Source organism: Cynocephalus volans, chromosome 9 (genome assembly GCF_027409185.1).
Source record: "Cynocephalus volans isolate mCynVol1 chromosome 9, mCynVol1.pri, whole genome shotgun sequence".
Taxonomy (NCBI): domain Eukaryota; kingdom Metazoa; phylum Chordata; class Mammalia; order Dermoptera; family Cynocephalidae; genus Cynocephalus; species Cynocephalus volans.
This window is the reverse complement of record NC_084468.1, coordinates 151,719,591-151,863,769: the sequence shown is the minus strand read 5'-3', so window position 1 is coordinate 151,863,769 and position 144,179 is coordinate 151,719,591. Positions and strand designations below refer to the sequence as shown.

Below are 144,179 nucleotides of genomic sequence, written 5' to 3'. Positions count from 1 at the left end.
CTGCACCGCTGCCCTCCTCCACATTAAACAGCAGCTACTAACCAACAGCCCAGCTCTGCAGGGACAACAAAGCAGAGCAGGCAGCACCTGCTTCTCAATGGCATCACTGAGTGGCTGGAACACCTCGGGCCCAGCTATCTCTGGACCTCACAAGTTATCTAGAGATTTCCTTGTGCTTTGAACCAGATTTTTCTATTACTTACAGCCAAAACTCATTTAATGTACGTATGGGCTTAAAAACCAAATGGGGAAAACTATTGTGTTGAAGAGAAAAGTCACAAGAAGTCATGGCAATTATGATTACAGAAATATGTCACAGAACGTTGGTTACATCAGAGACTGGACAACCAGCTCTGCTCCAAGGAACTAGGTGGAGCTTTCCACAGGAGGGCCGAGAAGAAGCCATGCCAGGTACTGAGGGTGAGGCATGTGTTCGGGACATCCTGGCAGGCCTGTTCAGGAAGTGCTGAGAAGCCTGGGTGGCAGGTTGGAAAGCTGGAGGGTGGGATAAGGCCAGGTGGTGATGGGCTTTGCATGAAATGCTAAGGAGCTATGGTTTTATTCTCTAGAAGCAGAGATATGTGTGTGTGTGTGTGTGCAAGAACAGTCATGCTCATAGTACCATAGTCCTCCCATGCAGTAAAGAAACTCACTAGCCTTTGTTCCCAGTTCCTGAGAGGGAGCTTCTAAATCCTGAGAATTTCCTGAGCGATAGGAGTGTCTGCTATTTGTGGTAGACACTCATAGTTTAGGCACCAAGGCTGTTCATGGTTTTGGCCCTAGATGGCTTCAGGATGGGAGCTGGCCATGCTGAAAAGACCAACAATGTCATTAGAGGGTCAGGGCTTTGATTCTGACCTCTGGGAGAGAGGGGGGCTGGAGACTATGTGGCTGAGTCTTTCAATCAATCACAGCTATGTAATGAAACCCCAATGAAAGCTCTGGACACTATGCTCCTTGGAGCTCCCTGGTTGGCAACTGCATCACTGTAGTGGGAGGGTGGTGTGTCTCGAGCATGCAGAAGCTTTGCCTCCGGAGCCCTCCCAGCCCATGCCCTAGTGTCCCTTCACTTGGCAGTCTTGAGGTGTATCTTGTGTAATAAAACTGTTGTCATATTTGTAGCACTTTCCTGAGTTCTGTGAGTCATTCTGGCAAATTATTAGACCTGAAGTGGTCCTGGTAACCCTCCAAATTTCTAGCCAGTTGGTTAGAAGTAGAGATGGCCTGGGGATCCCTGAACTTGTGGCTGGCATCAGAAGTGGGGACTGTCTCATGAGCGCAATGCCCTTCACCTGTGGAGCCTGGCCCCAACTCGGGTGGCAGTGTCAGACATCACCAAACCACCCATTGCATGGAAGGTGCAGTGGCCCGTGCTTAGGTCCGGGCCCAGGCCCAAGGTCTCCAGTCCTAGGGAATGGGCAGGGCTTTTCTTCAGCCAAGTCCGCTGATTGACTACTCTTTCAGGAAAATGATTACCTTTGGTCACAAAGGAACTGGGGGTAGGGAGTGAAGAGATCTGAGAAAAATGGAGAAAACCAAAATCCCCCAGGTGTGGTCCCTGAGGTCAGCTCACTGTGATCATCACAGGGTGCAGCATCACAGCCACTGTGCAAGCATTCGTTTTCTGGCCTAAATCCATTTTTAGAGTGAATAATAACACAGGCAAATATAATAATAACTACCATCTATTGAACAATAATGGGAAAGATGCCAAGTACTTTTTAAAAAATCTGATCCTCATAATGATGCTGCTGGGAAATAACACTCCATTTTACACGGATGCAGCGGGCAGAGCGAGCCCTGCACCAAAGCATGCCTCCTTGAAGTGAAAGAGCTTCGCCAGCAGGTGTCCGGGGCTTTGCAAGGTGAGTCACAGGTGACCTAGTGTGCCACCTCCCTGCCTCCACACCCACCTCTCGTCCTTCCTGAGTCTCTTCCCTGCAGGAGTCTATGTTGGGGAAGGGCTGGTGGTTGGTGTGAGGGCCAGGGGGCTGCAGGCTCAGAGGAGCCTGGGAAGGTGGGTGAGCAGGGGGTGGTCGCTCCCTCCTGAGCGGATGCTGTTCCTCCACAGAGGAGGTGGGAGCCAGCCCTAGTGGTGATGGGTAGATGGCAGATGTTTGAGGTGAAGATGCAAAGCTGAGATGGGGGTTGGACATTTGCAGAGAGTGGAAGCCCGCGAGAGTGAGAAGCCAAAGGCCCTATGAGCAGAGGTGCCTGTGATAAGTCTCCTGGGTCTGAGGTGTGCCCTGCCACCTCTGGCACCTATCTTCACATGGCTTAGTTAGTAAAACCTACCTTATAGAGTCAGTGTGGGAACTGGCAAGAAGCTAGGTGAAGAGCCTTGCACAATGCCTGGCACAAAACAGGCACTCTCACAGTCATGCTTATTTTTATATTTAACACTGCCCAGTGCAGAGTTGGGAAAAATGTGTGCAAGGAGTCCTTGGGGACCGGCCCATGTGCCACAGGACCCAGTCCTTGGGATGTCCCGAAGCGTCTCCAGTTGGAGGCTTCAGAACAGTGTGTGTCCTCATCCAGGCCTGCGGCTGTGCTTGAGGACACCCTATCATCCAGTCCCTGCCATGGGCACCCCTGGACAACCCTGAAAATTTCCAGCTGGTGGCCAGTACTTCTGAGAGACAGAGATCAGTACCTGGGTAGTTTCCACATTATATTCCCCAGAGAACAAACCCCTTTTCTCTCCCTGAGACAACCTCATAGCAGGAGGGCAGCAGGGCACAGCTTCCACTGAGCAGAGGCCATTCTGCCACCTCCTGGGGGCATGAGGCAGGTGGTGGCCCCCTGGCCTTGACAGTGAGGGCTAAATCAGGCTAGTGATATGAGTCACCCTTCTCTCCCTGTGCCTGTTTTTTCAAAAGGCCCTGTAAAGATGTTCGGATGCACGACAAAGACGAAGTGTATGATTGATTTCTGGAAATAGGTCTGTTTGCACTGCTGTTCCTCAGTAGAGCCAACAGTTTTAGAGAAGTCCTAATCACAGATGCTAGAGCCGTGGCCGCTCAGGCTTTGCCCAGTCAGCCCTCCTGAACCACTGCAGATATTTCTGTCCCCGGGGCAGAGCAGTCATCGACCCAAAGGCTGGTCTGTTACAGGTGCTCTCCCCACTGGGCTCTGCCCAGCCTTCCCTCACCAGCACGGTGGGGATACACCTCGCTCCACCCCACTGTGCTTGCCATGTTGACACATGCTCCTACTTCAGCCACTTTCTGACACTGTGGGTAAAGTGTCAGGCAGGTCCTTTGTCAACTGTTTTTACATAGGCGTGGGGTAGATTTTCTAACCCAATCTTACATATGAAAAAACCCAGGCACAAAGGTTAAGCAACTTTGCTGAGGTCACTCCGATACTTCCAGAGCAGGATGTGATCTTTGTTTGGACAGGCAGGCAGTGTCCCCAGCCCCATCCACATGGCATCACTCCCACTTCCCAAGCGCCTGCACCTGCCGCGCATCCTGAGGGCACCCGGCAGGCACCGCCCGCCTTGCTCTACTGAAGAGAGAGCTGCAGCCCCAGCTCGCGCTACCTACCCTCTCCACCTCGCCTTCCTCACCCGAAAATGGAATGATAATCTCATCTACCTCACATGGTTGATGGGAAGATTTAAAGAGCTTGTTATCCGCAGTTTCCAATTTGGGGAGTGACACGCAGTCAGCTCCTATCCCGGGTGATCGACTGGCTGGTTATAAACAGAGGAAAGCACCCGGCATTCCTGAAGAGTGTAGCGTTCGAAGCCCGACTCCCGGCAACGCCCCCGACCCACTTCGCGTCCAGACTCTGCATCACGAGAGCTTTACAGACCCTCTAGAGTCTTGACTACGGTGAAGCCACCATTCTCTTACATTGGAGGTGGAAGCACAGAGGAGATGAAGTGTTTAACAGAAGGTGGGCACCTGAACCAGGAACCTGGCTCCTAGGCTCTTTCTCCAGGGGCAGAAGGAACACCCGCAGGAATTGGTGAGGATGCTTATCTCAACAAATAACGCACAGCTAAGCCTCAGACAGGCTTAAAAAACAAGGCAACGTATTTCACCTACCACAAGAAGCCCTGAGTCAGGCAAGCTCTGGATACTGCACTCCAGGTAGTGGTCCCGCAACAGACTCTGGAGGCTCTCGAGTCTTCTAGGTAGCAGTTCTGCCAGGTGTCACATTCTCCTTAGGAAACCCTTTTCCAGCAGCTTCCGAAGACCTCTCCTCATGTCTCAATGGCTAGCATAAGGTCATGTGCAAGTTCCGAAACCAGTCACTGACAAGAGAGTTGGGGCAGCCGTGACTTGTTTAGCTCAGTGGTTCTTAACTGTGGCTGTACATTAGAATCACACATGGAGCTTGTAAAGAAGACAGAAGCCTGGGCGCTACTCCTGAGAGATTCACACTCACTTGGTCTGCAGTAGAACCTGAGCATCAGAACTTTATAAATCCCCACATGAGCATTCAATGGCCAGCAAGACACTTGGGAGGGTTGGGGGTTGGTGAGGACTGCTGTGACAGACCCAATGCTGAAGGGAAAACAGCTCATGTCCTTGTCAAACCAGGTGCTTGACCAGATTATTGTGCAAGGACAAAAACACTGCCAATGCTTCCACCGGCCACCTGCATTGTGCACCTCCCTCCCCTTCCGAGAATGAACCTTTTCAGGCAATTCCAAGAATGAGGTGTGCACACCACTAGGCCAACCAAAGAAAGGCTCCACTTTGGGTGACCTTGCCGTCTGGTTCGCAGGTTAGCTGGGGGTGTGGGTGGGATGGGGGCGTGTCAGGGTCTGATTGATGGGACCCCGGAAGGAGCAGTCCCTCAGATTTAGCCCTGAAAGTTATCTTCTGTTCTTTGATATATGTAAGGAGATAAAAGACAGCTTGTGCTTCTCAGAAAATGTGCTCATTTTTTAACTGATTCAGGAAATTTTGAAAGGGGTAGGAGGGGCTTTAAAGTGGTTGAGAGCTTTTCTTTACACTTAGTGATTCCCCACCTCACATGCCTAAATATTCCAAGAAATATCCTGGGTAGCAGTGGTGGCGAGTTGTCATAATTATCCTCAAAACTGGGGTCACATGGAATATGTGCACACTACATTTAGGTGGCCACACTGGGTACAGAGGAAGCTGTGGTCCTTCCCGGGAGACTTAAGCGTTGGTTGTGGAGATAGGACATAGTGACAAAGAATGTAGGATAATGAGAAAATAAAGGAAAACTAAAAGCTTTTCCTTGTGTCCTATCTCCTGAAGTGTACGAATTATAAATTTTTGTCTAGATTTCTAAAACACTGTCATTTTTTTAAAGCACTCACACAACTTATTAACGATCAGCTGATCATCTCCTTAGAAACACAGGCTCAGCAGCTGCCCATAGTAACCACGCTGACCTACACTAGACCTGCATCCCCAGATCTGAGGCCACTGGTTGTCTTGGACGTAAGTGCTCAGAGCTGTAGGAAACACTTTTTAATTTCTATCCTTTGATGTATCTTTAATACCAGAGTATGTTTCTAGTCTCTCCCCCTTTCTCTGGACTGGGGGAAAGGAAGCGGGTAAGTCCAAGCTAAACCAAGGGTCTCTGTGAACTCAGATACACAGATGACTGTGTAGGGCCATCTGCCAGATCCAGTGTCTGCTGCCTCCATGGCTGTGTGGTTATAAAGAGCTGGCAGAGCCAGGAGACTTCTCCAGAAAAGACTCACTTAGAATCCAAGCATGACACCATACAGGCTGAATCTAATGCTTGCAGGGGACAGGGCACATGCAAAGGCATAAGGCTTTGGGGAGAACTCTGAAGCCCACAGAAGCCACCCATGGATCAAAATCAAGTGCCTGCAGGTGCTCAGGGCCTCAGGTAGATCTAGTCAGAGCTGATCTGAGTAGAAGTCTCCCTTTTGAGCATGACTTGCTAGCATAAGGGTATGACACTTCCCTATGTGTGTCTGGAATTCACTGTCCTCTGAGCTTATTGGCTAATATGACCCAGTCGTGGGATTTAAAATAAATCAACCGCACTCCTATAATTATATTATGTTTAAAAAAATAGATTTAAGCCTTTCTGCATTCTGTTCTCTGAGAGTCAAGCAATTGTGTGCACTCACTTTCCAGCCAGGGTGAACACCACGTGTGTGCACAGTCCTGCAGGGCTAGGTCACTGCACACCAGCCACAAACTCAAGTCCTGTGTCATTCCATAAAAACGTGCAGCAAGGTTCGTTCTATGTTAGATGGGGAAATTGTGGTGATAAAGAATGAATGTCAGCTATGCACTTCTAGAATTCAGTAAATGATAAAGATAAACAGTCATGTTGCCCACTAATGATGAAAGCCACCTTGACCGATACAACAGCAACAAAACCAGAATCAGTATTTCCTCCTTTTCACATTGCATTTTTATAGCTGATCCTTTAAACCTGAAATGCAAACCCCAGCTTCAAGATAAAATTTCATTTCATTTCAGACTGACTCCCACGTCAAGCTGTGGCCTGGAGGCCCTGTCAGAGGAAGGCTTGTTCCCTAGCAAACTGGAGGCAGTAGACTTGGGGGTGGCCCTTCCCGACATTTATCCGAGTGGCCTTAAAACTGAAGCTCATCATCAAGAGGAAACCATGTGCTTTTGATCTTAGCAGAGACGGGATACAAAACACGAGCTCTAAGGCTCGGCCTGACCTTGCCCTGTCCACCGACCTGGCCTCTCTCCCCACTCCTGCTCAGCACCCCTCAGTGCCCAGCCACACGGGGCCTCCTACAATTCTGCAACCACCCTCGCTGTCCCTGCTCAGGGCCGCCTTGGCACCTTCTCAGGACACTGCTGTGTGTGGAAGCCCCTCTTCCCTCTCTCCATTCTCACGGCCTTGGCTCTGCTTGGCTGACACCCTCAGGGTCTCAGAGTACTTGTCGCTCTCTCCAAGAATACTAGCATGACCCCCAGATTTCTCCTTGTGACACTTAAACAATGACTCGGTGTCCGATATCCCTGCTAGAACATGAGCTCCATGAGGACATAGACAGACTTTGTCTTATCCCTGCCATGTCCCCCATGGCCAGCACAGAGGACAGGATGAGTGTTTGGGGAATGACTTGTGACACAGGCCGTACCTTGTTCTCTGCACCACCACTGCCCCGCACTGTCCATGCAAGCAGGCGTTTGCTGAGTGAGTGAGTGAATGAATGAATGAGTGAATGAGTTGTTGAAAAACTATCCACATAAACACAATTTAGCATTAAAATACTGAAAGTAAACCTTAAAGTCTTTTTATTACTTAAGTTACATTCAGAGTGTATTTCCCCCACACCGTTTCTTAGAAATTCTGTTGTGAAAAGCAATTCCATAGTAACTGAGAATTCCCCAGCCTGCAAAAAACTAACTGGGAATCTTTTAGAGGGTAGGCGTCGCTTCTCCAGGACTGGACTGCTTTCGCTGAGTGACCCATAGTTTCCATGATCTTCTTATGTGGCCCTGTCTTTTGGCCCATTTCTGAACATCTGGGTTGATTTTTCTTTTTTTCTTTTATTTTCTTATATCTGTTTGGCCCACAGCTTAAGAGAAACACGAGGTTTCACATCGTATGCTGAAGCTGTGCTGTCCTGGATCACAATTCAAAAGATTCAGTGATGGGGCTTCTTCTGAGAAAACCCCCTTTCTCTTTCCTGCCCTATAGCCCTGGGACCTGTAAGCAAAACCTCCAGTGTCAAAGTCTAGGTTTAAGGAGAGGGACATGACACACACACTATCCTGTGCACACTCAACATGCACCAGCACTCAGAAAGAACCCCCCACACCCAACATACATTCACACCCAGTTCTCACAAACCCTACAGATGCTTCACGTGTGCAACACACGGACACCCACAAGCCACCCCCCGCAAGCTTAGCCACACCCAACAGACACACATACTCAACACCCACAAGCAACCCCACCACGCCCAGTGCATACACAACCCACACCAGCCAGATGGGGCATCACCTTCCTCCACCCTGAGGTGAGGGTCTCTCTTCAGGCCTGGCTCCTGCCTTCTTTCCCTGCCTCCATTCTGTCATCTAATTTAGCCCCTCTTTGAGGCTATCTGCCCTTATGCTAAAAGTCATTTTAGTTTTGATTAGTGAAGACTCCAAAGTAATGCCAGTTCTTAGAAAAAAAATCAGATGAAAGCACATTTGGGGTTTGACCCCTGGGGTGGTTTTATGCCACTTTGTCCCCTGTCTTGGGACTGTAGTTGGATCCACAGCAGACAGGCTGTGGGCTAGTTAGCAGTTCTCAAATAACTGCCTTTGTTCTAAGTTTATCTCCTTTCCTCATTTTTGTCTCACCAAATGGTAGAATTGCCCTTCTCACCTTCTACCTGTTAAGTCCTCCTATTAGGGAAGAAAACCAATGTATTAAATCACTGACAGATCAGTGCTATTTGACAACGCCTCCTCAGAGTGCTGCCTTCTAACAGAGACGTGGCACTCTTAGGAGAAGGCTGGACTGCATCACAGGAAGGGCCGGCTCAGCAGTGTGGCGTCCGAGAGGGGCAATGCACAGCCTGGCCATCACTGGCCATTCCTCCTCACAGCCCTGCCATAGGGGTGTGAGATGATGAGGATGTGAATCAGAGACATGCCCCGTGCCCCCAGCTGCCAAGGACACACTGGCGTGTGGCCCAGCCTGCCTGCTGGTGTCTCCAGGCTGGATATGCAGGGGGGGGAGGCAGCCACGTGGACCCTGCAGCTCCCTGTGGACTCTGCTCCCTGGACTCTCCTAGCCACAGCGTGGCTCTGTGTTTAAGGACAGAGCTCCTGAGGCCAGCCCAGGCAGAATGAACTCATGGCTGGTGCGTTAGGCATCCTGCACTGGAGGGGTCTCAGGATTGCTCTTGAGGTAGAAAGGTTACAGTGGCACCTCTGAGTTCACAGCTGCAAGCCATCTGCACGCTTCTCGTGGAAGCATCTTGGGAGCTTCCCCAGATGCAAAACGGGGTGAAAACACTGGGAAGCCTCATTACCACAGCACTTTTCACAATCTCCATGGGACAGCCATTCCAAGGTCGGCTGTATAGGTCCAAAGGCCAGCAGCCCTCATACTAAAGTCTCTCAATAAATCTTCTGTTCCATTGACCAGTTTTCTAGAAACTGGTGCACAGGTCGCCGTGAGCGGACATGAGAGCAAGAGCTAAGGTGGGCCTGTGAACGCCCAGCCCTCAGGTGCTCTACAAACGCCGCCTCTGACCCGCTTGTCTGGGGCTGTGCTACAGGACCTGCAGGGCCCGGGTGAGGAGCGAAGCCCGGTCGCACCGTCCGTCCCTGCCCAGGGCGCCTGCAGGGCCACCAATGCAGCAAGCCCAGGGAAGGAACTCTCCTCGATTATTTTCCCACTTTCGAACGTCCACTTCTCGTAGCTTACTCCCCTCCATCGCCGTGGCAGCGTCTTTGGCGGAGCGCCCTCGGGTGCCGGCCTCCGCTGACACCTCCCAGGCCTGGCTTCTGTGACCCCGGCTCCCCTCGGCCTCCTCGCCCCTCGCCCCACGCTCCGGTTCCCCGCCCGCGGCCACACCGGCCTCCTATACAAGTAGCCTCCTGTACAAGTAGCCTGTCTCGCAGGGTCCCCGCGGCCAGCGGTCCCCGCACCCTGCTCACTTGCATCCCTGCCCGCCCTGCTCCAGACGCCGGGCCCTGCTCAGACGTCCGTGCCTCGCCCACGGTGGCCGCGCCCACAGAGACCACGCCTCCGCCGAGGCCGCGCCCACAGAGACCACGCCCCCGCCGAGGCCACGCCCACAGAGGCCACGCCTCTGCCGAGGCCACGCCCACGGGGCACTCTCCCCGCAGGAGGCCGCCACCCTCCGGGGCCTCCCGCACGCTGCGCTCGTGCGTGGTGGCTGCAAGGCCCGCTGCGCTGGCTGCTGGTGGCGGCTGCTCCCAGTGCTCCGCGAGCACGGTCATCTCAGAGTTGGAACGACGTGGGCATGGTCGCAGGGGTGCTGGGTGGCCCTGGGCATCACTGCCACGAGGCCTCCGCCGGGGCATCGGCAGAAGGAGGCGAGAATGAGGGGGGTGGCTGGTCCCTGTGGCGTGGACGGCACACCAAACCCGCTCCTCCTCCGCGTTCCCTCGTATTCATAAGCGCGTCTGTTGTGCACAGTCGTGTCTCACTCGCCGAGCAGAGCCGCGCGTGCTTCTCGTGCCATCGCCACCGCACGCCTGCGAGGGAGGCAGATGGAATTCTTTTCAAGCGAGGGGAAGTTGGGTGATGGTTATGGCCCCGAAGCTTCTGCTGAGCCAGGATCCCAAGAGAACCGAAAGCCGATCCCTGTTTTCCAAACCCACCACCCTCCTGCCTTCCACCCTGGGCGCAGGAGAGCCCGGCCTGCCTGCGGGCATTCAGCGGCTGGGCCTGTATCTGAGAAGATGTGGGGTCCACCCTGCCTTCTGCTGAAACACAGGTCAGCTCCCACAAAAGCAGAGAGAACTGGAGGAGAGAGCAAGGGGAGGCAGGGAGGAGCGATGGAGGGAAGGAAGAAGCAGACCTGTGAACAAACCCAGCGTGGTCCAGGGCTCATCCCATCTCCCCCACACACGTGAACCCTCACTGGGCCCCACTTGAGCTCTGAGGTCCTGGGGCTGAGCCCCTCCCTGGCTGTCCACAGCTCGGTGCCTGGACGAGCCCCTTCAGCCCCTAGTGTTCCTTGTGTGGCAGTTCTGAGAATGTCAGGGAGAAAATGCGTGCTCTGGGTCACAACAACCCTAGTTCCAGCCCCGTACGGCCCGGGAGGCTGCTCTAGGAAACTCAGTGTCCTCTTTCACGGTGGCTTTCAACCAAGGGTGGTCGTGCTCCCCAGGGGACACTGGGTAATATCTGGTTGTCACAGTGGGGGTGCTGTGAGCAGCCGATGGGGGGAGGCCTGGGACGCTGCCGAACATGCTACGCTGCGCAGACAGGCCCCTAGGACACAGAGAGACCTGCCCCCATCCCATGGATAGCCTTGAGGGAGGGAGACCCTGCTCTCTACACCATGATAATTTCTCCCTTGCGGGATTGCTGGAAGGATTAACTGAGATCACACCGCCCCAGGCAGGCACAGGAGCACGTCAGCCTCCTTCCTTTTCGGTAAAACCAGGGAGGTGAGGTCCTCACGTTAGCTCCAGAGGAGATGCGCACAGTGGCCAGGGCAGGCCTGGACTCACCTGTGGCCATTGTGGGCCCTGGCCCTGCACCAGCGGACTGAGTGAGCTCGGCTCTGCTGTGTTCCTCTCTGCCTCGGTTTCCTCATCAGCAAAATCAATGGATGGACTCTGAAGATCTCTTACTGTCTCCGCTCAAGACCCTAAGTCTGATCTCATTCCTCTGCTGCAAAGCCCTGTCTGGGACTGCAGGCACAGCGCTGCCCTCTCCCTCCAGACCCCCCTGTTGTGACTGAGTAGTTGGAAGCATTCATTGTAAACATGACCCATTAGCAGAACGACTTATCCTGGGATCTTTGGAGGGGAGGCAGAGTTAGGATTACTTTTTTAAACAAACAGAAAAAAGCACTCATGGAATAAGGGCTTTGCATGAGCTCATGAAACACCCCTTACTAGTAGTCGTCAGCCTGACCCTGCTGGCCTGAGGGACGCAGGCCTGGCAGCTCTGACAGGCTCAGGGAGACTCGGAGCCCTGTGTCCCCAGGGGATGCTGCGGCCAGACTGTGGTCTGCTTTAGTGTCTGCAGTTCCCTTAGATCCATGTCTATCAGTACAAAGTGCGATGAGCTTTTTGCCCTTAAAAGAGATGACACCATGATGATCAACAGAGTAAGCCCAGGTCTTGAGAAATTCCCAAATATCACTATCTAAATACAGCCATAAATCTGCTTAAAGGAATTCTGAAAATACTGCAGGCTGCTAGGTTATGGCCTGGCCTGTATCTGATAAGAACCTTCATGAGACGTGCATTTGGGGGAAGCGACTTGCTGAGAAGTAAAGCAGAACGAGGATCCAGAGGCCGGTTCAGCACGTGGATGTTGTGGAACTTGGCAGTTTACTGAATGTAGTTTCCACGTTCTATTTCCTACCAAAAAGAGCTCTAGTAAGACAATATTGAGAGGGTTTTTATATTTTATATAAGGCCTGTGGTTCAGAAAAACTTTCATATTTGATCGTCACACCACCATGAGCTGTGTGTTATATTTACTCGATAGTGAGGGGATGAGCCTCAGAAAGACTGAGGGGCCCCTCTGCCATCAGCACCCAAGCTCAATTCTGGCCTCAGGGACTTTGCACACAGCCATCCTGCTAGCTTAAATCACTTCCTCAGAGGCGCTTTCTCCAAGTATTGAGTCTAGGTTGGTATGATGGTTAATTTTATGTGTCAATTTGGGTGTGCCACAGTACCCAGTTTTTGGTCCACACCAGTCTAGATGTTGCTGTGAAGGCATTTATTTGATGTACTTACATTTAAATTGGTAGACTGAATAAAGCGGATTACCCTCCGTAAAGGTAAGTAGGCCTCATTCAGTAAGTTGAAGGCCTTAAGAGAAAAGACTGAGGTTCCCTGAGGAGGAAGGAATGCTGCCTCCAGATGGCCTTTGGACTTGAGCTGCAACATCAGTCCTTCCAGGTCTCCAACCCCACCTGCAGACATGCCAAGTCCCACAATAGCCTGAGCCAATTTCTCCTGGGATCAGCTCTCCAGGGTTGCAGGTCAATCTCTTTTCCTGGAGAAACTTTTAAGAGGAAGGTTAGTGAAACAGTGCAGATTCCTCTCACCCTCTGCTAGTCTAGGCAATCTACCTGGCGGACGGCCCAGACCTTCATAACTGGAAATCCTGAGTACGTGTCACCACGACTTTTTCAAGCAATGGCTGAGGCTGCACCTGACTTTTCAGCATCAAAACTGAACAGGAGAGTACCAGGAAATGCCTCAGAGGACCCCTTGTGTGCCAAATGTTTTTCCTCACATGCTGCATGGCAGCAGCCCTGCCCCTCTTCTTCATGAAGGTGGACTGTCCCTGCCAGGATGTAACTCCTCCCTTGCCTAGTAGTCTCTTGGTACCAGGAGCCAAAGTGGCCAGGGGACAATGGTAGCTTAGAGGTTAGGGGCATGATTACTGTGCTCCCTGGCGCAAGCTCTCCTCCTCTGGAACCCAGACCTCTGGACCCACAGAGCCTAAGTTGGGGGCAGGAGGCATGGGCACACAGGTGGCTGCTGGAGGGATGGTAGGGAGGGTGACTCCTATTTTCACTCCTTACCTCAGACCTATCTATTCCACCTTCGAGGGACACAGGACCATATGATGGTCATTAATTAGGGTGATTACCCCATCCTGGAGGATAAGGTTTAGCCCTTGTAGGGTATCATCTCCAAACTGGTCCCTCAGCAGTGCCTTCAAAAGGCTCTTCCATTACTCTATTAGGTTGGGAGCTTCTGGGTGGTCAGCAGGTGAGAGGATCCCTGGATCCCATCGTGACGTACCCACAGCCATGCATTGTTTGCTGTAAACTGTGTCCTTTGGTTTGAGGCCCTCATAGGGCCATCCACATGCCTCTTTCTAAGACTTCCTTGCTCCCAATCTTCCAATCCTTCTCCCTCCAGGCCCCTGACTCACCAGCTAGAATATTCACTGTCCGTGGGTCTGTGGATACTCTTACCCCAGGGCCACTTCTACACAAAGTGGATCACTGCAAATGCCACTGGAATCTGGCCCACGGGGAGGCCTTCCTCTCTCTGCTGTCTTCCAGGGCCACTCCCAAGAGGGGCTGTTTTGCATCAGGAGTTCGTTTTTGGCTTGCACCCCTAGACAGAGCCAAACTACCATGAGTCAAGGCCATCCATATTCTCCTCCCCCAGTTGCTTGTTAAACTTCCCATGCAGACAAAGGTTTGAACTGAGAAACAGGTGCTCACACAACAGGGGTCATGACATGTGGTGGGTCACTTGGTCACGTAGCTTATTTGTGCCATCTGGTCTTTCTTGTGCCTGACTCTGATGGATAGCTGCTGGGCCTGCTCCACCTTGTCGTGTGTTGGTCCTAGCTAATGGTGGGGAGTCTTGGCCACATAATCACTTGACATCCCACGGTCAGAGACTCAGGTTTTACCAGCACCCTCTGGCATTCCAGGAGCTCCTTCTGAAATAATGTAGAGTTCTCCACTGCAGATGGCATTGTCCTGCTCTAGAACCTCAGGGGTCCATGTTCTTTGTCTAAGCTCCCATTAGCCATTGGAGTAGCCTGTGGACACTTTCTCCCAGAGTCCATGGCAAGGTCATACCATTCCTTCCCTTTAGAGTCTCCTTTCTCCCTTAGCAGGCTAGAACTCCCCTAGCTGGGTTATGTTCTAACCTGACCCTAATTACTGGTCTAGTCACCAGGAAGGAAGGTGGAGATAGCTCCTGAGGGGGACATATATCATCTTGCAAGGCACAGGCCTCTGTATTGTCTTCAAGCAAATGAGAGAGGGCTAGCCTGTAACCAGGAAGAATCAGTCACTTCTGAAGACCTAGAGAGTGAAGGAGAATCTGGGATTTCACGATTCTTGTGTGCATTGGCCCACATGTGTCCATTCTAATTCAGAGACTTGCTTTTTTCCTGCATATGAGTCACAACTTATGTTTCTTTTCATGTCTTATAATTTTTTGGTGAATGTTGGTCATTTCACATGCCATATTATGGAAATTCTGGATTATGATTTTACCCTGAGGGAATTGTTGTTGGTATTGTCATCTGTTTTTTTGTTCAGTAACTTGTTGGGACTCATCTGTGAAGTCTCTTTTTGTAGCCACTGATGTCTCTGCTGAATTTTTCTTTTGATTTTGATTTTTCTTAAAGCCTGGCTTCCCAGGAGTTGCCTGTGTGTCAGCAGAGCTTAGCAATCAGAAGAACATTGATTAGAGTTTGTGATGATTCACCACAAGCCAATACAGCTCCATTCTCGGCTGATGGTCAGTGTTTTGGATGAGGAGCACTTTCCAAGTCCAGGTCACTGTCAAGTCAGCTCCAGGGTTTTCTTTCTGCAGAGTCCTCTTGTTTCCTTAGGTGTGTGCACCCAGCCTCCATCAGTCAGGGATGTGTGGGTGGTTTGAGGATACTGTGTCTCTCCTGCACACAGGCACAGCCTCTGGTCAACCCAGGACATGGGGAGAGCTTAAAGCCCATGATTGCTGTTTTACCTCTTAGATTCCATGTTAGATACCCAGTTAGTCCACCAACCTGCTTGCTGTGGTTTGGAGGTTATTGTCCCTCCAAAGCTCATGTTGAAATCTGATCCCCAATGTGGCAGTGTTGGGAGGTATTTGGGTCATGGGGTCAGATCCTTGCTGAATAGATTGATGCCTTTGCTGCAGGGTGGGGTGAGTGAGTTCTTGCTCTGTTAGGTCCCTCAAGAGCTGATTGTTCCTCTGTTTCTCTCTCATGTTTGCTCTCTTGCCAAGTGATCTTTTTACAACACACCAGCTCCCCTTCCACTTTCCATTATGAGTTGAAATATCCTGAGGCCCTGGCCAGATACAGCTGCTCAGTTGTGGACTTCCCTGCCTCCAGAATCATGAGCCAAAAAAACCTTCTTTCTTCATAAATGACCCAACTCAGGTGTTCTGTTTCAGCAACATGAAATGGACTGGCACCGCTGCTTGCCCAAATGTGACCGCAACCTGGGCTGGTGGAGCAGCAACTTCCCTTCTGCCTTGCACCACAGTCACTGACCACATCAGCCCACCCAGTGAGCAACCTCCTTGGCAGAACTGGGAGGGGGACTATGCCATTTTCCAGAGTGCCACAACGATTACTTTGACAGTTTTGTTCAGCATAATGGTTGCTTGTGGAGAAGAGGATTTGTTGACCTCCTCATTCTGTCATGCTGAAAGTGAGTCTTCCCAAGTATCACCCTCTCAGACATAGTAAAGTGCACTCTGGGGTAGAAAGGTCAAGCAGAGATGAATTCTGGATTACTATGGATGGTTTAAAGACCGTGGGATTGAGCTCTCCCTGGCCCACAAGCAGGTTTGACAGAGGAAGAAAAGGTCTGTGTAATCTGGATGTTATGAAGGACATTGGATCCTGCAGCTCCATGTTCCCACCTCTGGCATGGCACATGCTGCCCCAGGATGGATGCGGCTGGCAGTGGTGCCCAGGAATGGCTCTTAGCTCAGCTGTGAATTGCCCATCCTTCTGTCCTGAGACCAGGTATCAGACCTCAATCTAGGAGAATGAACAGGACGTCCACTTCAGCAGCACCTTGACACTACCTTTATTCCCATTCCCCACTTTCAAGCATTAGTAGTTGCCCACGACCTTGGGACCCTGCATCAGAAGTGAGGGCTGTTCTTGTAAAGGGCCCTTGTTTTCAGCTAAGACCCATCAGAAGAGTGGAGTCTTATCACTAGAGACCACATCTGACCACAAGCAGAAATCACAGTCAAAACATCGTACCGGCCATGCAAAATCATCACTGATGTCCATTATTTACTATGATAGAGTCAGTATCTCCCCTGAGCACAGCGTGAGATAGCTTCCAGTTTTTCTAAGGGGAAAAATGGTAATAGTAATCTGCACAAAAATTTCAAAGACAGTCTGGGATCCCAGCTTCCAAGGTGAGCTAATCATAAACAGAAGCTTTTAAACTTCTGTAGAATACAGAGAATGTATTGATAATTTTCAGTGTAATTCAATTAATTAAAGTCTTTCTGACTTTTTAACTTAAAATTGTTATTTAATTTAAAATATTACTTATTTTGCTTTGAATATTTTTAAAAACACTCAAGAGTTTTACACTTTTCTCTAGCACAACTCTGCAACTTATAATTATTTGCCAATTCTTTTTTGCTCAAGCCATTAACAGACATCATGAAGGATCATAAAACAAAGTTTGTTCTAAAAATTTATTTTAAATACCCTTCATTTATAAACAATGTCTGTGAAGTTCTTAATTAATACAAACAAGAATCTATCTGATAATGGATAAAACCTTTCACTACGTCTTTAGATGATCTTTTTATTGCATCAAAATAGCATTTTACAATTTATTTGGAAAATTAAGAAACTTTGCTTTTGATGTTGGTTGCCACTTCCAAGAATTATAACTTGTTAACATAATTCATTTAAAATTGCTCTCATGCAGGTAAGTCAATGATCTCTTAAAATGCTGCATTGTTAAGTGAATATCAAGTTTCTCCACAGCTGTGCAGAAGGGTGTATGTTCTTTGATACTGACAAATGGATGGATGGATACGTAATACCTGCCTCCTACATGCCATCATTCAAAGAGCTGTTTCCTCTAGAGTTTTCACCAAGCTAAGAAAAAAAGAAAAAGACATTGTCCATTAAGGTAAAGTTCAGTTGCATCAGAACTGTGCAGTAGCAGAATGCTTGGACAGTCCCAACAAGGACCGTGTAAAATATACTGATGGTCCTGTGGGGTGGCTGAGGAAAGCGAGGGGTGGCAGCAGTGACAGACACCAGAGAAGCAGGCTAGGGTTGGAGCAGAGCCAGGGTTTGGAGCGGGGGGGGGGGGAGGGTCTCTCCTTGCAGTGCTCAGCTCCCTCCCCTGCTGAGGCTCAGTAACAGTGAAGTCAACACCCAGTTTCACACACAGTGAAGAAATTCCTTAAACTCAGGATTATTGTGTCAAATCAAGATGACTGTGCCTCTTGTTGTTTAAAAACATGCTAATGGATGGAACTTAACAGCTCTTGCTATGAACAGTGCTGGCCAGCTAACCTGCAGCTTCTCAGATGTGCCACTACTCGCTGCTGGGAGCATTTGTCAAATAGTTTACTTAGGCTTTAGTGTATGGTGAAAGGTATGGGTCTAGTTTCATTCTCCTGCATATTGATATCCAGTTCTCCCAGCACCATTTGCTAAAGAGGCAGTCTCATCCCCAGTGTATAGGTTTGGTGCCTTTGTCAAAGATCAGATGGCTGTAGGTGTGTGGGTTGATTTCTGGATTCTCTATTCTATTCATTGATCAGTGTGTCTGTTTTTATGCCAGTACCATACTGTTTTGGTTATTATAGCTTTGTAGTATAGTTTAAAGTCAGGTAGTGTTATGCCTCCAGCTTTATTTTTTTTTTTGCTCAGTGTTGCTTTGGCTATGCGTGGTCTTTTGTTATTTCATATAATATCTGGATAGTTCTTTCCATTTCTGAGAAAAATGTCATTGGAATTTTGATGGGGATTGCATTGAATTTGTATATCACTTTGGGTAGTATGGGCATTTTCACAACGTTGATTCTTCCAATCCAAGAGCATGGGATATCTTTCCATCTTCTTGTATCCTCTCTAATCCCTTTCAGCAGTGGTTTGTAGTTCTCATTATAGAGATTTTTCACATCTTTGGTTAACTCAATTCCTAAGTATTTTATTTTTTTGGTGGCTATTGTAAATGGGCAGGCTTTCTTGATTTCTCTTTCTGCATGTTCACTATTGGAGAATAGAAATGCTACTGATTTTTGTGTGTTGATTTTGTATTCTGCTACTGTGCTGAAATCATTTATCACCTCCAAGAGTTTTTTTGTAGAGGCTTTAGGCTGTTCGATATATAGGATCACATCATCTACAAACAGGGACAGTTTGACTTCATCTTTTCCAATCTGGATGCCCTTTATTTCCTTCTCTTCTCTGATTGCTCTGGCTAGTACTTCCAACACTATGTTGAATAGGAGTGGTGAGAGTGGGCATCCTTGTCTAGTTCCTGTTCTTAAAGGAAAAGCTTTCAGCTTTTCCCCATTCAGGATGATATTGGCAGTGGGTTTATCATATATGGCTTTGATTATGTTGAGATACTTTCCATCTATACCTAACTTATAGAGGGTCTTTGTCATGAATGAGTGTTGAATTTTATCAAATGCTTTTTCAGCATCTATAGAGATGACCATAGGTCATTGTGTTTGATTTTATTAATATAGTGTATCACATTGATTGATTTGCGTATGTTGAACCAACCTTGCATCCCTGGGATGAATCCCACTTGATCGTCCTGAATAACTTTACATATGTGTTGCTGTATTCTGTTTGCTAGTATTTTAGTGAGGATTTTTGCATCTATATTCATCAAAAATATTGGCCTGTAGTTTTCTTTTTTGGTTATATCTTTACCTGGTTTTGGTATCAGGATGATGTTTGCTCTATAGAGTGAGTTTGGGAGATTTGCGTCTGATTCAATCTTTTGTATAGTTTGAAAAGAATTGGTGTCAATTCCTCTTTGAATGTTTGGTAAAATTCTGCTGTAAATCCATCTGGTCCTGGGCTTTTCTTTGTTGGGAGCCTTCTGATAAGAGCTTCAATCTTCTTTATTGTTATTGGTGTGTTCAGATTTTCTACCTCTTCTTGGCTCAGTTTTGGGTGCTTGTGTGTGTCGAGAAATGTATCCATTTCCTCCAGATTTTCAAATTTGTTGGCGTACAGTTGTTTATCGTAGTCTCAAATGATTCCTTGTATTTCAGATGAATCAGTTGTAATATCATCTTTTTTGTTTCTAATTTTTGTTATTTGAATCTTCTCTCTTCTTTCTTTTGTTAGCCATGCTAATGGTGTGTCAACTTTATTTATCTTTTCAAACAAACAATGAATCAAATGTTGGTTGTTTGAAAAGATAAATAAAGTTGACACACCATTAGCATGGCTAACAAAAGAAAGAAGAGAGAAGATTCAAATAACAAAAATTAGAAACGAAAAAGATGATATTACAACTGATTCATCTGAAATACAAGGAATCATTTGAGACTACTATAAACAACTGTACGCCAACAAATTTGAATTTGATTCATTGATCTTTTGTATTGTTTTTTGGGTTTCAATTTCATTAAGTTCAGCACTGATCTTAATGATTTCTTTCCGTCTGCTAACTTTAGGTTTGTACCATACACTAAAGTCAACTCAAAATGGATTAAAGAATTAAATATACACCCTGAAACAGTAAAACTTCTCAAAGAAAACATAGGAGAGATACTTCAGGAAATAGGACTGGACATAGACTTCATGAATACAACCCCAAAAGCATGGGCAACCAAAGGAAAAATAAACAAATGGGATTATATTAAACTAAAGAGCTTCTGCACAGCAAAAGAAACAATTAACAGAGTTAAAAGACAACCAACAGAGTGGGAGAAAATATTTGCAAAATATTCATCTGACAAAGGATTAATATCCAGAATATACAACTAACTCAAACAACTTTACAAGAAAAAAACAAGCAACCCAATTAAAAAATGGGCAAAAGATCTAAGTAGGCATTTCTCTAAGGAAGATATACAAATGGCCAACAGACATATGAAAAAATGCTCAACATCACTCAGCATCCGGGAAATGCAAATCAAAACCACACTGAGATACCATCTCACCCCAGTTAGGATGGCTAAAATCCAAAAGACTCTGAACGATAAATGCTGGAGAGGTTGCGGAGAAAAAGGAACTCTCATACATTGTTGGTGGGACTGCAAAATGGTGCAGCCTCTATGAAAAATGGTATGGAGGTTCCTCAAACAATTGCAGATAGATTTACCATATGACCCAGCTATCCCACTGCTGGGAATATACCCAGAGGAATGGAATCATCAAGTCGAAGGTATACCTGTTCCCCAATGTTCATTGCAGCACTCTTCACAATAGCCAAGAGTTGTAACCAGCCCAAATGTCCATCATTGGATGAGTGGATACAGAAAAAGTGGTATATCTACACAATGGAATACTACTCAGCTATGAAAAGAGAATGAAATACTGCCCTTTGTAACAACATGGATGGGCCTTAAGAGAATTGCATTAAGTGAAACAAGTCAGGCACAGAAAGAGAAATATCACATGTTCTCACTTATGGGTGGGAGCTAAAAATAAATAAATAAATTCACACACACACACACACACAAAACAAAAAACAAAAAAGAAAAACGGGGGGAGAAGAAGACATAACAATTACAATTCCTTGAATTTGACACGACAAGCAAACAGAAAGGACATTGTTGGGTGGGAGGAGGGAGGGAGGTTTCGGTAATGGGCCACAATAATCAACCACATTGTATAATCGACAAAATAAAATTTTTTTTAAAAAGTTTACTCAGAGAGCTTTGAGCCTTTCAGAGACTGGGAGCTCCCCCACTTAAAGAGCAACCATGGAGATCACACAGTAGAAGGCATTTCAAACAAACAAACAAACAAATCCTCTGGCTCACTCCACATTGCCCACCTTTCATTTTCCTCCTCTGTCTCTCCTGCTCTCTCTGTGATGCCCTAGAGGCCTCAGTGCTGACACAGCTCAGGCGACACTCTTAGAGGCAGCCATGCTGTTGTTTTGGGAAATGATTTAGTGATTGAATATGCTTAGCCATCCTACAAGTCAAAACTGCTTTGATCCTGGCCTTCCCATGGAGAAGGGTCTCCTATGTGGGTCTGGCCGTCCCTTCGAGCTCTGTCCTGGGTGCACACGACTCGGGACATGCTCTGGAAGTCCAGCCTGCAGCCCAGGCCTCACTCTCCAGTAAGCAGAGAGCAAGGAAAACACCAGAGAATACTTCTGTTTCCACTTGTACTTCTCCATGGGTGGCCAGGGTTGAAAAGAACATTCCAGCAGAGGAAATGGAAAATTCTAAAATAAAAATGAGGTGGAATAAGAATGAGGGGCTTGTGGAGAGCACGCCACTCTCCTGAACAGAGCAGAAGCAGGCTCACAGGGTAGTATCTTCCAGTCTCCCTCTTCCAGAGCTGGTTTTCAAGAGGGAAGGGAAGTTCAGCTTTTGGATATTCTTCTTGCAGGAATCCAAGTCCCCTCATGTTGTGGGTCACGTGGTGACTGCCATAAAGATGGCACTTCTGCACAGAGTTTCCCTAAAGTCTGACAGTTCTCTACTTCTGTGAGTCCCTCTGTTCCTCCACATCCCAAAAACTCGTACACACTGTGATGGAGCCAGGAGCCATTAAGTATCTTTGAAGAGAGAGGAAGAGGACCAGTGGGGCCACCAGATCTTCCTTCCATGTCTTCATCCTGGCAATCTAGGACATCCACCCTGCTGCTATCTCTAGACTCCAAAGCACTGAAACATGAGCACCGTGTCCCAGGCTGAAATAGCAAACGCCCATCTAAGTTTTAAGTTTCCAACAATTTCCACAAAATATGGGATTTTTATAAAATTTTATTTTATAGGACATCGTGGAATGCCTTTTTGAAAACTCTGGGGGCTGGGGAAAGGAAATATCACCCTGGGGGGAGCAGAATTCAGTTCACTCTCTCACCACTCTCTCTTCTCTCCTTCCTTGAACCCCATTGAGAAATCTACAAACCTGAAACCTGACGATCTATCATTGACCCCATAAATCTGTCTTCTAAGATAGTAAGATGACACGTTCTTTGCCAGATCAGATGCTATAGGCATAAAAACTGCTGAGGCAGCAACCAGGTGCTGTGAATAAGGATGTAACCAAAGGTCATGTTCTTTCCCAAGCTGTGGCAATAACACCCACTTTTCATGGATTGTTATTGAGAGCAGGCTCATAAATGCCTCTTAGAATCACTGCATCGATCCTCACAACACTCTAGGGGAGCACAGCTTTAGTCCCACCTACTGATGAGGAAGCCAAAGCACAGACAGCCGTGTGGTCTCCCCAGGCAACACGTGTGGAGAGGACTGAAACCCACACCTGTCTGACCCCACGCGTTAAGCTTTGAACCAGAGGCTCTGCTGCTTCTGCTTTATGCACGGACGCTAGCTGAAACCTGCACCATACCAGGCATGCAAGGAGGTGCAACAAGTCCACTTTGGTTGACTACAAGAAGTAAACAGGATTAACTAGGGTGCTACTAATGAGAAGTTCAACAAAGGTCCGGCCATCAAGGAGAGTTTTGTGGACGAGGTGGAACTCAGAGTTCCATGAAGAATTGCATGGAATTGGCAAAACTGTGGAAGTGACAATGAGCAGGGAACACAGGTCTAATAGTGACAGGACACACACAGATGATCAGCAGAGATGTCATCAGATGGACTATAGGGCCCTGGAAAACAGGAAAGAGTCTCGGTTGACAGCAGTAACAATGGCAGCCACTTTCATTCCATTCATTCATTCATTCAAAAAGTGTTTACTGAGGCCATCCTACGTGCCACCGCAGTTGTGGATGGTGGGCACCTAGCAGAGAGCAAGCCAGGCTGAGTTCCGTTCCTCGCAGACATCACGTTCACGTAAGGGAACATCAAATAAGTTTAATAAATCAAGCAGAGTTCACCTTTCATTGATATTCTATTTCCAGAGATGTCTGTCTTCCCCTCTACTAGATCTCCAAATGGCAATGGCCCCTGGAAGTCAGTTTCAAATGCTTATTTCAACTCTGCCCTCAGCACATCAAATCCTGCTTCTCTCTTGCAAGCTAAGGAATCATAATACTGCTGTTCCTCGATATCTGCCAAGGATATCAAAATCTGCAGATGCTCAAGTCCCTGATATTAACTGGTGTAGTATCTGCATATAAATTATGCACATTCTTCTGTATACTTTAAATCATCCCTAGATTACTCATAATACTTAATACAATGTAAAGGCTATGTAAACAGCTGTTATATTGTATTGTTTTCTATTTGCATTAGTTTGTACTATTGTGTTATGTTTTTCCTGAATATTTTCTATGCACAGTTGGTTGAGTCTGCATGTGCGAAACCCGTGGACAGAGAGGCTGTCTGTATGCTCGTGCCGGAGGTCACCTTGGACGTCTCACTCAGCACTCTTTGCAGGTGAAGGAAAGGAAGGCCCACAGAGGCGACCACGATGGCCTAATGCTACACAGAGAATGGGTGGCAGCATTGGACTCACTTCCAGGCCTCACACTGTCTAGCCCTGTGCCTTCCTCCCATGCCCTTTGCGATCTCTGTCCCCCACCTTTCTCTTCTGGAAAGTGTGTGGTGTGAAGGCTGACTTCCATGAAACTCTATTCCCAGCTCCCTGGGACCCAGCAGAGTCCCTGTCTTCCAGCCAGGAGATGGAGAAAAACAGTTACCATAAAAGAAGAATTTTGCAGCCTTCCTGAGGCCCTGGAAACCAGAAAATGGCCCGAGACAATCACGACAGTTGTTCGGCAGAGCCAGAAAAAAATAGAGACAGGAGTTTCTATTTAGATACATCAAGAAGTCTTTCCTATGAGGGTGGGGGAGTCGTCTAGTGATTGTCACCTCTCCCTTTATCTGTTTGACGAACAGGGATTTTTACAGAGAAGTTCACACAGAGAAGCCACAAACAACCAGTGTTGAGAAGGCCCCACACAACCCCTGTGTACATGCTCTGGAAATGCACCCAGAAGTCGGGAGAAGGTCCGAGCAAGCGGGGTGGCAGGAGGAGGTGAGTCCTGGTCTCAGAGCTTCAGCAGAATCACCAGACACCACGTAAAGCCAAGGAGGCCTCTGGACTTCACGTTCCCAGTGCAGAGGAAGTGCACGGTCTCCAGCGGGTAGTTGAAAGGGGGTTCTGGACCCAGGACCACATGAAGACCCACCAGAAACAGGTAGCCCACGGAGGAGACTGTGTAACCCACGTTCACCAGTGGACAGGGACAGGGCCTGGTGACGGCCACGGGGGATCGTACCGACCCCGACTGCTCGGAGGCTGCAGTGTAGACATCGGCTCCCAGGAGGTGTCGTCCAGAGCACCACATTGGTCCCTGAGGCGTTCACCTGTGGTGACAACAGCTGCCCTAACCGGGACAGTGCGCGTGCGCAGACGCCACCGCGCACAGAGGACACGCGGCCCGCGCCGGGCTGTCAGCCGCGTCCCCGCAGCCGCCGGTGCGCGGCGCTCAGAGCCGCCGACGGGAAGCCGCGGTCGCGGGGTGCGCTCTCCGTGGCGCCTCCCGGTGGCCCTGCCTGCAGCTGCCGCTCCCAGGCCGCCCTCCCGGGGACAGGAGCGCACGACCGGCCGCTCTCCACTCCCTGCTCCCGCCCCTCTGCGGCCGATGACAGCGGGTTCCAGCGACACGACGGATTCCCACGGGCGCTCCAGGTCGGTGCAAGGGGTCCGCGCTGACGAGGCGCGAGCACAGCCGTGGGGGCTTCCGTGTTTAAACTGGTGGAATCGACAGGCAGGAGGAGAAAGAAATCACACCAAACACATCGTCACTAAACTTCTGAAAACTAGTGAAACAAACAAACACCAGGAATGCCAGAGAAAAATAGTACCTGACCAGTGCAGAAGAACCAGTTCAAGTGACAGCAGATTCTTTTCATCAGACACCATGGAGGCCAGAAGGGGTACAATAGTTTACAAGTGTTGAAAGAGAAAAACTGTCATTCAAAGTCCTACATCTAGTGAAAATCTCCTTTAGGAATATAAGGGAAACTAAAACAGTCTCACGTGACGAGAAAGTAAGAGAATTTTGCACTAGCAGAACTTCCCTAAGGAACATCTAAAGGAATTTATCTGAACAGAAAGAAAGTGATAAGAAAAAGGCACTTTGGAACATCAGGAAAGAAAGAACACGACAAGCAAAGTTATATGTAAACGCAGTAGGCCTCCTTCTCTTGTGTTTTCTAAATTACGTGTGACAGTTTAAGCAAAAGCTGTCGAATGTTTCTAAATGCATGTATAGAAATATTTAAGACAACTTATATTTAAAGCTGGAGAGAATAAAGAAACGTAAAAGGAGGAAAGGTTTCTATATTTAGCTGGTAAAATAACAATACTAGTAGATTGTGATGTTACGTATGCATAATTTAATACTTAAAGCAACTCTACAAAGAGATACACACAAACACACCATGTAAACAAAAATGAAATCTTAAAAAATGTTCAAGTAGCTCACAAGAAGGTAAAATTGACAACAAAAGCATGATCCATGAAAAGAAAATTGATAAACTGGATGTCAGCAAAATTAAAAACTTTAGCTCTGCAAAAGACCCTGTGTTAAGAGGATTAAAAAGACATGCTACAGACTAGGCAAAAAATATTTGCAAACCCATGTATCTAACAAAGGACTAGTATCTAAAATATGTAACCTTCAAAATGCAATGGTAAAAAAGGAAACAATATTAATTTGAATATGGATAAAAGATATGAAAAGACAGTTCACCAATTAAGACATACGGATGGAAAATTGACACATGGAAAGATGTTCATAATCGTGAGCTATTAATGTAAATTAAAACTACAATGATCCTGGAGGCAGGGGAAACACACACTCACAATGAGATATTACTACACACTTAAGTTGATAGAAGAAAAACAATCACCTATATAAAAATATCTTTTGTTATAGACCCGAAGTAAGTTAGTGAAGGGGTAGACTGGAATGTTAGACACAATTGGGTTCATTTCCTAGACAATTTCCTCCTGTGTAGTGCGTGGCAGTTCCAGTACCCAAGTGTCAGATATCTTATTTTGCCTCATCAAAAGTCACTCTCCTGATGGCCTAAGGTATCTGACATCTGCCAACCTAATTCACATCTATGGATACAACATTAATGTGTCTTTTCAAAACACCCAGTAATCTATTGAGAAAAATGCTTTCGTTTTCTAGGTAAGAGATGACAAGATTATAATCAACAGGCTGGATGTAAGACTACCTTTGTTAGATTAGCCAAGTGAATTTTTTTTTTTGATGCCCTGAAAGCGATGGAAAAATAATGGGAAATGTCATTTTCCTGCCCTTACATTATCTTGTCTTCCACAGCTTGGAAGCAGAATAATTTAAAGAAGTTTGGCAATCTCTCTATAATCTCTTTAGATCTAAACTTAAGATACGTTTGCTTTATACACATATATCTTGTCTTATATATCTATAATTTTTAACCTTGTCTTAATATAATTACTGGTATGAAAATCTTTTTTTACCTTTTGTTACCAAAATGAACAAAACTTGTATTAGAATTGCTAGAATCATTTGAAGAAGTCCAAGTAAACAGTTTTTTCCCTTTTCCCCATTTAAGAGAGAATTTGAAAAACGACTCCTTTATTCACCTCTGCTAAGGGCTTTATATTCAAGACTTTATATCCTTTTAAGTTATAATATTTTGAGAAAAATCTTTATTTGCTTTGCACAACATTAAAAATTATACATGACATATTATCATATCACATATGAAATGATATATAAAATGTTGTTTGCCAAAAATAATTTTACCACCATTAGAAAAACAAACAACAAAACACCCTAAAGACGTTTTTTAAGCTGTACATTTTCTCCTGAAGAAGAAATTGCTTGTTTTACTCAGAAAAAAAAACCATTTAAGTATATTTGGAAGAGTTCTCTGAGGGAGAAGAAATCCGGGATTCTCATGATCTGTTTTACTTTCTTTTTTTTTTTTTTTTTTTCTCTTCTTCTTTTCCAACATTTCTACCATTTTCCTTTCCTGGTTGTCACCAAGTTATTACCTTCTGCGGGCTTGTTCCTGCCACCGGTTGAACCGCATTTCTTTGTGTTGGGCTTTGACTGTATTTCTTCTTCCTGCACTGTGTCACCAGATTCCTTGTTGATGATTTTGGACTGTTCCTCTTTACTTACTAAAAAACAAAAGACTGTGCATTTAAAGACTGTTTTTCCCCTTTAAACGAAATAAACACAGTCTGCAAATGAAGTGAAGTGATCTCGATCTCCTCCACTTCAGCGATTCACAAGGTCGGGGCTCACGCGCCACCTGCTGCAAGCGGCCTGCCTGGATCACGGCCTCTCGGCAGCAAGGTACGGAAAGCAGGACACGGAAAGGAGGGACGATCAGTGGCCTCATGACAAATCTGGACGTTAGTTCTCACGCCTCAGCACATCTGGGTTTTTCTTGGTCTCAGAGTTGTCTTCTTCCTTCATTCTTACTAATTCTTACTAATGTGTAGTTGCCGAGTTTACATTCCACAGGAGTGTTTTTGCTGTAAGATGACCTAATTCTACATGCCAGGGAGCATTTAACATTTACTTTAAGAAAACAGCTAGAATCATTGTTTAGCACATTACAAGTGACACCGTCGGTTGAAGTAAATGAAAACATGGAAACGTAACCTGAAGATAGTTTCTTTGCCACTTCAGACTTTCCTATAATCGTGCTATATTCAGTTTAGCCTTAGACTTTTGGGGAAACAAAGAAATAGAAAAATAAATCTATACTTGTTTTGACTTCCAGTTTTTGCTCTGTCACGTAAAAAGCTTGTATCTCTTGTATTTTTTGCTTTATATGGGAGTTAGAAAGAAAATCTAAAATATTCTATTTTCTTTTCCCATATTTCTGAAGTTTGAGTATCCCAAACCTTTTGTAAAAGGAAGTTGGTCCATTTCCCTGCGTTGAATAACTGTAGTAACTTATAGATAGACCTTTCTTAATGATGTTTTACAGGAAAATCTTATATTCAGTATACTTTTCTTTGACTTCTGATGGCTGATGTTTTCTTAAAGCCTTCACTACATCTATATTTAAAGAGGTGAAAAGGAGGATTGCTCTCATTGTGAACTGGAAACTGGAGGCCCAAAGGTACCCAGATTTTCTTAGCATCATCAAGAACTATCTTGCCTTCTGCCACTTGAGAAGAGGTGATAAAATAAATCATTCTAGAATTGTTATCTGTAGGTCTAGAATTGTTGTTTGCTAACTAGGGAAAGAAGAAAATTGATATTTGAATACTCTGCATTGTAATCAGAGAGGGAGAAATTAAAATTTCATTATTCTTTAATATGCACTTCCTTATCTTTCAAGTACACTCCAGCTATGCTTACATGGCAGACTTCAAATTCAACACTGTAAACCACACCATGCTATCTTTGGAGATTCTTTAATTTTGCAGATGCTATTGAATTCAAAGTTGCTAGTGAAAACTGCAGATCAAGAAGCTTTTTTTGACTGATAAAATTTTTTCTGGAAATCCAAGTCTGGTAGTGTATTCTGATCTTTGCATGGTCTTGTTTTCTTCAAATTGGGATCACTTTTACCCTGATTTGAGCATTGTATTTTGCACACAGGTACTGATATTCAACTCTGTACCCCACAGCTATGTACAATCAACTATGTTTCAATAAAAAGAGAGAGAGAGAGAAAGGAAAAAAAACAAGAAAAACTAAATGAGGATCCCTTTTGAAGGTGATCTATGTAAATGATCCCATGGAGAGTTGCTGAGGCTTTCACTCAAACATATCCTAATAGGGGCTGTCCAGTTAACTCAGTTGGCTAGAGTGTGGTATTATAACACCAAGGTCAAGGGTTCAGAGATCCCTGTACTAGCCAGCCAACAGAAAAATTAAAAGAGCCTGGACTATATCTTATTAGTCAATGGTGAATATTCCCTGAATTACTTAAAAGCTTGCCACTAACATGTGCTAAAAATACCTGGACCTCAGGATAATGATTCTGTCAAGTTTTAACAAACCTGCCAAAACTCTGAGCATAAGCCCGAACTACGACTCTGGGTTGTGTGGTAATATTCTCAAAGATCTCTCTTGCTCCTTCATAACTCCCATCTCTTTACTGGTTCCGCAACTCAGAAATTCAAGGCTGTGGTTTATTTTTCAGAGTTGGGAAAACTGTCATTGTTGAAGGTCTTTGGGGCTTCTCTCTGTGCTTGAAAATTGGTTATTAGTAACACTAAGTTCTTTAAAATCAATTAATATTTACAAGGTTTAAGTATTAAGCTTTGTAGAAATATGTATGTTGTCTCTTTTCTAATGGTTTATATTTCTTATTTTTCTTTGTAAAAAATATACAAAAAAAGTTATCATGGATCACATGTTTTTGTTTCCTGCATGACTCGTAACTTACTGTGGAATACTGAACATTTTAGATGATATATTGTAGGAACTATAGTTTCTGACTTTCCCCCTCTATTGGTGGTATCAATTGATTGTTGTTGTTTGTTTTGTAACTTGCCTGTGCTAAACCGTTGATGTCTGTATCCCCCACAAAGTGCAGCTGGGACACCTCTGCTTGCTATTTTTCCCTTGTTTTTGTAAGTTTGTCTTCCTAGTGGTTGCCCCTGTGTCTGCATAGCTTAGAGATCAGCCAAGGATTAGTCTGAAGCTATGCTGAAACACCTTAAGCCAGTGAGGCTTCCAGTCTCTCCTGATGGATCTGTGTGTGAACTGGGGGACATATTCACCTTCAGGCTGCCCTGGCTTTTTCTTCCTATTGGGACCTCTCATTTCTCACTTGCATATGCTCGCAGGCTCCATTAGTCAGGGATATATGGTTCCTCTCTGGTCTCTGCAGCAGTGCACACAATCCCTAGTCAACTCAAAATATGTGGGATTAAGCCACCTCTGCTGCTGGAACTCCCTGATAAATTCCTGGCTAGTCTGTTCATCTGCTGCTCGCCCCAATCAGGTTTGCTTATTCAGGCTTAACTTGAGCCCCTCTGGCAGAGGTGACAAAGCTGCTAGTCTTCACAGCCTCCCCTGCCCTGATGGAATTACTGGGCTGAAGAAGCTCGGGGATGGAGTTGGGAGCAGCCATGGCAAGGACGGCGTAGACTCCTCTGTTCCCACCTGAAGCTCAGTAGTTCTGATGAAGTGTGGGCCTTTGGTTAAATGGCAGACTGCTAAAATGATTGCTGCTGATGGTTTTGTCCAGCTTTATAGTTGTTGTTGGAGGGAGGATTTGTCAACCTTCTTCTCATTCCACCATGCTGAGAGTTGGAGGTCTCTGTATATTTTAAAGCACTAGAAATTTGGGTGTGTTACATGTGTGATCCTGTATTTTATTTGGGTATTTTTATAATTGGGGCCTTGATTGGTTACTCTCTTTTTAGGGGGGGTGGTTAATTTCCATTGTGTAGAAACACAGATGATTTGTCACCCAAGTAAAATAATACTTTAGTGAAAAGATATTTGTAGGGACAAGTAGAAAATGTCATCTCTAAACTTTGCCTTGAAACACAAATTGAAAAATGAAAAGGGTCAGAGAGCATCAGAACTCTTTTCCTCTGTAGCTGTGGCAGCATGTTGCCTGTAATAACTAAAGAATCCATTGTCGAATTAATCATGTACCTTAAATGCAGGGTGCTCATTTTTTAAAAATAAATTTAGAAATTTATTGGCATATACAAGGCTACCTCAGAAAGTTCTTGGAAAAATAAAGAATTGAAAGATAATATGAATCTTTCCGTAAATTTTTTGAAGACTCTTTATATATGGTATTTACCTTTGCTATTTAGAATTACTCAAGGAATATTAAAGGAATCTGAATTTATTAGTAATGTGTTTAATATTGCTTGTCAAATTGATACGTTTACCTTTTTAAAATGAGAACATTCTTTAAAATGTGAGGCACCATTTTCTTAAAGTTCTAATTTTTTTTGCAATGAACATTTTTCAAATAGAATTTCAGTATTTATCATGTATCATGAATATTGTAATATATGTAAATTATTGCATTAAATGCAAAATAGTTTGGAATTGCAGTTTTTTCCAACTAAAAATAAGTTGTCTTCTATATAAATCAGAATTCTCTGTATCTCTAACATTTTAAATTAAATTTTCATGTACCATAAATTGCCATTCCAATTAGACTTTGTTAAAGAAAATACTGCCCAGTATGTAAATTAGGATTTAGCAAATTAAGTCCAAATTTCTAATGTTGCAGATACCACTATACACAGAGTCAAAACAAAATAGTATGAATAGAACTTTTCAGCCTGTGGGCATCCCTTTGTAAAAACACAGACCTCTCTCTTCTTCCACAATGTTGAAGAAACAAAAGTTTGTTGAGTATGAGAAATTGAGAGGACCTGGTAACTTTTGAAGTGAAGCAACTTTTTCATAATTTCAAAATGAGCAACTCCTCTTGGTAATTATGATTTTCAGGTTCATCAATTGTCCAGTCCATTTTTTGTTTGCTTTTAATGCAGAGCCTGTAGGTTCCTAGAAGCGGAGAAGGCACTAATGGCAGGCCTAGAAGCGGAGAAGGCACTAATGGCAGGCCTAGAAGCGGAGAAGGCACTAATGGCAGGCCTGTCTCATGGACTATGCCTCTGTGGGCCTAATTCTTTTTAAGTTCGATCCTGAGCCAACTCACGTTTGGCCAATGATTCTCAAACACTCCTTTCCATCTTTCTCTCTTAGTGTCTTCTTCCAGAGTACTTACATATGCCCTATGCCCCACATGATTAATGAGGTGCTGCCATTACCAAGCAGTTGTTCAGAGTTTCATACTTCAGCAGGTGGGATAGGTAGAGAAGAGAGAATCCAGAGGAAGGTGCATGAGACAGAGGAAGTCAGTTCTTTCCCTTTGTATATTATGTAGATGTAATGTTTGCTTGCCACCTCAATTATTTGGTCTTTGAACTAACGTTTTAACAGTCTCCAGTACAATAAGCCTTCATTATTCTTAAGAATATTGGAAAGTATTAAATTTGAGAATGGTTTTATAACAATTTTTTTGCCCTCAAAATTCATATACAGAGAACAAAACAAAACCTGATTGTTTTAATGTTCCTAGGCCATTGGATAGCTTGATCCTGCACAGCAGCCTGGAATTGTACTTGATTAAATTTGTGCTTTAGCAAAAGGGCAAGTTATATTTCAAGACAGTAGGAAAGGAAGTACTAGGATTTCTTGGAGGGGAGGGGGAGATTTTCTAATCTGAGAAACCTTAATATAATGAAAGATACCTGTCTCTCATTAGGAACATGGATCTAGAACTCTTCATATTTCTTTGGACTCTTTTGCAGTTAGTGGCAGAAAACGATAAAGTCAAAACCAAAGCCACATCTTGATACTGAACATGTGATTTTATTCCTTTACTCAAGTATCCTATTGCTCAGTGCCTTAGATCTGAAGCTATCTTTAAAAGAATACTAAAGCTCCCGATTTGTTTTGCCTCTAGGTGATATTTAGGATGTATCATTATCTTGAAAATCAACATAAAGTATAGTCGTCTGCCTTATCCCGTGATTTTCAACTTATCCAGTGACTTTCAACCAGGGGCGATTTTGCCCTCCTCAGGACAGTTGACAGTGTCTGTGGAGACATTTTTGGTTGTTACAACTGGGGGGTGCCACTGGTATCTACTGGGTAGAGGTTAGGGGTGCTACCAAACGTCCTGCAGTGCACAGCCCCTCGCAACAGAGATCCAGCTTAAAATGCTGTCAGTGCCAAGGTCGAGAAACCCTGGCCTTATCAAATTATTTCCACTTAAAATATCACCATGTTTTTAAGAATCATGATTCTATCTTTGGCTTTCTCATCAATCTCTCAAATTTTTTTGCCATTTCATATCTCCAGTGGCTTTTACTAGATACTTGTGGATACAGATCACGCTGTATCATCTTTATTCTCCACAGAGTGTGGCACAAAAAGCATAATCACTTAATACTCTGTAATAAGTGGAAATAATATCACCAGCAGAACATTATATAAGCGAATAAACCATAACTTTTTAAAACAGTCTGCAAGTAAATGTAACAATCTGAAATAATATCAGATCAACCTACACCCATTGAATTCTCACAACATCCTTAGAAGATCGGTATCATTATACTGATTTTATGGTATAACAGTATTTTGAACAATTTATGTGGTCAAAATATTGCTATGTTTACCTTAGCCAAATTACTTAGCCTCACTGTACCTTATTTTCTTGTTCTATAAAAAAGTATGTTGCACTAGATTATCCCCTCTAACATTCTAAATATTTTTAGTCAAATGTGAAGTTTCCTCAAATAGTTTGAACGTTAATTTTTTAATCATTAATTATAAATGAGAGAGTAAAAAATTACCAGTGGATAACCATTGCTCCTCATGTTTTTTCAAAATAAGTAATATAAAAAGTGGTAAGATGCACGAATTTAGGGCAAGAGGTTGGTGTATGTGATTCCCTCCCCTCCTTTTTAAAAGATGGATGCATGTTTGTATCATTATTTAAGTTTGAATAAAAATTTAGTTCTTTGTAAAACTTGTTTGGTTTTGTCAGGTCAAGATAAAAGGCCATTCACCATTTTTTTCCATTCAAATCAAGTTTATTATGAAGGTCTTTGTTTTAGGAGTAGGAAATATTGTATGTGGATTTCAGTGTCCTCCTGTGATCGGGACCATAGAAAAATACTTTTGTATTAAATTAGAATCTGGAAAGCTAAGCATTGCTTTCACATGCTAATAAATGGAATTTGAATTTGTATTTATTTTTAATCAGTTGCCTAGTACTAAAATAAATTTGGATACCAGCAGCTCATAATAGTTAATAGCCTGTATAAATGGGTCCCAAGACACCTGTTCCTTTATTGTTAATGAAGCCTTATTCTGTGTGCACGAAGAGTAGGGCTCCTGTTGATTCTCTGTCCCAGGACATCTCCATGTCTCCTGTGTGCATATTTAAATAACATTAAGAAATGTTGTTTCCTCTTGTTTTCTGTCACCTCTAGAATTCTGCCAGACTCATTTATTCTCTTTAATAGGTTATTTGTTCCAAAACAGATTAGGGTGATATTTTTTTCCTGTTTTGTGTGTTTTGAATTTTTTTTTTTTTTTTTAGGATTAAACCTCAATCATGTCATGTTATCAGAATTTGATGTAAAATTATGAGTTAATAGCACCAGACACACAAATGTCCAACTAAAGTTTCTCAAGGAAAGAAGAAATGACTTGTGGAAATTTTAGTAGCCTGTGGCAGTATAAGAAAACAAACATTAGAGCACAGTGTTGATAACACCAAGATCAAGGGTTTAGATCCCCTTACCAACCAGTCACCAGAAAATGAAAAAGAAAAAGAAAACAGACAAAATGTAGAAACCGATTTTAAGACTCTAGTATTGTCATGGTTTGTCCTCTGTGACTACTTACTTGTACCCTTTTCACATTTTCCATCACTGACAATTTGGAGAGTTTGTAATTATTTCTGTTTATTATTTCATATCAAGCAAGTAAGTCATTGGTCTTGTAAATAATTTGAATCCCTTATTTATTTGTTCACAATGAATTTTGATTTTAAATAAATTTATCAGTTTTGTTGTTCAAATCTTTTGACAAAATATTATAGTAATGATGTTAATGATATAGTATCAGTAAACGTATTGACTTAATTTACTTTGCTATATTTTTTTATTGTTTTTAAAAGGGATTTACAGACTTTTTAAAAATTTAATGAACATTTATAATGGAGTTATACCTGGTACTGATCTAAACATTTTAAAAATTGGCAATTTAATCCTCATAAAAACCTAAGAAAAAGAAACTTCTATAAGAGAAAAATAAAATATGCCTCCCTAGAACCACAATGATTTTTAAACTTTTATCACATGCTATCATTCATATGTAGAATCTTTTAAAAAAAAATTGGTTCTCATAGAAGTACAGAGTAGAATAATGGTTACCAGAGGTGTGGGGTAGGGGGGACTACTGTGTACAAAACTATGCTACCTACCCTCAATGAATCATTGTTATTGTGCAGTATGTGCATGTACTGAATCAACATACTGTACCCCACAAATATGTACAAATAAATGTTGATTTAAAAAAAACCAAATGATTTATTCTACAGTTAAGACTATAAATGTCCAAGATTAACAAGATTAAAAGCTAGGATTAAATTTACAGTGATTTTAGGCCTCTGATAAAAACCCTTAATTGCTTGCCCATATTAGATTGTGACAGGTTACAACTGCATTACTCTTTTGAGAGTAATTTACAGAAAAACCACTTCCAAACTAAATCATGTTTATTCCTTGTTACCTTTCATACTTCTTTAATGAAAACAGAGTATTAGAGATGGCCCCAAGTTATTTGATACTCCTCCCAATAAGACGTATGTTCTATGTCCTCTTTCCTTGACTGTGGGTGGGCCTGTGAGTGCTTCAATTGATAGAATGCAGCAGAAGTGATGCTATGTGACTTCTGAAGTGAGGTCATCAAATGCCACGCCACTTCTCCTTGGTCACCTGGAAAACCTGCTCTTTGAATGCTCCCCTTCCAAACACAGTTGTCATGCTGGGAGAAGTCCAAGCCACATGGAGAGACCACGTGTAGGATCTCTAGTCAACTGGCCAGGTGGACACAGCCTTCAAGTCCCCACAGCCCAGAAACTAGGCATGTGAGTGAAGGAGCCTCCAGATGATTCCAGGCCCCAGACCTCTACCCCCAGCCTTCGGAATCTTCCCGACTCATGCCCTAGACACTGTGGAGCAGAGACAAGCCATCAGCATTAACAACCTGCCAGAATTCTGCCAACATGTTTAGTGAGCTTAATGAAATGGTTGTTGTGTCAAGCCATTAGATTTGGGATAGTTTGTTATGCAGCAACAGATAAATGGAAGCTAAATTAGCTAGTTACCTAAGTCTATTTTCATAATAGTAACAGTATAGTATTTTAATGACCTCTTGCTCCAGATATTCTAATACTTCACATTTATGATTTCATTTAACTCTCCCACAAAACCTATATAAAAGGAATTACAAATATTCCTATTTTATAGATGAGGAAACTAAGTCTTTGAGAGTTTAAATGATCTGCCCAAAGGCATAGAAGTAACAAATAAGAGAACTGGTATTTAGCTGACTTTATTTGGGGGATCTTAGTTATTAGTATTACACTGCTCATTTGAAAGAAAAAAATATATATATATGCAAAAATGTATATATATATATACATATATATATATGTATGTATATATATATATATATATATATGCAGGTTATTTCATAAAAATTCCTACCAAAATTGTAGGAGTAAAGCTCAGGAGTCCCACAGCTGCCTGTGGTGGAATGTGCAGGGAATATTCCAAGCCAGGTGGAAGCTGTGTGGCCTTCCCCAGCCTTGGAATCCAGGCAGTGCCCCTCCCCAATATTCCACTGGCTATAGGGGAATCAAGATGGCCAGCCCAGACTCAGGGGGAGGAGATCAGGCCCCACCTACTGATGCGGAAGTGGCAAAATCATATCTCAGAAAAGCTTGTGGGCTGAAAGACACTGTGTGGCTGTCTTTAAAGACTTACTGCCCCATGCCCATATTTTGGATGAGAAACCTGCTCATAGTTCTGTGGCTAGTAAATGGGGGGCGCTTCACCTGGTGCCGCCCTACCCTGGCCTCAGCCTCCAGGCTGCTGTTGTGATAAACAGGAGACATTGGGGACCATGAGCAGAGACACTGGGATGTTTAGTCAACTGGCTTTATCTGTGAGAAAGGGAACAACTGACACATTGGTAAGGACTTTGCAGGATGAGGAGAGCCCTGGGACCCAGGAGAATTCGGATGCACAGACCAGGTTCTGATGCTCAAGGTGAGAGCAAAATGCATCTCCCTCAATCCCCACCAGCTCTTGCCATGGCCTTGTGAGTCAGCTCCTACCAGACAACAATGTACTTGCCATCGTTATACTTGCCAAGCCTGATACACCCCAGAATTAGAAAGAAGGAGACCACAGGGCTGCTGGTCATTTGTAGGAATTAGACTCTAGTGCTCTGATGCAAGACTGAGCTAGCAAACAGTTCCCCTCCCTTCAGTCTCCCAGGTGTGTGCCCCTGTGCAGCTACCACCCAACACAGCCTAGCAGCACTGAGAGGAGGGATTCTCTTCTCGGCTCCTTCTCCCCACAGCTGGTGATCATGAAACCAGAGCCAGCTGGTAGTCACTTCTGTCTTCCCCGGGAGCCCCATGCCTCTACAGGCTGCGTGGAGTTGCTGTGATCCAAAATGTCACAGGGGGAGACCCAGCCCAGCCAGACCAGCTCAGGTCTAACATGGGAGCCAAGGGGAAACTAAATGATAAACTCTCCTATGCCTGGAATTCTCTTTTCTTTGATTTTTAGTCTCGTTGGTTAAAATATTAAGAAGGAATCAGATCTGGGTTCAATTCAGAATTCGGTTTCAATTAACAAGTTATTAATCAAAATGGAAAAAAAAGTTTTAAATAAAATAAAAGTTTGATTAAAAAATGTAAGAGTGTATCACTAAACTTTTTCACTCTCAGGAGTAGTTCAAATCTGAATAATCTGCAATTATTAGAATTTAAGAGAGAGACAAAGAGGTCAGGCAGCAAAAGTCAAGGGTGTAAATTTTAGGAGCTCCTTCAGCACCACCAGATCAGTCCCTCACTGTGAGTCTACATATAAAAGTTACCAAACACCACAAAAACCTATGTGTGGCTTAAAGGATCCGAAGAGAATGAGATTCCTACAATCATATTATTTAAGAAGTAAGAAGGACCTCAGAGATCAGCCAAGTCACCTCCTCCATTAACAGGGACACTGCCCAGTGACTTGCCTGAGGCTGCCCTTCTTTTCTGACTCCCATTTAGTGCTCTTCCCTAAAGAGCTGCTCTTTAGACAGGCTGATGGTTTCAGTGAAATCTGTAGTCCCCAAAATTCCAGAATAGATTAATTACCCTCTATGGCTAATCCTTTTCCACTTCAAGGAGTGACTAATCCCCTGTTTTCGGTTATATATAGGGCATAATGTTAGAAGGGCTGTGTAAGGCTTATAGAAGAAACATGCAAGTAGATACCAATTGTAGAACAAAGCACACACTGGTTCCTAAAGTGAAATAATTCACAAGTTACTGTGGATCATCAGAAGAGTCCACAAAGCCTCGAGGCTTCCTGCTGCCCTAATGGTATAGTAATAATAAGGGAAATGAGAATTAGAAAAGCAACCATGTTAATGTTTACTATGTCCCAAGCCTGAATATCATCCATACAGCATGCCCCTTAATCCTCATAAAAGCATCATGAGGAAGATGCACTTCTGCCCATTTTAAACATGTGAAAAATGAAAACCAGAGAAGTAATCATCATGTCCATGAACAATGACCATGACTGCTAATTGAACATAATATCCACCCTCCCCTTTTTAAACTTAACATTAAAAGACTACACTTCCCAATCTCCTTTTCAGCTAGGTGTGACCATGCTATTAAAGTTCAAGCTAATGACACATAATGCTATGTGGAATTTCCCGGAAAACTGCCAATTCACCTGGAAATGCGTTCCTTCTGTCCTCCCTGCTTTGCTTCCCTCCTCCGTGCAACATGGAATGTACACGAGACAGCTGCAGCCCCAGCAGCCATCTGGTAATGTGAGGGGATCCTAAGAATTAAAGGCAGAATCAAAATGTCAGAGGAGGAGGAGGCAGGAGCTTTGGTCTCTCAAGATCATGGAGACAACATAGGGCCATAGAATGCCTACTGCTAAACTTCCTTTTTGAGAGAGAAATAAATTTCTATACTGTTTAAACCCCTAATATGCTGAGTTCTCTGATAAATGCTGTTAGACAGAGTTAATCCTTATTAACATATTACCTTTACAGAAAAATGTTGCCAAACAAAATGTAGAAATCTAAAAAAAAATGTATAACTAATAGTCTACTTCACTGTAATTTCTATTTCATCCTGCAAAAAAACCCATATTTCATTTCCAGAATAAATGTATAAGTTTAAAGATAGACATGAAGACTCTAATCTACTACATCATTTGATTTGGATCCTGTTGCCGACAGGAAGGTGAGATGGGGAAGGAAGCTTAGCAAAAAAAGAAAACCTTAAGGAAGAAACAAAATTCCTACAGCTGGTTGTCTATAAGCTTTATGCTGTGCACGCAGAAAACAACCAACCAAGAAATTCTACCTATTATTTACACAGTGACAGATAAAGGAAAATGAGGTGTAGCTTGATAAACAAGCTCTCTCCTAAAGTAGATTTAGACACTATTCATCCCCTGCTTTTCACTCCAGAAGGCTGCTTAGCTGGAACTGTAAAATAAATTCCGGCACTCAGAACATTACAAGAGGGAATAATTTTAAAAACTGGCTCTGGCTTTATTTTTCTTCACTTTGAAATTGATCAGATGTACTTTTAAAGGAAATATTGGTTGGTGTCTCAAAGAATAAAGAGTATTTCAGATAAATATAAGATGGCTAATTTTAAATATACTTTAAGATTTTGCCTAAATGCTCTAGTTGTTAACCATTTCATCTCATTTGTCATCAACTGACAAACATGTCAGATTAACTTTCACTGCAGATAAAATTATACCAAAAACAGTATTTTAATATTAACCCAGTGTTTGCTGTTTAGTCAAACTGATTATAAAATAGCAGTAAAACTTGTTTTTTAAAGGACCTTAAACAAACAATAAATGGATTAAGGCACTGAAAATAAAATCACTGATGAGTTGCTTAGTAAGTAGCAGAAATTAGACTCAATACTTGGAAAGAAGTGTTACATAAAGAGTAATTTAATTTAACTCTTCAATTTAGGGCATGCCTAGTCACATATAACCAACACCTCACCATGGGTCTGCTTTAGAAGATAATCTGAAAATCTATAAGAATGACAAAAAAATACGATAGCATTTGGTCTAACTGCTAAAGAAGCAAAGACAAGTAAATGAGAATGTTTAAGTTCAGTGAGTCAACAATGCATTTCACACAGAGCAGTTCGCCCCCCCCTCCTTTTTTTTTTTTTTTTTGTCTTTTTCGTGACGTGCACTCACTGGCTGAGTGCACCGGCCATTCCTATATAGGATCCGAACCCGCGGCGGAAGCGTCGCCGCGCTCCCAACGCCACACTCTCCCGAGTGAGCCATGGGCTCGGCCCTTAAATGGCATTCTAAGTAACTGTCGTCTCCTTGCATGCGGATGTCTGGAGCAAACGGAATAGCTCTAAAACATGAACTAATTTTGCATTGAACATTTACATTTCTTTATTAGATTAGCACTAAATTGAGTACTCATATCATTGGACTCTGCTATTAATTCTATGAGCAAGGAAACCATCTTTAGAGTCAGCATTCAACATATAAGTTTTGAATAAATGATTAGTCAGTGAATGATCCAGCTCTGATAACAACTAGCTGAATGACTGTGGTTAATTCTCGTAAAAGGGACATTGCAAGAAAGCTTTCCAGACAGACCTGGGTTGAAATCCTGATGTAGCCAGGCCATAGGAAAGGCCTTTACCAAGCCTGAATTTTTCCAGTGTCAAAATGTCAAAATGTCTGGTGCAGACGACTGAGCGAGTTCACTCGTCGCCGGTCTGTGTCCTGTGATCAGCGCTCCCCGCGCTCTTTGTTCTCACCCGTCGCTCGTGGTGACCGTGTGGCTTTCATAGCACACGGCTCCGCGGACAGGACTGTCACGCGGCGGACTGTGCCTGCCAGCCTGGGGCCGAGGAACCGCCAGGACCGTCGGCCGACGACAGCCCACGCGGGTCCCCCCCACGGCTGTGCTCGCGCCTCGTCAGCGCGGACCCCTTGCACCGACCTGGAGCGCCCGTGGGAATCCGTCGTGTCGCTGGAACCCGCTGTCATCGGCCGCAGAGGGGCGGGAGCAGGGAGTGGAGAGCGGCCGGTCGTGCGCCCCTGTCCCCGGGACGGGCGGCCTGGGGGCGGCAGCTGCAGGCAGGGCCACCAGGAGGCGCCACGGAGAGCGCACCCCGCGACCGCGGCTTCCCGTCGGCGGCTCTGAGCGCCGCGCACCGGCGGCTGCGGGGACGCGGCTGACAGCCCGGCGCGGACCGCGTGTCCTCTGTGCGCGGTGGCGTCTGCGCACGCGCACTGTCCCGGTTAGGGCAGCTGCTGTCACCACAGGTGAACGCCTCAGGGACCCATGTGGTGCTCTGGACGACACCTCCTGGGAGCCGATGTCTACACTGCAGCCTCCGAGCAGTCGGGGTCGGTACGATCCCCCGTGGCCGTCACCAGGGCCCTGTCGCCTGTCCGGGTTTATGTCTTCTCCGTAGTGGGAGACGCCCCCCCATAGACTGCTAAGAAAACGGTCTTGGGCTGCTCAACGTCCAGAGGCCCGTCCTCGCCTTGTCGGACTCACGTTTGACGAGGAAAAGCGGAGATCGGAACCGACTCTGCACGAGACGCTGAAGGCCGGACTCCCCTGTCGTCTCCGTCTTGAGGCTCCTCCGCAGGGTCCGTCCCCTGGACCCCCACACCCAGAGTGGACACGGTGTCCCCTGTGCTTCCCCAGTGCGGGGTGGCGTGTGGACCCATCGTCACTCTCCACGTGGGGACCTCTGGGGACCTCCGGGACCTGTCCCTTCCTCCTTTCTCCCACGGTTCTCTCCTCCTGCCCATCTCCGCGGCTCTTCCTGGAGCGCGTGTTGTTCAGACTCTGGCTCTGCGGACACGCACTTCCGGTTTCTCTCTCTTTCCTTTTACTCCTTTTACTTTTTTATGCTTTTTTTCAATTGTATCTTTCTCGTTATCCTTTTGTCTTTTTGATCTAATCAGGCTTCCTGTGTGTTATTTTCTCATCTTTCTAGTGAGTTGTTTTCTAATTTAAATTTCAACACTTATGGGCCGCCCCGTGGCGCACTCGGGAGAGAGCGGCGCTGGGAGCGCAGGGGCGCTGCCGCGGGTTCGGATACCACATAGGGATGGCCGGTGCGCTCACTGGCTGAGCGCGGTGCGGGCGACACCACGCCTAGGGTTGCAACCCCCTTACCTGTCACACACACACACACAAAACAAACAAACAAAAATTTCAACAGTTATATTTTTAATTTCTAAATGACCTCATGGTTATTTGATTCATCTTCTCCCTCTTCTACTTTAACAATGTCTGTTCTTCTTCAGTAAGTCCAACAGTTTCTCTCCTATAACTCTGAGGAAGTCAATGGTATTTTCTGTTTCCCTTGCATGATCTCTATTTCTTCCAATTCGCTTTTTCCTTTTTTGTTTGTTTGCTTTGGCCTGTTTCATATTAGAGGATTTGCTGAAACTAGAGGATTTGCTGAAACATCTGGGGCCCTTGGCATCTGCTCATGGTTAACAGGGCAGCACGGGACAGTCTTGCTCGTGTGCTGTGTCTTCGTGGCCTGTGGGTGACTCTGTGAGGTTCTTTGACTGGGTTCTTGACTGAAGTGCCCAAATCAGCAGAGTGTGTACTGAAGAACTGGACTCCAAGGCCAGATGACATGCATTTGGATTTTTTTTTAATTTTACAAGTTTCCATGACAATTCCTAAAGGATATTAATGCTGAGCACACCAAAGACTGTTAACACTAGGTATTCATGCCATCGCCAGTCACATAAAGGACACCTACAAATTTAGGGTACAGAACTTCCAACAAATAGTCATTTAATACCCGTTATTTGAAACAAAGTGTTTCGTGCACATACGAATTAGAGAGCATCTGGCTTCTTTAAGGGGTAAACAGTGAGGTGGAGCTGAAGATGGAGAGAAGCCCAGAGAGGGGACTAGGAACGTGACAAGTTTGACTTCGCATCTCATAGGCACTTTTCACTTCATTTCTCTCCATTCATAGCACATGCTAAGTGCAATCACAAGATCGGCACCTCGGCTTGGTTGAGTTGCAGCCAATGCAAGTCCTAGTTCAAAGAGGCCCTGAGTCTTCTGCGTGGGAGCCAGTCCACACCATGACAGACAGATCTGATGGGTTTTAATTGTTAGCAGGGTTGAAGTTGTCCAGGAGAACATGGGAAAATGAAAATTCTGAGAAGAAAGGAGGGAAGCATCCAAAACTACCCTGGAGCAGGGCCGGCCCGTGCGCACTTGGAGAGTGCGGTGCTGACAGCACCAGGGCCACGGGTTCGGATCCCTACGGAGGGATGGCTGATTGGCTCACTTGGAAGAGCGTGGTGCTGACAACACCACATCAAGGGATAGGATCCCCTTACCGGCCATCTTTGAAAAGAAAAAAAAAAGTAATTTTTTTCAACTGAATAACTTGTCTCTATTGCTTTTTATTATAGAATAAGAGATGGTTCTGTGTTCAAGTTTTTTGGCACTTGGAAATAATAAAACCAAATTTAGAAATGGAATGTAGTTCTAAAACCTCATCGAATTACAGTGATAGCTATAGTAATCAAATCCATAAAAGATTCTTAAATAATTGTGACACTCAAAATTCAGAGCTACATGCAAAGTCACAAATATATTTAAAGTTAAAACGCATAGCAATATTAAAAACTTAACAGCACAGTCACCTACCTTGCCTTGCTGTATGTATCAATCCTTTCAAAGAAACAGCCTCTCCTAAAGCAATTGTCATTTCACTAAATTGATCACCTGCCTCAAACTCCTTGACATTTGAAACTATTCTTCCAGAGTCATCATTTTTATTTCCCTCCCATGACTTGGAATTACCAGCCTCAATACATTTGCATTGTTCCCTGTACTATTCCACAATGGGGGACAAAAAGCCTACCCTTGCCTTATCTGTGAGCATCTTTTTTCCTTGCAATCAGCTTATTCTCCATAGCAGCAGAGTATATCTCTGTTGCATATTATTCCAATATGATCATGTATAGGCTGGCTGGTAGCTCAGCTGGTTAGAGCACAGCCTCGTATCACCAAGGTCAAGGGTGTGGATCCCTATATTGGCCAGCCACACACACACACAAAGATTCCAATATGATCATATATTTATTTACCTAATAGGAGCAGATGACACTGTTTTTGTTTTGTTTTGCTTTTTAACTACATAAACTTGAAAAATAGCTGTTTATTTCAGACCTCTAGAATTTTCTAGGGCTTACTAAGTTTTATCAATTTCTCTCTTGTAAACACACACATACACAGAGTACCTAGAACCCAAGTTGGAAGTTACAGCAGAAAGAAGATACTACATAGGCACAAAAAGAACAGCAAGAAAACGCCAATTCTGATGTTTTACAGGAATGATTTTTCCCTTTGCAAAACATGTGTTCTTTCCATTTCTTTGCCTCTTGTAACTTAACACGTCACCCCTCCCCCAAATATCATCTACTTTCCACTAAACTTACTTGCTTTAATGCTCTTCATTTTTAAAAGTCAAGCTCACTTGCCACTTTCTGCAAAATAGCTTCTCTCAATTCTCAAAAAAAGTAATCTATTGTCCATTTTCTACTCAGCATCATTCCAGAGCCTCCCCCAATATTGTTGACATTCTCCTTAATACCACATTTTTAAACAATAGTCCTAAGCATAAAAGAAAAGCACCTCTATGGTCATATTGTTTGGATCATGTTTTTGGTCATTGGTATCAGAATTTTTCACAGATTTTTGATCATTCAGTTGCATGCCAGGACAAATGAACCACAATTTTCTACTAATGTTTAAGAAATTTGTAATCATCTTCTAACTAAGATGTCATGAGACCCCCCTTTCCTCCCTACACATGTGTACACATCTGCTTCCCCTATTCCTAGGGGGATTCTGCAGGAGTTGAGGTGAGAAGGCTCCCTTGACTAGTGTGGGTGCCCAAGGTCAGCATGCTGGGGTGTCAGTTTCCTGGGATTGCCTGTGACACTGCTATCAAGGCCATGCACAGAAGCAAGAGGAATGTGTTGGACAGAGAAGGAAGAACCAGTGGGCTACCTTAGGGGTTCAGAGGTGTCCCCTGAGACTGAGAGTGAAGAAACCCACAGTAAGTAGGACAATCAAGGAGGCTAAAATGAACGGCAGAAGTCAAGGCAGGATGGTGACTCTGAGAAACCTTTGTGCCCAGGCAGTTCCCGGCTGAAGGAAGTGGTGGGCAGACAGAATTAAAGGGCTGGCAGGTTATCAAGCAGCATGTTCATGGTGACCTTCCATCTGGGTATTCTTGATGAATCCTGTTTCACATGTTTCCAGATAATTCATTCATCAGTACTTGGCACCTATTACTTGCCAGGTGCTGGGCTGTGGGTCTGGGATATGGGCAGACCGAGGTGTAGACTCTGCTCCTGGGTTGCTGACTGTCAGGTGAGGGGGACTAAGGATCATGACATAATGCAGAGTGATAACATGTGTAGGCAGAGCACCAGGTAATAAAATCATAGCCTCTTCTCAAGTGCAGCATTTCAGGGAGTATTTATGGAGTCCCCGTGTTAGGCCCTTCCTGGATTCTGCACACAATATAGTGATAGAGTTGCTGTCTCCCAGGACCAGTAGGCTGTGGGCTGGGATAGTGTTGACAGCAATGGATCTAAATCACAGCAATGGATGTGTGTCTGGTGTAAAGAAAATGGGGTGTGAAGCCAAAGTATGGGGGTGGAATCCTGATTATGTCAAAAATGGATATTTTATACAATTTGAAAGGAATTGCTGAACATATCTGCATACTTTCATCTAATGGAGATATAAAGTTATTCCAAAAATGGAACCTTCCTCAATTCTAGTTATGTTTGCATTTAACATGAGCACTTGTCCCTGCCATTCAATGATTTTGAAAATAGGATTTGAATTTGTGAATAATATTTCTTACTTACTTACATCTTACACATCAGTTACATGTTGCTGTCATCTTAATGGACCAAACGCCTCTGGTTCTTCTCTGCACATGGTGTTCATTTCCTACCATCTTCAGGGAGCTTCGTAATCTAGAATATTCTGATGGCCTCCTGGATCACTTTACCCTTTCCTCTCTTAGAATGGCAGCCACCCAATAGCACGTCTTCTCATTTTCCTTATGCTGGGATCATCTCCCAAGCCAGGGTGCAGCTGAATCAGCTCTTTCTCCAGCTCTCGGGACCATGCTTGGCATATGGTAGATACACACAGAGAGGGCAGAGGAGACAGAACACAAGACTCTAGAGACAGGCGTGTTACAATGACATTTAGAAAGTGACACCTTCTCACTTTTGATACTCTATTGGTTAGAAGTGAGTCACTAAGTCCAGTCCACACTGCAGGGCAGGGGATGACGTGAGGATGTGTGCAGCAGGTGGTGGGGACCACTGGGAACCCCTGAGGAGTCACCAACCACACAGACAGAGATGTGGCACTTGAGTCCTAACCTAAATACACACGAAGCCATTGTGAGGTTTTATAGAGGAAAGCAGTATGTGAATGCAGGAAATTCCAACTGTCGCATGGTGCAGACAGGGAAAGTAGACCAAGAGCAAAAGTGACATTTTCAAGATTATATGACAGGAACCAGACCTGTCGTTATTCGTATTCCATGCTACCTTCCACACCGTCATGGATTTTATCTCTAGTCTTGTTTATTAGCTGCATGTGACACCGGTCATAGGTTTCAGAGATGTTTTCTCACACATGCCTGATGCCATCCCTAGGAGGAAGATGCTAGAATGATCCCCAGTGTGCAAAAGGGGAGACTGGGGAGGTCATGAGAGTGACAATGGCTTGTCCAGGGTCACATAAGTGATAAGAAGCAGGAGCTGGGGATGAACCTACGTGTATCTCCTCCGAGCTGTGATGCTGGCTGCACCCAGGCCTTGCACAGGGGTGTGGTCAGGCAGTGTTGGTGGAAGTGTGGGCAATAGAGAGAGTTCATGGGGATGGAGGGTCAGCAGTCATGTACCCAGAGGGGCACTTGCAGTCTTGTACACAGAGGAGGGGCCCAGGAAATGAGGTATCAGGAACTGACTTCACTTCCTTGACAACAGACCCCAACAGAACTCGGAACTCGGTAACCTGGCACCCACATTCTATACACAGCCCCTTCCCCAGCTCACTTGGCCACAGGCAGAGTGAGATGTTGTGCTGTTTCCCAAGGTCCCGGGGCCGTAGCCCCAGGAAGCCCTGTGCTGAGAGACTTGGCCAATGCTTCCGGCGCTGGTTCAGCCCTCGCCCTCGACCCCTGTGGCCGTCTGGGAGGAGGTCCCCAAAGGTAATGTCAGGTGGCCCACAGGAGTCTGGGCAAGGTCAGGCCAGCACTATGAGCCTCCCTGGGTGACCACACCCCCTCCTCCTGAGTGTGTGGGGAATGGGGACATGGGACACCCTCCCTGGGCAGGGGCAGAGGGTGGGGGATTTATAAACCTGCTGGTCCTGGTGTGTTCACACCTCAGGTCATGGCTGGAGGGTGAAAGGGGACTGCCGGGGTGGCAACCACCACCCTGTACATTAACCCTGGGCCCTCAGGCTGTCTTCTCATGTCCTCCCTGGGGTTAAGACTGGCCTCCAGCCCCTTCCCTCCTTGGGGTTCACGGTGCTGTCACTGTGTATCTCTCCCCTGTCCTGTCCTAGAGTGAAGACACATCTTCATTGAGCTCGGATGCCACCCACAGGGTGTGGCCTGTCCCGGCACGCTCCCTGAAGCATCGGGTGGAGCACCTGGTGCCTGCTGTCTTGGGTGGTGACCAATCTTATGTCCACCTGTTTCTGTCAACGTACAGGAACTTTGCCAGTCCCCGGCATGTGCTGCACCTGCTTTTCCTCAGGTGAGCAGTCTGGTCGTCGATTGCACAGTATCACTAGGCCGCCTCCCAGCTGTGAGTCTTGGGACTGTCACCACACCCCTCTGAGCCTCAGTTTCCACTTGTGTTCAGTGGGTGGTAACAGGAACAAGCTCCAGTGGGTCCCCCATGGAAAGTGCTGCTCCTGAGTCCAGCCCTGTGGAAGGTCTGCTGGAGGGGCCACGGGTCGTCCTCATTCAGGATTCCTGCCCCCCCACAAGGAAGTCTCTGTCACCCCCTCACTGACCTCGTTGACTTGGGCTTCACTGTTTTCACATTTTTACAGGAAATTTGGGATTCTATCTGCAGGCCGCTGGGTGTGTTCAAAGCAGGGAGACCAGGGGCGGGCAGAGCGGCTTCAGGTGCACCCAGATATCTTGGGAGGAGTTGGTTGGGGTTCATTCCTTCAACAAACATATGTGAAGCCACACTATGTGCAGTCACTTTCTGGGCACTGACCATAATCCAATAAACCGAGGAGACTACATTCCCTGCCCTCCTGGGCTTCCATTCTAGTCAGAGGTGAGACAGTCACAGTAGACAGGAGAAGCAGGTAGTGCCACCATGTGGTAGATTTGACACACTCCTGACCTCCTCTAGGTATGGAAACATGATTTCCGATTGTGACGGGGATGGCGAATCCCTGGAGCAGCTAAAATGGTAAGTGGGGTTTGGGTGCAGAAGGAGGGGCTCCCATCTGCACACAACTGCGTGTGGTCTGCGGGGGCCTGTGGGTCGGGGGCTGGCAGAACTCTGGCTCTCACACATCTTATGATTCCTGCTACAGGGCTGAGGGCTCAAGGCTTTCCCTGCAGGGAAAGGAGTCAAGACGGCTGGGGATGGGGTCCCAGGCACCGTAGGGTGTGTGAGAGGCTGGAGAGCAGAGTGAGCCCAGAGAGAATCCATCCCCACCCCCTCCCACCCAGCCCTGCCCACACCCTCAGAGCCCGTGCTGAGCCAGAGCAGGAGGTGTGCAGAGCATCCCGCTCACACTCGGGGCTGGAGACTCCATGGGCAGGCTCATCTGGTGCTGGGGACGCAGAGTGTGGTCAGGGCCAAGAGATCGGTGTCAGTGGGAAAAGGAGATGCAGATTTTCATGCAGACACTTGGGCAGTACATTCACGTGTGAGCTCAAGTTTGGGCTTTTCCAAGAGCCCTGGGTAGGCCAGGGGAGCAGAGCCTCCCTCTGTTTCCTCATTTATCAGATATTCCTGGACACCTCCTGTGTGCCAGAGAGTAATGCCCAGAGCAGACAGCACCCTCCTGGTGTGGACAGGTCATTCCAGCAGGGGCGGAGCAGTGACACAGACATAGGAGGGTGTCAGGTTTCCCTGAAGAAGGGAAATGTGGTCACATCAGTGGTTGAAGGCTCCTCCCATGGAGGCTTTTGCCAGCCCCTCCTTGGCTGCCAGGCCCATCTGTGCCAGAACTGCCATACTTGGGGTGGACATTGAACGGGCTGGTCTATGGACAGGCAGGGGCAGAGGGTCCAAGACTGCAGCTCACTCAGGGGAGCCCTGGGAGGGCAGCATAGAGGGATAGGCCAGGCCTCTGATGCTGTTGCCCACCTGTCTCCCCCAGTGCCATGTCCTCTGTCTTAAAGATCTGGATGGAATTCTATTCCACTCATTTCCATGAGCCTCCTGAATTCCATTCCTTGAAGTTTCTGTGGGCCTATGTAAATGCCAGTATGCCAGGATCAGAGGTGGAGCACATGGCTGATCATCTTCTGGCGCAGCTGGAGAAGCTGGAGCACCTGGAGCCTAGTGAGGCGGAGACTGAGGGTGAGGAGGAAGAGGGTGGGTGCCTGTGTGTGTTTGCGGAGGGGGCTGGGCTGGGCCACACAGAGCAGAGTTTCCAGAAGCAGGCTGGGGACACGGGCACTGAGTACTCAAAACAATCATGCAGTGTTCTGCAGTGTAGGGAGACTTCCTGAGGCTGGGTCTCTGGACTTGTGCTTCTAGAAAGACAGTGTCATTGGACGAGACATAGAAACTCACATTTATATTTTCAATTGTTGTCTCTCCAGTTCCAGCTTCCGCCCAGGCTGAACAACTCTCCCAAGAGCTGCTGCCATGTTCGACTCGAGTTCCAGCCCCAGCTCCACCTCCACTGCCAGAGGCAGAGCGAGAGCAAGATCCAGAGCCCAAGCCCGAGCAAGAGGTAGAGTGGGACCAAGATCCAGAGCAAGAGGTAGAGCAGATGCAAGATCCAGAGCAGGAGCAACAGAAAGATCAAGAGAAAGATCAGGAGAAAGATCAAGATCCAGAGGTAGAGCTAGAGCAAGCTGACATAACCGCTCCTGAAACATCAAAAGAATTAGAAGAAACACCAGCACCCAGGGGAGCCCTGGCTCCAGAGCTCCCACAAACACCCTCACCAGTCCCCACTCCAGATCTGTTCTTGCCCTTCCTTGATGTTCTGTTTCTCCTCATTTTTGTCTGTGTCCTGCATCTCCTCAAATTTTTTCATCTTTTATTTTCAATAATATCCCTTATATAAAATAAAGTGTTTTAATATTTTCAAAATTACCATTCAGTGGCATTAAGTACATTTTTAATATGGTGCAACCCTTACCACCATCTAGTGATCGAACAGCTTCATCGACTCTGTAGCCATTAAGCTGTCACTCCCCATCCCGCCTCTCCCAGTCCCTGACAACCACTCCATTTTCTGTGTGTGTGAATTTACCTATCGTTGATTGTTCCTATCAGTACAGTTATATGTTATGTGGCCTTTTGTATCTGGCCGCATAATATGAGAAAGATCTGAATAATTTTCATTTTATGTTTTTAGTAAGAGGAAAATTACAGAAAAATCAAAGACTCTATGTAGAAACACAAAGCCCTGATAGTTATTATAGCCATAATCTTGAAATAGGAACTACTTTTGAATGACCAGAGAGCCAGAAGCCACAGAGGAAAATGCTGACTTTTCCTGGTCAAAACAAAAACCAGAATAATGTCAAAAGCTGAAAAGACAAACCCCAGACTGGAAAATTCTTCATGGGCAGAGAAAGGGTAGTATGCATCCTAGTGGTACAAAGAGTTCTCATTTATCCATAGGGACAAAGCACATATTCCTGCAGTCCCAAAGGGAAGCAATTCATATGGCCAGTAAATGTCAGACATCCGCGGCCTCCCTTATGATTATGCACAGAAATTTATTCACTATTCAGATGGCATTTGCCCCATCAGATGGGCAGGTCTGTATGTCCGGTGATGACCAGCTCCGGTGAGAATGTGGGAAGAAGAGGTCCCCGCGGATGCTCCGGGAAATGTGTTCATAGATACCCCTGTCGCAGAAGCCACTCAGCAGCTCCTACCAAAGTGCCCACGTGTGTCCACGTGCCAGGCAGCGGTGATGCTAGGAAGTTACGCCACACCACAGCTGCCCAGGTTTTCAAGATTGAAAGGGGCTGGCCACATCACTGATATCCCTGCAGAACGACTGGGTGTTAAAATATGGTCCACACAGACCAGGGAACTTTGAGCAGCTGCTGAGCTTCCCGTGTGCAGAGACGTTACATAAATTGTCACATAAACAGGTCATGAAGGCCAGTCTGTATCCAGGAACTCAGGTGGAAAAACAATGTTTATGTGTTGTCACTGTGCTACACACCTATATGTAAGTGAATCTGTGTGAGAGAGTGAGACAGACACAGAGGCAGAGGGAATCGAATGGGAGCGACAGCCCGGAAGACATGACCAGGCCATGAACGTGGACCAGCTCTGCTGGGTGGGACTTTCAAAACCTTTTATTCTCATTGAAGTGATATTTAAATGTTGTATAATTTGCAGATTATTTTATATTTACAAAAACATTAACATGTTAAATACTATCCACTGAACACTCACCTACTAAGTACATTACCTAGTTTCCCATTTTATAGGCATGTATTATGAAGCCAAAGTTATAATGCTTATAAGTAAATCGGTAGTTCAGTCTGAATGGAGAATACCATTTAAAATCCAGTCCTTCCACCCAGGAGACCAGTGTGTGTGTCATGCGATCTTCCTCTTCTTTGTTCTTGCGCTGAGTGCAGGTGTGTGCATGTGTTTGTGTGCAGGTGTGCATGTGTGTGCACATGCACACTTTTCTGGGGAGACGGTGCTGTAGGCCTGCAGAAGACCTGCTGCCCCAGTGTCAGGTGAACTCAGGCATGCCGAGGGGATATGCATGTGCCATCAGCAGCATCACCACCCCAGTTTCCTGAATCCAAGGCCAGGACCCTTTGCAACACTTGGCAGGCCATCTTCTTCTGTCAAAACATCACTTCCTTTGTGCAGTCCTTTACAGCTCCCAGCCTGCTCTGCACCATGTGATCACACTCAGCACAGCCTGGGAAGAGGTGGCCATCACTGGTTGTCCCCAACTTTATAAACAATGAGCCTTAAGGTCACACTGGGGAAGATACTTACCACAGTGACAGAACAGCAGAGTGATGCAGCATGGTTCCAGCTCAGCTGCGGCTGCCTACAGGTGTGACTACACCACTTCGCCACTGCATGGAAGTAGAACATGCCCAGCACAGTGAGTGGCTGCCACCTCTGCCACCCTGGATGCATCTCTGCATGTGTCCACCTTCTACCAGGAACTGGGCAGCACACAGGAGGAAAAGGACACAGCCCCAGGGCAGCACAGACTGTGTGCAGTGAACGCAATCTCCTCCAGGGCTCAGTGCACAGAAGAGGCTGCAGGAAGTAGCATGCTGTGTCAGGCCGCTCAGTGGGGAGAGTCCCCGGGAACAGTGAGGTCACCGTACAGCATGGCTGACAGAACAACTGGTTGGGGAGATGTCACCCTAAACCCTATCCCTAACCCTAACCCGAACCCTAACCCTAGCCTTAGCCCTAGCCCTAGCCCTAACTCTAACCCTAACCCTAAGCCTGACCCTAACCATAACAGTAACCCTAACACTATCCCTAATCCGACCCAAAACCTAACCCTAACCCTAAACCTACCTCTAACCATACCCCGAACGATAGCCTTAACTCTAACAATAACCCTATCCTTAACACTAACCATCTTTGTAACCCTAACCCTAACCCTAACGCTAGCACTATCTGTAGCTGTAAACCTAACGCTAGACCTAGGCCTAGCCCTAGCCCTAATCCTAGCACTAACCCTAATCCTAAGCCTAACACTAACCTTAACAGTAACCCTAAACATAACCCTAAACCAACCCAAAGCCTAACCCTAAACCTAACCCTAAACCTACCCCAAACCCTAGCCTTAACCTTAACAGTAACCCTAAACCTAACACTAACCATCTCTCTAACCCTAACCCATACCCTAACCCTACCCTAAACCTAGCCCAAAACCTATCTCTAGCCCTAGGCCGAAACCTAACACTAACCCTAGCACTAACCATAATCCTAAACAAAACCATTACCCAAAACCTAAGTCAAGCCCTAAACCTAACCCTAACCAAAACCATAACACAAACCCTAACCCTAACCCCAGCCCTAGCGCGAAACCTATCCCAAATGCTTACCCTAGCCCTAACACTAAATCTAGCCCTAACCCTAGCCCTAACCCTAACCCGAGCCCTAACCATAACCCTAACACTAACAATAACGCTAACCCTAAACATAACTCTAACCTTGCCCTAAACCTAAACCTAGCCCTAGGCTCAAACCTAGCCCTACCTCCAGCACTAACCCTAACCCTAAACCTAACCTTAAACCTAACCCTAAAACTAACCCTAAATATAACCCTAAACCTAACCCTAACCCTAGCCCTAACCCTAAACCTAAACATAACCCTAGCCCTAAATCTAACCCTAAACCTAACCCTAAAACTAACCCTAACCCTAACCATAACCCTAACCCTAACCCTAGACCTAACCCTAGCCCTAACACTACCACTAACCCTAATCGTAAACCTAACCCGAACACTAAACCTAACCCTAAGCCTAGCCCCAACCATAACCCTAACCCTAACCCTAACTCTAACCCTAACCCTAACCCTAACACTAACCCTAACGCTAGCCTTAAACCTAAGCCTCACCCTAGGCCTAAACCTAGCCCTAACCCTAGCATTAACCCTAACCCAAACCGGAAACCTAAATCTAACCCTTACCCTAACCCTAACCCGAACCCTAACCCTAACCCTACGCCTAACCCTAGCCCTAACCCTACCACTAACCCTAATCGTAAACCTAACCCTAACCCTAACCCTATCCGTAACCCTAAACCTAACCCTAAGCCTAACCCTAGGCCTAGGCCTAGGCCTAACCCTAGCCCTAACCCTACCACTAACCCTAATCGTAAACCTAACCCTAACCCTAAACCTAAACCTAAGCCTAGCTCCAACCCTAACCCTAACCCTTACCCTAACCATAACCCTAGCCAAAACCCTAACCCTAACAATAATCTTAACCCTAACCCTAACACATCCCAAAACGTAACCCAGGTGTACGTTTTCGTGGCATTAAGTCCACCCACAGTGCTATGCTACCAGCCACACCAGCCATCACCCGAACCTCTTCACCTTCCCAAATTGAAACTTTGTGTTCATTAAACAACATCTCCCAAATCCTCCCTCCCCCAGCCCCTGGCAGCCCCGTTCTACTTTCTATCTCTATGAACTGGACTACTCTACTACCTGATATAAATGTGGCTGGCTTCGTACATTTAGCATAATGCCCTCAAGGGTCATCCACGTTGTCGCGTGTGTCAGAATTTCCATCTGTTTCAAGGCTAAATAACATTCCATTGCACCCACTGCCTGTTTTTGTAAATAAAGTTCTTTATTTTCAGGTCACTTACATGTTGTCAGTATCTAGACAGAGATTAGCAGTTGTGACATAACTATACAGACAGCCAAGGCAAAACTATTTACTCTCTGGCGTTTTATAGCAAACAATTGCAGATCCATGTTACAGAGAATACGGTAGAATAAGAAACTGTTGCTGCTGAAAAAGAGGCAAAAGGTTTTCAAGGCCTCACACTCAAGACCACCCCGCATCCCCAGTGTGCTGTTCCACCAAGTTCGCTCAGACAAGCGTGCATTCAATGCACCTGACCTGGCTCTGCTGCTTTACCCTGGGACCCAGTGACAGCCAAGTTGAGGGCTGCCTGTGTATAATGGCTTTAGGAATTCACATTAGGGTTAGACCTAATCCTAGGCCTAACCCTACCCCTTACCCTACCACTAACCCTAATCCTAAACCAAACCCTAACCCTAACATTAATCCTAACCCTATCCTTAAGCCAGACCCTACAACAAATCCTAGCCAAAACCCTAACAATGAACCTATTCCTAACACTAACCATCTCCTTAAACCAAACCCTACCCTAACTCTAGTCCTACACCTAACCGTAGCACTAACCCTAATCCTAAGCCTAACACTAACCCTAAACCTAAGCCTAGCCCTAACTCTAACCCTAACCCAAACCATAACACAAACCCTAACCCTAACCCCAGCCCTAGCACGAAGCCTAAACCAAACCCTAACCCTAGCCCTAACACTAACTCTTGCCCTAACCCTAGCACTAACCCTAACCCTAGCCCTAACCATAACTCTAACCCTAACAATAACGCTTAGCCTAAACCTAACCCTTAACCTTGCCCTAAACCTAAACCTAACCCTAGGCTCAACCCTAGCTCTACCTCCAGCACTAACCCTAATCCTAAACATAACCCTAAACCTAACCCTAAAACTAAGCCTAACCAAAACCCTAAACCTAACCCTAACCCTAGCCCTAACCCTAAACCTAAACATAATCCTAGCCCTAAATCTAACCCTAACCCTAACCCTAACTCTAACCCTAACACTAGCCTTAAACCTAAGCCTCGCCCTAGGCCTAAACCTAGCCCTAATCCCAGCATTAACCCTAACCCTAACCCTAAACCTAAATAAACTTGCCCTAACCCTAACCCTAACCCTAGGTCTAACCCTAGGCCTAACCCTAGCCCTAACCCTACCACTAACCCTAATCGTAAACCTAACCCTAACCCTAAACCTAACCCTAAGCCTAGCCTCAACCATAACCCTAACCCTAACCCTAGCCGTAACCCTAACCCTAACAATAATCTTAACCCTAACCCTAACACAACCCAAAACGTAACCCAGGTGTACATTTTAGTGGCATTAAGTCCACCCACAGTGCTGTGCAACCAGCCCCACCAGCCATCTCCCGAACCTCTTCACCTTCCCAAATTGAAACTTTCTGATCATTAAACAACATCTCCCAAATCCTCCCTCCCCCAGCCCCTGGCAGCCCCATTCTACTTTCTATCTCCATGAACTGGACTACTCTACTACCTGATATGAATGTGGCTGGCTTCGTACATTTAGCATAATGCCCTCAAGGGTCATCCACGTTGTCGCGTGTGTCAGAATTTCCTTCTATTTCAAGGCTAAATAACATTCCATTGCACCCACTGCCTGTTTTTGTAAATAAAGTTCTTTATTTTCAGGTCACTTACATGTTCTCAGTAACTAGATAGAGATTAGCAGTTGTGACAGAACTTTATAGAAGGCAAAGCCAAAACTATTTACTCTCTGGCTTTTTATAGCAAACAATTGCAGATCCATGTTACACAGAATACGGTAGAATAAGAAACTGTTGCTGCTGAAAAAGAGGCCAAATGTTTTCAAGGCCTCACAGTCAAGACCGCCCCCCATGCCCAGTGTGCTGTTCCACCAAGTTCGCTCAGACAAGCGTGCATTCAATGCACCTGACCTGGCTCTGCCACTTTACCCTGGGACCCAGTGACAGCCAAGTTGAGAGCTGCCTGTGTATAATGGCTTTAGGAATTCACATTAGGGTTAGACCTAATCCTAGGCCTAACCCTACCGCTAACCCTAGCACTAACCCTAATCCTAAACCAAACCCTAACCCCAACATTAATCGTAACCCTATCCTTAAGCCTGACCCTACAACAAATCCTAGCCAAAACCCTAACAATAACCCTATTCCTAACACTAACCATCTCCTTAACCCTAACCCTACCCTAACTCTAGTCCTACACCTAACCCTAACCCTAACCCTAAGCCTAGCTGCAGCCCTAGTGCTAACCCTAACCCTAACCCTAAACTAACCCTAACCCTAGCCCTAACCCCAAGACATAGCCCTAGCACTAGCCATAACCCTAACCCTAACACTTACCCTAAGCCTAACCCTAACCATAACAGTAATCCTAACCCTAACCCTAGCCCAACCCTAACCCTAACCCTAACCCTAACCCTAAACCTAACCCTAAAACTAAGACTAATCATAACCCTAAACCTAACCCTAACCCTAGCCCTAACCCTAAACCTAAACATAATCCTAGCCCTAAATCTAACCCTAACCCTAACCCTAACTCTAACCCTAACGCTAGCCTTAAACCTAAGCCTCGCCCTAGGCCTAAACCTAGCCCAAATCCTAGCATTAACCCTAACCCTAACCCTAAACCTAAATAAACTTACCCTAACCCTAACCCTAACCCTAGGCCTAACCCTAGCCCTAACCCTACCACTAACCCTAATCGTAAACCTAACCCTAACCCTAAACCTAACCCTAAGCCTAGCCTCAACCATAACCCTAACCCTAACCCTAACCCTAGCCGTAACCCTAACCCTAACAATAATCTTAACCCTAACCCTAACACAACCCAAAACGTAACCCAGGTGTACGGTTTAGTGGCATTAAGTCCTCCCACAGTGCTGTGCAACCAGCCCCACCAGCCATCACCCGAACCTCTTCACCTTCCCAAATTGAAACTTTGTGTTCATTAAACAACATCTCCCAAATCCTCCCTCCCCCAGCCCCTGGCAGCCCCGTTCTACTTTCTATCTCCATGAACTGGACTACTCTACTACCTGATATAAATGTGGCTGGCTTCGTACATTTAGCATAATGCCCTCAAGGGTCATCCACGTTGTCGCGTGTGTCAGAATTTCCTTCTGTTTCAAGGCTAAATAACATTCCATTGCACCCACTGCCTGTTTTTGTAAATAAAGTTCTTTATTTTCAGGTCACTTACATGTTCTCAGTATCTAGATAGAGATTAGCAGTTGTGACAGAACTTTATAGAAGGCAAAGCCAAAACTACTCTCTGGCTTTTTATAGCAAACAATTGCAGATCCATGTTACAGAGAATACGGTAGAATAAGAAACTGTTGCTGCTGAAAAGGAGGCAAAAGGTTTTCAAGGCCTCACAGTCAAGACCACCCCGCATCCCCAGTGTGCTGTTCCACCAAGTTCGCTCAGACAAGCGTGCATTCAATGCACCTGACCTGGCTCTGCCGCTTTACCCTGGGACCCAGTGACAGCCAAGTTGAGGGCTGCCTGTGTATAATGGCTTTAGGAATTCACATTAGGGTTAGACCTAATCCTAGGCCTAACCCTACCCCTAACCCTAGCACTAACCCTAATCCTAAACCAAACCCTAACCCTAACATTAATCCTAACCCTATTCTTAAGCCTGACCCTACACCAAATCCTAGCCAAAACCCTAACAATAACCCTATTCCTACAACTAACCATCTCCTTAACCCTAACCCTAACCCTAACCCTAACTCTAGTCCTACACCTAACCCTAACCCTAACCCTAAGCCTAGCCGCAGCCATAGTGCTAACCCTAACCCTAACCCTAAACTAACCCTAACCCTAGCCCTAACCCTAGCCATAGCCCTAGCACTAGCCATAACCCTAACCCTAACACTTACCCTAAGCCTAACCCTAACCATAACAGTAATCCTAACCCTAACCCTACCCCAACCCAAAACCTAACCCTAACCCTAAACCTAACTCTAACCATACCCCGAACGATAGCCTTAACTCTAACAATAACCCTATCCCTAACACTAACCATCTCGGTAAACCTAACCTTAACCCTGACCCTAACTCTAGCCCTATCCGTAGCCCTAAACCTAAGCCTAGGCCTAGGCCTAGCCCTAGCCCTAACCCTAGCACTAACACTAATCCTAAGCCTAACACTAACCCTAAACCTAAGCCTAGCCCTAACTCTAACCCTAACCCAAACCATAACACAAACCCTAACCCTAACCCCAGCCCTAGCGCGAAGCCTTACCCAAACCCTAACCCTAGCCCTAACACTAACTCTTGCCCTAAGCCTAGCCCTAACCCTAACCCTAGCACTAACCATAACTCTAACCCTAACAATAACGCTTAGCCTGAACCTAACCCTTAACCTTGCCCTAAACCTAAACCTAGCCCTAGGCTCAAACCTAGCCCTACCTCCAGCACTAACCCTAATCCTAAACGTAACCCTAAACCTAACCCTAAAACTAAGCCTAACCAAAACCCTAAACCTAACCCTAACCCTAGCCCTAACCCTAAACCTAAACATAATCCTACCCCTAAATCTAACCCTAACCCTAACACTAACACTAACCCTAACGCTAGCCTTAAACCTAAGCCTCGCCCGAGGCCTAAACCTAGCCCTAACCCTAGCATTAACCATAACCCAAAACGGAAACCTAAATCTAACCCTTACCCTAACCCTAACCCTAAGCCTAACCCTAGGCCTAGGCCTAACCCTAGCCCTAACCCTACCACTAACCCTAATCGTAAACCTAACCCTAACCCTAAACCTAACCCTAAGCCTAGCTCCAACCCTAACCCTAACCCTTACCCTAACTCTAACCCTAGCCTTAACCCTAACCCTAACAATAATCTTAACCCTAACCCTAACACATCCCAAAACGTAACCCAGGTGTACGTTTTCGTGGCATTAAGTCCACCCACAGTGCTATACAACCAGCCACACCAGCCATCACCCGAACCTCTTCACCTTCCCAAATTGAAACTTTGTGTTCATTAAACAACATCTCCCAAATCCTCCCTCCCCCAGCCCCTGGCAGCCCCGTTCTACTTTCTATCTCTATGAACTGGACTACTCTACTACCTGATATAAATGTGGCTGGCTTCGTACATTTAGCATAATGCCCTCAAGGGTCATCCACGTTGTCGCGTGTGTCAGAATTTCCTTTTGTTTCAAGGCTAAATAACATTCCATTGCACCCACTGCCTGTTTTTGTAAATAAAGTTCTTTATTTTCAGGTCACTTACATGTTGTCAGTATCTAGACAGAGATTAGCAGTTGTGACATAACTTTACAGACGGCCAAGCCAAAACTATTTACTCTCTGGCTTTTTATAGCAAACAATTGCAGATCCATGTTACAGAGAATACGGTAGAATAAGAAACTGTTGCTGCTGAAAAAGAGGCAAAAGGTTTTCAAGGCCTCACACTCAAGACCACCCCGCATCCCCAGTGTGCTGTTCCACCAAGTTCGCTCAGACAAGCGTGCATTCAATGCACCTGACCTGGCTCTGCCGCTTTACCCTGGGACCCAGTGACAGCCAAGTTGAGGGCTGCCTGTGTATAATGGCTTTAGGAATTCACATTAGGGTTAGACCTAATCCTAGGCCTAACCCTACCCCTGACCCTAGCACTAACCCTAATCCTAAACCAAACCCTAACCCTAACATTAATCCTAACCCTATCCTTGAGCCTGACCCTACACCAAATCCTAGCCAAAACCCTAACAATAAACCTATTCCTAACACTAACCATCTCCTTAACCCTAACCCTAACCCTAACCCTACCCTAACTCTAGTCCTACACCTAACCCTAACCCTAACCCTAAGCCTAGCTGCAGCCCTAGTGCTAACCCTAACCCTAACCCTAAACTAACCCTAACCCTAGCCGTAACCCCTAGACATAGCCCTAGCACTAGCCATAACCCTAACCCTAACACTTACCCTAAGCCTAACCCTAACCCTAGCCCAACCCAAAACCTAACCCTAACCCTAAACCTAACTCTAACCATACCCCGAACGATAGCCTTAACTCTAACAATAAAGCTATCCCTAACACTAACCATCTCCGTAAACCTAACCTTAACCCTGCCCCTAACTCTAGAGCTATTCGTAGCCCTAAACCTAAGCCTAGGCCTAGGCCTAGCCCTAGCCCTAACCCTAGCACGAACCCTAATCCTAAGCCTAACACTAACCCTAAACCTAAGCCTAGCCCTAACTCTAACCCTAACCCTAACCATAACACAAACCCTAACCCTAACCCCAGCCCTAGCGCGAAGCCTAACCCAAACCCTAACCCTAGCCCTAACACTAACTCTTGCCCTAACCCTAGCACTAACCCTAACCCTAGCCCTAACCATAACTCTAACCCTAACAATAACGCTTAGCCTAAACCTAACCCTTAACCTTGCCCTAAACCTAAACCTAGCCCTAGGCTCAAACCTAGCCCTACCTCCAGCACTAAGCCTAACCAAAACCCTAAACCTAACCCTAACCCTAGCCCTAACCCTAAACCTAAACATAACCCTACCCCTAAATCTAACCCTAACCCTAACCCTAACACTAACCCTAACGCTAGCCTTAAACCTAAGCCTCGCCCTAGGCCTAAACCTAGCCCTAACCCTAGCATGAACCCTAACCCAAACCGGAAACCTAAATCTAACCCTTACCCTAACCCTAACCCTAACCCTAACCCTAACCTTAACCCTACGCCTAACCCTAGCCCTAACCCTACCACTAACCCTAATCGTAAACCTAACCCTAACCCTAAACCTAACCCAAACCTAGCCCCAACCATAACCCTAACCCTAACCCTAACTCTAACCCTAACCCTAAGCCTAACCCTAGCCGTAACCCTAACCCTAACAATAATCTTAACCCTAACCCTAACACAACCCAAAACGTAACCCAGGTGTACGTTTTCGTGGCATTAAGTCCACCCACAGTGCTATGCTACCAGCCACACCAGCCATCACCCGAACCTCTTCACCTTCCCAAATTGAAACTTTGTGTTCATTAAACAACATCTCCCAAATCCTCCCTCCCCCAGCCCCTGGCAGCCCCGTCCTACTTTCTATCTCTATGAACTGGACTACTCTACTACCTGATATAAATGTGGCTGGCTTCGTACATTTAGCATAATGCCCTCAAGGGTCATCCACGTTGTCGCGTGTGTCAGAATTTCCTTTTGTTTCAAGGCTAAATAACATTCCATTGCACCCACTGCCTGTTTTTGTAAATAAAGTTCTTTATTTTCATGTCACTTACATGTTGTCAGTATCTAGACAGAGATTAGCAGTTGTCCCAGAACTTTATAGACGGCAAAGCCAAAACTATTTACTCTCTGGCTTTTTATAGCAAACAATTGCAGATCCTTGGTACAGAGAATACTGTAGAATAAGAAACTGTTTCTGCTGAAAAAGAGGCAAAATGTTTTTAAGGCCTCACAGTCAAGACCACCCCGCATCCCCAGTGTGCTGTTCCACCAAGTTCGCTCAGACAAGCGTGCATTCAATGCACCTGACCTGCCTCAGCCGCTTTACCCTGGGACCCAGTGACAGCCAAGTTGAGGGCTGCCTGTGTATAATGGCTTTAGGAATTCACATTAGGGTTAGACCTAATCCTAGGCCTAACCTTACCCCTAACCCTAGCACTAACCCTAATCCTAAACCAAACCCTAACCCTAACATTAATCCTAACCCTATTCTTAAGCCTGACCCTACACCAAATCCTAGCCAAAACCCTAACAATAACCCTATTCCTACAACTAACCATCTCCTTAACCCTAACCCTAACCCTAACCCTAACTCTAGTCCTACACCTAACCCTAACCCTAACCCTAAGCCTAGCCGCAGCCCTAGTGCTAACCCTAACCCTAACCCTAAACTAACCCTAACCCTAGCCCTAACCCTAGCCATAGCCCTAGCACTAGCCATAACCCTAACCCTAACACTTACCCTAAGCCTAACCCTAACCATAACAGTAATCCTAACCCTAACCCTACCCCAACCCAAAACCTAACCCTAACCCTAAACCTAACTCTAACCATACCCCGAACGATAGCCTTAACTCTAACAATAACCCTATCCCTAACACTAACCATCTCCGTAAACCTACCCTTAACCCTGACCCTAACTCTAGCCCTATCCGTAGCCCTAAACCTAAGCTTAGGCCTAGGCCTAGCCCTAGCCCTAACCCTAGCACTAACACTAATCCTAAGCCTAACACTAACCCTAAACCTAAGCCTAGCCCTAACTCTAACCCTAACCCAAACCATAACACAAACCCTAACCCTAACCCCAGCCCTAGCGCGAAGCCTTACCCAAACCCTAACCCTAGCCCTAACACTAACTCTTGCCCTAAGCCTAGCCCTAACCCTAACCCTAGCACTAACCATAACTCTAACCCTAACAATAACGCTTAGCCTGAACCTAACCCTTAACCTTGCCCTAAACCTAAACCTAGCCCTAGGCTCAAACCTAGCCCTACCTCCAGCACTAACCCTAATCCTAAACGTAACCCTAAACCTAACCCTAAAACTAAGCCTAACCAAAACCCTAAACCTAACCCTAACCCTAGCCCTAACCCTAAACCTAAACATAATCCTACCCCTAAATCTAACCCTAACCCTAACACTAACACTAACCCTAACGCTAGCCTTAAACCTAAGCCTCGCCCGAGGCCTAAACCTAGCCCTAACCCTAGCATTAACCCTAACCCAAAACGGAAACCTAAATCTAACCCTTACCCTAACCCTAACCCTAAGCCTAACCCTAGGCCTAGGCCTAACCCTAGCCCTAACCCTACCACTAACCCTAATCGTAAACCTAACCCTAACCCTAAACCTAACCCTAAGCCTAGCTCCAACCCTAACCCTAACCCTTACCCTAACTCTAACCCTAGCCTTAACCCTAACCCTAACAATAATCTTAACCCTAACCCTAACACATCCCAAAACGTAACCCAGGTGTACGTTTTCGTGGCATTAAGTCCACCCACAGTGCTATGCAACCAGCCACACCAGCCATCACCCGAACCTCTTCACCTTCCCAAATTGAAACTTTGTGTTCATTAAACAACATCTCCCCACTCCTCCCTCCCCCAGCCCCTGGCAGCCCCGTTCTACTTTCTATCTCTATGAACTGGACTACTCTACTACCTGATATAAATGTGGCTGGCTTCGTACATTTAGCATAATGCCCTCAAGGGTCATCCACGTTGTGGCGTGTGTCAGAATTTCCTTCTGTTTCAAGGCTAAATAACATTCCATTGCACCCACTGCCTGTTTTTGTAAATAAAGTTCTTTATTTTCAGGTCACTTACATGTTGTCAGTATCTAGACAGAGATTAGCAGTTGTGACATAACTTTACAGACGGCCAAGCCAAAACTATTTACTCTCTGGCTTTTTATAGCAAACAATTGCAGATCCATGTTACAGAGAATACGGTAGAATAAGAAACTGTTGCTGCTGAAAAAGAGGCAAAAGGTTTTCAAGGCCTCACACTCAAGACCACCCCGCATCCCCAGTGTGCTGTTCCACCAAGTTCGCTCAGACAAGCGTGCATTCAATGCACCTGACCTGGCTCTGCCGCTTTACCCTGGGACCCAGTGACAGCCAAGTTGAGGGCTGCCTGTGTATAATGGCTTTAGGAATTCACATTAGGGTTAGACCTAATCCTAGGCCTAACCCTACCCCTGACCCTAGCACTAACCCTAATCCTAAACCAAACCCTAACCCTAACATTAATCCTAACCCTATCCTTGAGCCTGACCCTACACCAAATCCTAGCCAAAACCCTAACAATAAACCTATTCCTAACACTAACCATCTCCTTAACCCTAACCCTAACCCTAACCCTACCCTAACTCTAGTCCTACACCTAACCCTAACCCTAACCCTAAGCCTAGCTGCAGCCCTAGTGCTAACCCTAACCCTAACCCTAAACTAACCCTAACCCTAGCCGTAACCCCTAGACATAGCCCTAGCACTAGCCATAACCCTAACCCTAACACTTACCCTAAGCCTAACCCTAACCCTAGCCCAACCCAAAACCTAACCCTAACCCTAAACCTAACTCTAACCATACCCCGAACGATAGCCTTAACTCTAACAATAAAGCTATCCCTAACACTAACCATCTCCGTAAACCTAACCTTAACCCTGCCCCTAACTCTAGCCCTATTCGTAGCCCTAAACCTAAGCCTAGGCCTAGGCCTAGCCCTAGCCCTAACCCTAGCACGAACCCTAATCCTAAGCCTAACACTAACCCTAAACCTAAGCCTAGCCCTAACTCTAACCCTAACCCTAACCATAACACAAACCCTAACCCTAACCCCAGCCCTAGCGCGAAGCCTAACCCAAACCCTAACCCTAGCCCTAACACTAACTCTTGCCCTAACCCTAGCACTAACCCTAACCCTAGCCCTAACCATAACTCTAACCCTAACAATAACGCTTAGCCTAAACCTAACCCTTAACCTTGCCCTAAACCTAAACCTAGCCCTAGGCTCAAACCTAGCCCTACCTCCAGCACTAAGCCTAACCAAAACCCTAAACCTAACCCTAACCCTAGCCCTAACCCTAAACCTAAACATAACCCTACCCCTAAATCTAACCCTAACCCTAACCCTAACACTAACCCTAACGCTAGCCTTAAACCTAAGCCTCGCCCTAGGCCTAAACCTAGCCCTAACCCTAGCATGAACCCTAACCCAAACCGGAAACCTAAATCTAACCCTTACCCTAACCCTAACCCTAACCCTAACCCTAACCTTAACCCTACGCCTAACCCTAGCCCTAACCCTACCACTAACCCTAATCGTAAACCTAACCCTAACCCTAAACCTAACCCAAACCTAGCCCCAACCATAACCCTAACCCTAACCCTAACTCTAACCCTAACCCTAAGCCTAACCCTAGCCGTAACCCTAACCCTAACAATAATCTTAACCCTAACCCTAACACAACCCAAAACGTAACCCAGGTGTACGTTTTCGTGGCATTAAGTCCACCCACAGTGCTATGCTACCAGCCACACCAGCCATCACCCGAACCTCTTCACCTTCCCAAATTGAAACTTTGTGTTCATTAAACAACATCTCCCAAATCCTCCCTCCCCCAGCCCCTGGCAGCCCCGTTCTACTTTCTATCTCTATGAACTGGACTACTCTACTACCTGATATAAATGTGGCTGGCTTCGTACATTTAGCATAATGCCCTCAAGGGTCATCCACGTTGTCGCGTGTGTCAGAATTTCCTTTTGTTTCAAGGCTAAATAACATTCCATTGCACCCACTGCCTGTTTTTGTAAATAAAGTTCTTTATTTTCATGTCACTTACATGTTGTCAGTATCTAGACAGAGATTAGCAGTTGTCCCAGAACTTTATAGACGGCAAAGCCAAAACTATTTACTCTCTGGCTTTTTATAGCAAACAATTGCAGATCCTTGGTACAGAGAATACTGTAGAATAAGAAACTGTTTCTGCTGAAAAAGAGGCAAAATGTTTTTAAGGCCTCACAGTCAAGACCACCCCGCATCCCCAGTGTGCTGTTCCACCAAGTTCGCTCAGACAAGCGTGCATTCAATGCACCTGACCTGCCTCTGCCGCTTTACCCTGGGACCCAGTGACAGCCAAGTTGAGGGCTGCCTGTGTATAATGGCTTTAGGAATTCACATTAGGGTTAGACCTAATCCTAGGCCTAACCTTACCCCTAACCCTAGCACTAACCCTAATCCTAAACCAAACCCTAACCCTAACATTAATCCTAACCCTATTCTTAAGCCTGACCCTACACCAAATCCTAGCCAAAACCCTAACAATAACCCTATTCCTACAACTAACCATCTCCTTAACCCTAACCCTAACCCTAACCCTAACTCTAGTCCTACACCTAACCCTAACCCTAACCCTAAGCCTAGCCGCAGCCCTAGTGCTAACCCTAACCCTAACCCTAAACTAACCCTAACCCTAGCCCTAACCCTAGCCATAGCCCTAGCACTAGCCATAACCCTAACCCTAACACTTACCCTAAGCCTAACCCTAACCATAACAGTAATCCTAACCCTAACCCTACCCCAACCCAAAACCTAACCCTAACCCTAAACCTAACTCTAACCATACCCCGAACGATAGCCTTAACTCTAACAATAACCCTATCCCTAACACTAACCATCTCCGTAAACCTACCCTTAACCCTGACCCTAACTCTAGCCCTATCCGTAGCCCTAAACCTAAGCCTAGGCCTAGGCCTAGCCCTAGCCCTAACCCTAGCACTAACACTAATCCTAAGCCTAACACTAACCCTAAACCTAAGCCTAGCCCTAACTCTAACCCTAACCCAAACCATAACACAAACCCTAACCCTAACCCCAGCCCTAGCGCGAAGCCTTACCCAAACCCTAACCCTAGCCCTAACACTAACTCTTGCCCTAAGCCTAGCCCTAACCCTAACCCTAGCACTAACCATAACTCTAACCCTAACAATAACGCTTAGCCTGAACCTAACCCTTAACCTTGCCCTAAACCTAAACCTAGCCCTAGGCTCAAACCTAGCCCTACCTCCAGCACTAACCCTAATCCTAAACGTAACCCTAAACCTAACCCTAAAACTAAGCCTAACCAAAACCCTAAACCTAACCCTAACCCTAGCCCTAACCCTAAACCTAAACATAATCCTACCCCTAAATCTAACCCTAACCCTAACACTAACACTAACCCTAACGCTAGCCTTAAACCTAAGCCTCGCCCGAGGCCTAAACCTAGCCCTAACCCTAGCATTAACCCTAACCCAAAACGGAAACCTAAATCTAACCCTTACCCTAACCCTAACCCTAAGCCTAACCCTAGGCCTAGGCCTAACCCTAGCCCTAACCCTACCACTAACCCTAATCGTAAACCTAACCCTAACCCTAAACCTAACCCTAAGCCTAGCTCCAACCCTAACCCTAACCCTTACCCTAACTCTAACCCTAGCCTTAACCCTAACCCTAACAATAATCTTAACCCTAACCCTAACACATCCCAAAACGTAACCCAGGTGTACGTTTTCGTGGCATTAAGTCCACCCACAGTGCTATGCAACCAGCCACACCAGCCATCACCCGAACCTCTTCACCTTCCCAAATTGAAACTTTGTGTTCATTAAACAACATCTCCCCACTCCTCCCTCCCCCAGCCCCTGGCAGCCCCGTTCTACTTTCTATCTCTATGAACTGGACTACTCTACTACCTGATATAAATGTGGCTGGCTTCGTACATTTAGCATAATGCCCTCAAGGGTCATCCACGTTGTGGCGTGTGTCAGAATTTCCTTCTGTTTCAAGGCTAAATAACATTCCATTGCACCCACTGCCTGTTTTTGTAAATAAAGTTCTTTATTTTCAGGTCACTTACATGTTGTCAGTATCTAGACAGAGATTAGCAGTTGTGACATAACTTTACAGACGGCCAAGCCAAAACTATTTACTCTCTGGCTTTTTATAGCAAACAATTGCAGATCCATGTTACAGAGAATACGGTAGAATAAGAAACTGTTGCTGCTGAAAAAGAGGCAAAAGGTTTTCAAGGCCTCACACTCAAGACCACCCCGCATCCCCAGTGTGCTGTTCCACCAAGTTCGCTCAGACAAGCGTGCATTCAATGCACCTGACCTGGCTCTGCCACTTTACCCTGGGACCCAGTGACAGCCAAGTTGAGGGCTGCCTGTGTATAATGGCTTTAGGAATTCACATTAGGGTTAGACCTAATCCTAGGCCTAACCCTACCCCTGACCCTAGCACTAACCCTAATCCTAAACCAAACCCTAACCCTAACATTAATCCTAACCCTATCCTTAAGCCTGACCCTACACCAAATCCTAGCCAAAACCCTAACAATAAACCTATTCCTAACACTAACCATCTCCTTAACCCTAACCCTAACCCTAACCCTACCCTAACTCTAGTCCTACACCTAACCCTAACCCTAACCCTAAGCCTAGCTGCAGCCCTAGTGCTAACCCTAACCCTAACCCTAAACTAACCCTAACCCTAGCCGTAACCCCTAGACATAGCCCTAGCACTAGCCATAACCCTAACCCTAACACTTACCCTAAGCCTAACCCTAACCCTAGCCCAACCCAAAACCTAACCCTAACCCTAAACCTAACTCTAACCATACCCCGAACGATAGCCTTAACTCTAACAATAAAGCTATCCCTAACACTAACCATCTCCATAAACCTAACCTTAACCCTGCCCCTAACTCTAGCCCTATTCGTAGCCCTAAACCTAAGCCTAGGCCTAGGCCTAGCCCTAGCCCTAACCCTAGCACGAACCCTAATCCTAAGCCTAACACTAACCCTAAACCTAAGCCTAGCCCTAACTCTAACCCTAACCCTAACCATAACACAAACCCTAACCCTAACCCCAGCCCTAGCGCGAAGCCTAACCCAAACCCTAACCCTAGCCCTAACACTAACTCTTGCCCTAACCCTAGCACTAACCCTAACCCTAGCCCTAACCATAACTCTAACCCTAACAATAACGCTTAGCCTAAACCTAACCCTTAACCTTGCCCTAAACCTAAACCTAGCCCTAGGCTCAAACCTAGCCCTACCTCCAGCACTAAGCCTAACCAAAACCCTAAACCTAACCCTAACCCTAGCCCTAACCCTAAACCTAAACATAACCCTACCCCTAAATCTAACCCTAACCCTAACCCTAACACTAACCCTAACGCTAGCCTTAAACCTAAGCCTCGCCCTAGGCCTAAACCTAGCCCTAACCCTAGCATGAACCCTAACCCAAACCGGAAACCTAAATCTAACCCTTACCCTAACCCTAACCCTAACCCTAACCCTAACCTTAACCCTACGCCTAACCCTAGCCCTAACCCTACCACTAACCCTAATCGTAAACCTAACCCTAACCCTAAACCTAACCCAAACCTAGCCCCAACCATAACCCTAACCCTAACCCTAACTCTAACCCTAACCCTAAGCCTAACCCTAGCCGTAACCCTAACCCTAACAATAATCTTAACCCTAACCCTAACACAACCCAAAACGTAACCCAGGTGTACGTTTTCGTGGCATTAAGTCCACCCACAGTGCTATGCTACCAGCCACACCAGCCATCACCCGAACCTCTTCACCTTCCCAAATTGAAACTTTGTGTTCATTAAACAACATCTCCCAAATCCTCCCTCCCCCAGCCCCTGGCAGCCCCGTTCTACTTTCTATCTCCATGAACTGGACTACTCTACTACCTGATATAAATGTGGCTGGCTTCGTACATTTAGCATAATGCCCTCAAGGGTCATCCACGTTGTCGCGTGTGTCAGAATTTCCTTTTGTTTCAAGGCTAAATAACATTCCATTGCACCCACTGCCTGTTTTTGTAAATAAAGTTCTTTATTTTCATGTCACTTACATGTTGTCAGTATCTAGACAGAGATTAGCAGTTGTCCCAGAACTTTATAGACGGCAAAGCCAAAACTATTTACTCTCTGGCTTTTTATAGCAAACAATTGCAGATCCTTGGTACAGAGAATACTGTAGAATAAGAAACTGTTTCTGCTGAAAAAGAGGCAAAATGTTTTTAAGGCCTCACAGTCAAGACCACCCCGCATCCCCAGTGTGCTGTTCCACCAAGTTCGCTCAGACAAGCGTGCATTCAATGCACCTGACCTGGCTCTGCCGCTTTACCCTGGGACCCAGTGACAGCCAAGTTGAGGGCTGCCTGTGTATAATGGCTTTAGGAATTCACATTAGGGTTAGACCTAATCCTAGGCCTAACCCTACCCCTAACCCTAGCACTAACCCTAATCCTAAACCAAACCCTAACCCTAACATTAATCCTAACCCTATTCTTAAGCCTGACCCTACACCAAATCCTAGCCAAAACCCTAACAATAACCCTATTCCTACAACTAACCATCTCCTTAACCCTAACCCTAACCCTAACCCTAACTCTAGTCCTACACCTAACCCTAACCCTAACCCTAAGCCTAGCCGCAGCCCTAGTGCTAACCCTAACCCTAACCCTAAACTAACCCTAACCCTAGCCCTAACCCTAGCCATAGCCCTAGCACTAGCCATAACCCTAACCCTAACACTTACCCTAAGCCTAACCCTAACCATAACAGTAATCCTAACCCTAACCCTACCCCAACCCAAAACCTAACCCTAACCCTAAACCTAACTCTAACCATACCCCGAACGATAGCCTTAACTCTAACAATAACCCTATCCCTAACACTAACCATCTCCGTAAACCTAACCTTAACCCTGACTCTAACTCTAGCCCTATCCGTAGCCCTAAACCTAAGCCTAGGCCTAGGCCTAGCCCTAGCCCTAACCCTAGCACTAACACTAATCCTAAGCCTAACACTAACCCTAAACCTAAGCCTAGCCCTAACTCTAACCCTAACCCAAACCATAACACAAACCCTAACCCTAACCCCAGCCCTAGCGCGAAGCCTTACCCAAACCCTAACCCTAGCCCTAACACTAACTCTTGCCCTAAGCCTAGCCCTAACCCTAACCCTAGCACTAACCATAACTCTAACCCTAACAATAATGCTTAGCCTGAACCTAACCCTTAACCTTGCCCTAAACCTAAACCTAGCCCTAGGCTCAAACCTAGCCCTACCTCCAGCACTAACCCTAATCCTAAACGTAACCCTAAACCTAACCCTAAAACTAAGCCTAACCAAAACCCTAAACCTAACCCTAACCCTAGCCCTAACCCTAAACCTAAACATAATCCTACCCCTAAATCTAACCCTAACCCTAACACTAACACTAACCCTAACGCTAGCCTTAAACCTAAGCCTCGCCCGAGGCCTAAACCTAGCCCTAACCCTAGCATTAACCCTAACCCAAAACGGAAACCTAAATCTAACCCTTACCCTAACCCTAACCCTAAGCCTAACCCTAGGCCTAGGCCTAACCCTAGCCCTAACCCTACCACTAACCCTAATCGTAAACCTAACCCTAACCCTAAACCTAACCCTAAGCCTAGCTCCAACCCTAACCCTAACCCTTACCCTAACTCTAACCCTAGCCTTAACCCTAACCCTAACAATAATCTTAACCCTAACCCTAACACATCCCAAAACGTAACCCAGGTGTACGTTTTCGTGGCATTAAGTCCACCCACAGTGCTATGCAACCAGCCACACCAGCCATCACCCGAACCTCTTCACCTTCCCAAATTGAAACTTTGTGTTCATTAAACAACATCTCCCAAATCCTCCCTCCCCCAGCCCCTGGCAGCCCCGTTCTACTTTCTATCTCTATGAACTGGACTACTCTACTACCTGATATAAATGTGGCTGGCTTCGTACATTTAGCATAATGCCCTCAAGGGTCATCCACGTTGTCGCGTGTGTCAGAATTTCCTTTTGTTTCAAGGCTAAATAACATTCCATTGCACCCACTGCCTGTTTTTGTAAATAAAGTTCTTTATTTTCATGTCACTTACATGTTGTCAGTATCTAGACAGAGATTAGCAGTTGTCCCAGAACTTTATAGACGGCAAAGCCAAAACTATTTACTCTCTGGCTTTTTATAGCAAACAATTGCAGATCCTTGGTACAGAGAATACTGTAGAATAAGAAACTGTTTCTGCTGAAAAAGAGGCAAAATGTTTTTAAGGCCTCACAGTCAAGACCACCCCGCATCCCCAGTGTGCTGTTCCACCAAGTTCGCTCAGACAAGCGTGCATTCAATGCACCTGACCTGCCTCTGCCGCTTTACCCTGGGACCCAGTGACAGCCAAGTTGAGGGCTGCCTGTGTATAATGGCTTTAGGAATTCACATTAGGGTTAGACCTAATCCTAGGCCTAACCTTACCCCTAACCCTAGCACTAACCCTAATCCTAAACCAAACCCTAACCCTAACATTAATCCTAACCCTATTCTTAAGCCTGACCCTACACCAAATCCTAGCCAAAACCCTAACAATAACCCTATTCCTACAACTAACCATCTCCTTAACCCTAACCCTAACCCTAACCCTAACTCTAGTCCTACACCTAACCCTAACCCTAACCCTAAGCCTAGCCGCAGCCCTAGTGCTAACCCTAACCCTAACCCTAAACTAACCCTAACCCTAGCCCTAACCCTAGCCATAGCCCTAGCACTAGCCATAACCCTAACCCTAACACTTACCCTAAGCCTAACCCTAACCATAACAGTAATCCTAACCCTAACCCTACCCCAACCCAAAACCTAACCCTAACCCTAAACCTAACTCTAACCATACCCCGAACGATAGCCTTAACTCTAACAATAACCCTATCCCTAACACTAACCATCTCCGTAAACCTACCCTTAACCCTGACCCTAACTCTAGCCCTATCCGTAGCCCTAAACCTAAGCCTAGGCCTAGGCCTAGCCCTAGCCCTAACCCTAGCACTAACACTAATCCTAAGCCTAACACTAACCCTAAACCTAAGCCTAGCCCTAACTCTAACCCTAACCCAAACCATAACACAAACCCTAACCCTAACCCCAGCCCTAGCGCGAAGCCTTACCCAAACCCTAACCCTAGCCCTAACACTAACTCTTGCCCTAAGCCTAGCCCTAACCCTAACCCTAGCACTAACCATAACTCTAACCCTAACAATAACGCTTAGCCTGAACCTAACCCTTAACCTTGCCCTAAACCTAAACCTAGCCCTAGGCTCAAACCTAGCCCTACCTCCAGCACTAACCCTAATCCTAAACGTAACCCTAAACCTAACCCTAAAACTAAGCCTAACCAAAACCCTAAACCTAACCCTAACCCTAGCCCTAACCCTAAACCTAAACATAATCCTACCCCTAAATCTAACCCTAACCCTAACACTAACACTAACCCTAACGCTAGCCTTAAACCTAAGCCTCGCCCGAGGCCTAAACCTAGCCCTAACCCTAGCATTAACCCTAACCCAAAACGGAAACCTAAATCTAACCCTTACCCTAACCCTAACCCTAAGCCTAACCCTAGGCCTAGGCCTAACCCTAGCCCTAACCCTACCACTAACCCTAATCGTAAACCTAACCCTAACCCTAAACCTAACCCTAAGCCTAGCTCCAACCCTAACCCTAACCCTTACCCTAACTCTAACCCTAGCCTTAACCCTAACCCTAACAATAATCTTAACCCTAACCCTAACACATCCCAAAACGTAACCCAGGTGTACGTTTTCGTGGCATTAAGTCCACCCACAGTGCTATGCAACCAGCCACACCAGCCATCACCCGAACCTCTTCACCTTCCCAAATTGAAACTTTGTGTTCATTAAACAACATCTCCCCACTCCTCCCTCCCCCAGCCCCTGGCAGCCCCGTTCTACTTTCTATCTCTATGAACTGGACTACTCTACTACCTGATATAAATGTGGCTGGCTTCGTACATTTAGCATAATGCCCTCAAGGGTCATCCACGTTGTGGCGTGTGTCAGAATTTCCTTCTGTTTCAAGGCTAAATAACATTCCATTGCACCCACTGCCTGTTTTTGTAAATAAAGTTCTTTATTTTCAGGTCACTTACATGTTGTCAGTATCTAGACAGAGATTAGCAGTTGTGACATAACTTTACAGACGGCCAAGCCAAAACTATTTACTCTCTGGCTTTTTATAGCAAACAATTGCAGATCCATGTTACAGAGAATACGGTAGAATAAGAAACTGTTGCTGCTGAAAAAGAGGCAAAAGGTTTTCAAGGCCTCACACTCAAGACCACCCCGCATCCCCAGTGTGCTGTTCCACCAAGTTCGCTCAGACAAGCGTGCATTCAATGCACCTGACCTGGCTCTGCCACTTTACCCTGGGACCCAGTGACAGCCAAGTTGAGGGCTGCCTGTGTATAATGGCTTTAGGAATTCACATTAGGGTTAGACCTAATCCTAGGCCTAACCCTACCCCTGACCCTAGCACTAACCCTAATCCTAAACCAAACCCTAACCCTAACATTAATCCTAACCCTATCCTTAAGCCTGACCCTACACCAAATCCTAGCCAAAACCCTAACAATAAACCTATTCCTAACACTAACCATCTCCTTAACCCTAACCCTAACCCTAACCCTACCCTAACTCTAGTCCTACACCTAACCCTAACCCTAACCCTAAGCCTAGCTGCAGCCCTAGTGCTAACCCTAACCCTAACCCTAAACTAACCCTAACCCTAGCCGTAACCCCTAGACATAGCCCTAGCACTAGCCATAACCCTAACCCTAACACTTACCCTAAGCCTAACCCTAACCCTAGCCCAACCCAAAACCTAACCCTAACCCTAAACCTAACTCTAACCATACCCCGAACGATAGCCTTAACTCTAACAATAAAGCTATCCCTAACACTAACCATCTCCATAAACCTAACCTTAACCCTGCCCCTAACTCTAGCCCTATTCGTAGCCCTAAACCTAAGCCTAGGCCTAGGCCTAGCCCTAGCCCTAACCCTAGCACGAACCCTAATCCTAAGCCTAACACTAACCCTAAACCTAAGCCTAGCCCTAACTCTAACCCTAACCCTAACCATAACACAAACCCTAACCCTAACCCCAGCCCTAGCGCGAAGCCTAACCCAAACCCTAACCCTAGCCCTAACACTAACTCTTGCCCTAACCCTAGCACTAACCCTAACCCTAGCCCTAACCATAACTCTAACCCTAACAATAACGCTTAGCCTAAACCTAACCCTTAACCTTGCCCTAAACCTAAACCTAGCCCTAGGCTCAAACCTAGCCCTACCTCCAGCACTAAGCCTAACCAAAACCCTAAACCTAACCCTAACCCTAGCCCTAACCCTAAACCTAAACATAACCCTACCCCTAAATCTAACCCTAACCCTAACCCTAACACTAACCCTAACGCTAGCCTTAAACCTAAGCCTCGCCCTAGGCCTAAACCTAGCCCTAACCCTAGCATGAACCCTAACCCAAACCGGAAACCTAAATCTAACCCTTACCCTAACCCTAACCCTAACCCTAACCCTAACCTTAACCCTACGCCTAACCCTAGCCCTAACCCTACCACTAACCCTAATCGTAAACCTAACCCTAACCCTAAACCTAACCCAAACCTAGCCCCAACCATAACCCTAACCCTAACCCTAACTCTAACCCTAACCCTAAGCCTAACCCTAGCCGTAACCCTAACCCTAACAATAATCTTAACCCTAACCCTAACACAACCCAAAACGTAACCCAGGTGTACGTTTTCGTGGCATTAAGTCCACCCACAGTGCTATGCTACCAGCCACACCAGCCATCACCCGAACCTCTTCACCTTCCCAAATTGAAACTTTGTGTTCATTAAACAACATCTCCCAAATCCTCCCTCCCCCAGCCCCTGGCAGCCCCGTTCTACTTTCTATCTCCATGAACTGGACTACTCTACTACCTGATATAAATGTGGCTGGCTTCGTACATTTAGCATAATGCCCTCAAGGGTCATCCACGTTGTCGCGTGTGTCAGAATTTCCTTTTGTTTCAAGGCTAAATAACATTCCATTGCACCCACTGCCTGTTTTTGTAAATAAAGTTCTTTATTTTCATGTCACTTACATGTTGTCAGTATCTAGACAGAGATTAGCAGTTGTCCCAGAACTTTATAGACGGCAAAGCCAAAACTATTTACTCTCTGGCTTTTTATAGCAAACAATTGCAGATCCTTGGTACAGAGAATACTGTAGAATAAGAAACTGTTTCTGCTGAAAAAGAGGCAAAATGTTTTTAAGGCCTCACAGTCAAGACCACCCCGCATCCCCAGTGTGCTGTTCCACCAAGTTCGCTCAGACAAGCGTGCATTCAATGCACCTGACCTGGCTCTGCCGCTTTACCCTGGGACCCAGTGACAGCCAAGTTGAGGGCTGCCTGTGTATAATGGCTTTAGGAATTCACATTAGGGTTAGACCTAATCCTAGGCCTAACCCTACCCCTAACCCTAGCACTAACCCTAATCCTAAACCAAACCCTAACCCTAACATTAATCCTAACCCTATTCTTAAGCCTGACCCTACACCAAATCCTAGCCAAAACCCTAACAATAACCCTATTCCTACAACTAACCATCTCCTTAACCCTAACCCTAACCCTAACCCTAACTCTAGTCCTACACCTAACCCTAACCCTAACCCTAAGCCTAGCCGCAGCCCTAGTGCTAACCCTAACCCTAACCCTAAACTAACCCTAACCCTAGCCCTAACCCTAGCCATAGCCCTAGCACTAGCCATAACCCTAACCCTAACACTTACCCTAAGCCTAACCCTAACCATAACAGTAATCCTAACCCTAACCCTACCCCAACCCAAAACCTAACCCTAACCCTAAACCTAACTCTAACCATACCCCGAACGATAGCCTTAACTCTAACAATAACCCTATCCCTAACACTAACCATCTCCGTAAACCTAACCTTAACCCTGACTCTAACTCTAGCCCTATCCGTAGCCCTAAACCTAAGCCTAGGCCTAGGCCTAGCCCTAGCCCTAACCCTAGCACTAACACTAATCCTAAGCCTAACACTAACCCTAAACCTAAGCCTAGCCCTAACTCTAACCCTAACCCAAACCATAACACAAACCCTAACCCTAACCCCAGCCCTAGCGCGAAGCCTTACCCAAACCCTAACCCTAGCCCTAACACTAACTCTTGCCCTAAGCCTAGCCCTAACCCTAACCCTAGCACTAACCATAACTCTAACCCTAACAATAATGCTTAGCCTGAACCTAACCCTTAACCTTGCCCTAAACCTAAACCTAGCCCTAGGCTCAAACCTAGCCCTACCTCCAGCACTAACCCTAATCCTAAACGTAACCCTAAACCTAACCCTAAAACTAAGCCTAACCAAAACCCTAAACCTAACCCTAACCCTAGCCCTAACCCTAAACCTAAACATAATCCTACCCCTAAATCTAACCCTAACCCTAACACTAACACTAACCCTAACGCTAGCCTTAAACCTAAGCCTCGCCCGAGGCCTAAACCTAGCCCTAACCCTAGCATTAACCCTAACCCAAAACGGAAACCTAAATCTAACCCTTACCCTAACCCTAACCCTAAGCCTAACCCTAGGCCTAGGCCTAACCCTAGCCCTAACCCTACCACTAACCCTAATCGTAAACCTAACCCTAACCCTAAACCTAACCCTAAGCCTAGCTCCAACCCTAACCCTAACCCTTACCCTAACTCTAACCCTAGCCTTAACCCTAACCCTAACAATAATCTTAACCCTAACCCTAACACATCCCAAAACGTAACCCAGGTGTACGTTTTCGTGGCATTAAGTCCACCCACAGTGCTATGCAACCAGCCACACCAGCCATCACCCGAACCTCTTCACCTTCCCAAATTGAAACTTTGTGTTCATTAAACAACATCTCCCCACTCCTCCCTCCCCCAGCCCCTGGCAGCCCCGTTCTACTTTCTATCTCTATGAACTGGACTACTCTACTACCTGATATAAATGTGGCTGGCTTCGTACATTTAGCATAATGCCCTCAAGGGTCATCCACGTTGTGGCGTGTGTCAGAATTTCCTTCTGTTTCAAGGCTAAATAACATTCCATTGCACCCACTGCCTGTTTTTGTAAATAAAGTTCTTTATTTTCAGGTCACTTACATGTTGTCAGTATCTAGACAGAGATTAGCAGTTGTCCTAGAACTTTACAGACGGCCAAGCCAAAACTATTTACTCTCTGGCTTTTTATAGCAAACAATTGCAGATCCATGTTACAGAGAATACGGTAGAATAAGAAACTGTTGCTGCTGAAAAAGAGGCAAAAGGTTTTCAAGGCCTCACACTCAAGACCACCCCGCATCCCCAGTGTGCTGTTCCACCAAGTTCGCTCAGACAAGCGTGCATTCAATGCACCTGACCTGGCTCTGCCGCTTTACCCTGGGACCCAGTGACAGCCAAGTTGAGGGCTGCCTGTGTATAATGGCTTTAGGAATTCACATTAGGGTTAGACCTAATCCTAGGCCTAACCCTACCCCTGACCCTAGCACTAACCCTAATCCTAAACCAAACCCTAACCCTAACATTAATCCTAACCCTATCCTTAAGCCTGACCCTACACCAAATCCTAGCCAAAACCCTAACAATAAACCTATTCCTAACACTAACCATCTCCTTAACCCTAACCCTAACCCTAACCCTACCCTAACTCTAGTCCTACACCTAACCCTAACCCTAACCCTAAGCCTAGCTGCAGCCCTAGTGCTAACCCTAACCCTAACCCTAAACTAACCCTAACCCTAGCCGTAACCCCTAGACATAGCCCTAGCACTAGCCATAACCCTAACCCTAACACTTACCCTAAGCCTAACCCTAACCCTAGCCCAACCCAAAACCTAACCCTAACCCTAAACCTAACTCTAACCATACCCCGAACGATAGCCTTAACTCTAACAATAAAGCTATCCCTAACACTAACCATCTCCGTAAACCTAACCTTAACCCTGCCCCTAACTCTAGCCCTATTCGTAGCCCTAAACCTAAGCCTAGGCCTAGGCCTAGCCCTAGCCCTAACCCTAGCACGAACCCTAATCCTAAGCCTAACACTAACCCTAAACCTAAGCCTAGCCCTAACTCTAACCCTAACCCTAACCATAACACAAACCCTAACCCTAACCCCAGCCCTAGCGCGAAGCCTAACCCAAACCCTAACCCTAGCCCTAACACTAACTCTTGCCCTAACCCTAGCACTAACCCTAACCCTAGCCCTAACCATAACTCTAACCCTAACAATAACGCTTAGCCTAAACCTAACCCTTAACCTTGCCCTAAACCTAAACCTAGCCCTAGGCTCAAACCTAGCCCTACCTCCAGCACTAAGCCTAACCAAAACCCTAAACCTAACCCTAACCCTAGCCCTAACCCTAAACCTAAACATAACCCTACCCCTAAATCTAACCCTAACCCTAACCCTAACACTAACCCTAACGCTAGCCTTAAACCTAAGCCTCGCCCTAGGCCTAAACCTAGCCCTAACCCTAGCATGAACCCTAACCCAAACCGGAAACCTAAATCTAACCCTTACCCTAACCCTAACCCTAACCCTAACCCTAACCTTAACCCTACGCCTAACCCTAGCCCTAACCCTACCACTAACCCTAATCGTAAACCTAACCCTAACCCTAAACCTAACCCAAACCTAGCCCCAACCATAACCCTAACCCTAACCCTAACTCTAACCCTAACCCTAAGCCTAACCCTAGCCGTAACCCTAACCCTAACAATAATCTTAACCCTAACCCTAACACAACCCAAAACGTAACCCAGGTGTACGTTTTCGTGGCATTAAGTCCACCCACAGTGCTATGCTACCAGCCACACCAGCCATCACCCGAACCTCTTCACCTTCCCAAATTGAAACTTTGTGTTCATTAAACAACATCTCCCAAATCCTCCCTCCCCCAGCCCCTGGCAGCCCCGTTCTACTTTCTATCTCCATGAACTGGACTACTCTACTACCTGATATAAATGTGGCTGGCTTCGTACATTTAGCATAATGCCCTCAAGGGTCATCCACGTTGTCGCGTGTGTCAGAATTTCCTTTTGTTTCAAGGCTAAATAACATTCCATTGCACCCACTGCCTGTTTTTGTAAATAAAGTTCTTTATTTTCATGTCACTTACATGTTGTCAGTATCTAGACAGAGATTAGCAGTTGTCCCAGAACTTTATAGACGGCAAAGCCAAAACTATTTACTCTCTGGCTTTTTATAGCAAACAATTGCAGATCCTTGGTACAGAGAATACTGTAGAATAAGAAACTGTTTCTGCTGAAAAAGAGGCAAAATGTTTTTAAGGCCTCACAGTCAAGACCACCCCGCATCCCCAGTGTGCTGTTCCACCAAGTTCGCTCAGACAAGCGTGCATTCAATGCACCTGACCTGGCTCTGCCGCTTTACCCTGGGACCCAGTGACAGCCAAGTTGAGGGCTGCCTGTGTATAATGGCTTTAGGAATTCACATTAGGGTTAGACCTAATCCTAGGCCTAACCCTACCCCTAACCCTAGCACTAACCCTAATCCTAAACCAAACCCTAACCCTAACATTAATCCTAACCCTATTCTTAAGCCTGACCCTACACCAAATCCTAGCCAAAACCCTAACAATAACCCTATTCCTACAACTAACCATCTCCTTAACCCTAACCCTAACCCTAACTCTAGTCCTACACCTAACCCTAACCCTAACCCTAAGCCTAGCCGCAGCCCTAGTGCTAACCCTAACCCTAACCCTAAACTAACCCTAACCCTAGCCCTAACCCTAGCCATAGCCCTAGCACTAGCCATAACCCTAACCCTAACACTTACCCTAAGCCTAACCCTAACCATAACAGTAATCCTAACCCTAACCCTACCCCAACCCAAAACCTAACCCTAACCCTAAACCTAACTCTAACCATACCCCGAACGATAGCCTTAACTCTAACAATAACCCTATCCCTAACACTAACCATCTCCGTAAACCTAACCTTAACCCTGACTCTAACTCTAGCCCTATCCGTAGCCCTAAACCTAAGCCTAGGCCTAGGCCTAGCCCTAGCCCTAACCCTAGCACTAACACTAATCCTAAGCCTAACACTAACCCTAAACCTAAGCCTAGCCCTAACTCTAACCCTAACCCAAACCATAACACAAACCCTAACCCTAACCCCAGCCCTAGCGCGAAGCCTTACCCAAACCCTAACCCTAGCCCTAACACTAACTCTTGCCCTAAGCCTAGCCCTAACCCTAACCCTAGCACTAACCATAACTCTAACCCTAACAATAATGCTTAGCCTGAACCTAACCCTTAACCTTGCCCTAAACCTAAACCTAGCCCTAGGCTCAAACCTAGCCCTACCTCCAGCACTAACCCTAATCCTAAACGTAACCCTAAACCTAACCCTAAAACTAAGCCTAACCAAAACCCTAAACCTAACCCTAACCCTAGCCCTAACCCTAAACCTAAACATAATCCTACCCCTAAATCTAACCCTAACCCTAACACTAACACTAACCCTAACGCTAGCCTTAAACCTAAGCCTCGCCCGAGGCCTAAACCTAGCCCTAACCCTAGCATTAACCCTAACCCAAAACGGAAACCTAAATCTAACCCTTACCCTAACCCTAACCCTAAGCCTAACCCTAGGCCTAGGCCTAACCCTAGCCCTAACCCTACCACTAACCCTAATCGTAAACCTAACCCTAACCCTAAACCTAACCCTAAGCCTAGCTCCAACCCTAACCCTAACCCTTACCCTAACTCTAACCCTAGCCTTAACCCTAACCCTAACAATAATCTTAACCCTAACCCTAACACATCCCAAAACGTAACCCAGGTGTACGTTTTCGTGGCATTAAGTCCACCCACAGTGCTATGCAACCAGCCACACCAGCCATCACCCGAACCTCTTCACCTTCCCAAATTGAAACTTTGTGTTCATTAAACAACATCTCCCCACTCCTCCCTCCCCCAGCCCCTGGCAGCCCCGTTCTACTTTCTATCTCTATGAACTGGACTACTCTACTACCTGATATAAATGTGGCTGGCTTCGTACATTTAGCATAATGCCCTCAAGGGTCATCCACGTTGTGGCGTGTGTCAGAATTTCCTTCTGTTTCAAGGCTAAATAACATTCCATTGCACCCACTGCCTGTTTTTGTAAATAAAGTTCTTTATTTTCAGGTCACTTACATGTTGTCAGTATCTAGACAGAGATTAGCAGTTGTCCTAGAACTTTACAGACGGCCAAGCCAAAACTATTTACTCTCTGGCTTTTTATAGCAAACAATTGCAGATCCATGTTACAGAGAATACGGTAGAATAAGAAACTGTTGCTGCTGAAAAAGAGGCAAAAGGTTTTCAAGGCCTCACACTCAAGACCACCCCGCATCCCCAGTGTGCTGTTCCACCAAGTTCGCTCAGACAAGCGTGCATTCAATGCACCTGACCTGGCTCTGCCGCTTTACCCTGGGACCCAGTGACAGCCAAGTTGAGGGCTGCCTGTGTATAATGGCTTTAGGAATTCACATTAGGGTTAGACCTAATCCTAGGCCTAACCCTACCCCTGACCCTAGCACTAACCCTAATCCTAAACCAAACCCTAACCCTAACATTAATCCTAACCCTATCCTTGAGCCTGACCCTACACCAAATCCTAGCCAAAACCCTAACAATAAACCTATTCCTAACACTAACCATCTCCTTAACCCTAACCCTAACCCTAACCCTACCCTAACTCTAGTCCTACACCTAACCCTAACCCTAACCCTAAGCCTAGCTGCAGCCCTAGTGCTAACCCTAACCCTAACCCTAAACTAACCCTAACCCTAGCCGTAACCCCTAGACATAGCCCTAGCACTAGCCATAACCCTAACCCTAACACTTACCCTAAGCCTAACCCTAACCCTAGCCCAACCCAAATCCTAACCCTAACCCTAAACCTAACCCTAACCATACCCCGAACGATAGCCTTAACTCTAACAATAAAGCTATCCCTAACACTAACCATCTCCGTAAACCTAACCTTAACCCTGCCCCTAACTCTAGCCCTATTCGTAGCCCTAAACCTAAGCCTAGGCCTAGGCCTAGCCCTAGCCCTAACCCTAGCACGAACCCTAATCCTAAGCCTAACACTAACCCTAAACCTAAGCCTAGCCCTAACTCTAACCCTAACCCTAACCATAACACAAACCCTAACCCTAACCCCAGCCCTAGCGCGAAGCCTAACCCAAACCCTAACCCTAGCCCTAACACTAACTCTTGCCCTAACCCTAGCACTAACCCTAACCCTAGCCCTAACCATAACTCTAACCCTAACAATAACGCTTAGCCTAAACCTAACCCTTAACCTTGCCCTAAACCTAAACCTAGCCCTAGGCTCAAACCTAGCCCTACCTCCAGCACTAAGCCTAACCAAAACCCTAAACCTAACCCTAACCCTAGCCCTAACCCTAAACCTAAACATAACCCTACCCCTAAATCTAACCCTAACCCTAACCCTAACACTAACCCTAACGCTAGCCTTAAACCTAAGCCTCGCCCTAGGCCTAAACCTAGCCCTAACCCTAGCATGAACCCTAACCCAAACCGGAAACCTAAATCTAACCCTTACCCTAACCCTAACCCTAACCCTAACCCTAACCCTAACCCTAACCTTAACCCTACGCCTAACCCTAGCCCTAACCCTACCACTAACCCTAATCGTAAACCTAACCCTAACCCTAAACCTAACCCAAACCTAGCCCCAACCATAACCCTAACCCTAACCCTAACTCTAACCCTAACCCTAAGCCTAACCCTAGCCGTAACCCTAACCCTAACAATAATCTTAACCCTAACCCTAACACAACCCAAAACGTAACCCAGGTGTACGTTTTCGTGGCATTAAGTCCACCCACAGTGCTATGCTACCAGCCACACCAGCCATCACCCGAACCTCTTCACCTTCCCAAATTGAAACTTTGTGTTCATTAAACAACATCTCCCAAATCCTCCCTCCCCCAGCCCCTGGCAGCCCCGTTCTACTTTCTATCTCTATGAACTGGACTACTCTACTACCTGATATAAATGTGGCTGGCTTCGTACATTTAGCATAATGCCCTCAAGGGTCATCCACGTTGTCGCGTGTGTCAGAATTTCCTTTTGTTTCAAGGCTAAATAACATTCCATTGCACCCACTGCCTGTTTTTGTAAATAAAGTTCTTTATTTTCATGTCACTTACATGTTGTCAGTATCTAGACAGAGATTAGCAGTTGTCCCAGAACTTTATAGACGGCAAAGCCAAAACTATTTACTCTCTGGCTTTTTATAGCAAACAATTGCAGATCCTTGGTACAGAGAATACTGTAGAATAAGAAACTGTTTCTGCTGAAAAAGAGGCAAAATGTTTTTAAGGCCTCACAGTCAAGACCACCCCGCATCCCCAGTGTGCTGTTCCACCAAGTTCGCTCAGACAAGCGTGCATTCAATGCACCTGACCTGGCTCTGCCGCTTTACCCTGGGACCCAGTGACAGCCAAGTTGAGGGCTGCCTGTGTATAATGGCTTTAGGAATTCACATTAGGGTTAGACCTAATCCTAGGCCTAACCCTACCCCTAACCCTAGCACTAACCCTAATCCTAAACCAAACCCTAACCCTAACATTAATCCTAACCCTATTCTTAAGCCTGACCCTACACCAAATCCTAGCCAAAACCCTAACAATAACCCTATTCCTACAACTAACCATCTCCTTAACCCTAACCCTAACCCTAACCCTAACTCTAGTCCTACACCTAACCCTAACCCTAACCCTAAGCCTAGCCGCAGCCCTAGTGCTAACCCTAACCCTAACCCTAAACTAACCCTAACCCTAGCCCTAACCCTAGCCATAGCCCTAGCACTAGCCATAACCCTAACCCTAACACTTACCCTAAGCCTAACCCTAACCATAACAGTAATCCTAACCCTAACCCTACCCCAACCCAAAACCTAACCCTAACCCTAAACCTAACTCTAACCATACCCCGAACGATAGCCTTAACTCTAACAATAACCCTATCCCTAACACTAACCATCTCCGTAAACCTAACCTTAACCCTGACCCTAACTCTAGCCCTATCCGTAGCCCTAAACCTAAGCCTAGGCCTAGGCCTAGCCCTAGCCCTAACCCTAGCACTAACACTAATCCTAAGCCTAACACTAACCCTAAACCTAAGCCTAGCCCTAACTCTAACCCTAACCCAAACCATAACACAAACCCTAACCCTAACCCCAGCCCTAGCGCAAAGCCTTACCCAAACTCTAACCCTAGCCCTAACACTAACTCTTGCCCTAAGCCTAGCCCTAACCCTAACCCTAGCACTAACCATAACTCTAACCCTAACAATAACGCTTAGCCTGAACCTAACCCTTAACCTTGCCCTAAACCTAAACCTAGCCCTAGGCTCAAACCTAGCCCTACCTCCAGCACTAACCCTAATCCTAAACGTAACCCTAAACCTAACCCTAAAACTAAGCCTAACCAAAACCCTAAACCTAACCCTAACCCTAGCCCTAACCCTAAACCTAAACATAATCCTACCCCTAAATCTAACCCTAACCCTAACACTAACACTAACCCTAACGCTAGCCTTAAACCTAAGCCTCGCCCGAGGCCTAAACCTAGCCCTAACCCTAGCATTAACCCTAACCCAAAACGGAAACCTAAATCTAACCCTTACCCTAACCCTAACACTAAGCCTAACCCTAGGCCTAGGCCTAACCCTAGCCCTAACCCTACCACTAACCCTAATCGTAAACCTAACCCTAACCCTAAACCTAACCCTAAGCCTAGCTCCAACCCTAACCCTAACCCTTACCCTAACTCTAACCCTAGCCTTAACCCTAACCCTAACAATAATCTTAACCCTAACCCTAACACATCCCAAAACGTAACCCAGGTGTACGTTTTCGTGGCATTAAGTCCACCCACAGTGCTATGCAACCAGCCACACCAGCCATCACCCGAACCTCTTCACCTTCCCAAATTGAAACTTTGTGTTCATTAAACAACATCTCCCCACTCCTCCCTCCCCCAGCCCCTGGCAGCCCCGTTCTACTTTCTATCTCTATGAACTGGACTACTCTACTACCTGATATAAATGTGGCTGGCTTCGTACATTTAGCATAATGCCCTCAAGGGTCATCCACGTTGTGGCGTGTGTCAGAATTTCCTTCTGTTTCAAGGCTAAATAACATTCCATTGCACCCACTGCCTGTTTTTGTAAATAAAGTTCTTTATTTTCAGGTCACTTACATGTTGTCAGTATCTAGACAGAGATTAGCAGTTGTCCTAGAACTTTACAGACGGCCAAGCCAAAACTATTTACTCTCTGGCTTTTTATAGCAAACAATTGCAGATCCATGTTACAGAGAATACGGTAGAATAAGAAACTGTTGCTGCTGAAAAAGAGGCAAAAGGTTTTCAAGGCCTCACACTCAAGACCACCCCGCATCCCCAGTGTGCTGTTCCACCAAGTTCGCTCAGACAAGCGTGCATTCAATGCACCTGACCTGGCTCTGCCGCTTTACCCTGGGACCCAGTGACAGCCAAGTTGAGGGCTGCCTGTGTATAATGGCTTTAGGAATTCACATTAGGGTTAGACCTAATCCTAGGCCTAACCCTACCCCTGACCCTAGCACTAACCCTAATCCTAAACCAAACCCTAACCCTAACATTAATCCTAACCCTATCCTTAAGCCTGACCCTACACCAAATCCTAGCCAAAACCCTAACAATAAACCTATTCCTAACACTAACCATCTCCTTAACCCTAACCCTAACCCTAACCCTACCCTAACTCTAGTCCTACACCTAACCCTAACCCTAACCCTAAGCCTAGCTGCAGCCCTAGTGCTAACCCTAACCCTAACCCTAAACTAACCCTAACCCTAGCCGTAACCCCTAGACATAGCCCTAGCACTAGCCATAACCCTAACCCTAACACTTACCCTAAGCCTAACCCTAACCCTAGCCCAACCCAAAACCTAACCCTAACCCTAAACCTAATTCTAACCATACCCCGAACGATAGCCTTAACTCTAACAATAAAGCTATCCCTAACACTAACCATCTCCGTAAACCTAACCTTAACCCTGCCCCTAACTCTAGCCCTATTCGTAGCCCTAAACCTAAGCCTAGGCCTAGGCCTAGCCCTAGCCCTAACCCTAGCACGAACCCTAATCCTAAGCCTAACACTAACCCTAAACCTAAGCCTAGCCCTAACTCTAACTCTAACCCAAACCATAACACAAACCCTAACCCTAACCCCAGCCCTAGCGCGAAGCCTAACCCAAACCCTAACCCTAGCCCTAACACTAACTCTTGCCCTAACCCTAGCACTAACCCTAACCCTAGCCCTAACCATAACTCTAACCCTAACAATAACGCTTAGCCTAAACCTAACCCTTAACCTTGCCCTAAACCTAAACCTAGCCCTAGGCTCAAACCTAGCCCTACCTCCAGCACTAAGCCTAACCAAAACCCTAAACCTAACCCTAACCCTAGCCCTAACCCTAAACCTAAACATAATCCTACCCCTAAATCTAACCCTAACCCTAACCCTAACACTAACCCTAACGCTAGCCTTAAACCTAAGCCTCGCCCTAGGCCTAAACCTAGCCCTAACCCTAGCATGAACCCTAACCCAAACCGGAAACCTAAATCTAACCCTTACCCTAACCCTAACCCTAACCCTAACCCTAACCTTAACCCTACGCCTAACCCTAGCCCTAACCCTACCACTAACCCTAATCGTAAACCTAACCCTAACCCTAAACCTAACCCAAACCTAGCCCCAACCATAACCCTAACCCTAACCCTAACTCTAACCCTAACCCTAAGCCTAACCCTAGCCGTAACCCTAACCCTAACAATAATCTTAACCCTAACCCTAACACAACCCAAAACGTAACCCAGGTGTACGTTTTCGTGGCATTAAGTCCACCCACAGTGCTATGCTACCAGCCACACCAGCCATCACCCGAACCTCTTCACCTTCCCAAATTGAAACTTTGTGTTCATTAAACAACATCTCCCAAATCCTCCCTCCCCCAGCCCCTGGCAGCCCCGTTCTACTTTCTATCTCTATGAACTGGACTACTCTACTACCTGATATAAATGTGGCTGGCTTCGTACATTTAGCATAATGCCCTCAAGGGTCATCCACGTTGTCGCGTGTGTCAGAATTTCCTTTTGTTTCAAGGCTAAATAACATTCCATTGCACCCACTGCCTGTTTTTGTAAATAAAGTTCTTTATTTTCATGTCACTTACATGTTGTCAGTATCTAGACAGAGATTAGCAGTTGTCCCAGAACTTTATAGACGGCAAAGCCAAAACTATTTACTCTCTGGCTTTTTATAGCAAACAATTGCAGATCCTTGGTACAGAGAATACTGTAGAATAAGAAACTGTTTCTGCTGAAAAAGAGGCAAAATGTTTTTAAGGCCTCACAGTCAAGACCCTCCCATCCCAGGTGTGCTGTTCCACCAAGTTCACTCAGACAAGCGTGCATTCAATGCACCTGACCTGACTCTGCCGCTTTACCCTGGGACCCAGTGACAGCCAAGTTGAGGGCTGCCTGTGTATAATGGCTTTAGAAATTCACACTAGGTTTAGACCTAATCTTAGGCCTAACCCTCGCCCTAACCCTAGCAAGAACCCTAATCCTAAACCGAACCCTAACCCTAACATTAAGCCTATCCCTGTCCCTAAGCCTATCCCTACCCCAAATCCTAGGCATAACCTTTACAATAACCCTATTCCTAACACTAACCATCTCTTTATCCCAAACCCTAACCCTAATACTAGCCCTAACCCTAGTACTACACCTAACGCTAACCCTAAGCCTAGCCCTAACCCTTACCCTAACCCTAACCATAACACTAACCCTAAACCTAACCCCAGTCCAAGCCCAAACCCTAGCCCTAACCCTAGCCCTAAACCTAGCCCTAAACCTAAACCTCACCCTAACCCTAACCCTATCCCTAACCTTAAACCTAGCCCAAACCCTAACCCTAACCCTAACCCTAACCCTAGCCCTGACCCTAATCTCAGGCTACAAATGCATATATGCTCTGACTCAGCAATTCTACTTCAGGGAATTGATTCTGCGGATGTACTCTCATATAAGTGAAATTTCAAACGTATAATGTATCTTTGTAAAAGCAAAGAATTGGGAACTTTTCTCAATGTCCATTAGTGGAAGACTGGATAAATAAATGTAATGGACTATTACACATCTATTAAAAGAATGAAGCAATTCTGTATCTACTAACATAGAATTATTTCCAAATATAATGGTAAGCAAAAAAATAAGCCAGGTGCAGAAGAGTATGTTACCATTCATAAAAGGAGTGTGGTGCAAGAGCAGAGGGTAATATATATTTATTTGTTTGTGGAAGAATGAAATATCTATGGAAAGATACTCATGAAGTTGATAATATTGGTTGACTTCAGGAAGGGTAACCAAGTGTGGGGAAAGAAGAAGACTTTTCACTGAATAAGTTTGTATCTTTTCAGCTTTTAACCAGGTGAATACATCACCTACTACATTTAAAACTTTTTTGTAATTAGGTGACATTCACTGTATTAATCCCTTTAGTGTTGCGATAACAGAATTACCTGAGACTGGGTAATTTATAAAGAACAGAGGTTTATTTGGCTTACAGTCCTGGGAGGGCTGCAATCACCAACAATAAATAAGGGTTCTAATTTCTCCACATCTGACTTCCGGTCAAGATGTCACAATAGACAGTCCCCAGTGTCACTCTCTCCCACAAATCAACAAATTTACAACTATAAAAATGTAACCAGTCAAGCTGGGGCCGCTGGAGCTCAGGTGAAGAGGAGGAGAGACCTATGGAACTCATGAAGGCGAGAGAAACCACGAATAGAGAAAGAAAAAACTGCTCTCAGCATTTGGGCTGCAGCCACTTTAATGCTGGAGCACATGGAGCAGGAGCCGGCAGAAGCCACAACTGTGCCCTTTAGATGGAGTTACGTGGAGGCGGCAGAGGAGAAGAGGACTTTGGTGGCTTCCAGGACAGCAAGACCACTAACAGGGTTCCTGTGGACCCACACAGGAGCGAGGAGCCAGAACAGCTGACAAAAGGGAGCCACTCAGAGGCCAGTGAGTCATCACAGGGGACCAGCACAGGGCCTGTCCCATGGGAAGTGTTTGGAGCATGGGCGGTGGAGGAGACAGGCCCACCGGCAGAACACTGGGACACAGCATGGACAGCTGATCCTGGATCTCAAGAGGAGACTGGTCGGGTATACAGAATTTCATGGGGTGCAGTTTGATGAAAAAACTCCAGCCCAGATCAGTTTCTGCACAACACAGGTGCACCGAGTATGTGGAGAGCCAAAAGTACCTATAAGGTCAACCATTAAACCCTGAGCTGCACAAAAAGTCTTCCCTAGGGAAACGGCAGCAAAGTAGCAATTTCCCTCAACCACACAGCTCAAGCACAGGCTCCCACAGGAAGTTCCCCTGTTTTAGAAGCAAGAAAGGACAAAATCTTAGTTCCGGCCCAGGCACACCATGAATGCCTTGGGGCCCACCAGGGGACTTGAGGCATGAAGCCAGGGGCAGGACCCGTGCCCACAAGCCCTCACACTGCCAGCACCTCAGGGCTCCGCCCAGAACCTGAGGATTGGAGTCACGGACTGGACCCCACTCCCACATACCAGCATACCACCAATGCCTAGGGGCCTGCCTGGGGACCTGGGGCTAGCAGCCAGGGACTGGACCCCCTTCCCACAGGCATGCAGTGATAGTGCCTCTGGGCCCCATCTGGGGACACAAGGCATGAAGAAGGGGACCAGAACCCCTCCCACAACCAGGCATCAGAATGCAAGCGCCTCAGGGCCCACCCAGGGACCTGGAGCATGGTGAAGGGGACTGGATCCACCTCCCACAACCAGGCTCACCATGCCAACACTTTGGGGCCTGCCAAGGGACCCAGGGCATGGAGAAGGGGACCAAACCTCTGTCTCATAACCAGGCACACCATGCCAGTGCCTTGGGGCCTTCCCAGGGACCCAGGACATGGAGAAGGGGACCAGATCCCCTTCCTACAACCAGGCACCCTACACCAATGTTTTGGGTCCCACTCAGGGATCCAGGGGAAGGTAAAGGGGACCAGACCCCCCTCCCACAACCAGGTACACCATACCATCACCTTGGGGCCTGCTCAGGGACCTGGGGCATGGAGATGGGGACAAGACCCCCATCCCACAACCAGGCACCCTGTGCCAGCGCCCCAGGGCCCACCCAGGTATCTGGGGCATGGAGAAGGGGACTGGACCGCCCTCCCACAATCAGGCACACTATGCCAGTGCCTTGGGACCCACTCAGTGACCCAGGGCATGGAACTGAGGATCAGACACTCTCCACAACCAGGCACACTGCCAGCACCACAGAGCAGGCCAAAAATATCTCCTCCGTGTGGGTGGCCCACCATAGCTACTACGATAATGACGGCTGCCATGAAGGCAGCTAGATGCCACACCCACCATGCAGATGGTCCGCCAGCCACTGGGGTGAGTTGACACAACGAGAGTCACCAGCAGAGAAAGGAGGAGGATGTCTGTCTCCACAGAGCCCATTTCAGAGTGATGGAAGAGGCATCTGCTCTATGATAGTATTGGGGGACCTGATCATGCCTCTCAGCATTGGACAGATCATTTGGGCAGCAAATCAACAGTAACCATTATTCTTTCAGAGCGTGAGAAGAAATGTAGGGTGATTAGAGGGGGGCGGAGGGAGGGAAAGGGGGATGAAGACGGACTGGACAAGGGGCATAAAGAATAATTACAATTTGTAACAATATATATGCTAGTAATATTGATTTGATCAACATATCTCAATGTTGAAACGCCAAAATATGTATAATCAATTTTACTTCAATAAAAGTTAAAATTAAAAATAATAATAATTTCTCCACATCCTTGCCAACACTCGTTGTCTTACATTTATTATTATCATTATTATTATAGCCATTTTAATGGGTGTGAAGTGATATCTCATTGTGGTCTTCATTTGCATTTCCCCAATGACTAATGATTTTGAGTACCATTTCAAGTTTTTGTTGCCATTTGTTAATCTTCTTTGGAGAAATATCTACTCAATGTTTTTGCCCTTCTAAAAATTGGGTTGTTTGTCTTTTTGTTGTTGAGTTGTGAGTGTTCCTTACATATTCTAGATACTAAATCCTTATTAAACATGATTTGCAAATATTTTCTCCCATTCTGTATTTTGCCTTTTCACTTTCTTAATAATGTTTTTTTTTTTAACACAAAACATTTAAATTTTGATGGAATCAAATTTATTTATGTTTTTCTTTTGTAACTTATGCTTTTGGTGTCATACCTAAGAATCCATTGCCAAATCCAAGGTCGTGAAGATTTACTCTCCAGGTTTTCTTCTAGGGGGTTTTCAGTTTTACCTCTTCCATTTAGGTTGTTGATCTATTTTGAGTTAATTTTTGCATATGGTGTGAGGTAGGTGTCCAACTTCATTCATTTGCATGTGGATATCCGGTTGTCCCAGCACCATTTGTTAAACCTATTGCATTTTAGAATGAAATTTAAATATGAAAAAGCCCTCTTCCCAGGCTTTCCTCCATTGAGGCTTGTGTCAAAGTTCTGGGGTCTCATATTCTCTAAGGCATTATGGAGACCCCCTCTAGTTATTAATCATCTGTCTACACCAGCTGTGACTAAAGTGTCATTGTCCCAGCCTGCATGGTTCCTTCTATTCCACAAATGAAGTGTAGAGATCTTGAGTGAGACTTGGATCTTCAGACCTACCATCCAGCTGACCTGCTGCACCATTCGGCTAAAGAACCCCTTTCTCCTCTAGTATTGGATTATAACTCAAAGAACAAAATAAATATCTATTAGTCCCTATTGATAGAAATAATGATTGAATAAATAAAGTGGGGAAGAAGGAATGAGGGCAATAAAAAAATCACTATTTGAATATCTCAGTAATAATTATTGTGCGTAAGTCTCAGGAATGAATGCTAAATTAGTAGGTGGAACTTTAAAGAGAAATTGAATAGTTCTATATCCTCAAAATATCCTCCTCAAAATATGTATGAAATGCTTTGGTGATTTTAACATATATCCATAAGTTCTTTGATACTTCTCCCTCCAGGAGGTTTAATTTATTTCCCCAGCCCTTAAGTGTTTACCAAACTTGGTAACTTGCTTTTTTTTTTTTTTTTTTTTAATTTATTTTATTTATTTATTTATTTATTTTTAAATTTTATTTTGTCGATATAAATTGTGGCTGATTATTGCTCCCCATCACCAAAACCTCCCTCCCTTCTCCCTCCCCCCCTCCCCCTCAACAATGTCCTTTCTGTTTGCTTGTCGTATCAACTTCAAGTAATTGTGGTTGTTATATCTTCTTCCCCCCCCCCCCGGTTTTTTTTGCGTGCGTGTGTGTGTGTGTGTGTGTGTGTGTGTGTGAATGAGAGAATTATATTAAGTGAAATAAGTCAGGCACAGAAAGAGAAATACCACATGTTCTCACTTATTGGTCGGAGCTAAAAATTAATAGGTAACTAGCTTCTGATGAACAGAGCATAGAAAGGAAAAAAATTAGTAATTTTATAGTAGAGAAACCTGGCAGACGTCACCTTAACAAAGTGACTGAGGTTAACATGACCAGTCATAAGCTGATCAGTAAATGTCGACATCATGTATCTCTGACGCAATGAGAAGGGCACTTTGTTTCTATGGTTTTCTTCCAAAAAAAATCTGTAACTCCTTTCTAATCATGAGAAAACATCAGACAAACACAGACTGAGGGACTTTTCATAAAATATCTGACCATTGCTCTTCAACAGTGTCAAGTTCTTGAAAAACAAGGGAAGGCTAAGAAACGGTCACAGATTGGAGGCGAATAAGGAGTCATGATGACTAAATGCAACCCCACTGAATCCTGGAACAAAAAAGGGCACGAATGGAAAAACTGGGAAAATTCAAATAAAGTCTGCAGTTTAGTTAACAATGTTATATCAATGTGGATTTCTTAGCGACAGTGGTAACACTAGGGGAAACTGGGTAAAAGGGTATACAAGAATTCTGCTACTTACAGTAGCCAAACCTCTTTGACATGCATCCTGAGTACAAAACAATGTCAACATAAGTTTCCAAGGTAGATTAGATGTTGCCATGAACACCAATATAAATTCCATAATGCTTTAAACATTATAACAGCACACTCTATATAAACACCAGACTCATTTTCTGAGTCAATCTTCTTTACTGTTTGTTATGTCTTTGCCAGATATTGTTTTTCTCCATGCTATTTACAAGCTGAGTTTCCTTGCTTGTGTTGGAGATTCTTAATTTTTTTTTTTTGGTTTCCCTAAGCCTATTTTTATTAAGGAAAAAATGTTAAATCAGGTATATTTGAGCTTCTGTGATAAAATGTCTTATAAATAGCTAGGTTATAAATAAAAAGTTGACATCTGAAATAAGGTAGGAATATATGTTTAATCCATAACTACAGTAATAGCATACATAATTAGGCATTTATTCTATGTAATATACAAGGGCATACTTCTATACATTTTGCCTAATTCGTCTTTCTCATCATACTACCTGACAAAGTTTACTTGAAACCTCTTATGCAAAATCCATTTTCTCACTTTGTTCTCATCAAAGTAAGAATTAATTATTTATGCTGTGCTAAATCCCAGCTATGCCTATTATTTCATCGCAGTAACAACTCTGGGAACTTCGGCTAATATTTGGTCCACGGGGAAATGCTGGATGTTGCAAAATTACAGAGAACTTTATGAAGATTGTCACTTGATAGCCAAGAAGAGACCTACAGACTTGCTCAGAGTAGATGCTCAATAAGTATATTTTTATTTTTATTACTATACCCATATTACATGAGGGTACTTCAAAATGTTCCCAGGAAGATCGGTACAATCTTAATTCTATTGTCCACAAGCTTTTTGAAGGACGCTTGTATAGAGACAGATATTCTCTCTAAATTTTCTTGGTCCTTTATAAATTCTCCTTTAATGCAGTTCCACTATCACAGCCACAAACATATCTTTATCACTTAATCACATGATCAGTTACATTGTAATTGAAAAATCAGGTGACTGGATTTGAGTACAGTAACTCATAGAAAGAAACAAGTTTTGTCTGAGGTCACACTGTTCAAAAAAAGAAAGAAAGCCAGAAAGTGATTCCAAAAGTGCAGACACCAGTCTTCTCTCTCCTCTAGAATACATTTCCAAGAAAAGTTATTTATCTCCCCAAAGAAAAAAAAGAAAAAGAAAAAGATTCACAGCCTGACATCTGGATAAAAATATATCCCTTATGTCAAAATCTCAGCAAAGCCAAAGAATGTGATGTTGGCCTAAAAAGTCCAAAGCAGGATGCTTTTTGTGCTGTTATATTATCTCCTGCTGAATTAAGAGTACCCTACCAAAGAAATAACTACTTGTTTAGGGATTTCCTTTCAGTTGATCAGTCAGCCCCCAGACTGAAACAGTACACTCTTAAACAACCAATTGGTCATAGAAGAAATCACAAAGGATATTAAAAATATCTTGTGACATTGTGGTTGATTATTGTTGCCCTTACCAAAACCTCCCTCCCTCCTCCCTCTCCGCCCTCCCCCACAATGTATATCGACAAAATAAAATTTATAAATAAATAAATAAATAAACTTAAAAAAAAAATCTTGTGACAGATGAAAATAAAAACACACCAAAACTTATGAAATACAGTCATCGAACTGAATGAAAATAAAAATACAGCATATCAAAATTTGTATCATATAGTTAAAAGCAGTACTGAGAGGAAAGTTGATAGCATCAAATACACATATTAAAAAGGAGAAAGTCTCAAATCAATCATCCAAATTTCCACTGTAAGAACCTAGAAAGAGAAGAGTGAAATAAATCCAAAGCAGCCAATAATAATAATAATAATAATAATAGTAATAGCAATAATAAATAAATTTTTCCTAAAAACCTGTGAAAGAAGAGATGAGGAGCAGACAAACTCATAGATGAAACAAGAACAGCAGAATATTGTTGGTACCTCTTGGGTAAAGGGTACAGGGGGGATCATTATATTATTCTACTTGTGTGAAATTTTCCACAATAACAAAACCCTGCATCAATAAAAATTCAAAATAACCTAGAACATCAGGTTACTCATTTCCTAATGTATGGAATAATGTTACTCTGTGACTTTTAAAGTGGTTTACTAGCTCTATTACCCATCCAAATTCTAAAGGAAACCTACTGTGAACAACATAAGACAAAAGAAGGCTAAGCAGCCACAGGTTCCTTAATTAAGCACCAGATATTGAAATTAATTAGTCCTGTTACCAAAGATATCTAAAAGGCCATTAGAATTTTCTAATCTTCAAACTGTGATACCAAAGGCAGTGACTGAAACATATTCATAAGATTCTGGAAGTATAACATCTACAAAGATAGACTTAATACCATTCTTCATGATCTCAAAATAGTTCAATCATTTTATCTCAGCAATTTAAACTTCATGCTCATCGGCTCATAATCTGCATTCTCCTCCCACAAAATATTTAAAGTGTGAAATAAAGGTTGTCCCTACTCATCCCAATGCAAAAGATTAAAAACAATCTTTTGTTAAGTAAATACCTGTTTCATAATTTAATTCTCCAAAAAGTTCACAAAGTTCCTCAAAAAGATACTTAATCATTTTCCAATGGGAAATGAACAGCTAAAACTATAAGGCAAACTCTATTATACTGCTTTACAGCTATTGCTACTATTTCTCATTAGGTTATGTTTAAAATGTCCTTTTCTCGATAATCTATGCCTTATAAATCGGTATATCAGTTACCTTAGAGTGTGACTGGGACATGAGGAGAGTTTCTAGGATGCTAATAATTTGTTGATCCGGGAGCCGATACCACGGGCGTGTTCTACTTGTGAAAATTCTTCAAGTTTTACACTTTAACATGTGTACTTTTATATATGTATGTAATACTCCACTAAAGTTTTTTAAAATATCATAAAAGTAAGCCAGAGCTGTTAGGGCTGTCCTCGAGTCCCCTCCCCCATATTAAAACTCCTGTTCTACGCACTGAAACACTTCTCTGCAAAAATGTAATTCAAGTTAAAGCGTTACACACTTTCTATTTGCATATTCCCAGATGACTTCTATTTGCAACTGGGAGCTCAGAAAGCATACAGTCCAATAGAAAATTTTGGTTTTATATTTTCCAGGATTAATCCTTTTAAAAGCAAACTGAATAGAAGACAAGTCAATAGGTACGGCACTGTTTGTACTATGATGTACTACTTTCAACTTTGTTATGTGGATTTAGGAAGGAAAAGAAAGACCATCGCTTCAGACTTTAGTGGGATAAAGAAGATAGGAGAAGGCTAGAAAAAACTTTGTGGAGAGGGGACTATGACCTTGAAGTCCACCTGCCAGTGTTTTAGTCCAAATTTTACTACTAATTAGGTATTTTTGGCTAATCGAAAACAGGAGGGAACAGTACCGGCCCAGACGGATGAACGAAATAAAATGCATGAAAGCAGTATGCCGAGATTTAACATGAAATATCCAATGACTGAAAAAAATGTTTGGAAGTAACCAATTCTCACGCACTTGCTGAAGGCAAGTGCCGCCCAGCAAATAAAAACTGTTACGCCTGTAATCCCACAACCGTCACTCAATGCTCTCTCTTCGTTCCTCTAATCTTGTAACCTCCCAAAGGTAAATATAAACATTAAAATTCTCTCGCGGTGGGAGCAGGGGAGTGTAGTTTAGACGGATTTTGGTCGTCACCTAAACACACTTTCACCGTCCACCTTCCTTTGGAGGCAGGGAACGTCGCCCCCCAAACGCCGATCCAGCCTTTCCAGATGAAATGCCAGGGCGTCCACCGCCCACCGCCACGGGGGCGCCACTTTAGCAGGCACTCCTGCCCCGTGCACCCGGGACTATTCCCATGACCCGCCCGCGACTCTGAATTCGGTCACTGAGCCCAAACCTCGACCAAGTGACTGGGGACAACAACGCCCAGTCTGGCTAGGGCAATCCCCACCCTCAGACCACACATCCACAAACACTTCCACGGTCTGTCTGGAGAAGAGACGGCAACACTAGGACACACCCGGCAAGTTGACACAGAAAGGAGGCGGTGTGGGGAAAAGGGAGGGGACACGTCGCTTCCCCCTCCCGCCGCCCTCGACAGGAGACCACTGCCTCGGGGCTGGGGCGCAGAGAGCGCAGGGACGCCGGCGCCGCGGGGACAGCGGGACACGCTGAGCCCGGAGCCTGGCAGCAGCCGCGGCCGGCTCTCTCTCCGCCTGAGCCCGCTGGGCAAAGGCGCCGGGCGGGGCGGGAGAGCGTGCGGGGCGCCGGCCTGTGTCCAGGAAGGCGACGCGGCCAGGGCCCTTCTTACCCGGGCAGGCGAGGCCGCGGCGCCGCTGGCGGAGCAGGCAGAGCAGCAGGAGCGCGGCCCCGCCAGCGAGGAGCTTCGCGCCGTCCGCTACGTGCCGAAGGCCGCCACGGCGCCGCCAGGGCGAGCAAGCCGGCGAAGGGGACGCGGCGACGACTCCCTCAGCGCAGGAAGCCGGAGAAGCCTGGGAGGAGAGGAGCGCGCGGGGCGGGGGCGGCGCCGGCCGCGCGACTGAGCCCACCGCGGACTGTGGCGCGGCGGGAGCGCGCGCGAGCACCTCGGGGCCCGACCGTCCCGGGACGCGCGCTGCGCACGCGCGGACCCCGCAGGTCGCCGGGGTCGCGGCGCCGAGATGCGGGAGGTCTCCCTTCTGCTCTTCGTACCCGAGAGGTCTCGCTGCTGCCGCAGCCTCACCGCTGCCTTTCACCATCCACCCTCCGCCCATGCACGCTGGCTTCACAGCAACTGGAAGGGCGGCCCGGCCTGCACGGAGGACTTCGTGGGCCCTGCCTGTCCCCCCCGCTGTGGGGTCCGTCACCACCCTCTTCAAGGAGCCCAGGAAACAGGGGGACGGCCCCATCACAGGCGTTTACACCCAACATTGGGGCACGGCAGTTATGTGGATGAAAACGGAAGAGTCAAGAACTTGTAGGGAGGTGGAGGGAGATGTGAGAACAGTGACTGCGGATCAAATGCCTTTCTCCAAACCAGTGTTTTCCAGAACCGTGGGCTATAATCTCTAGAGTATCATGAAATCGGTTTAGTAGATAGGGACCACCACTTTTTTTTTTTTTTTTTTTAATGAAATTGAGAAGAATAGAAAAATCTCAGTGAATCACATAGTAAAGGACTTGTTTTTATTCCAGTTTTTTGGATGTAGGTATCACGGGTGTGGACATAAAATGTATTCTCTATGTAGGTCTGCTCAAACAAAAACTTTGAGAAACACTGTTCTTTGCAAAAGGACATTCAGAAGTAACAATGGTGCGTTGCATTAATGCTGGCCTTACTCCCAGAATCAGAAAGGCTTTACAGATGACAGCATTCTTCTCCTGTCTGACCCTATGATGCAGAAAGTGTTAGTCTAGCCTTTAGCCTAGCATATATACGGTCACTTAAAGAACTGCTGTTTTCAGTTGAGGAAACGAGAAAATCAAGTGTGTCAGTCAGAAAATAAGTTCATCAAACCTCGCAAAATACACGCACTATTAAGGTAGTCTACACTTTAAAGTAACCTACGAAACAGTGGTGCCCTAGGTATTTTCTCGGTATGAATTGGTGGTTGCCTAATACAGATTAGGAAAATCACAGAGACCAGATACAGTAATGACATGTGCGTACGGATGCTTCAGAGTCGATTCTAAGTTGTGCAAACGTGGCGCTTCTGCTAAATTCTCTGTTTGCCTTGTGGACATGTTCATTGCCTCATATAACATTTAGGTAATTAGGTATGCCGAGCACAGAGAATACAAGGATGAACAGGTTGGAATCACTATTGTCCAGAGAAGAGAGCATAAAACAAAATTATAAATTATAAATGTGGTAAGTGCCATATTAAAGTTACGAACGAGGCACTATGAGAGTTTAAATGAGAAAATATTTAGTTTTGTCTATAGCTTTCAGTTAAGGATTGACAAAGATGATTTTGTGGCTGAATTCCAAAGGACCAGAGAAGGAATAGCTCAGGAAGACAAGAGGGAATGTTACTAATTCACTAATAAATTTCAGAATGATGTAGGAAAAGTGCTGGAAACCTTGAGAGAAAGGTTTCCATTATTTTGGAGTTTGTAACAATGACAGAAATACAATCAAGGTTAATCAAAAATATAGTCTATTTAGGAAATAGATTTCAAAACAGAGGAAAGATAGGACCCATTGACAAGATACTCTAAAAGGTACCCTTGTTCAAGAAGCATGTGAAGTTCAAAAACATAAAATTAGTTATATGAGCTCAAATAATTTTAGTTGTTGATAAAGCCAATATGATAAAGATCACCAGGGACAACCCTATAACCCAACAAAGTTAGGTTTATTAACTTACTACAGCAAAGAACAGTACACAGCAGAAGAACTTTGGGCATGTCTCCAGAAACAGGAAGAAATGAGGGGCCGTTATTAGGGGAAGAAAGGATTGTAGTAAAATCTAAATGAAGCAGGCATTGGTAGGCTCAAAGCAAATCAGATCTGTATGTGATATCAATCCTGGGTTGAGAAGCAGACTCAAGGTTCTATTTCCTGGGAAACATAAATTTAAGATTAACATAGAATATTGTGTTTGAATGCTCCTTATCTGAACCTGTGCACTGTTAAGTTGAGGTCACTTTTCTAATTCAAATAGACTCAGAGAATTCAAATCCCCCAGGCAAGAAAGGGATGATATGTTTTCACTGATATGATCCCAGAACAGTTTCTGACAGACCAGGATTTTAGAGAACAAGGTTATTCCACACTATGTCCTTTGATAATTAACCAAAACAATTTTTCAGATTCACACTTTAAATAATACTAAATAATTATAAAAAAGAGAAAATGTAGTTCTATTGGGAGATCTCCAGGAGCTCTGATTTTTAAAAAATTTGAGATATTGAGAACAAGGAAGAGTAGGTCATGTGGAGTTAGGGAATCTAGAAAACCTCTTAAAGAAATATTGTATTAGCCAGCCTCCAAGATTGTCCCTAATGATCCTTTCTTCCTGATATTCATGTCCTTGTGTAATTTCCCTCACATCAGAGTTGGTCTGTGTGACCAAGAGTATGGTGAGGGTGATGATATGTGACTTCTGAGGCCAGACTATAAAAAGCATGTGGCTTCTGCCATGGTCACTTTGATTGCTTGCACTTAGGGAAGCCAGCTGCCACAGAGAACCCCCAAGCAGCCCCGGAGAGAAATTGAGGCCTCCCACCAGCAGCCAGCACCAGCTTGCCAGCCATGTGAGTGAGCCTTACAAGTAGGTCGTCTGTCCCCAATCAAGACTTAAGATGACTGCAATCTCATGAGCAATCCCTAGCCAAACAACTCAAGCAAGATGCTCCTAAATCCCTGATTCACAGAAACTGTGCGAGATAATAAATGTTTATTGTGTTAAGCCACTGAATCTTGGCATAATTTGTTATGCAGCCGATGTGATTTAGACCAGGCCTTGAAAAACAGATGAAAGAAAGGGGATTTAGGAGAAGATGTAATAGGAGCAAAGATACAAAGCAGATTAAGGAAGATGACTAAATCTGGTGAGAAATCTGGTTCAGGGAGGGGTATGAAATGAGAGAAAAGGTTAAAATGTTTCATTGGAGTCAAATTGTAGAGTTAACCAGGTGGGATTTTATTTTGCATGCAAGAGGGAGTATTACAGGCTTGGGGGAAGGGTAGTGACCTCAGCTTTTATGTAAGAATGATCATGCTATTGGCAGTGTGTAGGATGAATTAAAGGAGGAAGCATCAAGCAGAGAGACCTGTTTGGACACTCTTGAAATAATCTAGGTAAAAGATATTGAGAAACTGAGTCAGGGTAGCACTGACAAAATAGGAATAAAAAGGCTTTGTGGATTCAGGTTGGATGGGGAGATTACTAATTAATGGGAAGAGAACTTTTAATTTGACTGTGGTATTTCCTGGCTGAGTGCCTGAGAGGATGATAATATTTACCTGAGATCAGGAGGCACAGAAGTGATACATGCTTGTCAGGGAAGATAGTGAGATGCAAATGAATGAATTCCTCAGTGGTTTCTCATCAACAAGATAAACTGCAAGATCCTTAGAATCTCACACAAAGCCTGACCCAAGTTCTGCCTCCCCTCTAAACTCCTGTTTTGGCACTCCTCCCCTCTAACAGATATGTTCTACCCCTGCCCCAGGAGATAAATGCCCACTGCTATTCACTTCTGTGGTCTTCCTTTGGATATGCTATTCCTTCTACCTGAAATACCAATCTCCTCCTAACCTAACATCCTCACTCCCAACTCAGTTCATCCTTCTTTCCTAACATCCTCACTTCCAATTCAGTTCATTTTTTAAAACAAAGCTTTGATGGTTTGACTCCAAACAGTCTTCACTGACCAGTGCCCCCCTAACCCTCTACCCCTTACCAAGTTAATCACTCCCTCTTTGTATTGTTTCATATATAATTCTATGAATATATGGTAGGGTCCTGAGGAGGCAGATCTTTTTCCCCCCCAATAGTAAAAATAAAAATATATTAAAAAGTTACCCAAGAGCAGTAAAAAAAAATGAGGAATAGAGGTAAAAATAAGAGATACAAATGAAATATATATAGCAAGATGATAGATTTTAAGCAAACCACATCAATAATTATACTAAACATAAAGGACCTAAACACATAAATTAAAAAACAGATTTCCAGATTGGATTAAAAAGCAATTATATGGTATCTACAAGAAACCCACTTTCTTTCTTTCTTTCTTTTTTTGATTTGGTTAAATTTTTCCTTTTCTTTTTTAAAAAAAGACTAATATCATAGAAAGTATGCTCTCTGACCACAATAACAGAAGGAAATTTAGAAAACTCACAAATGGGTGGAAATTAAACAACACTCTCCTAAATAAACAATGGGTAAATTAAAATAATAAACAGGGAAATTAGAGAGTACTTTGAAATAAAGATCAAAGTGCAATGTGTCAAAATTTACAGGATGCAGGGCTCCTGCAGTGCTGAGAAGAAAATTTATACTTGTAAACAGCTATATTAAAAATAAAAAATATCTCAAATTGGTAATGTAAACTTCTACTGTAAGAAAATAGAAAAAAAAGAGAAAACTAAACCAAAAGCAAATATAAGTAGGAAATAAGAAAGTTTACAACAGGAATATATGAAACATGGAATTAATAAACAATACAGAAAATCAACAAAACCAAAAGTTGAATCTCTAAAAAGATCAACAAAATTTGCAAACCGTTATCTAGACTGACCAAGAAAAAAGAGAAAAAAACAAAATTACTAAAATTAGAACTAAAGTAAGGGCATTAGTACATCGTCACTATGGCTTTTTGTGGTGGTAAGATTTAGTTTCTCTTTCTCATTTGCATTTTTGTCCCACCAGTGGATTTTGTTCTTTCTTGTATATTTGTGATAGTGATTATCATTTTTCAGATTCCCAGATGCAGGACTTCCTTAAAGATTCCTCGTAGGGCTGGTCACATGGTGAACTCCCATAGTTTTTGTTTGTCTGGAAAATGCACTATTTTCCCCTTGTTTCTGAAGGATAGCCTTGCTGAGTATAGTATTCTTGACTGGCAAGGTTTTTTTTTTTAGTATTTTGAATATACCATCCCATTTTCTTCTGGCCTGTAGAGTTTCTGTTGAAAAGTCTGCTGTTAGTCTGATAGGGGGTCCCTTATAGGTGACTTGATGCTTTTCTCTTGCTTCTTTTAAGATTTTGTCTTTGTTTATGAGCTTTGCCAGTTTCATTATAATGTGTCTTAGAAAGGATCTTTTCAAGTTGAATCTGTTTGGGGACCTTTGAGCCTCCTGGATCTGAAGGTCCATGTCTCTGCCTATACCTGGAAAGTTTTCTGTTACTATTTCATTGAATAGGTTTTCCGTGCCTTTTCTTTCATTCTCCTCTTCTGGAACACCCATGATTCAGAAGTTTGTGTACTTAAAGTTGTCTGATAGCTCTCTTAGATTTTGTTCATTTTTTAAAATTCTTTTTTTCCTTGTTTTTTCATCTGCTTGGCCTAGCATGCTGCTTAAGCTATATACTGTATTTTTTATTTTGTTGAGTGAATCTTTCAGTTCCATGAGTTCTGCTACATTCTTTTTTTAAAGTATTAATCTCTTTTTCAATTTCCTCCTTCATATCTTGGATTTTTTTTCTTGGTTCATTATGTTGTCTAACTCAGTCATCTGTATCTCAGTGAGTTTCCTTAAGATTGTTGCTTGGAATTCCTTCTTAATCATTTCCTGAGTTTCCTGCTTTACTGGGTCTGGTATTTGAGAATTACTGTATTCTTTTGGTGGTGTCATATTTTCTAGGGTTTTCATATTTCTAGTATCTCTATGTTCATGTCTGGTCATCTGGTAGAGCAGTTACTTCTTCTGTTACTCTGGAGTGGGCTTTGAGGAGAGAGATGTCTTCTTCTTCTTCCAGCCTCTGCTGGTGACTCCCCTTGTGTCAGTGCAGTCAAGTGTCCAGCGGACTACCTGCACAGTGGCTGTGGCTGTGGCTGGTGCTGTGGTGTTGAGTCACTTTTTCAACAGCTATGACTATGACAGTGGCCGTGGTGGCCCACCTACATAGAAGTGGCATTTTTGGCATGTTCTCTTGCCTGCTTTCAGGCAGGGGATACTGCCCTCAACTCTTTGCCTAGGATGCTGTGCATATTCTCTTGCCTGCTTCTGGGCAGAGGGGGCTGCAGCCCATGGCTCCTTGCCTAGGACCCTGGGTGTGCTCTCTAGTTTGCTTCTGAACAGAAGAGCAGGAGGCAGATCTTAAAACTTCTTTTCAAGAGAAACTGCCAATCTGGCAAAGTAAACTCCTTAAGTCAGCAGGAGAAGATCATCTTTGCTCAGAAAATATTCACTCGAGAAGCACCTTCCTTACACTGATGCAAATGGAAGGAGAGTAGGTGCCCATTGCACCAGGGAAAGTATGTAATTGGACATCTTGAGAAGACCATGCTTCTAAATAGGCTTAGTCAGCCCAAACTGGTATTGGGAAAGTTCTTACAGGAGAGCCTCCCAGGAGGAAAGAGATTGAGACCTCAACCCCCTCATTTTTTAAAAATTTATTTTATTTATTGAATCAAAATTGATTATACATATTCTGGGGGTTGAACATTGAGATATGTTGATAAAATCAATATTACTAGCATATATATTGTTACAAACCATAATTATTCTTTATGCCCCTTGTCTAACCTCTCCCCTTCCCCCATTCCCTCCCCCTCCCCCCTCTAATTGTCCTAGATTTCTTCTCTCCTTCTGAAAGAATAAAGGTTACTCTGTTAATTTGTTGCCTAGATGATATGTCCAATGCTGAGAGATGTGATCAGGTCCCCCAATAGTATCACAGAGCAGATGCTTCTTCTGTCACTCTGAAATGAGTTTTGTGGAAAGACAAATCCTCTTCTTTTCTTTGTCTCTGCTGGTGACTCTTCTTGTGTGAATGCACTCCAGTGGCTGGCGGACCATATGTGTGATGGTTGTGGCATCTAGCAACTTTTGCAGCAGCCATGGTTATTGTGGTGGCTCTGGTGGTGCTGTTTTTGGTATGCTCCTTGGCACTGGTGATATGCCTGGTTGAGGGGTGTGTTTGGTCCCCTTCTCCATGCCTCTGGTCCTTGGTCAGGCCCCAAGCCACTGGTGCCATGTGCCTGGCTATGGGAGGGGTGGCTGGTCCCCTTCTCCATGCCTCAGATCACCAGGCAAGACCCAAGGAGCTGGCTTGGTGTGCCTGTTGTGGGAGAGGAGTCTGGTCCCTTTCTCCATGCCCCGGGTCCCTGGGCAGGCCCCTAGCTGCTAGAGCGGTATGGCTGGTTGAGGGAGGGTGGTCTAATCCCCTTCTCCATGCCCTGGATCTCTGGGCAGGCCCCAAACCATGTGCCTGGTTGTGGGAGGAGGTTCCGGTTCCTGGCTCCATGCCTCGGGTCACTGGATGGGACCCAAGGCACTGGCTTGATGTTCCTCATTGTGGGAGGGGGATCTGGTCCCCGTCTCCATGCCTCGGGTTCCTAGGTGGGCCCCAAGGCACTGGCTTGGTGTGCCTGGTTGTAGGAGAGAGGTCCAGTCCCTTTCTCCATGCCCTGGGTCCCTGAGTGGGCTCTGAGGTGCTGGCATGCTGTGCCTGGTTAGGGAGGGTGGTCCGGTCCCCTTCTCCATGCTCCGGGTCCCTGGGCAGGCCCCAAGGTGCTGGCTTGATGTGCCTGGTTGTAGGAGAGAGGTTCGGTCTTCTTATCCATGCCTCGGGTCCCCAGATGGGCCCCAAGGTACTGGTGCAGTGTGCCTTCAACCTCCTCTTTTGACGTTCAACATTATTAGACTTTCTGATAGACTGAGATGGTCCTGTCTTGCCGACTCATGGTTCTAAAGAGGAACTTTTCAGGAAGAACGGGAGGTTTGGGCTGCAACAACAGAGCCTAGTGGCCACAGGAAGAGCTGGTTCCTACACAGTACATGGCTAAGCCTTGAAGGCCATCCCAATTCAGTCACCTGGGAACTACCCATGTTTTTGGAGAGCAACATCCAAGCATAGGGAAAACTTAGGAGTCCATGCTTTCAGCCCTTCTACAATCTGTTCAAATAAAACATCATAACAGGGGAACAAAGAGACTTGGGACTGAGGAAAGCCACCTTGAAATGGCAACACATCTAGCAGCCAAAGGTTTTTGGTAGCCAAAAATCTGGTCAAAAGACAACTAGGAGGCTTCAGTTCTTCCTTTTGTCTAAAACAAATCTAACATCTTTGGGGTGAGTAGCTCCCATAGTTTTTGGTAAATTAAGTGAGAGAGGCAGCCTCAAAATTTCCTAATAAGGGCCGAAATTGGACAATTAGTTGGAAAAAATACACGTGATTTTTTACCCCAGACTTAGGAAGTAGGTCATACCAGTTTAAAACACATATACGTCACAATTGTACTTTTTGTTTCTTTAGAGTAGGTATATCCTTGGACCTTGATGCAGTGTTGCCACATAACAGGTGCTCAGTAAATATTTGTTGACTATACAAACTGACTTTGAGGTTCTATGAGTACTGTCCAGTGGAAAATCCCAAAAGGTAATCAGAAAATTAAGATCCAGTGCCTGGAAAAAAAAATCAGTGCTAAACATTTATTCACATAAAAATATTTATTAACATCTTACTATGTGCCAAGAACTAGGACCAGTTGTAAGAAAAATAGAACAGTCCTCACCCAGAATAGTCTAGAAGGGGAACAGACATTAAATAAACAATATAAAATTCCAATATGATGAATTTCAAATATAGATTTAGAAAAAATACGTATAGATTTAGAGGTCTCCCATATGCAAAATAGATGAATTCTGGGAAATGAGCAAGATTTTTAAAAAGAAGAATGAGCAGGTGAGAAAGGGGATATAATCCTAGGAAACATCCACAGTCGAGGGATGAAAGAAGGAAAAGAAGCCAGAAGGAGAGTGAGAACAATTAAAAAGATAATATGGGACCCTGGAGGCCTGCAGATTCCAGAGTTCCAGAGTCACGATGAAGAGAGTGTGCAGAAGGGTCTGGGAATGTTAATTCAGATTATCAGTAAGTACTGGAAATGTATGTCTCAGTGAAACTGTTTCTGTGCTCCTTTTCCTCTCCTTCATGTCCCTACTGAACCCTGTTCAGACTCCTGTCACAGTGTCTGTAATGTTTATTTATTTAAACAGCAGGAACCTTTGTGAGAGAAGCCAAATCTTATTTTTCTTTAATCCCCTGTAATCTGAAAAAATAAAAAAATAAAAATTGTACCCATACCTCATACTCCAAACAGAATAAAAAGAATAAATTCAAAATTGCTCAAAGAATGAATTAATAAAGAAACCATAAAAATATTACAAGAAAACATAAAAGAATTCTTTATGAAATAATTATTTTGTAATCTTGCATGAGGAAGACCTTTCTAAGTATTAAAATCCAGAAGTCAGAGAAGATAAAAATTGATAAGTTTGACTACTTAAAAATAATTTCATAATGACAAAAAAAACCCAAAACTGTAAATAGAATAGAAAGTAAACTGTAGGGGAAAATTGCACTTCATTTCATAAATAAGTGGTTCATTTTCCTAAAAGTACCATGAAATCATTGAGGAAAGGCCAAAAGCTGAATAGAAAAATGGGTAAAGAATTTGAAATAGTTTACAGAAGAAAAAGTTAAAATGGCTCTTAAATATAGAAGATATTGTCAACTTTATTTTCATCACAAATAAGAGATACAAAATGAAATTACACTGAAATACAATCTTCCTCTGCCAGATTGGCAAAGATCCCGAAGTTTGATAACACACTGTAATTTTTGATTAATGTTTCTGAGAGACAAGTAAATGAGTATAAAGTCTAGAAATCAATTGAGCAATGGCTTAAAAAATAGATACAAATGCATATATGCTCCGACTCAGCAATTCTACTTCAGGGAATTGATTCTGCGGATGTACTCTCATATAAGTGAAATTTCACACGTATAATGTATCTTTGTAAAAGCAAAGAATTGGGAACTTTTCTCAATGTCCATTAGTGGAAGACTGGATAAATAAATGTAATGGACTATTACACATCTATTAAAAGAATGAAGCAATTCTGTATCTACTAACGTGGAATTATTTCCAAATATAATGTTAAGCAAAAAAAAAAAGCCAGGTGCAGAAGGGTGTGTTACCATTCACAAAAGGAGTGTGGTGCAGGAGCAGAGGGTAATATATATTTATTTGTTTGTGGAAGAATGAAATATCTATGGAAAGATACTCATGAAGTTGATAATATTGGTTGACTTCAGGAAGGGTAACCAAGTGTGGGGTAAGAAGAAGACTTTCCACTGAATAAGTTTGTATCTTTTCAGCTTTTAACCAGGTGAATACATCACCTATTACATTTAAAACTTTTTTGTAATTAGGTGACATTCACTGTATTAGTCCCTTTTGTGTTGCGATAACAGAATTACCTGAGACTGGGTAATTTATAAAGAACAGAGGTTTATTTGGCTTACAGTCCTGGGAGGGCTGCATCTGACACGGGCCTCAGGCTGCTTCTACTCATGGTGGAAAGTGACAGGCAGCCGGCGGGCACAAGCAGATCACATGGCGAGAGGAAGCAAGAGAGAGAGAGAGAGGAGGTGCCAGGGTCCTATAAACAACCAGCTCTTGCAGGAACTAACAGAACAAACACTCACTCATTACTCCACCCACCTAGGGAGAGCACTAATCCATTCTTGAGGGATCTGCCCCCATGACTCAATCAGTTTCCAACACTGCCACATTGGGCATCAGATTTCCACATGAGTTCTGGAGAGGACAACACATCCAAACTCTATCATTCACGTAACATAAAATTAACTATTTTAAAGTGAACAATTCGATGGCATTTAGTACGTTTACAATGTTGGGCAACTCCCACCTCTTCCTAGATCTAAAGCATTTTCATCACTGTCAACAAAAACCCTGTACCCATTAAGCAGTCACTCTTCTTCCCTATCCCCAATCCCTGGCAACCATCAATCTGCTTTCTGTCTCTATGGATTTACCTATTCTGGATATTTCATATAAATTAGTTTATACAGTATGTGACCTTTTGTGTCTTGCTTCTTTCATTTAGCATAATGTTTGTGTGGTTCATCCATGCTGTAGCATTTATTAATGTTTTATTCCCTTTTATGGATGAGTAATATTTCATCATGTAGAAAGACTACATTTTTTATCCATTCATCAGCTGAGGCACACTTGGGTTGTTTCCACCTTTTGGCCATTGTGACTAATGCTGCAATGAACATGTGAACATGCATGTGCAAGTATTCATTTGAGTATCTGAGTAAACAAAAGTATATACCTGAGTATACAACTAGGAGTAGGATTGCTAGGTCACATAGTAATTATATGTTTAACTTTTTACTTAAACTTTTTAAGTTCTATGTTTAACTTTTTGAGAAACTGGCAATATTTTCCACAGCAGATGGCCCATTCTACATCCTCACCAACAATAAATAAGGGTTCTAATTTCTCCACATCTGACTTCCGGTCAAGATGGCACAATAGACAGTCCCCAGTGTCACTCTCTCCCACAAATCAACGAATTTACAACTATAAAAATGTAACCAGTCAAGCTGGGGCCGCTGGAGCTCAGGTGAAGAGGAGGAGAGACCTATGGAACTCATGAAGGCGAGAGAAACCACGAATAGAGAAAGAAAAAACTGCTCTCAGCATTTGGGCTGCAGCCACTTTAATGCTGGAGCACATGGAGCAGGAGCCGGCAGAAGCCACAACTGTGCCCTTTAGATGGAGTTACGTGGAGGCGGCAGAGGAGAAGAGGACTTTGGTGGCTTCCAGGACAGCAAGACCACTAACAGGGTTCCTGTGGACCCACACAGGAGCGAGGAGCCAGAACAGCTGACAAAAGGGAGCCACTCAGAGGCCAGTGAGTCATCACAGGGGACCAGCACAGGGCCTGTCCCATGGGAAGTGTTTGGAGCACGGGCGGTGGAGGAGACAGGCCCACCGGCAGAACACTGGGACACAGCATGGACAGCTGATCCTCGATCTCCAGAGGAGACTGGTCGGGTATACAGAATTTCATGGGGTGCAGTTTGATGAAAAAACTCCAGCCCAGATCAGAGTTTCTGCACAACACAGGTGCACCGAGTATGTGGAGAGTTAAAAGTACCTATAAGGTCAACCATTAAACCCTGAGCTGCACAAAATTCTTCCCTAGGGAAACGGCAGCAAAGTAGCAATTTCCCTCAACCACACAGCTCAAGCACAGGCTCCCACAGGAAGTTCCCCTGTTTTAGAAGCAAGAAAGGACAAAATCTTAGTTCCGGCCCAGGCACACCATGAATGCCTTGGGGCCCACCAGGGGACTTGAGGCATGAAGCCAGGGGCAGGACCCGTGCCCACAAGCCCTCACACTGCCAGCACCTCAGGGCTCCGCCCAGAACCTGAGGATTGGAGTCACGGACTGGACCCCACTCCCACATACCAGCATACCACCAATGCCTAGGGGCCTGCCTGGGGACCTGGGGCTAGCAGCCAGGGACTGGACCCCCTTCCCACAGGCATGCTGTGATAGTGCCTCTGGGCCCCATCTGGGGACACAAGGCATGAAGAAGGGGACCAGAACCCCTCCCACAACCAGGCATCAGAATGTAAGCGCCTCAGGGCCCACCCAGGGACCTGGAGCATGGTGAAGGGGACTGGATCCACCTCCCACAACCAGGCTCACCATGCCAACACTTTGGGGCCTGCCAAGGGACCCAGGGCATGGAGAAGGGGACCAAACCTCTGTCTCATAACCAGGCACACCATGCCAGCGTCTTGGGGCCTGTGCTGGGACATGGGGCATGGAGAAGGGGACCAGACCCACCTCCCACAACCAAGCACCCAATGCCGGCACCTTGGGGCCAGCCCAGGGACCCAGGGTATGGAGCTGGGGACCAGACCCCCCTCCCACAACCAGGCACCCTGCACCAGTGCCCCAAGGCCCACAAAGGGACCCAGGGTATGGAGCCAGGGACCAGATCCCCCTCCCACAACCCAGGGGCCCGAGATATGGAGAAGGGGACTGGAGCCCCCTCCCACAACCAGGCACACCATACCATCACCTTGGGGCCTGCCCAGGGACCTGGGACATGGAGATGGGGACAAGACCCCCATCCCACAACCAGGCACACTATGCCAGTGCCTTGGGACCCACTCAGTGACCCAGGGCATGGAACTGGGGATCAGACACTCTCCACAACCAGGCACACTGCCAGCACCACAGAGCAGGCCAAAAATATCTCCTCCGTGTGGGTGGCCCACCATAGCTACTACGATAATGACGGCTGCCATGAAGGCAGCTAGATGCCACACCCACCATGCAGATGGTCCGCCAGCCACTGGGGTGAGTTGACACAACGAGAGTCACCAGCAGAGAAAGGAGGAGGATGTCTGTCTCCACAGAGCCCATTTCAGAGTGATGGAAGAGGCATCTGCTCTATGATAGTATTGGGGGACCTGATCATGCCTCTCAGCACTGGACAGATCATTTGGGCAGCAAATCAACAGTAACCATTATTCTTTCAGAGCGTGAGAAGAAATGTAGGGTGATTAGAGGGGGGCAGAGGGAGGGAAAGGGGGATGAAGAGGGACTGGACAAGGGGCATAAAGAATAATTACAATTTGTAACAATATATATGCTAGTAATATTGATTTGATCAACATATCTCAATGTTGAAACGCCAAAATATGTATAATCAATTTTGCTTCAATAAAAGTTAAAATTAAAAATAATAATAATTTCTCCACATCCTTGCCAACACTCGTTGTCTTACATTTATTATTATCATTATTATTATAGCCATTTTAATGGGTGTGAAGTGATATCTCATTGTGGTCTTCATTTGCATTTCCCCAATGACTAATGATTTTAAGTATCATTTCAAGTTTTTGTTGCCATTTGTAAATCTTTTTAGAGAAATATCTACTCAATGTTTTTGCCCCTCTAAAAATTGGGTTGTTTGTGTTTTTGTTGTTGAGTTGTGAGAGTTGCTTACATATTCTAGATACTAAATCCTTATTAAACATGATTTGCAAATATTTTCTCCCATTCTGTAGTTTGCCTTTTCACTTTCTTAATAATGCTTTTTTTTTAACACAAAACATTTAAATTTTGATGGAATCAAATTTATTTATGTTTTTCTTTTGTAACTTATGCTTTTGGTGTCATACCTAAGAATCCATTGCCAAATCCAAGGTCGTGAAGATTTACTCTCCAGGTTTTCTTCTACGGGTTTTTCAGTTTTACCTCTTCCATTTAGGTTGTTGATCTATTTTGAGTTGATTTTTGCATATGGTGTGAGGTAGGTGTCCAACTTCATTCATTTGCATGTGGATATCCGGTTGTCCCAGCACCATTTGTTAAACCTATTGCATTTTAGAATGAAATTTAAATATGAAAAAGCACCCTTCCGAGGCTTTCCTCCATTGAGGCTTGTGTCAAAGTTCTGGGGTCTCATATTCTCTAAGGCATTATGGAGATCCCCCTCTAGTTATTAATCATCTGTCTACACCAGCTGTGACCAAAGTGTCATTGTCCCAGCCTGCATGGTTCCTTCTATTCCACAAATGAAGTGTAGGGATCTTGAGTGAGACTTGGATCTTCAGACCTACCATCCAGCTGACCTGCTGCACCATTCGGCTAAAGATCCCCTCTCTCCTCTAGTATTGGATTATAACCCAAAGAACAAAATAAATATCTATTAGTCCCTATTGATAGAAATAATGATTGAATAAATAAAGTGGGGAAGAAGGAATGAGGGCAATAAAAAAATCACTATTTGAATATCTCAGTAATAATTATTGTGCGTAAGTCTCAGGGATGAATGCTAAATTAGTAGGTGGAACTTTAAAGAGAAACTGAATAGTTGTATAGCCTCAAAATATCCTCCTCAAAATATGTATGAAATGCTTTGGCCATTTTAACATATATCCATAAGTTCTTTGATACTTCTCCCTCCAGGAGGTTTAATTTATTTCCCCAGCCCTTAAGTGTTAACCAAACTTGGTAACTTGCTTCTGATGAATAGAGCATAGAAAGGAAAAAAATTAGTAATTTTATAGTAGAGCAACCTGGCAGACGTCACCTTAACAAGGTGACTGAGGTTAACATGACCAGTCATAAGCTGATCAGTAAATGTCGACATCATGTATCCCTGACGCAATGAGAAGGGCACTTTGTTTCTATGGTTTTCTTCCAAAAAACATCTGTAACTCCTTTCTAATCATGAGAAAACATCAGACAAACACAGACTGAGGGACTTGCCATAAAATATCTGACCATTGCTATTCAACAGTGTCAAGTTCCTGAAAAACAAGGGAAGGCTAAGAAACGGTCACAGATTGGAGGTGACTAAGGAGTCATGATGACTAAATGCAATCCCACTGAATCCTGGAACAAAAAAGGGCACGAATGGAAAAACTGGGAAAATTCAAATAAAGTCTGCAGTTTAGTTAACAATGTTATATCAATGTGGATTTCTTAGCGACAGTGGTAACACTAGGGGAAACTGGGTAAAAGGGTATACAAGAATTCTGCGTACTGTCTTTGCAACTTTTCTGTAAATCGAAAATTGTTTCACAGTAAGAAGTTTAGGAAAATGTTATGATAAAATGTCCTTAGTGTAAAGTAAAACAATCTTTGTGTCTAATCAGGAGCATTATCGTTGGATCCGGAAATCAAGTAAGATACTAGCATAAATATATAAATCCTAAAATATTTTTAAATATAAAAATATGTAGACCACTATGCTCTTTTTTCTTGAAATACTGGCCATACGCCATCTCAGACCTATTAGCAAAGCTGGGAACACGGACTGCAGTCATGGGAGACCAGGACCTGTTATTTCGTCACTTAGCTTGCTTTTCATATCTCTAAAAGAACCTCAAGAAATCACGTAGTTCCTGCCTGAGGAACCATTTCACTCTCATCCATGCTGTAGACTCACAGAAAAACGTTAGCTGTACTACAAAGCCACTTAATGCCAACTCTTTTTTTTTTTTTTAGAGATAGAAAGTGCAACATTACATTTATGTGACTTTAAAATTAAGAAGAGTTTACGTACATTTTTTCCCATAAAACACACACACACAAATCTTCTATTCAAATTAGGAATGGTTTATGGAATGAGACGGGAAGGAGGGAGGATTGGGGATGAAGAGGAGTTGACAGTCCCGGGGGAGGGCACTGACCTTCTGGCTGGTCCTCGCAGGGTGTCCTAGGGAATCAGGGGGATGAGGTATTGGTGTGAAGTAGCTGTACGTGAGAAACACCTGCAAGGAACCGTCACCTGTGTCCTAGTGAGTGATGAGTGTTAAAGTTCTTTAGTGAGATTTTGTTCAGATCCAAGGAGGGAAAAGGGGAAAATGAGTAATAATTAGAGCTTCCATTTATAGTGGTGTCTGTCCTCTTATTCTCACTACAGCCCTATGAGACAGGCACTATTATTATGCTCCTTTTATAATTAGGGAAAATGAAGCTAAGAGACATTAAGGAACTTGGCCAAGGTCACACAGCTAGTAACTGGGGAAGCTAGCATTGGAACCTCAGAGCTCAAGTTCTTAGCCACAGCACAAAAAAGAGTGTCAAAAGCTGAGCAGACATTGGACTCGAGAAAGCACAGGCAGAAATAATGAGAGAGGTTAGTATTTGCCTCAAGAACCTGAGAGCCAGTTTTAATGGGATTGGTTTCCAGGTTTAAAGGTTGGAGCAAGCAAGGAAATAGTAATGGAGACAGAAACATAAGAGTGTTCTTTCTCTTTTCCACACACACAGCCACAAACACACGCACACACATAGAGAAATTGGAGACTCGTAGAAGAAATGGAAATGAAGCTACCGTAGGTGACCACTCACACCTACAGATGCAGTGTCTGTCTCCTCTAGATGCCAGTCTGCTGTCTGGCTCTGTCCTAGGACAGTGGCCGGGAGTGGCATCTGGAAGTGACTTGCTGTTCTCACACCTGCCGGCTGACGATGCTGACATGTTTGTCTCCCGACTTCTTCCTGACTCTCGAGATTAGGTGGCATCCCCTGTTGTATGCGCTGATATCACCCGTCATTCTCCTCCCCGGAACGTAGTATTATAATAATTAATTAACTATTTGAATGAATTTACCTGAACTCTACCTTCCTCACTTCTACCTAAGCTCCATAAAGACAAGGATTTTTTTCTTTTTCTTTTTTAACATCACATCTTCAGGTTTCAGGAAAATACTTGGCACATAGCAATGCTCAATATCTGTTGATTAACAGGAAGCCACGCACACACTGAACTGCTCCCTGCCTAGTCACTGCTGTGAGAAGCTAGTGTTCTTGACCTTCTGTACTGTTCCCAGATGGAATTAGTCCCCAGCCCTGAGCACCAGCCTATCAGGTTGGAGTTCTAACCATCCCCTCGCCTCATTTTTACTAGGTCCCTTTTCTGGGGCTAGATGGTACTTTCCTCTGAAGATAGGCTAGAACATGCTCAGAAGGACAGATGTCTCTGAAATTGGACCTGATACTAAAGTCAACCAAACTCAGAAGCTCCTGGTTAGCCCTTCTGCCCCTGTTAGCTTGGTATGTAATTCTTTCTTAGCCTCATCTCTACCTGACAACTATTTTCCTGCTGGGAGCTCCATTGCTTCATAGCAGAGGACACCAGTTATGAGTCACATAGAGGCTAGGAGCCAGAGGACTGTACTGTGCTGGATATTGTCCATGTGAGACAATAGCAGCATTTTATGTTATTGACTGTTTTGTTTTTTTTTTCTTCTTCTTCTTCTTTTTTAAAGGTCTGCAGCCTTATGTAAAGAGCACTGCTGGTGGCTAATGTCTTAGGTTTCAGGTAAGAAGATGGATTGATAATATCCAAGGATGCTATGCTAACTGATGGGGTTTTCTGTGTGTACCCTATAGTGGAGAAATAAGTTTTTCTTCTGGATATAAAGGACAAAGGTGGATGCCGATATCTTTATTTGCTCCTTCAGATCCTTTGCTATCTTTTTTACACTCTGCTCTGTGCCCTAAGATCCTGACCTTTTTCAACAGCATTGACTATGTTTCCAATTGGATTTGGCCAATGGGAAGCATTGGCAAGAGACTGGAAAATGGAAAGACTGAAAAAGACTGATGAGCTTATCCCCTTGGTTGCCTCCCTGATTGGTGACAGGTTATATATTCCAATGCCAAGGCCACAGTTCCCGCTGGGAAGTCCTCTCCTGCTGCTACAGCTCTCGGTGGTCTCAGTAACCCCTCCCTCTCCTTTGCCTTTCCAGGTTAGAAATGGTAATGGCCTTCTGCTCTTGCTAGCCCTGTGGACTCCACCATCTCTTATGGTTTCCCTATATCTTATCACATGTCTGTAAGTAGTCCTGCCATTAAACTTTCTTTAATCACCCTTGTACGAGTTCCATCTCTTTCCTGCCAGGCTCCTGACTGATAGAGCACTTAAAAAGGGAGTAGGATGACTCCAGGAAACAGAACACGTAGATAACCTTCTTGCTAGGGGGCACATTGGGACATGGACTATTCACAGTATGGGACGGAATGTAGATGAAAAGCAAGGCGCTGGGAGGTGGCCATGGCATTTAGTAGCTATGGCAACAATGGTAAGTTTAAAGATTGCGTGACTAGGAATGTCCGTGTCTCATAACCCTGGAGAGCATAGGTAGAGAAAGGGACAAATTTAAAGCACTGAATGCCCAGCTCAGGGCACTGGCAGAAAATCAGAAGATGTCTATCGCATTTTTAAAGGAGTCCCTTAGATCCTATAGGCACAGGGCAGACGTGGTTGAGAATTAAATACAGAGCCTAATTTCAAGGGTTGCGGAGTAGCAGTGTCAGCTAAATGCACAACACCATTAGGTCTCTTACGCTAAGTTAAGCCATTGGTAAGAAAGGAGTAGGAACCTAAGACATGTGGTGGAGACATCTGAGCAAAAGTGATGGGGCTGAGAACTTTGAATTCCCACATCCCCTGAGCCTCCCTTGCCTCCCCCCTCCTCTGAGGGAATCAGACTCCCCCTGAATTAGAAGCCTACCAATAGCTAAACTTTCCCGCTGAACTTGTTCATTTGGCTAGTGGCACAAGCCAAACTGGTCTTGGTGAATGAATGTGGATATTTTTAAGCCTAATTAGGTAATGATGTCATCTGTAGTCTGGCACCTTATATGCAGATAGTGACCTAGAAATGCTTTTTTTCAGTTTCTGTTAGCAAAAGTAATCAGAAGCAGTTTACCTTTACATGGCAGGGAGCACAGTACACTATCATTGTCTTATTTCAGGGGTATGTCAACTCTCCTGTCCTCTGTCATAAGAGAATACAAAGGAAAATGATTATTTTAATATCTCACAGATTATCACACTGTTCCATTATATTGGTGACATTATGCTAACTGTACCTGGTAAACAGGAAGTAGCAAGCACCCTGAATGCCTTAGTAAAACACATGTATGCTAAAGGATAGAAGATAAATTCCAGGAAAAGTTCAGCTGAGGCATGTTAAGCTATCCACTCTAAAAGTTAGAAACCAGTTGCTGTATCTGGTATCTCCCATTACAAAGAAAAGGCCTCTTTGGATTTTGGAGGCAACCTGTACCATGTTTGAGCATACTTGTCTGACCTTTTAAGCAAACAGCACATAAGGCACCCAGTTTTTGAGTGGCATCCAGAGTAAGAAAAGGCTCTGCATTTTCAGGCTACAGGGCAAGATGCCCTACTACTTGGGTCTTATGTCTTTATATGCCCAGTGGTATTGGAAAAATCTCTGTTGGACACAGATGTTAGAAGGAGTCTCCTGGTTGATTAAGATAATGTCAACCTGGACATGCCCTTCTTTCTTCACATTAAACTATTATTATTCAATATATACATTCAAGTGAATTTGATTAACTGTGCGTGGATGTGTGTGTGTGTGTGTATACATATATATATATATATCTTTGTGTGTGAGTGTGTGTGTGCATACTTTTCTTCAACCTCCTTCTCATGTTCCTCCTTCTCCCTCTTCTTGCCTATCTTTTCCTCCTCCTCCTCTTTCTCTTCCTGAATACATGTATTGTATTAGTCCATTTGTGTTGCTTATAACAAAATACATGGACCAGGGCATTTTATAAAGAAAAATAAAATTTATTGCTTACAGTTTCTGAGGCTGGGAAGTCCAAAGTCCATCTGGTGGTGGGAACAGTGACCCAGGGGTCTCACATTGCAAGATGGTGGAAGCAGAGAGAGAGCAGAGAAAGAGAGAAAGACAGACTCTCCTCTTCCTTTAAAGCCCTCAGAACCACTCCCCTGACCACCATTTTTAATCCATTCACTACTGCACAGTCCCATAATCCAATCACTTCTTCAAAGCTCTGACTTTCAATTACCATAATAGAATTTCCCACCCTCTTAGTCACAGTGGGGGCTAAGTTTCTAATACATAAAACTTGAGAGGCACAATTCAAATTTCAATGAGTTTTGGGGGGACATAATTCAATCCACTACATTCTACCCCTGGCCCCCCAAATCTCATGTCTTTTAATATGCAAATACATTCATTTTATTCCCAAAGTCTTAACTTGTTTCAGCTCAAAAGTCCAAAGTTCAAATTCCCATCTGTGAAATCAATACAAGTTATCTACTTGCAAGATACAACAGTGGGATGAACATAGGGTATATTTTCCCTTTCCAAAAGGGAGAAATAGGCCAAAAGAAATGAAAAACGGGTCCCAAACAAGTCTGAAACCCAGCAGGGCAGGCATTAAGTCTCAAAGCTGGTGGATCAGGTACCTTGACTCCGTGTTCTACCTCCTCCTCCTCTACACGCTGGTGAAATTTTCTAAATTTTTTCATAATTCAATCCACTGCATGTATATTGAACATCTATGACATGCCAGGGATTGTGCTAAACATCCTATTCCTTGAGTTCTTCAATCAAGGGATTATCACAGCCATCCACAATAAGACTTTTCTAGACAATTTTCTTAAAAATGGCACAAGTCTCTTTTTAAAGAACCAAATTTGCCTTGTTTTCAGATTTTAGAAAAGAGCACAGGTATTTTTTTTTTTTTTTTTTTTTTGTCTTTTTGTGACCGGTAAGGGGATCGCAACCCTTGGCGTGGTCTCTCCCGCACCGCACTCAGCCAGTGAGCGCACCAGCCATTCCTATATAGGATCCGAACCTGCGGCGGGAGCGCCACTGCGCTCCCACGCGCTGCACTCTCCCGAGTGCGCCACGGGGCGGCCCTAGCACAGGTATTTTTAACACTTTGGATTAAAAATAGTTGTATTCTGAGAGGGTAATCCTCTTCCATTGAATTCTCACCTTTGGGAAGGATATTTAAATGGAACAGGGAGAGATGAAAGGTACAGTCATATGACCTCTGGTGTTCAATGGGATGGCAGATGTCCAAGTCAGATCACCCTTATAACGAGCAACTATTTCAATGTATGATGGATAGAATACTTCAAAAGTAAAGCAAAACATACAGGATAGACTAGGGTTATGTTGCAGTAATAAACAACTCCAAATACCTCATTAACCTAAAACAACAATTTCTTGCTCATGGTACATATATTTTTTGTTGATCTGCTGTGGGAACCATTCTGTGTCATCCTCACACAAGGAATCAAGCTGATGGAACTTCATCTGGAACTTTTCACGTCACCTTGGCAGAAGGAAGGAAACATGGAAAATTGTGCACTGGCTTTTAAAAGCTTCCCCCTGGAATGAAAACATGTCATTTCCACTCATACCCCACTAGTTAAAGCCATGGTCGACTTCAAGGGGATGGGGAAGTACCATTCTACCACGTGCTTCAAAGGAGAGACATAGAATAAAAATGCTGGCGAGGATGCAGAGAAAGGGGAACACTCCTACACTGTTGGTGGCACTGTAAATTAGTGCAGCCATTATGGAAAATGGTACGGAGGTTCCCCAAACAACCACAGATAAAACTGCCATATGACCTAGCAATTCCATTGCTGGGTGTATACCCAAAGGAATGGAAATCATCATTTCGAAAGGACACCCATATTCCCATGTTTATTACAGCTCTATTTACAACAGCAAAGAGTTGGAACCAACCTAAATGCCAACCATCGGATTAGTGGATAAGGAAAATGTGGTATATTTATACAATGGAATACCATTCTGCCATAAAAAAAGAAAGAAATTCTGCCATTTGCAGCAACATGGTTAAACTTAGAGAAAATTATGTTAAGTGAAATAAGCCAGGCAAGGAAATAGAAATACTGCACGTCCTCACTTATATATGGGAGCTAATAAAAAAATAAGTAAATAAACAAATAAATGAGAAAAGAAAAAAGATACAACAATCGCACACACAATAAAGGAGCAACAGAAATGTTGTTGCCCAGCAATAATCACCATCACAAACTAATTCTACCTACCCATTCAATCCCTATTTACCTCCGGAAATCCCTATATAATCACCTAAATTTTATATTATTATAATGAAAAAATGTATTTGTCAAGATAAAAATTTGTTCAATCATTAAATATTATAATAATGATTCCAAAATACATATGCGGTTGGGCCGAGCCTGTGGCGCACTCAGGAGAGTGCAGCGCTGGGAGCGCGGCGACGCTCCCGCCGTGGGTTCGGATCCTATATAGGACTGGCCGGTGCACTCACTGGCTGAGTGCCGGTCATGAAAAAGACAAAAAAAAAAACCCAAAATACTTATGTGGTTGTATTTATGTGGTGAAGATATTGGTGCTTTGTTTTTCTCTAATATTTGGCTTTTCAGAATTATAAATTTTCTTGAGTGACAAAGTAGCATCTTTTATAATGGAAAAAAGCAATAGACATAATTGTTTAAGTTATATTTGAGATACTGTAATAGCATACAGAAGATGTTTATCATTTATGAAGTGAAAAGATCAATATTTAACATTGCATCTGTGTTGATACATGCATCTATGGTCAGAGGCAAAAGAAATAGGTAAAATGTTACAGTGACTATATATTAATGAATTTTAAAACTCCACATTTTTTTAACTTTCAATGTAAAATGAATAAGTTATGGACAGTAATAAAATGCTATTCCATTTGAGAATACATTAGGAAGTGTGGAGGAAGTGCTATTTTCAGCTTCTGTCTTTATTGCCAGCAAAGCATCTATGCACTACCACCACCAAGACTGATGGAGTTTGGATGTGTCGTCCCCTCCAAAACTCATGTGGAAATTTGATCCCCAATGTGGTAGTGTTGGAAACAGATTGAGTCATGGGGGTGGATCCCTCATGAATGGATTAATGCTCTCCCTGGGAGCAGGCGCCTGAGTGAGTTCTCACTCTATTAGTTCCCATGAGAGCTGGTTGTTTAAAAAGACCCTGGAACCTCCCTTCTCTCTCTCTTGCTTTCCTCTCACCATGTGATCTGCTTGTACCTGCCGGCTGCCTGCCATTTTCTGCCATGAGTAGAAGCAGCCTGAGGCCCATGCCAGATGCAGCTGTCCCAGAATTGTAAGCCAAATAAACCTCTTTTCTTCATAAATTATCCAGTCTCAGGTATTTCTGTTATAGCAACACAAACAGACTAAGACAAAGACACACTGTTCTAGAGTGTAGTAGAAACGTACAGCACCAGGAGCAAGGAGACTTAGGTTGTAATTCTGACTCTAAAGCTAACCTGTTACCTGATTTTGTTCAATTTATTTAACCTCCCTTGGCCTTGTTTTCTCAAGATGTGACCTGCCTTGCATCCTGATAAGTATGGTAAGATCTTAGCATAGCCCCAAAGAGGAAACACAGTTCCAGTTCTGGGAGGAAGTAGTTTACATGCCAAAGAAAGTGCAGAACCTGATTAATATGCATATTTCAGGAATCAGGAGAACACATATGTATGGTGATCTTGAAGATCAGGAATGCTGGTGGGAAAAGTGGAAATAAACCCAGATGGGATATAGTTTATTGACATGGGAGCCTGCTCTATGACTTAAGTTCAATGTCCTGGTAAGGACACCTGGATTCTGTCTAACATGCTGCTGAGATGGCTCTTAGGAGCTTCTGCACAATGATAGCCCACTGCAAATGAGGTGGAGATGCTGGAACTGCCTTGGCCTAGTATTGAGGAAGGGGTCCAAAGATTCAAGGATATAAAAATATTAGAATGAGTTTATTATGTGTGATCAGAGAAGCTGGCACTTGGCAGTGCTCCTTAGGAGGACCCAGAGGACATCTCTTTCACTAAAGCCATGAGGAATACATTGCTGAGGGGCACCAGTTAATTTGAGAAGCTCTGTGATAAATGCCTTCGATAGGCCGGGTTTGACAGGAGAAGATGCTGCCATGGAACTGAGATTCCTAGTATCAAGGGAATGACAGGACTCTGGAGTGGCAGAGGCCAAATGGTAGGACTTAACTGTTAGAATAAAGGGGACATAATTGCCACAGCGAGTGGCAGGGCTAGAATAGTATGCAGCATGCTTAGACCCTGGGGAATCTGTAGCAATACTTAACAAAATCATTGCATTCTGGGGGGTTCAAACAGAATGTAATTTGCTTGTATAATAAAAAGAAAATATCAAGAGCTGATGAACAGAAACCTTCTCCAGTTTTCACTTCAGGGAAAAAGAGTCCCACACCCAGTTTCCAGATGAGACATTTTACAGCCTACTCATTTCACAAGAGATGGTCCCCTTGAGGAGGGACGATGCGATGCTAGCATAAGTCTATACGATGAACAGTCCCATGAACCTTTCCCAAAAGGATCTAAGACTATTCATCAGAGAAAATTTGCTCTGGCATAAAGGAAATCCTCAGATTTTTCAAGAACTGTTGAATATAAGAACCAGGCTCTGTGCTGGTACTGAATCAAGAGACCTGAAATACCTTCATTAACGTCCGGTTAGAACGAGTGCACAGAGCAGCCACGTGATAAACGGAGTTCTTGCTCCAGTATGTCTCACAATGGGTGTGGTGGATCTGTTAGGAACATTCTTTGGTTATTCCTGTGGTTTCTGAATACAGAATTGGAATACGTATTGCTAGTGGCTGGGAGAACCCTCACATTGGTTCTCCCCCCTGTGGAGTAAGAACCATCATGGTAAGAAACTTGAAACTGTTCTTCCCCTCAGCCAAGTTAACATGTCAAAGTAACAATACATGCTGGGAGGAAATGCAGAGATGAGCAACACCGTTAAAGACTTGAAAAGTGCAGGAGCATTGACATCCATTATGTTCCCGACCAATCATCTATGTGGCCCCCATAAAAACTATATGGATTATGGTAATGAAGGTGAACTTAACCAAGTGGTACTTTAAATCATGTCCGCCGTGTGGTATCTTATAGACAAAAAGCAAGGTAGACTTTGGCACTTGGTATTCTACTACTGACCTGGTGAGTTTTTTTTTTTCTCAGTCTCCATCGCTATGGAGGATCAAAAACAGTTCGGAAAGTACAGCAGTACAAATTCATCATTTTACCCCAGGGCTTCATTAACACTCTTGCTCTCGGTCACAACATTCCAGGCAGAGGACAAGCCTATAGATAAGAAAGCACAAAGCACATCTGGAGAGTGGTGCGTGGTTTGGCTACAGAATACAGAGGGGCAAGAAAGCATGTCCCAGATGAAGCTCAGCGGGGCCAGTGACTGGGTCTGGGGTTGCCCACGGTCATATCCTCAGGCCCCGCACACACCTGGCACATGGCTGACTTAATGAATATTTGTGAAATAAATTGACTAAAGATGAGTCTAGGAATATGGCTGGGGTCAAGATTTAAAGGGCTGAAAATACTAGGCTTGGTTTGAACCTTAGTCCACGTGTGATAGGAAGCCATCTGAGCATCGCAAAGAAATCAGTCATTGAATCTGTGAGAGCAGCCGTGTGTCGGAGGCACTGCAGACCGAAGCTGGAATATATATACTTGTGCGTGATTCGTATGGAGGATGCAGTTGAAACTGTGGAACTAGATTAATCAAAGAGAAACCCGTGTCATCAAATGAGGAAATGCTGACTGAGTAATACCTGAAATCAAATTCTGGTTCTGTACCTAAAAAGTACTTTCAAAAGAACACGGTCATCTGCAAGAGGTGAAGTTAGGTAAAGTCATTTAACTCACTCTTTTCTCATAAAAATCTGGGAAAAGTTTTGTAGAAAAGTATTTACCAACATATCCTTAATGAATAAGAGAACTTCTAATAATAAGTTGTTCTTTCTATAAAATTATTTTAAAATAAAAGCAACTTTAGAAAAATTTAGAGGATATTCAGGACAAGTAGCTTAGTAATTATTGTGTGGATATCCTTATATGAACAAGAATTAGCTATAAAAAATGGTTATCACAGAACCTTGACAATGTCCACTTGACATCTTTCATCCATGCAGAGTAAAAGTTGCCATTTTTCTCCTACAACTGTTTTATGGATGCCTGATCATGTGTTGGAATACTTTTCTTTTGTTAAGTATCATAATGGGTTTGGTTTTGCAGTAAGCCCAAAAATGAGTTTATAAAAAGGGCTTAAGAAATGGAATAGGAGAGTTTGAAGTTCTGGCCATCCAGAAGAGAAGGAGTCGGGGTAAGGAGGAAAGACGGGAGGAATAAGAATGCGAGAGGAGAGACAGCAACGTTGTGAGTAGCCTGGTGCCAGATTGGGTGCAGCATGGGCCTCGAAGAACTTGCAGAAATAGAAACAGTTAACGTCCAGTGTCTTTTTTAAAAAATGCCCCAGTGAGGCCACCACCACTGCTTCTAATCTCCACAAAACCAACAGTAAGTAATAGATGACATGGACTAACTCAAACTACTCAAGCCCTGTTGTTAAAGAGAGGCTCAGAAAAGTGCAGTAACCCATCTAAGATGGCAGAGTGGGAGGTGGCAGTGTCAGAACACACATCCAGGCTGTGTCACCCTGGTGCTTGACAGAAACATTGGGGAGGTCATCAGACTTTCCTTAAATTGTGAAATGGAGGTTCAAGTATATCTGCAGAATAAATTTTGCATAGAAGACAGTTTGCAAATACAGGACTAAAGGTAAATAATATATCTGAGCACATCTACTTAAGAGAAAATGTCAGCAAATCAAGGAGCTAAACTTATTACAGCAGCTCAAAATAATCATTATAGTCTCTCTGAGACACACCTCTGAAAATTGAATAGAATAAAGGAAATGTTGCTCATCAAAATCTTAATTGATCCAGTGAATTTCTGTAGTCATGAAATATTCAATTGACTGCTTAGAAAATCCAGTTATATTTATGATCCTTGTATTGACCCCAAAGGACTCAGAAAGGATAAAAAATTATTATGAGCATTATAGCATTTTTATTGCCTTTTGGTGGATTTATTGTATATGCTAACCTGTGATATTGTTATTTATGTACTTGTATTTCCCTTCCACTGGATTAAAGTTCATCTTTGCATTCCTTTAAACCATTTTGTAAATAGTAAGCAGTGAATAGCAAAATGCCTTGAGCATCCCTAAAAACTTGCCATGGCCTTTGCTCTTGATTAGTCTGTTTTGCTGAATTGAATTGACAGTATAACTGGTACTAATAATGTATAGAAGAAGAGAATAAAACCTAAGTTATCTTAATATTTTAACACTTGCTTTGAAATGGATAAGAAAGTGTTTATGAAAAACTCTATATTTATAATTTGTTATGAAATTAAAGTATAGTTTAGGATGACCTGAATTGACATCACACCTTTCTTCTGCTCACCATGGCCTCAGGCCCCCATTGGAGTAACAGACAGCCATTGCAGTCCCACAAACCTCCTACCCACTCCTGGCCCAGAGAGAGGTGCTTTTGGCGGCTAGTCTTGCTGAGACCGGAGAAGCAGCTCCTGCAGCTCTGGGGAGTTTCTCTGTTTCTTTAAAAACTATATCTAAATTGTATTTAGAGAGAAATTGTAAAATAATCTATTCACTTCAAAAATTTGGAAACTACAGATATGTATTAAACATAAAGAAGAAAATGAATATATCCCCTGTAAACATTTTGGTTAAAATCCTTCCAATCTTTTTTTTTCCTGGGCATTTTTTTCATAATTAATATTACACACTGTATATTCTCTCTGGTATCCTGCTATATATATATATCCCCATATCTATATACATTTCCCCACCATTTATGAGAATTCAAGTCAAGTCCTTAGTGACATAGATAAATATCTCCTGAAGTTAGATTAAGGTGACATTTCTCAAGTTGTGGGTAACGACTAACAGCAGATTCATAAGTTAGACACAGGAGCTGGGAAATGTAAAGTTCTTTGGAAGATTAGTGACACGTATTTCCATGGGCAGGAAAATAGAATTCATTCACGTTTGAGGCAGTGACTGATACATACAGAGTACTTTTGTGCCATCAGGTGCATGACACCCCAAAAAGTCAACAGGTGGCAGAGGAGGGTGACAGCAGCTGCCCATCAGGCGATACGTGCTTTGTGCAGCAGCCAGTTGACAGTCTCTGGCCTCCCCTTCCTCTTGACTGCTCCACATCGAGGGGGTCTCTTGACATGTTTGCTCTCCCCTCCCCGGCTTGTTCTCTTTCTCTTTGCTGTGTATTCTGGAGTCACCTCAGGTGTGGTGACATCAAGGTGCTGTGACTTCCAAGTTCTTATTCCAGCTCACGATTGGACTCTGTTTGCTCAAGGGTCCTTCTATTGAATTTCCTGGAATTCCAATTCCAGCAGAGTCTCCTTCGTTCTCCAGCACTCACCTGTAAGTAGGGTCACTCGCTCTCTCCCTGGGCTGAGAGATTTTCCACTGCTCCACTCTGGAACAAGTCCCCTGAGATGTTTCACAGAGAGCAAGAGTTAATCTGCCCGAATCAGGCTCCTGCTGCAGGAACAGCTTAGCTGTCAGGGTTTCATCCCTGTGGCTGCCACTCTGCTTCCTGTTCCTGGCGCTGTCAAAGTCATCCGTAGTGGCCACTGTTGTTGTTTGTTTTTAACAAAGTTCAGCCTCTGAGTCATGGATCTGGTCTTCACGTGGTCACTGACCTTTAGGGCTGAATGGCTCATCGTTCTGCTCATCGGCCCAGCTGCTGGCATCTAGAGCGAGGCCCAGGGGCTTGGCTCTAGGTTGGCTCAGCATTGCCTCCCTGAGGGGCTCTGAGCAGCAACTCGTGCCTAAGAGCAATGGTTGTCTGCACTAAGTGGGAATCCCCTCCGGGTTGACAAAGCCTTCTTTCACTCTGCGAGGGCATGTACAGTCTTCCTGGTACACCTGAGACTGCTGGGTTTGGGAAGCAGAATAATTGCCATCGTCGTCCTGAGCAGTTACGGCTTCAAGACATCACCCTTTGTTGTAGAAGCATCCACGGTGATGCAGGAATTGGCATCTGCTTTAAGTAAAAGGTCAGTTTCAGAAACTGACTTTCAGAATGAGGAAGTTAAGTGGCAGTGCTGCTTAGGATAGAAAATGTTTTTATTGTCTACGATTTATTGAGCCCCCATGATAGGCCATGTTCTCAAAAAAATGTTATTTCATTTTAATCATGACAGCAACCATGCGTAAGGTATTGTTTATCCTAATCACAGGTGACAAGAAGCTGAGGCATATTGACCTCCCCAGAGGCACATGACTAGTAAGTGGCAAAACTGAAATGCAGACCTTAGTGTGCCTGACTCCAAACGCTGGCTCTCAGTCACCGTGCCAACAGCCTCCCACAGAGCAAACACTGAGACCCACTCACTGGAGTAAAAGCACGAGTCATGTTATTATAAAGCAGGTTATTTGGAATCTGAACTAATCAGTCAATGATTTATAGAGCCCAACTAGGTGCAAAGCAAGTTGCCAGGTCAGTGAAGGGACAGCCAAAGCATCATATGAAATTGTCCTTGCCCTAAGTTAGAGAGATGACATCAAACTGCATGCTGCACAAAAATGCCAGAGTTAAAGGACAACATCATGCAGCAGTGCAAGAGATGCCATCAGGAATACAGAGACTTCACTATGCATTGACCCTGTTCCAAGCACTTTTTTGATGGTAAAATATATATAACATAAAACTTACCATTTTTAAGTGTACAATTCCATGGAATTAAGTACATTCCTAGTGTTGTGCAACCATGACCACTAATCACCTGCTGAACATTTTTTATCATACCATACTGAAACTCTGTACACATTAAAAACATAACTCCCAATTTTCCCTTTCCTCCAGCCTTAGCTAGCCACTGTCCTACTTTCTGTCTCTATGTGTTTGACTGTTCTAGATACATCGCATAGGTGGAATCACACAACGTCAGTTCTTTCGTGTCTGGCTTATTTCACTTGACATAATGTCTTCAGGGTCATCCATGATGTAGCGTGTGTCAGAATCTCATTCCTTTTTAGGAAGGAATTTATCAGTGGATAAATGGATAAATAAAATGTCACATACGAGGGTATCTCAAAAAGTTTGTGGAAAAGTGGAATTGAAAGATAATATGGGGCCGGCCCGTGGCTCACTCAGGAGAGTGTGGTGCGGTGCTGATAACACCATGGCCCCAGGTTCGGATCCCATATAAGGATGGCCGGTTAGCTCATTGGGTGAGCGTGGTGCTGACAACACCAAGTCAAGGGTTAAGATCCCCTTACCGGTCATCTTTTGAACAAAAAAAAGATAATATGAATCTTTCCATGAACATTTTGAAGACCCCCTTATGTACATATCTATATATACACATACACAAACAAAATGTTTATATAGATACACACACACACACACAATTTTGTTTATCCACTCATCTCATCTATTGATGGACATTTGGGTTGTTCCTAGAACTTCTATAAGAATTAACTTAACCTTTGAGGTTATTATTATCCCTATTTTCAGATGAAGAAAGAGGCTGAGGTAGACTAAAGAACTGGCCCAGTAAGTGACAAATTTGAATCCAGAGGCCTCAGTCAAGAGCCCGAAGTCTTAACCATTCTGCTCTGCTGTCCCTGTACTTTTGGGTGAGACTTGTGGGTAACTATGAGTTGTAAGGATGAGGAAATGCCCACAGTTTGCATTGGAATAAGGGCTCTGCATGGAGGCTTCAGCTCCAGTTTTGTGCCATAAGGACCACGGAAGATTTGGATAGGCCATGGGCTACAGGAGCCAACATGTGAGAGAGCGGGGATGGGCCTTGCTTTGAGAGCAAAGGTTATATAAGGTCCTGCAGGACCAGACATTTTCCACAAGGGAGATCATGTGCCAAGCAAAACAGCTGCTTAAAAAGTAAGGCAAACAGCTCACCAAGCACCTGCCCACAGCCTGCTCAGCAGGGAACAGCCCTGTCAGCACTGGGCTACCTTAAAACTGGCCATTGACTGGGTACATGGATTAAAGGGTTTTAAAGGCTGAATATACACTTCCCCCAAAACCTGTTCTACATTTAAGTTTTTAATCAAATGACATTTCAAGTGCCTAGAAGGACTGGCTATTTACAGAAACACATCATTTCTTTTTAAGTTCAGTGGATTCCAGGCTGTCCCTGTTTCCTCACTGTATATTTCACGATCATCCATCAACACTAATCACAATCCATTTTCGTCACTGTTTTACCTCCCCATGTGATTCTGCCTGCTGAGGTCTGAGTCCGTGAAGGTGACTAGAGTAGTTAAGAGCTTGCCTAGAGTTGCTAGCATTCAAGTGGCCGTGCGCGGAGGCTTTAAGATTGTAAGCTCCTTGAAAACAAAACCTCGCCCTTTTCTATGTCTTCCTCTGAGTCTAGCACAAAGCAGTTACCCCAGACTTTCAAAATGTGGTCTCCTGCATGGCATGGAACCACAGGAGGGACTGTCTGCAGTGAAGAAGAGATGAGTCCCTGGCTCGGTATAATGACCAGCAAGTTATTTAAACTTTCTAGACGTCAGTATGCTTATTTGAAAAATGGAAATCACAATGCCTGTTATTGAGAATAAAGATGCCTGCTTGCATTCTTTTTCTTTTTCAGCCCATGACTCCTCAGCTTAGACATTTTTACCTGGAAGAACCACCTACCCGCCTACTGAGAGACCCACACCCCAATCTAACCCAGCCGGCTTGTCTCACTAAAGTCCAGCTACTGAAGGGAGAATATTCAGGCAATTGCGTTAAAAAAAGCTTAGTGACTGACTAATGCTGTCCCTAGAATATGAGCAGCTGAGCAAAGGCAGCCACAATGCTCGGGGACAGAGGCAATGTGGAGCTGTCATTGAATGGGTGCAGGATTTTGATGTGGGAGGATGAGAAAGTTCTGGAGATGGATGGTTGTGATGGTTAAACAACACTGAGAGTGCACTTGGTGCCGCTGAACTGCATGCTTAAAAATGGCTAAAACGGTACATTTTATGTCATGTGTATTTTACTACAATTGAAAAGTACTGTAGAGGCCTATAATAACTTTCTATGTTTTCTGAGTCCTTTGAGATCATAATAAGAATTGCAAATACGTTTGGGTCTTCTCCACGTTATCAAGGAGGGCTTATTTAGGGGCTGATCAGAAGTTTATGATATGACTTGGCACAGAAAGATGAAATGAGCCCGTTCTCTCCTGCTCTGTCTCCTTCTCTCTGTTTCCCACTGTCTCTCCTTCTCTCTCTCTGCCCCTCCACCTCTCTCTGAAGTCTGGTTGGGAAATAGTAACAAAAGGTTGTCAGCACAGCAGAGGTGAAAGTTCACAGTAGCCACGATGTAGCAACTGTCAGGACCACACAGGAGGAGGTGAGAGTGGAGGCCTTGAGCAAATCAGGACAAGTCCCAGCTATTATCATAAAATGAAAACTGTGAGCAAGCAGACACCATAAGTAAAAGACAGAGAAGAGACAGAGAAAGCACACAGATAAGCGAGGAGCAGAAACAGCTAGACCCCGAGAGGAGCAAAGTGGGGAGTCGCTGGAGTAAGGTTGGCGAAGCCCCATAATGTGGGTCCCCGAGGGCCTGCTGCCCCCAAGGTCGTCTCCACACAGCCTGTCACCTCTAATTTCCTGTATCCACATCCATGGATTTCCACACATAATGTCCCTGAAGGAACAAACCCACCGCACCAGGCATTACTTAGACCTTTTTTATGCTACTTATTCCATTTCTGGAGAGTTCTTCAGTCTAAGAGGTATATAAAACACAAGGTAGAGAAATGCAATAAAAATGCACAATGATTGTGGATGGGAATCTATTGAAACTTTGCTAAGAATAGGATGAATTCATCTGAAGAAAAAGTAGCTGAGATTACTTCGATAGATAAGAGCAGACCTATAAGTATCGTCACCACTACCAGTCTAATAGCCACTCTGCAGCAGGACTAAAGGTGAGTGCTGGAAAGTAATGGGTCTTTAGCCAGTTCCTCTGAGAGTTAACCTGAATGGTAAGTTGTTTGGGGAATGTATGTTCTGTGAGTATGGAATGAACAATGAGGGTGGAAAGGGAAGGACAGAAAACCAATCCAGGAAAGCATTCCTGCCATGGGTAGTTTACCTCTATGGTGACCAGTTGCTTTTGAAAATCTTTTGAAATTTATAATGAAATATGTCTCAAAACTATCCCCTCAGGGGAAGAAAGAGGGAAGCATTTATCCACAGGTTCTTGTCCTTTTGGGGGCCAAGATTGTTACTTGGAGACTTAACTACTCCTCAGGGAGCAGGTCCCCAGGGCAGCCTCTTGTGCCAGCATCAGAGAAGCCCTGGCAGAGCTGGTTGACACTGAGAGGCCTTGGTCACACCGGCACAGTTGGTACAATGCCAGGAGGACGTGAAACTGTGTATGAGACGTGTCTGAGACAATGGTGTCTGCTCCTCTTATTCCAATCAGGCTCCTAACCGCAGTAAGCCCAGAGAGATGGGTTCTCTCAAAGACAGTTAGGGAGAGAGACCCCCACTAAGTGAAGACTCCTAACACCCTCCATTCTTACTACCCAGAGCTTTCCTCTCACCTCATTACAAATACTCTATACAGTTTAAACTTATTTTCTAAAAAATATTACAATAAATGAGAAAGCAAAGATACCACATGGTATATACACATTTGCATTAAAGACATTTATTGTGTCATGATCACGAAAAGGAAGGAAAGCCACTCTTTTGAAAGGTGGGCGCACCTTTAGGATTACACTTCTCTCAATGTAACTGACAATATCCTTATGTGGAAATAGAGGAGGGAGTATAGGAAAAAAGTTATATAGAACATAGAACAATGACTATGCATGACAGATTTTTAATTAGTTTTTGTTTTGTAAATTACAATGGTGAAATAATTGGCTGACAAGAACTCAGGGCTGGCTTTGTTTCAAGATAGTCGTGACAGTAAAGGACACTAGAGAACTTGGAGACGTCTGTTATAAAAGATACATTTCAGAGATGTCAGTCAGAAAACAGTGATGTTGAGAAGCGTCTGATGATTTACCTAGTGAAGCAAGCTCTCACCCTTGGCACTTGCAGTGCCTGTGCTTTACAGTGCCTGGCACAATGATATCAGCTTGTCACCCCATGGGACAAAGTTCATGCCTTTACCTTCACTAAGCCTCTCTTCACAGTCAGCACATTAAAACAAACACAGGCACACACATAAGAGCTACAAAATACATGAAACAAAAAGAGATAGAATCGACAGGAGAAATAGATCTACAATTACAGGGGAAACATCAACAGCCCTCTCAACAATTGATGGAACACCTAGACAGAAAATCATCACGGATGTGGAAGAACTCGACATCCTCAACCGAAAAGATCTAACAGACATGGGTAGAACATTGCTCTCAACAGCAGCAGAACGCACATTCTTTTCAAGTACCTGTGGGACATATACCAAGATAGGCTATATCCTGGGCCATAAAACAAACCTAAACAAATGTAAAAGGATTGGAAATCACACTAAGTACGTTCTCCAGAAACATAAAGTTAAAAAGAAAGTCTCCAGACACTTGGAAACTTAAAACGCACATTTACGTAATTCATGACTCAAAGAGGAAGTCTCAAGAGAAGTAAAACACACAGTGAAAGCAGTTCAAAGACGGAAATTTACGGTTGTAAACACTCACATTTAAAAAAAAGGATCTCAAATCAACAACACCAACTACACTTTAAGGAATTAGAAAAATAGAGCAAACTAAGCCCAAAACTAGTAGACCAAAAAAAAAAAAGATAAAAGCCAAAACAAACGCAATAAAAATTTTAAAAAATAGAGAAAATCAACAAAATTAAGAACCAAGACAGTTCTTCAAAAAGATAACAAAACTGACGACCTGCGTCGTGTGATCAGCGCTCCCCGCGCTCTTTGTTCTCACCCGTCGCTCGTGGTGACCGTGTGGCTTTCATAGCACACGGCTCCGCGGTCAGGACTGTCACGCCGCGGACTGTGCCTGCCAGCCTGGGGCCGAGGAACCGCCAGGACCGTCGGCCGACGACAGCCCACGCGGGTCCCCCTCACGGCTGTGCTCGGCGCCTCGTCAGCGCGGACCCCTTGCACCGACCTGGAGCGCCCGTGGGAATCCGTCGTGTCGCTGGAACCCGCTGTCATCGGCCGCAGAGGGGCGGGAGCAGGGAGTGGAGAGCGGCCGGTCGTGCGCTCCTGTCCCCGGGCGGGACGGGCGGCCTGGGGGCGGCAGCTGCAGGCAGGGCCACCAGGAGGCGCCACGGAGAGCGCACCCCGCGACCGCGGCTTCCCGTCGGCGGCTCTGAGCGCCGCGCACCGGCGGCTGCGGGGACGCGGCTGACAGCCCGGCGCGGGCCGCGTGTCCTCTGTGCGCGGTGGCGTCTGCGCACGCGCACTGTCCCGGTTAGGGCAGCTGCTGTCACCACAGGTGAACGCCTCAGGGACCCATGTGGTGCTCTGGACGACACCTCCTGGGAGCCGATGTCTACACTGCAGCCTCCGAGCAGTCGGGGTCGGCACGATCCCCCGTGGCCGTCACCAGGGCCCTGTCCCCTGTCTGGGTTTCTGTCTTCTCCGTAGTGGGAGACGCCCCCCCATAGACTGCTAAGAAAACGGTCTTGGGCTGCTCAACGTCCAGAGGCCCGTCCTCGCCTTGTCGGACTCACGTTTGACGAGGAAAAGCGGAGACTGGAACCGACTCTGCACGAGACGCTGAAGGCCGGACTCCCCTGTCGTCTCCGTCTTGAGGCTCCTCCGCAGGGTCCGTCCCCTGGACCCCCACACCCAGAGTGACACGGTGTCCCCTGTGCTTCCCCAGTGCGGGGCGGCGTGTGGACCCATCGTCACTCTCCACGTGGGGACCTCTGGGGACCTCCGGGACCTGTCCCTTCCTCCTTTCTCCCACGGTTCTCTCCTCCTGCCCATCTCCGTGGCTCTTCCTGGAGCGCGTGTTGTTCAGACTCTGGCTCTGCGGACACGCACTTCCGTTTCTCTCTCTCTTTCCCTTTTACTCCTTTTACTTTTTTATGCTTTTTTTCAATTGTATCTTTCTCGTTATCCTTTTGTCTTTTTGATCTAATCAGGCTTCCCCTGTGTTATTTTCTCATCTTTCTAGTGAGTTGTTTTCTAAGTTAAATTTCAACACTTATGGGCCGCCCCATTGCGCACCCGGGAGAGAGCGGCGCTGGGAGCGCAGGGGCGCTGCCGCGGGTTCGGATCCCACATAGGGATGGCCGGTGCGCTCACTGGCTGAGCGCGGTGCGGGCGACACCACGCCTAGGGTTGCAACCCCCTTACCTGTCACACACACACACAAAACAAACAAACAAAAATTTCAACAGTTATATTTTTAATTTCTAAATGACCTCGTGGTTATTTGATTCATCTTCTCCCTCTTCTACTTTAACAATGTCTGTTCTTCGTCAGTAAGTCCAACAGTTTCTCTCCTATAACTCTGAGGAAGTTAATGGTATTTTCTGTTTCCCTTGCATGATCTCTATTTCTTCCAATTCGCTTTTTCCTTTTTTGTTTGTTTGCTTTGGCCTGTTTCATATTAGAGGATTTGCTGAAACTGGAGGATTTGCTGAAACATCTGGGGCCCTTGGCATCTGCTCATGGTTAACAGGGCAGCACGGGACAGTCTTGCTCGTGTGCTGTGGCTTCGTGGCCTGTGGGTGACTCTGTGAGGTTCTTTGACTGGGTTCTTGACTGAGGTGCCCAAATCAGCAGAGTGTGTACTGAAGAACTGGACTCCAAGGCCAGATGACATGCATTTGCATTTGTTTTAATTTTACAAGTGTCCATGACAATTCCTAACGTATCTTAATGCTGAGCACACCAAAGACTGTTAACACTAGGTATTCATGCCATCGCCAGTCACATAAAGGACACCTACAAATTTAGGGTACAGAACTTCCAACAAATAGTCATTTAATACCCGTTATTTGAAACAAAGTGTTTCGTGCACATACGAATTAGAGAGCATCTGGCTTCTTTAAGGGGTAAACAGTGAGGTGGAGCTGAAGATGGAGAGAAGCCCAGAGAGGGGACTAGGAACGTGACAAGTTTGACTTCGCATCTCATAGGCACTTTTCACTTCATTTCTCTCCATTCATAGCACATGCTAAGTGCAAACACAAGATCGGCGCCTCGGCTTGGTTGAGTTGCAGCCAATGCAAGTCCTAGTTCAAAGAGGCCCTGAGTCTTCTGCGTGGGAGCCAGTCCACACCACGACAGACAGATGTGATGGGTTTTAATTGTTAGCAGGGTTGCAGTTGTCCAGGAGAACATGGGAAAATGAAAATTCTGAGAAGAAAGGAGGGAAGCAGCTAAAACTACCATGGAGCAGGGCCGGCCCGTGCGCACTTGGAGAGTGCGGTGCTGACAGCACCAGGGCCACGGGTTCGGATCCCTACGGAGGGATGGCTGATTGGCCCACTTGGGAGAGCGTGGTGCTGACAACACCACATCAAGGGATCGGATCCCCTTACCGGTCATCTTTGAAAAGAAAAAAAAGTAATTTTTTTCAACTGAATAACTTGTCTCTATTGCTTTTTATTATAGAATAAGAGGTGGTTCTGTGTTCAAGTATTTCGGCACTTGGAAATAATGAAATCAAAATTAGAAATGGAATGTAGTTCTAAAACCTTATCAAATTACAGTGATAGCTATAATAATCAAATCAATGAAAGATTCTTAAATAATTATGACACTCAAAATTCAGAGCTACATGCAAAGTCACAAATATATTTAAAGTTAAAACGCATAGCAATATTAAAAACTTAAAGCACAGTCACCTACCTTGCCTTGCTGTATGTATCAATCCTTTCAAAGAAACAGCCTCTCCTAAAGCAATTGTCATTTCACTAAATTGATCACCTGCCTCAAACTCCTTGACATTTGAAACTATTCTTCCAGAGTCATCATTTTAATTTCCCTCCCATGACTTGGAATTACGAGCCTCAATACATTTGCATTGTTCCCTGTACTATTCCACAATGGGGGACAAAAAGCCTACCCTTGCCTTATCTGTGAGCATCTTTTTTCCTTGCAATCAGCTTATTCTCCATAGCAGCAGAGTATCTCTCTGTTGCATATTATTCCAATATGATCATGTATAGGCTGGCTGGTAGCTCAGCTGGTTAGAGCACAGCCTCGTATCACCAAGGTCAAGGGTGTGGATCCCTATATTGGCCAGCCACACACACACAAAAAAAGATTCCAATATGATCATGTATTTATTGACCTAATAGGAGCAGATGACACTGTTTTTGTTTTGTTTTGCTTTTTAATTAAATGAACTTAAAAAAATACCTGTTTATTTCAGACCTTTAGAATTTTCTAGGGCTTACTAAGGTTTATCAGTGTCTCTCTTTTAAACACACAAGTACACAGAGTACCTAGAACCCTAGTTGGAAGTTACAGCAGAAAGAAGATACTACGTAGGCACAAAAAAACAGCAAGAAATCTCAAATTCTTATGTTTTACAGGAATGATTTTTCCCTTTGCAAAAGATGTGTTCTTTCTATTTCTTTGCCTCTTGTAACTTAACACATCACCCCTCCCCCAAATATCATCTACTTTCCACTAAACTTACTTGCTTTAATGCTCTTTGTTTTTAAAAGTCAAGCTCATTTGCCACTTTCAGCAAAATAGCTTCTCTCAATTCTCAAAAAAGTAATCTATAGTCCATTTTCTACTCAGAAACATTCCAGAGCCTCCCCCAATATTGTTGACATTCTCCTTAATACCACATTTTTAAACAATAGTCCTAAGCATAAAAGAAAAGCACCTCTATGGTCATATTGTTTGGATCATTTCTTTTGTCATTGGTATCAGAAGTTTTCACACATTTTTATCATTCAGTTGCATGCCAGGACAAATGAACCGCAATTTTCTACTAATGTTTAAGAAATTTGTAATCATCTTCTAGCTAAGATGTCAAGAAGTCAGGACAGGATGGTGACTCTGGGAAACCTTTGTGCCCTGGCAGTTTCTGGCTGAAGGAAGTCGTGGACAGACTAAATTAAAGGCCTGGCAGTTTATCAGGCAGCATGTTCATGGTGACCTCCCATCTGGGTGTTCTAGATGAATCCTGGGCTTCAATACAGTAGTTACCTGTCAGATCACATTTTCAAGATAATTCATTCATCAGTACTTGGCACCTATTCTTTGCCAGGTGCTGGGCGGGGGGCCTGGGATATGGGCAGACCAAGGTGCAGACTCTGCCCCTGGGTTGCTGACTGTCAAGTGAGGGGGACTAAGGATCATGACATAATGCAGAGTGATAACATGTGTAGGCAGAGCACTAGGTAATAAAATCAGCCTCTTCTCAAGTGCAGCATTTCAGGGAGTATTTATGGAGCCCCTGTGTCAGGCCCTGGATTCTGGGCACAACATAGTGACATGGTTGCTGTCTCCCAGGACCAGTAGGCTGTGGGCTGGGAAAGTGTTGAGACCAATGGATCTACATCACAGCGATGTGTGTCTGGTGTAAAGGAAATGGGGTGTGAAGCCAGAGTATGGGGGTGGAATCCTGATTATGTCAACAATGGATATTTTATACAATTTGAAAAGAATTGCTGAACATATCTGCATACTTTCATCTAATGGAGATATAAAGTTATTCCAAAAATGGAATCTTCCTCAATTCTAGTTATGTTTGCATTTAACACGAGCACTTGTCCCTGCCATTTAATGATTTTGAAAATAGGATTTGAATTTGTGTATAGTATTTCTTACTTACTTACATCTTACACATCAGTTACATGTTGCCGTCATCTTAGTGGACCAAACGCCTCTGGTTCTTTGCAAATGGTGTTCATTTCCTACCATCTACAGGGAGCTTCCTAATCTAGAATATTCTGATGGCCTCCTGGATCACTTTACCCTTTCCTCTCTTAGAATGGCAGCCACCCGATAGCACGTCCTCTCTTCTTCCTTATACTGGGATCCTCTCCCAAGCCAGGGTGCAGCTGAATCAGCTCTTTGTCCAGCTCTCAGCACCATGCTTGGCATATGGTAGATACACACAGAGAGAGCAGAGGAGACAGAGCACAAGACTCTAGTGACAGGCGTGTTACAATGACATTTAGAAAGTGACACCTTCTCACTTTTGATACTCTATTGGTTAGAAGTGAGTCACGAAGTCGAGTCCACACTGCAGGGCAGAGGATTACGTGAGGATGTCTGCAGCAGATGGTGGGGACCACTGGGAGCCCCTGAGGAGTCGCCCACCACAGAGACAGAGATGTGGCACTTGAGTCCAAACCTAAATACACATGAAGCCATTGTGAGGTTTTATGGAGGACAGCAGTATGTGAATGCATGAAATTTCAACTGTTGCATGGTGCAGACAGGGAAAACAGACCAAGAGCAAAAGTGACATTTTCAAGATTATATGACAGGAACCAGACCTCTCGTTAGTCGTATTCCATGCTACCTTCCACACCGTCATGGATTTTATCTCTAGTCTTGTTTATTAGCTGCATGTGACACCGGCCATAGGTTTTAGAGATGTTTTCTCACACATGCCTGATGCCATCCCTGGGAAGAAGATGCTAGAATGATCACCACTGTGCAGAAGGGGAGAGTGGGGAGGTCCTGAGAGTCACAGTGGCTTGTCCAGGGTCACATAAGTGATAAGAAGCAGGAGCTGGGGCTGAGCCTACGTGTATCTCCTTTGAGCTGTGATGCTGGCTGCACCCAGGCCTTGCACAGGGGTGTGGTCAGGCAGTGTTGGTGGAAGTGTGGGCAATAGAGAGAGTTCATGGGGATGGAGGGTCAGCAGTCAGGTACCCAGAGGGACATTTGCAGTCTTGTACACAGAGGAGGGGCCCAGGAAATGAGGTACCAGGAAGATACCTCACTTCCTTGATGACAGACCCCAACAGAACTCGGAACTCGGTAACCTGGCACCCACATTCTATACACAGCCCCTTCCCCAGTTCACTTGGCCACAGGCAGAGTGAGATGTTGTGCTGTGTCCCGAGGTCCCGGGGCCGTAGCCCCAGGCAGCCCTGTGCTGAGAGGCTTGGCCAATGCTTCAGGCGCTGGTTCAGCCCTCGCCCTCGACCCCTGTGGCTGTTTGGGAGGAGGTCCCCAAAGGTAATGTCAGGTGGCCCAGGGGAGGGCTGGCTACGCCAAGCCAGGCCAGCACTGTGAGCCTCCCTAGGTGACCACACCCTCCTCCTGAGTGTGTGAGGAATGGGGACATGGGACACCCTCCCTGGGCAGGGGCAGAGGGTGGGGGGTTTATAAACCTGCTGGTCCTGGTGTGTTCACACCTCAGGTCATGGCTGCAGGGTGAAAGGGGACTGCTGTGGTCGCAACCACCACCCTGTGCATTAACCCTGGGCCCTCAGGCTGTCTTCTCATGTCCTCCCTGGGCTTAAGACTGGCCTCCAGCCTCTTCCCTCCTGTGGGTTCACGGTGCTGTCACTGTGTATCTCTCCCCTGTCCTGTCCTAGAATGAAGACGAGACTTCCATGAGTCCGGATGCCACCCATAGGGTGTGGCGTCTCCCGGCAGGCACTCTGAAGAAGCGGTTGAAGCACCTGGTGCCCGCTGCCCTGGCTGGCAACTGCTCCTATGTGCACATGTTTCTGCTTAGTTACAGGGACTTTACCAGTCCCCTGCAGATGGTGCACCTGCTTTTCCTCAGGTGAGCACTCTGGCCCTCGATCGCACAGTGTCACTAGGCCGCCTCCCGTCTGTGAGTCTTGGGACTGTCACCACACCCCTCTGAGCCTCAGTTTCCACTTGTGTTCAGTGGGTGGTCACAGGAACAAGCTCCAGTGGGTCCCCCATGGAAAGTGCTGCTCCTGAGTCCAGCCCTGTGGAAGGTCTGCTGGAGGGGCCACGGTCGTCCTCATTCAGGATTCCTGCCCCCCCACGAGGAAGTCTCTGTCACCCCCTCACTGACCTCGTTGACTTGGGCTTCACTGTTTTCACATTTTTACAGGAAATTTGAGATTCTATCTGCAGGCTCCTGGGTGTGTTCAAAGCAGGGAGACCAGGGGCGGGCAGAGCAGCTTCAGGTGCACCCAGCTCTCTTGGGAGGAGTTGGTTGGGGTTCATTCCTTCAACAAACATATGTGAAGCCACACTATGTGCAGTCACTTTCTGGGCACTGACCATAATCCAATGAACCGAGGAGACTACATGCCCTGCCCTCCTGGGCTTCCATTCTAGTCAGAGGTGAGACAGTCACAGTAGACATGAGAAGCAGGTAGTGCCACCATGTGGTAGATTTGACACCCTCCTGCCCTCCTCTAGGTATGGACGCATGGTTCATGATTGTCACGGGGATGGCGAATCCTTGGAGCAGCTAAAATGGTAAGGGGGGTTTGGGTGCAGATGGAGGGGCTCCCATCTCCACACAACTGTGTGTGGTCTGCAGGGGCCTGTGGATTGGGGAGCTGGCAGAACTCTGGCTCCCACACATCTTATGATTCCTGCTACAGGGCTGAGGGCTCAGGGTTTCCCTTCAGGAAAAGGAGTCAAGATGAGCTGGGGATGGGGCCCCAGGCACTGTAGGGTGTGAGAGGCTGGAGAGCAGAGTGAGCCCAGAGAGAATCCATCCCCACCCCCTCCCCCCAGCCCTGCCCACACCCTCAGAGCCTGTGCTGAGCCAGAGCAGGAGGTGTGCAGAGCATCCCGCTCACACTCGGGGCTGGAGCCTCCATGGCGATACTCAGCTGGTGCTGGGGGCACAGAGTGTGGTCAGGGCCAAGAGATCGGTGTCAGTGCGAAGAGGAGATGCAGATTTTCACGCAGACACTTGGGCAGTACATCCACGTGTGAGCTCAAGTTTGGGCTTTTCCAAGAGCCCTGGGTAGGCCAGGGGAGCAGAGCCTCCCTCTGTTTCCTCATTTATCACATATTGCTGGACACCTCCTGTGTGTCAGTGAGTAATGCCCAGAGCAGACAGCACCCTCCTGGGGTGGACATGTCATTCCAGCAGGGATGGGGCAGTGACACAGACAGAGGAGGGTGTCAGGTTTCCCTGAAGAAGGGAAAGGTGGTCACACCAGTGGTTGAAGGCTCCTCCCATGGAAGCTTTTGCCAGCCCCTCCTTGGTCGCGAGGCCCATCTCTGCCAGGGCTGCCAGACTGGGGATGGACATTGGAGGGGCTGGTCTATGGACAGGCAGCGGCAGAGGGTACAAGACTGCAGCTCACTCAGGGGAGCCCTGGGAGGGCAGCATAGAGGGATAGGCCAGGCCTCTGACGCTGCTACCCACCTGTCTCCCCCAGTGCCATGTCCTCCATCTTAAAGATCTGGCTGGATTTCTATTCCGTTGATTTCTACGAGCCTCCTGCATTTTATTGTTTGAAGTCCCTGCTGGCCTACATACACATCAACATGCTGGGTTCGGAGGTGGAGCGCAAGGCTGATCTTCTTCTCGCAAACCTGAAGAAGCTGGAGCACCTGGAGCCCAGTGAGGCGGAGACTGAGGGTGAGGAGGAAGAGGGTGGGTGCCTGTGAGGGTTGGGGAGAGGGCTGGGCTGGGCCACACAGAGCAGAGTTTCCAGAAGCAGGCTGGGGACAGGGGCACTGAGTACTCAGAACAATCATGCAGTGTTCTGCAGTGTGGGGAGACTTCCTGAGGCTGGGTCTCTGGACTTGGGCTTCTCAGAAAGACAGTGTCATTGGAAGAGACACAGAAACTCACGTTGACATTTTCAATTATTCTCACTCCAGTTCCAGTTTCTGCCCAGGCTGAACAACAGTCCCAAGACCTACTGCCACGTTCAGCTCCAGCTCCAGCTCCAGCTCCACCTCCACTGCCAGAGCCAGAGCCAGAACCAGAGGAAGAGCTAGATCCAGAGGCAGAGCAAGATCCAGAGCCCAAGCCAGAGCCAGAGCACGACGAAGATCCTGAGCTAGAGTCAGAGCATTTTCCCTTCGCACCCAAAGTGGCTTACACCAATACCAAATTAATATGCACCATTCAGTTTGCCACATGTACTTCTGACTCATCTCCAGAGAGTCTTAGATAAGGGGGAAATGATGAAGCTGAGTACAGTAAATGGATTGAATGCTGACAGACAGGAACTACGGTTGGGATGGGGTCTGCATCCTTTTTGTTTTTATAGTCTCTGCACATAGCCTTGATAATAAAACTGACATATGTGTGCAGCAATGGGCTGTAGTATCACATATCCACTTTAACCATTGCACACTTTTAGAAACAAAGATTTGGAAGCTTTAGGCAAACATAATTTCATTACACCCAGAACCTAGGACCTAGGTAACCTAACCTTCTCCCAATTAATAGTACAGCTTAAGGGCCGGCCCATGGCTCACACGGGGAGTGTGGTGCTGATAACACCAAGGCCACGGGTTCGGATCCCATATATGGATGGCTGGTTAGCTCACTGGGTGAGCGTGGTACTGACAACACCAAGTCAAGGATTAAGACCCCCTTACTGGTCATCTTTAAAAAAAAAAAAAAGAATCAGAAACTCTGAGGGCCAGCTGTGGCTCACTTGGGAGAATGTGGTGTTGTTAACACCAAGGCCATGGGTTCGGATCCTATATAGGGATGACCGGTTAGCTCACTGGGTGAGCGTGGTGCTGACAACACCAAGTCAAGGGTTAAGATTCCCTTACCGGTCATCTTTAAAAAAAAAAAAAAAAAGTACAGCTTAAGATGGCAACTAGGTGCCAAAAGGTTTAGGTGTAGTTGAAGGTTTTACCAAGGTTATTTGGGAGAATATCAGATGGTTGGATTCACGGTGCTGTGGATGTGGGAGAGGACAGAGGTGCCTCCCAGAAAGTCTCTGAGGATGATAGTATGGACAGTACAGTGATACATACGGATGGGGCCACTCAGTGTTGCTTCTAAGCTGTGAAGAAAACGTTTCCGCTACATTTTTCACTCACTGTAGTAGCCAAGCACCTTTCAGCGTGGTTTAAGGAGATGGTAAAAAGTAGTAATAGTGCTGCCACATGAGATCCAAAAAGGCAAGCAAAAGATAGCTTTTCCAAAGCTGCTCTCATGAGGTCTCTGTCTTAGTCCATTTAGTGTTGCTGTAACAGAATACGTGAGGCTGAGTAATT

The 144,179-nt window shown here is 45.0% G+C and overlaps 2 protein-coding genes and 1 long non-coding RNA gene across 3 annotated transcripts; 1 reads left to right on the top strand and 2 right to left on the bottom strand.

The window, feature by feature from the left end:
• Window positions 1–35,128: 35,128 nt before the first annotated feature.
• Window positions 35,129–99,238, bottom strand: LOC134385853 (uncharacterized). The gene is made up of 3 exons (XM_063107521.1): window positions 98,662–99,238; window positions 38,779–38,889; window positions 35,129–35,984 (listed from the first exon to the last, which is right to left on the bottom strand). Exons 1-3 carry the CDS (start codon window positions 99,236–99,238, stop codon window positions 35,971–35,973), a joined length of 702 nt encoding a protein of 233 aa, XP_062963591.1. The 3' UTR covers window positions 35,129–35,970.
• A 17,879-nt stretch (window positions 99,239–117,117) lies between these two features.
• On the top strand, window positions 117,118–143,259 carry LOC134385880 (ral guanine nucleotide dissociation stimulator-like). The gene is made up of 5 exons (XM_063107555.1): window positions 117,118–117,202; window positions 140,582–140,775; window positions 141,390–141,449; window positions 142,370–142,572; window positions 142,818–143,259. The coding sequence occupies exons 1-5, from the start codon at window positions 117,197–117,199 to the stop codon at window positions 143,114–143,116; spliced, it is 762 nt and encodes a 253-aa protein (XP_062963625.1). The 5' UTR covers window positions 117,118–117,196; the 3' UTR covers window positions 143,117–143,259.
• LOC134385882 (uncharacterized) lies at window positions 126,095–134,123 on the bottom strand. Its single transcript, XR_010024430.1, has 2 exons — window positions 133,984–134,123; window positions 126,095–128,138 (listed from the first exon to the last, which is right to left on the bottom strand). It is a non-coding gene; the product is annotated as an uncharacterized LOC134385882 (long non-coding RNA).
• Window positions 143,260–144,179: the final 920 nt, after the last annotated feature.

Excerpts from the sequence above, each read along its gene's own strand:
- LOC134385853 (XM_063107521.1), bottom strand. The coding sequence starts at position 99,238 with ATGGGGCCGTCCCCCTGTTTCCTGGGCTCCTTGAAGAGGGTGGTGACG. Across the intron at positions 38,890-98,661 it reads CCGCGGCCTCGCCTGCCCGG|GATCCCCTCACATTACCAGA; the intron begins GTAAGAAGGGCC and ends TTTAATTCTTAG.
- LOC134385880 (XM_063107555.1), top strand. Across the intron at positions 140,776-141,389 it reads GTGCACCTGCTTTTCCTCAG|GTATGGACGCATGGTTCATG; the intron begins GTGAGCACTCTG and ends GCCCTCCTCTAG. Across the intron at positions 142,573-142,817 it reads CAGTGAGGCGGAGACTGAGG|TTCCAGTTTCTGCCCAGGCT; the intron begins GTGAGGAGGAAG and ends TTCTCACTCCAG.